This window comes from Peromyscus leucopus, chromosome 11 (assembly GCF_004664715.2).
Source record: "Peromyscus leucopus breed LL Stock chromosome 11, UCI_PerLeu_2.1, whole genome shotgun sequence".
Taxonomy (NCBI): domain Eukaryota; kingdom Metazoa; phylum Chordata; class Mammalia; order Rodentia; family Cricetidae; genus Peromyscus; species Peromyscus leucopus.
Genome location: NC_051072.1, coordinates 14,601,074 through 14,745,252, shown reverse-complemented (window position 1 = coordinate 14,745,252; position 144,179 = coordinate 14,601,074).

Sequence of the window (144,179 nt, the reverse complement as noted above, 5' to 3'; positions counted from 1 at the left end):
TATGACAAAGTATAAACATGCATTTTCACTCTTCTTTTAAGAAATAATATTTGAGAAAGCAGTTTTTGGAAGTTCTCTCTTCCCAAAGGTTGAGTTCCAGGTTTCCTCTTCCTATATTTAATTTGTATTTTATCCTCATGTTAGGACACTTTTAAAATCTGTGTTGTTTATCACTAGCTCTAAGAATATCCACTTTCCTTGGGAATGAATTGCTATTTACTTTTCCTTATGCTACATACAAACTCCATGGGTCATGGAGTCCAATCCTTTGCCTAAGTAATGAATTTTTCTTCTGTTTTTACCTCTTGTCAAATTTCACTACGAGTTTAAGACTGCCAACTAAAATCTCCTCTTGACAACACACATGTAACATTCAAATTGAGCTCATCATCTTCATAGTATGTTCTTAGCATGAATATTATTCCACACCAGCTAGTAGTTCATCGATACACATATTTTTAAGTCATACAGCGGAGTTATCCCTTTGGAACTTCTCTTTCCTTACTCTCACTTATCTTTCTCAAGAGTCTTTTTCCTTCTGTTTTCTAACAAGCTTTCCTGCTGTTTGTTATTTCCTGATTGTAACAAGTCTCATAGTTCACATTTTTAATACCTCTAATTACCCTCAACGTTTTTATTACAGTGATTTTATAACTTGGGGCTTTAGTTTTCTTCCTGCATTGGCCTAGTTTCTTTTTCCAATGACAGAACACCACAGATTTGGTAAATTATGGGGAAAAGAAGTTTAGTTCTGGTCCAAAATGAAACAGCCACATCTTGTTAACTGACTGTGTGCCAGGATGTTGTAGGGGATCTTGTAAAAAGAAATGAGGAGAATGAATGCAAATGCTTTCTTCTTCCCCTCCCTGCCCAACTACATCTCCTTCTGGATTTCCTAGAAAGGACTAGTAAAGTTTCTAGTCTTTTAATTCCTCACAACAGGGATTTTAGGTGTGGGTAATGTAACATATCCAAATACAAACACCTCTCTGTAAAGAGTTCAGCTGAATGACTGAAGTCCCAGGGAAGTACTCAAATATTTGTAATAGGATAGGAGAAGCAATCACAGACACAACAGGCATTCACTTTGTTTAACTACGTCACTGGCATCTGTTCCCTTTACAGTTTTCCTGTCCACTTTTAGTGCATCATTAGTGTTCTGTTAATGTGCATTCACCTGGCTTCTTCTGTGCCCACTCTAGCTAGTCTTTTTTCCCATTTCTAAATTGGCAAATTCTCAGTAACTCCGGATCATAGCAGGTCTTCAAGCATTTCACAAGTCTTTCCTATGAGGATTTGCCTTACTTCAGTATTTAATAAGCAATTCTTAATACACATGGTACTCAAAGCTTTTTTCTTGCTTCATTTCACTCTTTGCCTTACTGGTCGGTTTCTCACAAACTGTAAGTTCAGCAGGTGTCCCTAATGTCCTTGCCTTAAGGAATTTTGTGTTAGAAATACAATAAAAGTATTTTTTCTGGAATTACCTTTTGCATTTATAGTAATAGAACTACATTTTGACCAAATTTATTATGCTTATATAGTTAGCTTACGTTTCAAATAAAACAGGATATAATTTGCAATGATCACATTTTTAAGCTAGAGTTGATTACTAATATACCAATATTTTCTTACAGATTTTTTTTCCATTTTCTATTCTAATTATATGCACAATTAACTCATGTGAAAATGTTAATAGGGCCACTGAAAGCTAAATGCTGAGAGAGATGACATAGTATAGGTAAAGACAGAAATGGAGTGTCTTTTTTAAACAGTCAATCCTTTGCAAGTCATTAAATCTTCTGCTATTTTTGAGATCTAGAGAGCAACACATAGTCGTTTTTATATCAGTGTTTTCTCATCTGAAAAGTGGGTATAATGGACACTATGACCTTCTAAGGGAATTCATGATTATACAATAAAAATGCATTAATGCTTGGACAGTTTTGACATATAGAGTAATTTAGTAAAGATGTTATCCTTACAAGTGATAGGGTTTGGGGTGGACTATAAAAATACTAAATTAATTAAAAATTAGTGAGTCCAAGAGAAGGGAAAGGAAAGCACAGTGGCATGGTTCTCAGTCACATATAAATGTTCTCAGGACTGTTTAGAAACAAAGAGCATAATTCCAGTAGAGGGTGCAATTGGAGAAGGTAGAAAACTAATTTGGAGACATAGAGTATCATGGATTTGTACACACAGGAGCTCTGAATATTTACATCCCACAGCATTGGCTATCGGTTGCCAACAGAGCTTATTTAGTGTGGAACTAAAAGTAATAAAGGTAAAGTATGTTTGCTGTGCTGGTATTATAAAGAACCTTGGTGCATTCCTAAGTGTAAAAAAGGAAGAACAAAAATGAAAATATAAGACTTGAATATTGGTGCTGCCTTTGTCTTTAAGCACGCAGCCACACTCTTCACCCTGAATTATGAGTCCCTTAATTCTGAGTTGTGACTTCATGCTAAAGGGCACATTGGTATGTTTCCTCCTTAACTGTGAAATTCTTCACTTTTATTGTTTCTCACTTGCACTTTAAAACCTTGCAAATGTTGTATTATTACACTATTACATAACACAATAGCTGCTATCTCTCACTTGCCTATGCTGATCTATGCACAGCACCTTCCATCAAATAAGTCAGGACCCTTGTCCAATGAAAAGGATTCATCAAAACTGCTGGGCTTTTTACTGGCTGTCTTTCTCTCAATGTATTACCAAGAGAATTAGCAGCTTTTAATGTTTCAGAATGGGTGCAGCAAAACAGCTTTATGTTTCACTGCTCTCCTTGCAAAGAAATCAGTGGTTTTAAAACTAAACTACTCATGACAAACATGTTGGATTCATTAGCATTTGCCCTGGTTGTCTGTATGGAGGTTATGGTGCAAACCTGATGTGCATTTTTATCTGTAAGGAGCACAAGGTTTAAATTGTCTAAATGTTTCCTTAATTATTACTCCCATTCTATTCCACACCCATTCACCTCAAACCTTCTAGAAGCAGAGAGCAGGACTAATTAGTATCTAATTGATATTTTTTTCAATAGTGCAACAGAATCACTCTCAATACAAAGAGCATAATTTCATTATGCACTGTAGAGAACACTTAATCAGTCATAATAGCAAATACGGGAGTATTTGTTAGGTTTTCAAAATGATGCATTTTAAGTAAGAGGCACCTGGGTGCCGCTACTAGATTTTGTTTTATAAATAAGAAAACTTTATAACCACTCATTTGGGTTTTTTGCATATAACTAGGAGATTATTGTGCATTCACACAAGTAGGCAGTGAAGACATGAAAATGAAAAGGATAAAGCTTCTCTCAAGGAATTCATCAATGACTGAGGAATAAACTTGAAAAACATCACTGCATGAGATGAGAGATTTATACTGAATATCATACAGTCAAAAGAAAGGGCAAACACTGGTCTAAAGATGTGAGAGAGAGAAATTCCTAGGAGAGGTGATATATGACCCAGGAAGAATGCAGACAAGCAGTCATTAGGTTGAAGGAAAGATGGATACATTTAACAAAGCTATTGAGAAATCACTAAAAAAATAGCAGCTTAAGAAATGTATTTTAGAGTCATTTGTTGAATATATTTTATATTCTTTGAATACATGCAAGCATATTTTTTGAATTCATTGAATACAGGGAATACATAATTTTTGACAATATGCTCAGCTTAAAACTTTATAGGTAAATTAGTTATGCACTAACTTAAAATTATAAAAACTTTTCTTTAAAAGATATAAAAGAATCAACAAAACATTTTCATAATTACCATATATGGACTTAATTCTGAAATAAATAAGTTACTGTGTTCTCTAAAATTCAAAGGCTTTCCTGAGACAAGAGAGAGAGAGAGAGAGAGAGAGAGAGAGAGAGAGAGAGAGAGAGAGAGAGAGAGAGAGAGAGAGAGAGAGAGAGAGTGTTTCTTCCCTTAGAGTGTTTTTATTGGGGCAGTTATTGAGACAGGATTTCTCTGTATAGCTCTGGCTACCCTGGAACCTACTCTGTACATTAAACCAAGAGATTCACTCACTTCCTCCTGAGTGCTGGGATTAAAGGTTAGTGCTACCATGCCTGGCTCCTTTAATGTCTTTGGCAAGGTCTGCTTGTAGGCTTGCTTTAATGAATTTTCTCAGTCTACTTTCTTGTAGCATCAAAACAATCAAACGCAGGAGTGGCATGGCCCACATTAAGGTGGCTCTTCCCAAATGAAACATAAATCAAGAAAACAGAACACATGTTTTCCCATAAATCCTGTGGGGGCATATTCTCATCTGGGTTCCCTCTTCCAAAATAAGCATACATTGTGCCAAGACAACATAAAACTTGCTGGGTGGTGGTGGCACACGCCTTTAATCCCAGCATTCAGGAGGCAGAGTCAGGTGGATCTCTGTGAGTTCGAGTCCAGCCTGGTCTACAGAGTGAGTTCCAGGAAAGGCACAAAATTACACAGAGAAACCCTGTCTCAGAAAACCAAAACAAAATAAAACAAAACAAAACAAAACAAAAAAAACAAACAAAAAACTAGACAGCACAGGTGATATTGATAGAAGGAAGAAGACAAACCAGGATATTTGTACATGTAAATCCTGAATAAATATAAAAAATGGACTTAAACTATTTTCACTGAGAATATCAGTACTTGGCAATGGTGTTTGATTTGTTTGAATTTCTGTTTTATTGTCAATTAGTATACATAGAAATGGCTTTCATTATGTGTCTTTCAAACATACTTTGTTTTTAACATTCCTCCTCTCTCATTGTTCTCCTTCATTTCCCTGTATCCCTCTTCCTCATGTATCCTTCCTCAACATGAGGAAACATGTTTCTATTTTAACCCTTTTGGTTTAACCCCATCTACTTTCTTAAGACGTCGTTTGCTCTTGATCCTTTTTCCAGTTATGACCTATATTCACATCACCAGCATACATATCTGCATAAAGGATAAGATCCACAGATGGGACAGATTATAAAATATTTTTTGGTCTGGGCTTCCCTTACTTCACTTAACAGAATACTGTCCAGGTACATTCAGCTTCCTGACAGTTTCATGATTTCAAGTTTTTTTCTTTGTGGCTTATTAAAATTCTATTGTATATATATGCCACACTTTCTTTATCAATTCATCTGTTGATGGATATCTAGACCAGATCTCTTTCTTCCTCTTGAATATAGTATAGCAATACATTGAAGTATTCATAAGTATATGTGATAAAACCTAAAGAAGTTTAGGTGTAGGGGTATATAAGTGGCATACAAATGAGGAAAATAGCTTTGCCTTGGAGTAGTAAACACACACATATACACACACTAAATATGTGTATATACATATATAGCTATATATGTATGTATATGTATACCATATGTATCAGTACAAGTACTGATATATAGATATAGATAGAGATAGAGATGGAGCACAGGAGAAAGAAAGAGAATATCTTTTAAAAATACATTTAAAGTTCACCTCTAGCTAAGAAGCTATGGGAAATTAAGTATGGCTGGGATAAGAAGAATTAGTTTTATTTAAGAATATATTCCTTGGTAGAGTGAACATTTCTCACTGCAAGGCCAAGGAATTTATGGGCCCTATGGACTGGAATTCGTTGTTTTAAGGGGGGAAAGCAGACAGGAATTTTTGTGTACAGAGGGGGCTGGGAGTGAGAAGAGTTAAAGGAAGAGTGGTGAATATGATCAAAATACATTGTATGGAATTCTCACAGCAATTAACATGGGGAAGAAACACAATCCAAGAAAGCCTTAAGTACAATGAAGAAAAACATCAACAAACCATTTCAAAGTGCATAGGGTCAAAATTAGGATATTTTATCATTTAGAAGAATAGAAAAATAGTATGTATAAAGACTAAAAAACTACCTCACTGAATTTCCCAGATTTGTTGCTATTAGACTGTACTCTTTTTCACCTTCAATCGTACAACTACATGATTGTCCGAATAAATGGGCTTCATACTTGGTGCTTAATTCTTTATTTCTGAACCTGTTGTGCCTTGCAATATCCCATTAGGTAAGTTTGTATCCTTTTCTCTTGACTGTGTTTTAGGATTATAAACAATAAATCTTGCAGCAAGTCAGAAAAGTATATTTTCTTCCCTAGATGTATCAGGGCTGTCTTGTAATTAGATATGTGTTTGTGTGTGTGTGTGTTTGTGTGTGTGTGTGTGAGAGAGAGAGAGAGAGAGAGAGAGAGAGAGAGAGAGAGAGAAAGTGAGAGTGTATATATATGTGTATATATATGTATAATATATGCATATATATATATATATATATAATCATGATTGGGCTGCTGACTCTAGAATCCCAGCTTATGATATTTTAGATTTTATTCAGGAACTGAGAATCTATTAGCAACTGAGCTAGTAGCCATTTCTGCAATATTTTACCAAAGAATTTGGCTGCATTCTGGCCCTGCTTTAAGAACTTGCCTGACACTAAATTAAAGATAATGAGTTAATTTTTTTGGAAGAGGAAACTTCAGGACAGCGTAATGTTGAGTCTGTGGAATAGTCATTACTGATTATACTTATGCAGGTCTATAAAGAAAAAGAGCAGCAAATGAGGCAGAAAGAAACGGAAAAGATGTGCTGTGTGGAGAGGAAAAGTTCACTAGGTAGTTTAATGCCTCAGCCAAATCATGAGCTGAAATGGAGAGTGTAATTGTTAAGGATATTCTTAACATAAAACTCCCTATCCTGAATTGGAAAGACAGGAGAGGTGTCCTGCTTTCAGAACAAGAACCCACATTGCTAAAACTCCAACTAACAGAAGGAATTGGCCCCAGAGGTTGCCTACTCTTGGAAAGTCATTGATTCAGAAACCATGATAAGCTTCTAATATGATCGAAGAGGGTGAGGGTCCATAGCTCCCTGAAAATGGAACATGGCAATGTTGTTCATGGGGAAGTGGCTTGGAAGCCATGGAAGACTTAAGTCTGAAGGAATCATGAATTCTTTCTCTGTAGTTTTCCAGGCAAATTGTGGCTGGTTCAGTTGGAGTCAATAAAAGAGACAACAAGAGGCCATCGTATAAAAATGTAAGAGTGAAGCCTGTTTTTAGTGCAGACCCAAAGAAATTAGATGTGCCAGAGCTTTAAGACATCTGCCAAGGAGAGTTACTTACAGGGACTAGGAAAAGCCCAAGAGGGTAATAGGTGTTTTGTGCAACAAATATAGGGAAGGACAGTCATCTATGTCCTTTGTAATAGAAATCCTCTGTACTATACATGGAGCTGTGATTTGGTGCTTGTGCTACAAAATTTTGGGTTTTCTTTAGTCCAGTCTTTCCTCACTATGTCTCATTGTCCCATCTTTCAATGTTAATATATATTCTATGTTATCATATGCTGGAAGCAGGTAATTTGCTTTTTTAAAAAAAATTCAAGAGGGGTCATAGTTAACAGGAATCTAAGGAGAGGCTTTGGACTTTTGAACAGTATTGATATTGTACAAAGTATGAACACTTTTGAAGTTGAGCAAAATTCATCATTTTGCATCATGAGGTTACTATGAGCCTGTGGGATTTATAGGTAGAATGTTGATTTCATAAGTTTGAATGAGAAATGTCTCCCGTAAATTCATGAATTTGAACTATTGATCCGCAGTAAGCTTTACTACTTGTGTAGATTATTGAACTTTTAGACGGTTCAGTCTTGTTGATGAAAGTACCTCACTGGTGTCGGGCTTCAGAGTCTTTTTGTCCCAGGTCATTCTGTTTGGTCTTTCTGTGGCTAAAGAGGGGCTCACCCAGATGCCTGGTCTCACCACTATGCTGTGTACCACCTTCCATGATGGACTCTTTCTCCTTCTGGAATCATAAGCTAAAATAAATTCTTTCTTCTCTGGGTTGCTTTCACTAGTGCTCTGTTATTGCAACAGCAGAAAAGTCATTGATACACCATTTTAGTCCTGGCAGGATAAATGATGGAGTGAGAAGGGGAATATGATTTAGTCACTGTTTGGAATTTAAATGGTGTTCTAATTTTTTTTTTATTTTAGAATTAGTAAGAAATTGATACTATAAGAAAGCTTACTGTTTCTTTGTGTGTTCTGTGAGTGTTCTTGCTATGGTCTAGCAGCATGCCATTGATAGTTATAGCTGTACCAGATTTCTTCACCTTGCAAGGTCTAGTTCCTGTCATTTTAGAAATTTGCAATAGATGAAGCTCCTCATGTGCCTGCTTTTTTTTCTTTTTATTGTTGTTTTTATTTTGTATGATTTTGTCATTTTGTTTGTTTTGTCATTTTGATTTTATGTTTAGAAGACGTAATGGGCATTCAGTGACTTTCTGGACTGACTCAACTGGTAAATTCCAATACAAACAATTTCCAACTGCAAATCAGTTACTAAAGCCAATAATAACCTCTGTCTTAGGGTTTCTATTGCTTTGAGGAGACATCATGACCATGGTAAATTCTTATAAAGGAAAACATTTATTTGGATGTCTTACAGTTCAGAGGTTCAGTACATTATCATTATGGTGGGACATGGCAGCCTGTAGACAGACATGGAGCTAGAGAGGTATCTGAGAGTTCTACATCTTGCACAGGCATCAGGAAATGTTCTAAGATTCTGCATATAAGTGTCTATATATATAAATGACACTGTACTTAAGTCTCTCATATAAGGCTTGAGCATATATGAGACCTCAAAGCCACCTTCACAGTAACACACTTCCTCCAACAAGGCCATACTCACTCCGACAAAGCCATACATTCTAATAGTACCAATCCCTATGAGCTTATGGGGACTAATTACATTTAAACTACCACTATGCCTAAAGTCAGAGAAATGGATTAACATAGATCACTAAAGTGCACTTCAAATAGAATTTAAGACTCTGCTAGAGTCAGGTGTTATTTGCTGTTCATGTATCTTTCTATCCAATCACCATTGTTTATTTTCAGGTAAAACCAGTAGTATTTGTCATAGCCCAAGGTCTCCAAGTTGAGACAAGAAAGAGAAAGATGTTGCTGGAGGGCTTCTCTCCAAGTTTCACCAAGCCCCGTAGTCCCACAATCTACATATAAAATAATTATTCAGATGCTTATATTACTTGCAAACTGTATGGCCGTGACAGGCTTCTTGTTAACTGTTCTTATATCTTAAACTAACCCATTTCTATAAATCGATACCTTGCCACGTCGCTTGTGGCTTACCGGCATCTTTACATGTTGCTTCTCCTGGCGGTGGCTACAGTGTCTCCCTCCCCTTCTTCTTGTTTCCCCAATTCTCCTCTCTCCTTGTCCCACCTATACTTCCTGTCTGGTCACTGGCCATCAGTGTTTTATTTATATAGAGCGATATCCACAGCAGAAAGATTCATATGGTTATTTAGACAACATTAGCTCATGGACCTAGATTGCTTACCTTAGGCTCCAGAAAAGATCTATCCTCATTTATGACTGAATAAATAAAATATGTAAGAAACAAAATCAGAAAACTTTACTTTAGTTTCGTTGCTCTGTACTTCGAATTGTTGCTCCTATAGCATGCACCTACATCAAATATAAAACAGTTCCATAAGGGAACTCCTCTATGTAGCACATTTACTTTATTTTAGAATCTTTTGGTTATATTTAATGCTTGTAGTATTATATAAACAATAGATATCTCCAACAAATACAAACTTTAACAAAATTCTCCAATGACAGTGCCAGTGAAATTTATGTCCTTGACACTGGAAAGGCAATTTGAGTTTTCTGATTTAGAAGCAAAGAACATTAAGAAATATTTACTTTTATTAATCTTAGAAGAATAGGTATCGGGCAGGAAGAATATTTTAATCCATCCAAATATCATGCTAACAAAAAAAAAAGTTTCCTCATAAAGCTTACCTACTGTCTATACAAATATTTGTATTCTTTATCTTTCCTTAGCCAGACTGTTTGGGTAAATGTGAAGAACTTAATTATTTTAGTGGAATTAACCTCTCAACATGGATAAATTAAATAGTGAACTTACACTTGGAGACACAGTGCCTTTTTGACATCTGTTGGGTGTGAGCAATTAAAGCATAGCACTACATCTACATGTCGTCGTCCCCGTCCCCCCTGCCCCAAATATTTATAGAGACAGTGTTGCTAGAGTTCTGTATGCTAGACATACAGAACATCCCACAGCAAGACAGTATTTGGCAAGTCTGATTCACTATGGAGGTACTGAGACCAGAGGAATGCAGTAATAATGAGGCTGTGAACAAACTTTTGAAGATGCTACTTTATAGTGTGAAGTATATTCTGGGTGTGAATAACTGACGAGTATCTTTCTCAATTGTGATGTTCGCTTAAAAATAGATTTGTTGACAGTTATGATTAGTAGTCCATGCATAGAAAAATTGTATATGCATCTTTAAAACTAAGAAATTTGCAATGATGAAAATACATGAATATTAATATAATTAATTATGCATCATTAACCTAGAATTACTTTACTGATCTTTTTACATGTCTAATTTCTTTATTTATGGATTTGATTTTTCAGAAAGAGACGGATTTATCCTCATGATTGTGAAGTATTTAGAATTCAAAGAGTAACAAACAAATTGAACTCTCCCCACTTACATAGGCCTATGTGTACATTTACAGTTAAAAGATGGGTTTACATTAAGATTACATACAGTTATATAGTAGGTATCAAAGCGATTTATTTGTCCATATAAATAATATTTTGTCGGGTTTGTTTCTTTTAGTACCAAAAATTGTCAATCAGATTTCAAAGCTTGAACCTTGGAATATAAATTTAAAAAAATAAAATTTGCAGGTAAATGGATGGACATAGAAAACATCATATTGAATGAGTTAACCAAGACCCGGAATGACAAATACTGTGTTTGTTTACTGTGTCATCTACAGTTCTCAGATACATATCCTTGATACAAATGTAGCTTCAAACTTTTACAAAAAAAAAGTTCAGAAAACAGAGAACATCACAGAAAATCAGAACTGAACATAATGCAGAAATCAATGGATAATAGGGATTCCAAACCTTGTCTACACCAGAGCTCCTGCCTTTGTTGCTCAGGGAACTTGAGAGAAAGTCTGGTGTGAGACTGTTAGAATCAGAGTACCAGGATATCTGTTGTGAAATAGTGTTTTCTAGAAATTGCTACGTAAACAATACTGGAACACTGGCATTATGAATGGGCTTGACAACATGGGAGAGGAAATAGTTTATGGGATCAAAAGAACAGCAGGCAACTACTGATTGTGGGGAGGAGAATGAGCCTCTTCTAGGGATAAGCCCAACCCCTCATTCATTGTCCAATACAGAATTGCCATCCTTGAAATCATATACAGACAAACAATAAAAAGGGACTCAGCTGAATATATGTGTATATATATATATATATGTATATGTATCTATATTTGCTTATGTATAATGTGTGTTTGACCATATTCTATATTTGTAATACACACACAAACATACACAGATATATATTTATATTTTAATAAAGGATATCATCTTGAGAGTGGGGAGAGAAATAGAGTACTCCAAAGAAGGGTGGCTAAGAGGGACTGAAGAAAATAAAGTAGGGGGTAAAATAATTATATATTAATTAAAAAACATTCATAAATATAAGTAATAATTTTCATAAAAGATGCTATGAACTTAAATAATCAAACATGTATATTAGGAATAATTATAAGCAGTAATTTATAACTAGGTATTTCAAATAAAATTACTACTCTAAATTTGCTCCTTCCAAAAAACCTTAAAAATATTTTAAACTGTAGAACATGTCTCAGCAAATGGAAACAAGATTTTACTAATTTATTAGACATTAATGTAGTTGGAAATTTTCCTGTGTCTCAGGCAGCAGTTGGGACAAATCTCTTCCAATTGTGTCACCCAAGTAAACACACAGAGGCTTATATTAATTATAACTGCTTGGCCATTGGCTCAGGCTTATTACTGACTAGCTCTTACAATTAAATTAATTCATAATTCTTATCTGTGTCTAGCTATGTGACTTTGTACCTTTTCTCAGTTCTGTTTTGTCATCTTGCTTCCTCTGTGTCTGGCTGGCAACTCTGGACTCAGCCCTTCCTCTTCCCAGAATTATCCTTGCCTGCTTACCCTGCCTATACTTCTTGCCTGGCTACTGGCCAATTAGCATTTTATTTATGAACCAATCAGAGCAACACATATTCACAGCATACAGAACGATATCCCATAGCACATTAATTTTAGTATTTATATTTTAATTAATCTAAAATTCCTCATGTTTATATGTTAGAAAATGATATATTTGGGATGGAAATTATCACAACACAAAGTATTTCAAACTGGAATTGTGATATGAGTGGCACTAAAGAAGTAGTTAGAATTTTAATATCAGATCTTAGTGTAGAAAAAAAATATTAAAAGTACAATGAATAAAATAATAGTGTTGTGTAGTAGAACACTACTTCTCTCTCAATAAACTTTAAAAGTTCTCTTGGAAATTATATAAGCCATAGTAATATGAACATATTTGTGTTTAATTATCTCAGAGTATTTGCTACTCACTTTGAAAATCATATATGTGCCTCTTATTTCCAACACACAACAAGATGTGAGGAGATTGCATCATTTAAAAATCACTCTAAGAAAACTTCAAAGAGACTAGCATATATATGCAAATGCAAGCTAGGCCATTTAAAATGACTTTTGGATTTTCAAATGCTAAATTTTGCCCACCAATGGTTTAAAGAACTTTGTGTTTGTAAAAAGATAAGATGTAAATTTAGATTTAAGTCAGTAGTTCCAGAGTGAAGTCTTTTAAGGGATTTCTTCCCCATCAGATTGTTGAAGGGGAATGATTAATGATAATCCACTTGATTCATATATATGGATATTTGTGAAGACATTCATTGATCCTAATTATAATTATTATATATTTTTCATTAATATTTCTAGATTTCCTGAAATTTACATATCATCTATTTAGCAATAGTCTTCTTCCAGAGATGGAGAGATGACTCAGTTGTTATAAGTGTGTGCTTTTTGCAGAGCATCTGAGTTTATTTAGTTCCCATCATTCACAATATGTGTTTTATAACTGCCTGTAACTTTAGCTCCAGAGAATGGAGGGAGAGAGTACTGAAAGACTCAGGTAGAAACCTGATTCAGTGAAACTCTCATGAATCTACAAGGATGACCCCCAACTAAGATTTGTCCCAATAGTGAATATGTAGCCTGAACTGGCCATCTCCTGTGATCAGATTGGTGACTACCTCAACTGTCATCAAAAAGCCTTCATCCAGTAACTGATAGAAACAAATTCAGAGACCCACAGCCAAACATTAGGTGGAGCTCTGGTAATCCTGCTGAAGAGAGGGAGAAGTCAGAGGTGTCAAGTACATCACAAGAAAACTCACAGAAACAACTAACCCAGCTCATAGGAATTCATAGTCTAAACAAACAACCAGGGAGCCTACATAGGACCGACCTAAGTCCTCTACATTTATATGACAAATGTGTAGCTTGGTCTACTTGTGAGACTCCCAAAAATGGGAGCAGGGACTGTCCCTGGTGTATTGGCTGTCTCCTTACAACCTATTCCTCATGCTGGCCTTAATACAAGGGGAGGTGCTTAGTCTTACTGTAACTTGATATGCCATGCTTTGTAAATCCCCATAGGAAGCCTGCCCCTTTCAGAAAAGAAACAGAGGAGGAGTTGATTGGGAGTTGGGGGAGGGAATGAGAGGAGAGAAGAGAGGGGAAATTGTGGTTGGAATGTAAGAGAGAGAGAGAGAGAGAGAGAGAGAGATGTCTACACTGCTTGTGCACATACCCACTCATAGAATCTCACACAAATGTATAATTAAAATTAATAAAAATAAATCCTGAGAAAATAAATTTTCACTTTAATATATTAGTCATAAAACATAACAACTAATTTAGAAACTCAATGATAAATTATCAATATGATCTCATGTGATATGATATGAACTAAAGCTGAAAGGTACAATTCCTGCCCTTACTCATTCCCGAATGGTTGAGCAGCGTGGTAATTAACCTGCCACACCATAAAGGAAAAGAATCAGAATGAGAGACATAATGGAGGGGGTATTATTTAGGCTGAAGAAAATGTTCCGTGCCTAATTACAGTTCTCTTAAGTAGTGAGAACAGGCTCTCATTTTTTCATTTTCCATTCCAATGAGTGTGTGTGGTGCTATCTCACAGAAAAAAAAAAAAAAAAAAAAAAGCACATCAACTATGCTATCAGAAATGTACTAACCTAAGAAATAAACATTGCTCCAATTTAGTTGATATTTTACAATATAGACAACTGAGGAACTGAACAAAACTAAAAATTCTATAACATGCACTAATAGATAATAAAAAAAAATGGTGAGGCATTAAAAATACATTTGAAGGATTTAAAAAGTAAATAAATACTTAACAAAATAATGCACTACTTGAAAATAAAAGAAATTCATACTGCATTGTGTATGCATAGTACTTAAATATTGGACACTAAATATCATCTTCACAGTTCTTGCTGTTAATATTGAGTTGCTTCTGATCTGTGTCATCATTTTTCAGGTGTCTTCATTTCCACTGACACCAGCTTCTAGTTTTTCTACCAATAGATATTTGTATTTTGTTGGAAACTGCAGGTGAGGTACTAAGGTGTGATAATTGATAAGGAGGGAAGTTTAGTTATTTATCCTCCACCAACATGTCTAGATCCAATCACTCGAGAAAGGTGCATTATCCTGAAGATTTGGAACTTTTAATACAGATTAACAGAAAGTTGAGTATAAGAAACCCTCCAAAGACCAGCATAAGTTATAAGGCAGACTTGGATGCTGCCATAAAAATCACAGAATTGAAAACTCTGTTCAGAGTCCAGGAAATTGGAGTATCACTTACGACTCTCTTGCTAAATTCTAGTTAATGGAAAAGAGCAACAATCCAATAAATATTACAACATAATTACAAAAGATCCTATAGAACCATAGTTGTAAAACTTTACCTGCTTAGTAAAAATTCTGCACCAGAAAGGTTCCTAACACAGTGTATATGAAGCAGAATTTCATACCAATCTGTCAGTTCAATGGAAGAACAATTGTGTTTTACTTCACTCCCAAATATAGCCCTCTTTGTTGCACACTGTCCTACCTGAGGAGCACTAGTGACTTAGTTGATCTTTTTTTTTCTCTCTTTTGGAGAGAATCTGAGATTCACTATTCAGTTAAGAATGAACTTGAGCTCCTGATTATCCTTTCTCTGTCTCTCAACTACTTTTATTGCAGACATGGACCACAAATTTATATGGCACTGGACTCATACTAGAACATCTCCTATGAGGCAAGCACATTACCAAGTGGGCTATGTCCCCTGGCCTGGAAGTGTTTTCTTGAAATTTTAGTGCACTCATTTGTTCTAATTGGTTTGGTCATTTGCTTCTGTTTAATTAGTTCTTTGTTTTAAATTTCACTTTTATTTAAAATTTGTTTATTAATTTTGAAAGAGAGAGGTAGAAAGAAAAGGAGAGAATGAGAGCATGAACTTGTGTCAGTTTGGAATTCTGGAAGTTCTGAAGGAAGATGGGAACAGAGAAACATGATCAACAAATATTTCATAAAAAGTAACAAATAAAAAATTTTAATAAAAGAATATTTGGGAAGTCTTTAGGATTGCTACATATCAGTTCATGTCATCTGTAAACAGAGATAATTTTATCGTACATAAATAATGAGGGTGGACACCCTTTTCTTAGTTTTGGTTTATTTATTGTTATTTGTTTATTTCCTCACTTACCTTTAAGACAAGGTCTTTATAGGCACCTCTACGTGGCCTGGAACTCTATATGTAGATTTGCGTCTAACTTTCAGCAGTACTTCTGCTTATGCCACCCACGTGTCATTGTTTTCAGTGCATGTGTGATGCTCATTTCTTGTCATGTCATCAGGAAGCATTTCATGATTTATCATTGAGTGTGATGTCATCTGTGGAATTATACGTATATATCTGTTAGGTATAACTTCATTATGTTGAAGTACATTCTTCTATATTTAATTTCATGAGATTTTTTATGTTGAAAAATGGCCAAATTTTGTCAAATTATTGTTTTTATTTGTATTATTTAGTGCTTGTTAAATTTTCTTCTCACACGTTTTTATATACGTACATTAATTATCCTAGTCCTTCATCGCCTGAAACTCTTCCATTCTTCACCCTCTACTAGTGCCTGTTCCCTTTCTATCCTTCTCCTCTATTTATGAGGGGCTTTCTTTTTTTCTTGTTTTTATGTTTGCTTTTGTTTATTTTTTTTTTTGGTTTTTTTTTTTTTTTGGTTTTTGGTTTTGGTTTATGTTTTTTAGTGTCCTGTGTAGTTTCATTGGGCTTTCTGTGTGATCTAAAGTTCGGGACTAAACTTTCAACCATAGTGACTCACAAATATCCATACATCTGTATACTGCACCTTCTCCTTCCCCCAGAATTTTCAGTGGCCAATAGATGAGTAGTAAGTAGTAGAGCCCTGCGATCCCTTCCCCTCCACAGATTACTGCTAGGAAGGAACAACTTCTGTGGATCAAGCACCATTACGCATATCAGTTGTGTGTTCCTGGTACCAAGGCTGTACCAGCTTAGAAGTTATTATTTTGCCTTCCCTCCATCCTATAAGTATCTTAAAATGGGCATACTACCAAATTCTCACCAACATTTTGTATGGAAGACATACAAACGTCAAGGACTAATATTAAAGTGTGCTCAAGATTACTAATCTCCATGAAAATGCAAATCTATATTATGTAAGGTATTAGGGTCATCAGATGTTTCAAAGGTTTTTGTTATCATTTGTGTTCATTTTGAGGGGCAAGTACTGAAAAAAATTGAAATTAGAATGTCTTTTTATTGCATTGATAGGAAGACAAATCAGTATAGTCAATGCGCAAAATAGTGTGGAAATACCTCAAATTTTAAAATATAACTACTGTACGATGTAGATGTAACCAACCGTCTTATTAAATAAGAAACACAGAACCAAATGCAAAGAAGAAAGCCAAGAGATCAGAGCTAAGAACCTTACCCATCTGCTGCAGCTAGCCTCTTCAGCCAAGAGAGACCTACTTCCTATGTGTTTGTCTTTATATAGACTTTCTGTTCTGCCTTCTCATTGGTTGTAAACCCAACCACATGACCACCTCGTCACTGCCTGTTTGTACAGACCTCCAGATCTTCTATGGTTGGTATTGAGATTAAAGGCATGTGTCTCCAATGCTGGCTGTATCCTTGAACACACAGAGATCTACCTGGCTCTTCCTACTAAGTGCTAGGATTAGAGGTGTGCACCACTACCGCCCAGCTTTCACTATGGCTCAAATAGACCTGACCCCCAGACAACTTTATTCATTAACATACAAATAAAATCACATTTCAGTACAAATAAAATATCACCATAGTACAATATAACAACCAACTCTGATTAAATATCCAGCAAAATTAAAATCAAGATTTCTAAGACAGATTGCTATAATATGCCACTTATTGATGAGTAAGGAAAGTATAGTATATACAAATAGAGGACTATATTTATCCATAATAAATAGGACATAGTACCTTTGAAAGAATGTATATAGACCTTAATGACAGGGTGTTTAGTATAACAGACTAGATATAAAAGCATTAGAGTATAATATTATTTATAGGTGGAATCTAGAAGAATGCAACTCAAAAAAAGAGTTGCATGGTGATTTTTGTGTACGTGAAGATATAGAAACTGAGGGTAAAAACACATATACTTTCACTTAAGATACAGCTGGGGAACCTGATTAGGACTGAACTAGGCTCTCTGAATGTAGGTGACAGTTGTGTGGCTTGACCTGTTTGTGAGGCCCCTGGCAGTGGGACCAGGATTTATTCCTAGTTCATGAACTGGCTTTTTGAGCCCATTCCCTGTGAGGGATACCTTGCTCAGCCTTGATGCAGTGAGGAGGGGCTTGGGCCTGCCTAAAGTTGATATGCTGCACTTTGTTGAGTCCTCAAAGGAGGCCTTACCCTTTCTGAGTAGTGGATGGGGAGTGGGGAGCAAAGTGGGGGTGAGTGGGAGAAGGGGAAGGAGGGGGAACTGTGGTTGGTATGTAAAATGAAAAAAAATAAATAAACTGAGGTAAAAAGTTTTTTGTAATCTAGAAATCTACTATAGGATATAATAGTTATAGCTAATGATAGAAATTTGGATATTAAAATTGGCATAAAGGATAAATATTAGGCTAAGTGCTATTAACCAAAATAAACAAACTTAAAGAGCCAAGACATAGCAACAGAAGCCATTTAAAGTACTAGGAATGGCAGGTAATTCTTTGGAAGATGATGACAATACTTATGGCTTTATGCTGGCCATTTTATGGGTTTGTGTTTATCTACAATCATCATCATCATCATTATTATTTACATACATAACAACCCAACTGCAGTTTTCTCCTACCCCCCTTCCTCTCAGTTCCCCCTCACACACTTCCTCAATGCCCTAGATCCACTCTTCCTCCCCAGGGATATTAACCAAACAAGGCACAACAAATTGTAATGAGACTAAGCACAAACCCTCATATCAAGCCTGGATGAGGTGACCTGTTAGGAGGAAAAGGGTTGCAAGCATAGACAAAAGAGTCAGCAATATCCTCAACTCCCAATGTTAGGTGTCCCACAAACACACCGACTACACAACCATAACATATATGCAGAGGTCCTAACTCAGACCCATGCCGAGTTTGTGATGGTTCTATCAGACTGAGTGAGCCCCTATGAGGCCTGCTTAATTGATTCTGTGGGCCATATTGCAGTAGTATCCTCAGTTCCACTGGATCCTATAGTCCTTCTTTCCTATCTTCTTCCAGGTTCCCCTGGCTTCCAGTATTGTTTGGCTGTGGGTCTCTGCATCTGTCTTGTCACTTGAGAGATGATGCCTCTCTGATGACAATTGGGATAGGCATTTGGTCCCTCTTGGTGTTGGCCTCAAGTTGGATGGGTCATTGAGAAATACATACTAATTACACACATCCATCAATAAAGTGACTTGTACACATATTTTTTGAAGATGTCTCCATATTTGCTTGATAATAGAAATTTGTTTCTCAAGTCACAGTTATGAGAAGTTATAAAGGCCATCAGGATATTTTTCTGATGCATAGTCCAGAAGACATGAGCATATTAACTATAAATCCAATGTCTCAGTGATCATCTTCTTTTATACCATAACATTTGTGTAAGATGGACAAAAGACAGGGAAGTTCATACTTGGGAAGTCTTATGAAACAATCTGGAAATGATCATCATCATTTTTTGATTGTTGTGAAATTAGTCACACGGACATACTTAATTTTAATGAACACAGGGAATGAGGTCTGGCTTCGTCTTCCCTGACTGGAAGGGACATATAATTTGACACTGGTGTTAGTCTTTAAAAAAGTAAGGTTATTCAAAGTTGTATTCATAACCCCATAAATCCATATACGTGTACAAGGTCATAGGTTTTGTTGCAAATTTTACATTAGATTTGATACAAACTGCCATTCCTACTCTTGATATCAATGAGATTAAGTCAGTTTTCACACTAATTTTTTTAGGAGTCATTAAAAATATTATTTAGAATATTTAGAACTGGATTAAGGGGATGAATCTGAAATTATGATCACTTGCTGCTCTTTTGGGGGATGGGAGTTCAGTTCCCAACACCTATGTCAAGCAGGTCACAGTCAACTATAATTTCATCACTAGGAGATTTGACATCCATTTTTTTTTTAATCTCCATGGACTTCTGAAAACAGCTAGCATACAAACAAAGATGCACACACATATACATAAATAAAAATTAAAACTAAATAGAAATTAAAAATGTTTAAAAGCCACAGTTCATTGCTATATGTTTATATATAACAATTTAAAAATATTTAGCATAAATGCTTTCTTTCAGAAAAAGAGGAAATATAAACTGTGGTTACTTCTGTATGCTGGCTTTGAAATTCTTTAAATAGTCATGTGTTTCTAAATAGTTTTACAGTGATGATGTATAATTTTATTACCAATAAAGTACAAAAATAGTAATAATAGGTAGCCATGTCACTTGAGCTACTTTAAATTCAAAATGGGCATCACATGATATTTACAATGAAAAATATATTTTTCCATATTCTCACTTGTAGAAAAAAAAGGAACAGATTTTCCTCCCACACATGAGAAAAAAATCACCTTGGGAAAGAGGCAAAACATGCAACACTTCAAAGCAAACCGAGACTTTTTCAGAATCATGTCAGGTTCTGCAAACAGAAGTTTATAATAGAAAGTGTTTAGTAACATTAATCATAGCATTTGGTGTACTCTTGCCTATTATGTCTAAACATTTATTCAAATCTCTTGCAGGGTTATACAAGGACCTGCAAAAATGGTTCTTGTTGAAGTTCAAATTAAAATATCAAAGAACTATGTCTTGTATCCATGCAATAAGTGGTGATAAGAATATAAATATTCAGAAATATGTCATCATTAAATCTCAAGGCAAATTTATACATATTGACTTTGAAAAAGTGATGGAACTTAAGAGTAAGGACAATTAAATATTTTTCTTTCCTATTCTGAAATACAGCCTATACCACTCACAATCTCTATAGGATTAACATTTGCTAAGAAGATGTTTAATAAGAAGAAAATGTAATTTTCTTCTTTAAATATTGCTCTAAAAATACTAAGCCAATGTAAATAATATGAGTTTCTTTAAAATATTTGGAAAATATTCCATGTCAGCAAAACATTGGGTATAAATGTATACAACTCTGTGTTCATGCATATGTATACATACCTTCATATTAGACACGCATGCATTCACATAAAAGTAGTGAAGATTGTTGCCAGTACCTGAACCCATCAAATCTTCTGAATATCACTGTCATTCATGATCTTGCCAAATTATTAAGAATAATTATAGAATATTCCAAGTTGGATTGTGCATGGAAGGTTTCTGTCATCCCTGAGGGCCACTCCTGCAAATACAGTCGAAAAAGACATTTAAATAGTAGGCACCTTAACCTTCATCTTTAAAACAAAAAGAGGCAGTAGCATAGCTTTGTCCCCTTGAAATCATTACCATACATTCCGAAGAGCCAAGAAGCCCCCATAGTACTACAGTTACTACAATTTCACACCTATAAAGTGAAAACTAGTCTATTTCTCCTACATAGCCACAAACCCTTAATTGTTCTCCATTATATAACAATTTCTTAGTCACTTTCACCTGAGTATTTAAGTAGAGTTTATAGGGTTTTTGTTGTTGCAATAAGTAAATAAAAATTCTTTGTTTGTCTTGATTGTGTCTTCTAATTTCTTTCATTATTTAAATGCAGTCACTTATTAAATAAAATTTCACACTTTCTGGTCAGAATTTTATTCTTGTGGTGCTGTCTAATATAGTCATCCCTTTACAGGGTTTTTCTATTAATGAGAGATTTGATTTTGAGGCATGATAAGCTATGAGGAGGTCGAAAAATATTAAGACAAGTCACAACAAGGCATTCACTTTTCTACACTCTGGAGGTAGACTGCAAAGTAAATGGAGACTCAGTGCACAGCTTGAATATTTTCAAATGAAATATGTATTTGTGAAAGGAGACAGTGAACACATTTTCCTCCTGATTCATTTAAGAAAGGAGGCAGTAATTGACTGTACAGAATGCAAGTAAACGGAATGTAAATTAGCATGGCTCTCTGTGTCCTCCCCTTTCCCTCTGGGGACATTCTACATGCAGGTAATGTCTTGTCAGAGTTGGAAAGGCTGCCACTTTATTGTGTTTCCATAATCTTTTTATACTCCAGGTAGCAGCCTCTTCCAAAATGATTTGCACTACTAATCTCGGCATTGCTCTTAACATAAATATTTATAAATATTAATGCTCCCTGGTAACTAAAGCAAAACAGCGGCAGGAAGGCTATGGCCCCCCAGCAAAAACAGCAGGCTTCCTCCCCAGGTGGCGCAGAGTAATCTCCACCTTTGTCGGGTTCCACATAGTCTATTTCGACATGGAATTTCTTCAAAGGAAGGAAGCAGTGATAACATCGGACATATCTAGACTCTGTGTGCCCATGTTTTTACTGTAAGGCTGTTGCATCGTGCTTTAAAGAACTTAAATGAGACTGTGACGGATTAGCAACTAATTTACATAAAACATTAAGATGAAATTCTCTCTGTTAAAGACATGAGATCAATTCTGTTAGTTTCTGAAGAATAAAATGGAAAAATAATAGGCCTGACAGAAATGAAATAATGTTGTCTTTGTATATGAGGCTCTTCAGAAACTCTGGGCCTTGCCTGTGCAACACGTTTATTAGGTGGCAACTGAACATTCCATTCATCTCCTAGAACATTTGGGTGAAACTCAATTTTCATTAAAATCTGATGATAGTTATAAGAATAGAATGTGGTAGTTATTAATATTTTAGTACATAGCTTAAATCTAACTATAAAAAGACAGCAGTCACCAAGTATTCAATATATACTATGTGGATTCATACAAAAGGCACTCATATATGAGATTCTTATTGAATTTGATGACTTTTATGAATTTTTTCTAATTTTGACAGCCTTTGAAAACATAGTGAAACATAACCAGACATAGCTTCACAACTTTATGTATTCATCAGTAAATCATATGATACCTGTCATTCTAAAACTCTAGACATTCCTTGCACATTACGGTATGCTAGAAAATATACATCCCTGCTGAGTCTTCCTTGAAAACCTACTCTGAATGGTGAAAATGTACTTTTATTGCAACTAATAATATATAGCATCATTAAGTCTTTAGTTGTTATATACTCCATAATTACATGTTAAGCATTGATTTATCCTAAAAAATCAGTTATCTGTAATCAGTTAAGCGAGATGAAAAGAGTAAGAAACCACCATCCCAGGTGTGGTACTATATATTTACACTTCAGGAATATGGAATATGTACATTTATTTTTGTTTTATAGAGAACAAGTGTTTTTTCTGTACAATATGTGGGTTTTTATCTGGAGACAGTATTAATATCTGTCTTCATCCTGTCTCTCAGCTATGATAGCAAAACTATGTTATTTGAATCATCACTAATTCTCTCTCATCATGCTATGGACAAAATTGACTCTTCCATCTCATGCTAACTCAAAAAGTATATGTATCAGTTCCTTTTCCGTCTGGGGACTAATTCACTGTGAAATGTTACTAGGAATAAATTGGGGTGACACAACCAAATTCCATTTCATCTTGTTTTTCTTTCATACTTATGGAAATATATTTTCCTATGTCTTCTGCATGTAGGTAGATTCACTTCCTAAATTCTTGCCAGTGGGGTCAGAGTATTCCTCTTGTTTCTGAACTCCCATTTCTCCCTTATAGCTAGAGATTTCTCCAGTCCCACCAGGCCTGCAGCTGCTCAGACCCAAGTAAAAACACATATATTACTTAGAAACTGTATGGCCTTTGCAGGCTTCTTGCTATCTAGTTCTTATATCTTAAATTAACCCATTTTTATTAATCTATAAGTTGCTATATGGCTCGTGGCTTACCAATACTTTACCTCTTACTTCTCATGGTGGCAGAGGCTGGCAGCATCTCCTGACTCAGCCTTCCGCTTCCCAGGTTTCTCCTCTCTGTTCATCCCAACTATACTCTAATTCCTGCCTAGCTACTGGCCACTCAGCGATTTATCTATCAATCAACCAGAGCAACACATTCACAGCATCCCCAGCACTCCCCCCCTTTTTTTTCAAAAGGGAAGGTTTTACCTTTAACATAGTAAAATTACATATAACAGGACAATTATCAAGTAAGAATTACAGTTACAATATCTAGTGTATTATCTATATTATAAATCTCCAACTATACTCCTTGGCTGTGGAGATTTTTAAAAAACATGAGATAATGGTGAGATGACTGTCTTAGATATGTTTTCAGCTACACATTAAAACTTGGCCTAATTTTAAATCCTAAGCTCTTTTGTGTTATAGTAATCTGGCTTTCTGTTTATGACTGCTTACAGAATTATATTCTATAAGGGTCAATGCTCATCTACTATGCCAACATTACCTGATACAACCAATAAGAAAATAATCTTAACAAGGCCAGGATGGAAGGGTCTTAGCAAGACTGAGGCTGAGACGATTTATTGCAAGGAATCATATGTTTTTATACCTTTATCAGAAATACAATATAATGGCAGTTGTTGGGATCAATACAATGTAGTTACCAGGGTACAATGACATTTACAAATCATACAGGATACACAAGATTAATGTCTAAGACTAATTGTCCTGTCAAACTTCTATATACTTGCTTGACTTCTACAGAACACAAAGAATCACAAGAGGTTCTGAATGCTTCATTGCCTGAGGGAATGCCTTGTTTTCTCCTGAACTGAAAGGCACAATGTGCCCCAGAGGCCAATAACCCTAACCTGAAAAATCCATGACTCATACTTCTCAAGGCAGGTTGACCAGGCCAACTTCATAATTCCCTGCAATATGGATCCTTTGTCTCTGCCAAATGGAGTTGAATGAACAATCCTGAATCAACAAGATTAAGCCTAGAATTTTCCTTGGGGATACTGCAAATATAAGAAATCTGCTTCTGTTAAGGTTGTCAAAATAATAGAATGTCAACAGAGTGCTAAAAGGTTGCCTCCTAAGAAGTACCCAGTTTAAATTCAGAAAACACGACAGAATCAGAACTACACTGTCAATAAAATGACTTGTTACTTGAGAGGATATAAGTAATTCTTTGTAGAACGGTTAAGATATTTCAGTCACATAAGACTGTAGTCTTTCCTATTTTTTTAAAATCAATGTATATTTTCTGTCATTTGAGAGTTGAATGACTAAGATTAATAAGGACTATATAGATACTGTGATTTTCCCACAAATATGCTATGCCCATGTTTTAACTTTCAAATATGAGAATTGCCATTTAATTGGCTTACTCTAATAAAAAATAACTTCTCTTTAAAATCTCCCATTTTTGATGCCCTTCCAGGAAAACTGCTAATTGTGATTACGGGTTGATTTTACTTCTTGGTGTGTGTGACTCAATTTAAATCAACCTCTGGCTAGATTTTGAACAAAAATATTTTATTTTAATACACACAAAAACTGCCATATAAATTCATGCAAATGCTTTTCTTACCACTTAAAGGCTTGAGTTTTAAAATGGTCAATCCCACTTCCCTAGACAATCGCAGTGTCTATTCTCAGGGTGAGAGCTTTATTTTAGAATCATATTTTTAGCCATGAAAATATCTTAATCCCATCACATACCTGCTGAGCTCTAGAAAAAAATCTCTGTTCTTTAAAAATCAATTTTACAAACTTAATTTTTCTTGTTTTCCCAGTTTTATTAGGCTAAATCTTATAAGCTCTGGGTTAAAATTAAACTACAAAAACTTCCTGAATCTTATTCTTATTGATTTGTTCAGACACTGCTTTAAAGATGGCTATGCTATAACCACCATGGAATAATTTTGTCTTACATATGAAGACTGAGAGATTGCTTGTATTAGGAATTATATATATGAATTTGAATCAGAGAAATCTCTGTTTATTAAGCAGTATCTATTTAAGACCTTAATTTTCTTTATGCTGGAAGATAAATTGACTTATCTCAGTATAATTTTACATGTATTACACTTTTTAATTCTTGGTCACAAGTATCAGTTTCCATGTAAAATAATAACTCCAATAAACTACATCATGTATTTTAATGGTAACATTTAAATGTAAGCTGACCAGTTATAAATGTAAACTTATCATCAACTAACAGATTTTGTTAAACAATCAGCCTCCCAGACATTTAATAAATGTCTTTATATTAACCCATTATTGATTTATTTAATAATTATACACAGCTGCTGCATTTACTGTACATTATTGATCCTACTCATAAAAAGTTGCCTCCAGACTCAGCTCAATACTACTGAAATGATTTCACTGACATGAGTTGAGAGAGGATTGTTATTTCTTATCCTGCGGTCTGAATACTATCTTCTAAAAATGTAAATAAGCTTATTTGGTATTTCAAGAATCAGGGTTGCAAATATATTAAATTTATAGGACATTGGGTTCATATGGAAAGTTCAGACTCCCAAAGTTCTTTTGCAAGGGTATCTCAGGGTCTTGTTTGGCACAATCATACATAGTCAAATTACTAATTGAAACAATTCAGAGGCTTGTTCAAAGACTGTAAATAAGCTCCCTATTCTTTGTGTACTTCACAGAATATTATAAAGAGGAAAATCTGATGGGAAGCTGTTGTTCACAGGGATTTCATCTTAAAGTATTTCATTATTAAGTAGAATATTTTTCTCCAACTAGTACACCTTCCAAATGAGAGCATGACTTAGTATATTTTTTAAGATGTGTGTTCATGTTTGTGAACATGCACAGTGGCAAAAGCCATTATGTTCACATGTACTTTTTTTAAAAAAAATTGTTTCTGAGAATTTCATATATGAGTACTGCATTTACAAAATTTCCGTCCACTGCTATGTCCAAATCCTCACTCAAACATGTCCATTCCTTCCACCCACTGAAATTCATGACCTCTCATTTGCAAGACTGTTAAAATGCACTCTGAATTCAGTTATCTATAATAAAGGGGGCCTATGAATTTTGTATGGATATGGTTACTAGTATAGTTTCAGATCACCATGGTTGGTATAAGCAAAAACAATTATCACTATTTTTTCATAGGATGGCCACATTGCTTTGAGTTTACAGAAAGCTAAAGCATATTCTATGGCAACTCATGAATGTCAACAGATACACCCTTGATGGAATGAATATAATGGAATAACTGCAGTGACCAATATTAGACTCCCAGTGTTTCTACACACTCCCATTGCTGTTTTCACTCTTTGCTTTTTGGGAGCCCATGACCCAACTCCCAAATAAATGAGTGGAGAGTTATTATTACTTATGAATGCTAAGCCTTAGTTTGGCTTGTTTCTAGCCAACTTTTCTTAAATTATCTCATCTACCTTTTGGCTCTGGGCTTTTACCTTTTTCCATTTTATGTACCTCTCTTTCCTTCTATATCCAATGCTGGTTGTGTGGCTGGGTGGCTAGCCACTGGCATCTTCTCTCCCTTTCCTTTTCTTGTTCCTCTCTCTTCTCATTATTCCTCTATTTATTCTCTCTGCCTGCCAGCCCCACCTCTCCTCTCTCTCCTGTCTAGCTTTTGACCATTCAGCTCTTTATTAGACCAATCAGATATTTTAGAGGCAAAGTAACCTGGCTTTACAGAGTTAAGCAAATGTAAAATAAAAGAATGCAGCACATTTTTGCATCATTAAACAAATATTCCACAGTGTAACATAGCTTAAGCTAATATTCCACAACACAGTTATTTTGAAGCTTGTACATAGTTTTATTTAAATTATATAAGACAGGGTTCACAAAAGTAAATGAACAATAGAAGTAAAAGTTTCCTATTCTTTTTTTAAATTTTATCTTATAATTTAATTTAATTTTACATATCAGCCACAGATTCCCTTGTTCTCCACCACCACCACTACCACCGCCTTCCCCCCAGCCCACCCCCCATTCCCATCTCCTCCATGGCAAAGACTCCCCTGAGGATTGAGTTCAACTTGGTAGATTCTGTCCAGGCAGGTCCAGTCCCCTCTTCCCAGGCTGAGCCAAGTGTTCCTGTATAAGCCCCAGGTTCCAAACAGCCAGCTCATGCACTGAGGACAGGTCCCGGTCCCACTGCCTGGATGCCTCCCAAACAGATCAGTGCTAGAGATGTCCACAGAAATCCACAAAGACACCTCCACAATAGACTACTGGCAATGGTTGAGAGACAGCCCAAACTGACCTACTCTGGTGATGGGATGGCCAAACACCCTAATTGTCGTGCTAGATACCTCATACAATGACTGAGGGAACCGCATGCAGAGAGAGATCCATGGCCAGGCCCGAGGTGGAGCTCCAGGAGTCCAATTGGCAAGAAAGAAGGGGGTTTATATGAGTGAGAATTGTTGAGACCAAGGTTGGAAAAAGCACAGGGACAAATAGTCAAACGAATGGAAACACATGAACTATGAACCAATAGCTGAGGAGCCCCCAATTGGATCAGGCCCTCTGGATAAGTGAGACAGTTGATTAAAAGTTTCCTATTCTTAAGGACAATTAAAAAATTAGGTACTGTTTCAGAAAAAGGAATTTTAGAATTAAGAAGCCAACTGTAATTATTTCATAAACTGTGTAGACAAATAATTTGAAGTTGATGGGATAAAAACGTTGTTTAATGATAGAGTACTTGTCAGGCCCATATCAGGTCCTCAGTTCAATCTCTAGCCTCACAAAATCGTAATTATAATTAATAATATAATGTCTGAAAATAATTCATTCAGCATAATTTTCTACTAAATGTATGACAGTAGCTTTAATTAATTGCTTAAGTATCTTTGAATGATTCAGAATGGATCACAAACTGGAAAATAATAGAATTTTGAAAATATGTCGTAACTGAGTAAAATGACTTGTGATTTTCATTGGTTGGGTTTAGCTCGTGCGGCAGGCCTAGATTTGCGATACATTCTTCAAGACTAGAAAAGGATTAACTAATAATCCACATTGTTTCAATTGAACTGAATATGCAAAAGATGTGCCTTATCCAACAATTATTCTCTGAAAATAAAGATGAATAAAAAATGAATTTAAACTGCATCAAAAGTAATATATTGTAGAAAGGAATATGCTATTGAATATTTCTGGCAAAATAGCCTCTTTCACTCTATTATATTCCTGTGTAAACTATTGGAAAAGTGACAACATGTAATTAAATCTATTTTCAGTTTATTTCTCCAAAAGTGTCTATTTGTAATATATTGAATATAAATATTATTTAGTCATCACTTGAAAAGTAGCCTGTATCTTATCTTTTCAAATCTTTTATTTTTGTTGTGATTAGAAATAACTTGTTGATCTGTACTGCATGAATTTGTAGCAATATTAAGAATTAGATTAACAATATTAAGAATTACAATAGCTTTCATCTCTAAATCTGTAATTAAAACCAGTTAACATCTGCTGCCATGTGTCATTAAAAGGCTTCTTCTATATTAATCCTATTTCTTATGTTGTCTTTATTTTCCTGTTCATATTTGACTAACCTAAGAAACTCTAGACTTTCTCATGAGACCTATGGTCATTTTGTAAAAACCACACCTGTTTATTTTATTTTATTTTTTAAAGAGGTGCTATATGTGTCTGCTACAGAGCTAATATTCAACACATGGTTCAGTGTCTATTAGGCAAGTTGCTTAGTCCTCCACACCCAATTTCCTTTTAAATAAAAATAAGAACATAAGAGAAAACAAAAAGTAAAACCAAAATTATTTTATTTTAGAATCTCTGAAGATGGATGTCTGGTTATATTTAATGAGTTGAAATAAGGGAATGTGCTTGATTTGAGTAACATGAATATAAGGAAAATTGATTATCGTTGTTATTTTAAGCAATTTTTCAATATTGGCAATGGATTTGACAGTCGTAAAAGACTAAGTATGTATTCACAGCCACAAACATACTTGTATATGCACACTTACATCTTCTCACTACATCACATTTGACCAAATAAATGTCCACAAATGCTATAAAATTGTTATATATATATATATATATATATATATATATGTAATATATTATGATTCTTTTATTTACCCAAAGAATAGTCTCCAAAGATCAAATGCTTCATAGGCTTAAAAAGGCACCCAAATAAATAGCTTAAGTATATGAGCATTTACTATATTATTTCCCTGTGCCAGGAACTGGCTATATAATTTGCATTCCATTTAATCTGTATATTAATTCTTTACAGTAATTATAATTAAGTTTTCTTATTTCCTGAAAAAAATGTCATTCGAAAACAACTTTTTCAATTTATTGAGCAAAAGTCCAAATTTGCAGAAGAGGAACTCTGAATTGAAGTTAATAAAAATAAGGTAAGTCGCCACTGCTGTGAAACTCAAATCTCACACAAGCTGTTTGCAAGCCTGTAATTTATAAATGATGGAGCTTAAGGAAAAACAGGATGCATTTGTGTTGTTTAAGAGGCTCGGGTTTAGTCATACAACAGGACAGCACTCACTGATATTTTTATTATTTTCAATAAGGACTCTGCTGAAATCCTATGTCTTCTGTTTTCTTTCTTTCATAGAAGGCCCATGTTTTAGCTTTGGAAGGGAGTATAGGAATTATGTAACAGGGGAAAAGAAAATGTAACCATTGTATACATAAAGGCTTTGCAGATAATCATGTCTGGATAAATAATATATTTTATTACATAAAGGCTTTGAAGATAATCATGTCTGGATAAATAGAATATTTTAACAGTTTCTTTCATTTTCACCTCAAATGAAAAATATTATGTGAATTCACTACTTTAGTTAAAAAAAAGATGAGTTAAAAAAAAACCCAGACACCAAGAAGATAGATTAGATGAACTTATTGCAGTCTACATGTTAATGAGGAAACTTCATTTTCTTTAATACCACACAGAATTAAAAGCACAGAATTACAAATCACACCTTTTAATTAGAAAAATATTAATTACTATAATGATAGAAACAATTTCCTATGGCTTCATTTTCTCTAAAATTACATATTAGTTTCTATACGTATTTGTAGCTGGAAGTACAGTTTCTGTTTATTAACATTTGTTGCCAAGTACTGTGTATCATCCATAATTCTCAGTTATTAAATTCCTGAAGCATGCAATACAGCACATTTAATAGAGTCTATGCAAGTCATTACATGACAGAATAAGGCCCAATGGTACTTGTCATAACAGAATCTTACCATAAAATTTCCTATATTGTTAAAATTAAATAAAACACAAAGTTATCTTTTTGGCTTTTATTTTATTTCGATGTATTTTTCAATAACAAGGTACTTTAGCCATCCATCCACCCTTATGCACCAACCAATGGTTAAATTTTCAGCTTACTATTTATTTGATGTTCAGTAAGTTGTTATCTTTCATTGGCCACTGGAAACCACTAGAAAATTTAGTGTAGAACAACAGTTTTATTTTTAAAAATGCAGAGGACAAAATTCCAGACCTAGCTCAACTATTAAAGCACAAATGGCATTTAAATTCTGAGTTGGTGGTGTTATATTTGGAATTCTGAATATTAAAAAAAATAAGCACAGAGCCATACATACACAGACAAACATAAACCTGTGTATATTTGTATCTATGTTACTGCCCACTTTTTACTAATATTCTGATTTTATTTTCAAGAAACATATTAAAGGGGAAATTGTTTCAGTAGTAATTACGCTAGACAACACATTTTAAGGCAGCACCTATTTTCTTGATTTAATTCTATGATTTCACAAATTTGTGCATGACCTTGATTTATATGGTTACATAGAACTTTGATGAAATGACATTTAGAATACAAATTATATAATGTTTAGAAGAAAAATCTTTAATACTTTCAATTTGAAAGATTAAATAGAGAAAGTGTTCATTTGAGGGTAACCAAGAACTTAGAGCTTCTTGATACAAGTCAGAAGAAGATCTTCTCACCCATCCACTGGCTTCTTAAAGTCATGCTGATGAAGGACAGGGAATCACACTGCCCATCCACTGCCTTCCTGGAACCACATATGTGTCACTCTGAGCATATTCTGTGACTTTGGTCTTTCATGTGTAAGTTAAATCTGAGATATATAAATAAAGGAAAAAGACATACATGGATTTCTAAGACCATAGATATGTGCTAGAAGAGTGTTTTATTTCCACCTTAGTGCATTTCTGCATCTAGAACATTGGCACACCAGTAGTTAACATATCTAAATTATATGAAAAAGTTTCAAATACCAGAAAGAAGATATTTCTTTATCTTCTATCCCCACCCATGATGTTCAAAATCATTAGGCACTGGGAAATTGCAAGTAAATAAATAAAAGGCCAGTATATACCTTCAAATACTGTATAAAATTGAAAGAATAGAGACAATTGTCCCATCTAGTACACCAATGATGAGGAAACAATGGGGAATGTTGTTCATTTTTTAAAGAATGAAGTATTTTATAATCTCTCTAAAAACTTAGTCAGTAGTTTCATATAAATTTAAATATACATTTCCAATGTAATCTATAATCTTCTTTCCTAGGTGTTGTTCAACAGAATAAAAACTTAGGTTTATTGAAACACCTTTGGCAAATGGTTATGATAACTGCATCCATAATCATAGGAGAATATGTAAATCTCACAACCAGGAAATAAATCAACTATTTTTCCATAAGTCAAAGTAATAAAGGGGAATTAACTTAAAATATCTACAACAATAAGAATAAATATTGGATGGATTATGTTAAAGAATATAAACTCAAAAATCTGTGCAAATATTCAGAGTATAATAGGAGCAAATAATGTCCAATAAATGTGAAAGGGATTTATATTCCACAAACAACTGGGTTTTATTCCCAGTGTGGAAATAAGGATCCGTGTTTGAAAATCAAAGTAATGGACCATATCCAGAGGCAGAAGAAAATTATATGGCCATATAAACAGAATCATAATTTAAATGCTATCATTCTTTTGACAAATGATCTCGGCAATTAAGAAATGGGGGAACTTTCTCTAGTTGATAAAGTATAAGTACTTTAAAAATTCAAAAAGTTTGTAGGGAACAATTTGGTGAATGCAAATGAACAAAATTTCTACAACGTTTAATTGAAATAGGAAAGGAAGATTTATCTTTTTTAATTGTTAAAAAATAAAATTATTTGGAATAACCATAAAAATATGAAAAATTGAAAGTAAATATTAAAATAAAGAAAAAAGTGGAATTGATACTCTCAGTTTATTTTGTGAGACTAGTATCAATGTTATGCATATTCTTTTAAAATGTTCACATTTTATTTAGTTTTCAAAGAATAGAGTTTAACCAACACAGAAAAACAAATAAAGTATACTTCTTATTATATGTAGATCCTGACTTCTAATATTTATAATGTGTGTATGTGTGAATGTAAGTGTATATATAGGCCTTTACACTAGAAAGGGGAGCAATAGAAGGGGAAGGGAGTCTTTACAGAGGACATGTATTAAAATACAGGTGACATGAAAGCCAAAAGGGGCTGCCTACCTTTGATAGTGGAGAACAAGAGGATAGTCATGGGAATGGGACATAAAAGTGACAGAAAACAGTCTACAAATTAGGTATAGTAATAATTTTTATTAATAATAAATTACATATTGCTTAATATGCTAATTAAAAACAAACAAGTTTAAAAAACAGAATGGGAAATAAGTCCACCTAAATTTTTGATATTAAATTAGTGGTTATGCAGTTAATTTTTATTATCTTTTATGTGAATATTTAAATTTCTGTAACCACCTGCTTGATTTAATATCAAGTAGTATTTTTAATGAGAAATTCATTGCCGATATAAAAATTCGTGGAATTTTATGTATATTCATTCAATGACAAATTACATAGTTACACATTTGGACTCTTTTTATTTTTTGTACTATATTGGTCTTCTATCTTTTTTTTCCTTTTATTTTATTTTATAATACCATTCAGTTCTACATATCAGCCATGGATTCCCTTGTTCTCTCCCCTCCTCCCCCACTCCACTTCCCCCCAACCGACCCCCCATTTGCACCTTCTCCAGGGCAAATCCTACCCGGAGGACTGAGATCAACCTGGTAGACTCAGTCCAGGCAGGTCCAGTCCCCTCCTCCCAGACTGAGCCAAGGTTCCCTGCATAAGCCCCAGGTTTCAAACAGCCAACTCATGCACTGAGCACAGGATCCGGTACCACTGCCTAGATGCCTCCCAAACAGATCAAGCCAATCAACTGTCTCACCTATTTAGAGGGCCTGATCCAGTTGGGGGCCCCTTAGCCATTGGTTTATAGTTCTTGTGTTTCCATTCGTTTGGCTATTTGTCCCTGTGCTTTATCCAACTTTGGTTTCAACAATTCTCACTCATATAAACCTTCCTCTTTCTTGCTAATTAGACTCCCAGAGCTCCACCTGGGGCCTAGCTGTGGATCTCTGCATCCAGATCCCCCTGCTGTGGGAGCCCTTCTTGGGTTCTTTGTGGCGTTACCCAGCAGGTCCGTATAGAGGATGATTAGGACCATGGGCCTGAGTGCAGGTGTTTGAGATGGTCTGCACTTGGCTGTGCTGGGGGATGGTCTGTATGTCAAGTTGTTCTGATTGGTTAATAAATAAAACCTGATCGGCTGTGGCTAGGCAGGAAGGATAGGCGGGACTAACAGAGAGGAGAAATAAAAGGACAGGAAGGCAGAAGGACTGGCTGCAGCCGCCGCCATGACCAGCAGCCTGTGAAGACGCTGATAAGCCACCAGCCACGTGGCGAGGTATAGATTTGTAGAAATGCGTTACTTTAAGATATAAGAATAGTTAACAAGAAGCCTGCCACGGCCATACAGTTTGTAAGCAATATAAGTCTCTCTGTGTTTGCTTGGTTGGGTCTGAGCGGCTGTGGGACTGGCGGGTGACAAGGATTTGTCCTGACTGTGGGCAAGGCAGAAAAACTCAGGCAACATCCCCCAGTCGTTAGATGGAGTTTCTGGCACAACTATTAGGGTGTTTGGCCATCCCATCACCAGAGTAGGTCAGTTTGGGCTGTCTCTGAACCATTGCCAGCAGTCTATTGTGGGGGTATATCTGTCACCATGCACAAAACTTAAGTCCAAGTGGATCAAGGACCTCAACATAAATCCAGCTACTCTGAACCTGCTAGAAGAGAAAGTAGGAAGGAGTCCTGAACCCATTTGTGGTGGTATTGTGTTCCCCAAAATATTGTGTACCTTAATAAATTTATCTGGGGTCAGAGGACAGACAGCCACTAGATACAAAGGCTAGAAAATGGTGGCACTCACACCTTTAATCCTAGCATTCCAGAGATAGAAATCCCTCTGGATCTCTGTGAGTTCAAGGCCACATTGGAAATAGCCAAGCATGGTGACATGCCTTTAATCCCAGAAAGCCAGCCTTTAATCCCAGGGAGTGGTGGTAGAAAGCAAAAAGATATATAAGGCATGAGGACCAGAAACTAGCAGCATTTGGCTGGTTCAGCATGGGGCTGGTTAAGCATTCAGGCTTTTGAGCAGTAATTCAGCTGAGACCCATTCCGGATGAGGACTCAGAGGCCTCCAGTCTGAGGAGACAAGACCAGCTGAGGATCCAGCGAGGTGAGATAGCTATGGCTTGTTCTGTCTCTCTGATCTACCAGCATGGACCCCAATAACTCGCCTCGGGTTTGATTTTATTAATAAGAACTTTTAAGCTTCCTGCTACATCTGGCGCCCAACGTTCGTGTTATGAATTCATGAAAAAGCTATTTGCCTGTGGCCTTGTGAGCCCCAGCTCAGGCCCAAGCTACACTCAGCTGTTTGTGGTAGGATTTGCTGAAGGAGACAGAGGCAGGAGGATCCCGAGTTTGAGCCGGCCTAGGAGGCTTGGGAGAAGTTTTGGCCCGGACTGAACTACAAACAGTGGTGGGACCATGGAAGCAGTGGCTACTGCTCCATGTTGCCAGCTCCTTCTCATCATGTTGGTGACTGCGGTGATGCTGCTACCTGGGACGAAGGGTTTACTGCTGCTGGTTCAGAGAAGAATTGCCAGGACCATCGTGTTACAAGAAAGCATCGGCAAAGGTCAGTTTGGAAAAGTTTGGCAAGAAAAATGGTGGGGAGAAATTGCTGTGAAGATTTTCTGTTCTAGGGAAGAATGTTCATGGTTCCGAGAGACAGACATTTATCAGACTATGATTGCTCCAAACCACAGAGGAGGCACAAAACAAACAAACAAACAAAAAAAAAAACAAAGGAAACCATGACTACGCCTAACAGTGACTTTGAAATCTTCAAAAAGATGACAGGACCCTACAACGATGATTCCACATGGACTATGATAAAGCCATTAAGCTGAAAGATCTGCTTTGGACTACAAACTGCTTAGGACAATTTCGAGAGGACTAGCTGAGATGATCCAGCCTGACAGACTACTTGAACAAGGACTTGAAACAAGCCCTGAACTTTCCTATTATGCAGAGACTGGACAAATGATACAGGACTTGATGATTAACCCAAAAATTTTCTTTTCAAGATTCCCTAAAGATATCTTCACCCCTAGAAACAAAAAGAAAAAGAGAAAATAGATATGAGATAGATCATCGAATCTACTCTGAGAAAAAAGATAAAGAAATAATAGGATAAATAGGTGGATCATTGAATCTACACTGAAGAAAGAGGGGAAGATATAAAAATGACAAAAGGTAGACCAATGAATCTATTATGAAAAGAAAAAAGAGAAAATATGGATATGATAAGATAAAAAGGGAGATTATGGAATCTATTTTTAAAAAGGAACTACTTGTTTTAAATAAGATAAGTAATGAAAATTTTTTGGTCTGAGTTTATCAGATGTTACTGGACTGGACATTGTTAATATATATAATGGGGTTTTTATCTGAATCTGTCAAATGTTAATGGACTAGACATCATTAATGTAATTTTTGTCTGTATATATTGTATATACTTATTAGATAGTTTTTCTTGTATTAGTTATAAGCTTTCTTTAATTTTAGACAAAAAGAGAGGAGATGTGGTGGTATTGTGTTCCCCAAAATATTGTGTACCTTAATAAATTTATCTGGGGTCAGAGGACAGACAGCCACTAGATACAAAGGCTAGAAAATGGTGGCACTCACACCTTTAATCCTAGCATTCCAGAGATTGAAATCCCTCTGGATCTCTGTGAGTTCAAGGCCACATTGGAAATAGCCAAGCATGGTGACACGCCTTTAATCCCAGAAAACCAGCCTTTAATCCCAGGGAGTGGTGGTAGAAAGCAAAAAGATATATAAGGCGTGAGGACCAGAAACTAGAAGGTTTTGGCTGGTTAAGCATTCAGGCTATGGAGCAATACAGTTCAGCTGAGATTCATTCTGGATGAGGACTCAGAGGCTTCCAACCTGAGGAAACAGGACCAGCTAAGGAATTGGCAAGGTGAGATAGCTGTGGCTTATTCTGTCTCTCTGACCTTCCAGTATTCACCCCCATAACTGGCCTCAGGTTTGATTTTATTAATAAGAACTGTTAAAATTCCTGCTACACCCATTGGCATAGGAGATCACTTCCTAAATATAACACCAGTAGCACAGACACTGAGAGAAACAATCAATCAATGGGACCCCTTGAAACTGAGACGCTTTTGTAGAACAAAGGATATGGTCAACAAGGCAAAGCAACAGCCTACAGAATGGGAAAAGGTCTTCACCAACCCCACATCTGACAGAGGACTGATATCCAGAATATATAAGGAGCTCAAGAAATTAGACATCAAAATGACCAACAGTCCAATTAAGAAATGGGCTTTAGAACTAAACAGAGAATTCTCAACAGAGGAAACTCAAATGGCTGAAAGACATTTAAGGAATTGCTCAACATCCCTAATCATCAGGGAAATGCAAATCAAAACAACTCTGAGATACCACCTTACACCTGTCAGAATGGCTAAGATCAAAAACACTGAAGACACCTTATGCTGGAAAGGATGTGGAACTAGGGGTCTGTGATGGTATTGTGTTCCCCAAAATATTGTGTACCTTAATAAACTTATCTGGGGTCAGAGAACAGAAAAGCCACTAGTTAGGCAGTGATAGCACACGCTTTTAATCCTAGCATTCCAGAGGCAGAAATCCATCTGGGGTCTCTATGAGTTCAAGGCCACATTGGAAACAGCCAGGCATGGTGACTCACGCCTTTAATCCCAGAAAGTGAGCTTTTAATCCTAGGGAGTGATGGTAGAAAGCAAAAAGGTATATAAAGCATGAGGACCAGAAACTAGAAGCATTTGGCTGGTTAAGCACTTGGCTGGTTAAGCATTTGGCTGGTTAAGCATTTTGGCCTGGTTAAGCATTTGACCAGTTAAGCTTTCAGGCTTTGGAGCACAGTTCAGCTGAGATTCATTCTGGATGAGGACTCAGAGGCTTCCAACCTGAGGAAACAGGACCAGCTGAAGAATTGGCAAGGAGAGATAGCTGTAGCTTGTTCTGTCTCTCTGATCTTCCAGTGTTCACCCCAATACCTGGCTCAGGTTTGATTTTATTAGTAAGAACCTTTAAGATTCATGCTACAGGGGTCTTCTATCTTAAAATGTCTACATATCCAAAAAATCCTCTATAAACCCACATTAATAAAGCTGTGGTTAGTTATGATAAAAATAAAAACATACTTTACATAAATAACTAACAAAATTCAATGGAACTGAGGAAATTTCTGGAATTTCAATAGATTGATAGTCTCAATAGTACCAACTTTCTTTCCAATCTTGTGTACCTTATAAGTACCCAAGAAACAACCAACAATAATATTCAGCTAGTATAAGAAAAGCAATAGCTAAAGAGACTTCATCCAGCAACTGATGGAAACAGATGCAGAGATCCACAGTCAAAAGTTAAGAAGGATCCTGAGCAAGAGGGGAGGAAAGATTGTAGGAGCCAAAGGAGTCAAAGGAAACACAAGAAAATCTACAGAATCAACTCACCAGGGTTCATAGGAGTTCACAGAGCTGAACCAACTACAGGGAGTTGGCATTGATTTGACCTACGCCTTATGCATATATATTATGGCTGTATGGCTTGGTCTTCTGGTCTTTTAGTGGGACCCCTAACAGTGGGAGTTGGGGTTGTGTCTGACTATTGCTTGCTTTTGGGACCCTTTTCCTCTTACTGGGTTACCCTGTCCAGTCTTAATAGAAGGAGAGGTGCCTCCCTAGTCTTACTGAAATTTGATATGCCATGTTTAGTTGATATCCCAGCGAGGTCTGCTCTTTTCTGAAGAGAAAGGAAGAGTGGATGAAGGGAGGGGTTAGGAAGGGAGGAGGAAGGGGAAATTGCATTCAGAATTTAATAGATGAGAAAACAAATTAAGAAATAGAATAAATAAATCAGTACTTTAAAAAAGATGCAGCATAAAGGTTGTCATTTACCAATTAAAATTTCTTCCTTCACTCTGATTTTATAAAAAAAAAAAAAAAAAAAAAAAAAAAAAAAAAAAAAAAAAAAAAAACATGGGAAAATAATAGGTAATTGTGTAAGGTTGATGGTTTTGAAAGAACATAAATTTTTTGTCTAAGGTAGGGAAGATATGTCACTTGAAAAGCATGAGGACCTGACTCTGAATCCCAGGACCCCTGGGAGAAAGTGTCCCAGAACCTTCCTAACCAACTTTGGCACGATGGTTAGTCACAGTAGCCATCTCAGCATGTGTTAAAGAGAGACAGGTAAATCCCTGGGCTTGCTGTTGATTCATCTTAGGTAACATGGTAATATAGTGTATCTTTTAAAAAATGGGGATAATGCCTTAGGGATGCTACCAATGGTTGTTTTCCAAATTCTATATGCTTACACAGACAGGTACCAGGTACACATGTGCCTTCACAAATATACATACCCAGAAACATGAAAACCAGACATACACACCACACACACACACACACACACACACACAGAGAGAGAGAGAGAGAGAGAGAGAGAGAGAGAGAGAGAGAGAGAGAGAGAGAAAACATTACCTTCAAATGAAAAGTGTCTTACAAATGACCTAATATTCCTCAATTAGGTATTAGTAATTCTACCTAAGCAAACACATATACTCAAAGCAACGCTTCATATTGGTTTCTTTCATGATTTAAAATCTATCATTGCACTATGTTTTCTAACAATTATATTTCAAGATCTTCTTCCTCTCCAAAATATCACTGAGGACTTGAATGTTCTTTGATTTGATAGCATTACAGACCAAATGCATAGAGCTACAAAGTTTGTGTTCTAATACCTAGTTTCAAGTATGTTGGCATTTATTTGCTCAACTTTTTGAAGGTGATTATGTAATGAAGGCTCAGTCATCAACTGATGTCCATATAGAATGGATCCGCTAGCTCTATTACCTGTTCCATCATGTATAGCAACAGCAACAGTATATCAACCCAGAAGCAGGCATTTACCAAACACAAAACCAAACAGGCTTTTTTTAATTATTAATTTTACATTTGTAGCAATGAGAATTGAACATTTCTATGGGGTTTTTTCACAGTGGCCCAACATACTAACATATGTAGATAGTTATATATACAGATGGGAGCCATGGCAGACATTAAAGTTAAAAAATATTTTTAAAATACTAATTCATTTAAATTTAACAGCACTATTATGCTATGCTCATGATATGCCATTGCAAGGATGTAGAATAGCCACGTACTTTCTGATTGGATTTAAGTCCCTTTCCACATGATGAACCTCATGTCTGGTACCATTTCTGGGACCCAAATCTGGGGCTGAGTAGCACATACGCACTAGCAGAGAACTTACTATTTTCATTTTGACATTCACACATAGTATCAAACTGCCCCCTAAGTACCTACCTGTATACCCATGGATTAGTGTACCTTTAAACTGTGATCAGAGAAGCTTCTGCATACAGTATACAGTGATTAATACACTGACCAATAACTAACCAGTGTGCAGAGAATAAGAGGGAATGGATTTATTAGCTCTACAAGGGACATTTAGACCACAACTTCTTAGCTCCTACATCTCAGGAATATCAAAGAAGATTAGAAGCATTTTAAAAGTCAGAGGCAGAAGGCATCTGCAGTCATACCATGTTCATTGGAAATTACAAGGTCATTGCACACATGAACTCACAAGGATGACAAAATGCACAAGACCTGTATCATATCAATTCAGCCAAATGCACACGCATGGGTGGAGAAGGGCTCATGAACTCCCACCTCTTATTGAGGAACTATTTTCTTCAGAAATGTGACCCCTGAATGACTACTCATTCTACAGGAGACAATCTTACATCCATACATACTTTGGTAGCATTAAGTGAACTCAGTGGATTAAATAAAGAATATCACATGAAGTTGGATGAGAAAATCTATGGGGCAGATAAAGAAGACTCTATGAGGGTAGAATGGAGGTGGATTTGATTAAAGAAATTGTGGTGTGTGTGTGTGTGTGTGTGTGTGTGTGTGTGTGTGTGTAGGCTAACGGCTAATATTTTATACGATGAGGTCCTGTAGCCCAGGCAAGCTGATGACATGAAGTTAACCATTGCAAGCTGGGTCTAATGGCACAGCCCCATGATCATGGCTACTCCTGAGAACAAGGCAAGAAAAATCACAGCATAAACGCCTGCCTAGGTTACAGAATGATTTTAAGGACAGCACGGGCCACTTGGTCAGACCCTGTCTCAAAAACAAAACAAAACAAAACAAAAACAAAAACAAAAACAAAAACAAAAACAAAAACAAAAACAAAAAAAAACTGTTAATGGAGGGCTGAGTGTTCAACTCAACATCAACCTATGATGTACAAGGTCCAAGGTTCACTAGTCATAAAAGTATAAGCAAATAAGTAGTATGATTTGTTTTATGAACATAAACTATGTATACCAAATGGAAAAACATTTGATGTCTATTGTAATTTTTTTGCATTAGTAAGAATTCTCTCTTACTTTTTCTCTCCCCCTCTATCTGTTCTTTCTTCACATTTGACTACTATACAATGACAAAGTGTGATTAGCCTGTCCTAGGATTTGCAACCAAAAAAGGTGATACATCTCAGTGTGAAATAATATTTTTTTTTAAAAAGAGGTATTAACAGTATATCAAATTTGATTGCCCCTAATTTAAAGCAGTTCTAGAAAGCAGTGTTCATTTTAATAAAGAAAAAGAGAGAATGGAAACAAATTAAAGCTCTACCTGCTGTTGAACTGGAGAAAAATAATGAAGATTAAAAATATACTTACATTTTTTTTCTAAGAGGTAGGGATAGGATTATGATTTGTAAGAAATATAAAGATCAAAATTGTTTTCTATTCGAAATACTTGAATATTCTCTACACTTTTAAATGATGAATAGTTCTTGACCTTTGTCTAGAATATTCTATATTTAAGGTTCCCGTCTCTGAGTTATTTTAAACAACTTTCTCCTAAATATGTTGATTTCATATTTTCTCATTTGTATGCAAATACTATGTTTTGCATTGTTTTCACTTCCTGAGAAATAACTACTTTTATTAGTTAATTATTCCTCCAAGGAAGGAAAGACCCAGGGCTAAAACACAGCAGCAATTTGAAGTTAGAGGAAAATTATAAATTTCAAACTGTTATTAAATTTATTTACATGTACACCTTCCTGGTCTTCTATTAATAGCTAATCAGGCCAACATGAAAATCTGACATGGTTTTATTATGAATCAGTCGTACTACTTAAAAGATGTAGCTGTTCTTAGACAAGAGACCGATAATACCTAAAATTTATTTCAATTAACATTGCAAAAACTTACTGAGACTATTGTTGTCAGCGTTATTTGACTGGAAAAAGAAGGCTAACGCTGTCTCAATGTCTATAGAAGTCGATTTGCTTTCAATTTTTATGCATTTAACTTGATTAGTTCAGTGTAGATGTAACCAACCGTCTTATTAAATAAGAAACACAGAACCAATACAAAGAAGAAAGCCAATAGGTCAGAGCTAAGAGCCAAAAACCTTACCCTTCCTCTTGCGGTGGCCCTACCTCTCTGAAAGAGAGCTACTTCCTGTGTGTTTGTCTTTATAAAGACTTTCTGTTCTGCCTTCTCATTGGTTGTAAACCCAACCACATGACCGCCTCGTCGCTGCCTGTCTGTATAGACCTCCAGGTCTTCCATGGTTGGTATTGAGATTAAAGGCATGTGTCTCCATGATGGCTATATCCTTGAACACACAGAGATCTACCTATCTCTGCCTACCAAGTGCTGGGATTAAAGGTGTGCACCACCACTGCCCAGCTTTCCTATGGCTTGCTAATAGCTCTGACCCCTGGGCAACTTTATTTATTAACATACAAATAACATTTTAGTACAAATAAAATATCACCATATTATCCCAAGTGGAAATGGTTCAACAGTCACATGCTCTTCATCATCAAAATAGCAAAAGCTTAAGAAAGCAATTCAATTTTACCAAAGAAGCAGTTAGTCAAATAGTTAAACAATGTGGGGTATGTCCAAAATATTTTCCTGTCCCTCACTTAGGGGTAAACCCTCGAAGTCTTCTTCCCAATCTCCTGATCTGGACACAGGAGAGAGGCCTCCAAACCCAGGCAGGGGCAGGATGTGACTCCAGGATCCAAGACTGTATATGTTGTATACACTTATTGGATAATTTTTCTTGTATTAGTTATAAGCTTTTTTAAAATTTTAGACAAAAAGAGAGGAAATGTGGTGGTACTGTATTCCCCAAAATATTGTGCACCCTAATAAATTTATCTGGGGTCAGAGAACAGACAGCCACTAGATACAGAGGCAAGAAAATGGTGGCACTCACGCCTTTAATCCTAGCATTCCAGAGGCAGAAATCCATCTATTCAAGGATACAGCCAAGCATGGTGACTCATGCCTTTAATCCCAGAAAGTGAGCCTTTAATCCCAGGGAGTGATGGTAGAAAGCAGAAAGGTATATAAGACGTGAGGACCAGAAACTAGAAGCATTTGGCTGGTTAAGCACTTGGCCTGGTTAAGCATTCAGGCCTTTTGAGCAGCAATTCAGCTGAGACCCATTTTGGATTCAGAGGCCTCCAATCTGAGGAAACAAGAGCAGCTGAGGATCCGGTGTGGTGAGGTATCTGTGGCTTGTTCTGTCTTTCTGACCATCAAGCATTTCACCACAATAACTGGCCCTGGGTTTGATTTTATTAATAGGACTCTTTAAGATTCCTGCTACAGTTCAGTATGTTTGTGGATAACCCACACAGAACTACTTTTCCTCAATTGGCTGGGCAATCTTTTTGATCCTAAGTATGGAAGGGTCCTAAGTTGACCTAGAATCACAAGTGTCCTGACTATCTGTTTGGTCTTGAGTTGAAATGTTTGATAATTGAATATTTTTAAGTTTCTTATTTTTCCTCAGCTGGGAACAGCCTCATGAATTCAAACTTGAATGCTTTGGAAGCCCTTTGCACCACTTACAGACAAGAGCAATTAGTGTTTCAGGTTCCATGTGGGCAAATAATAAATGATACAAAAAGCTTTAGTAAAAATACCATACAAAAGCTTATACATGGATCAACTCTCTCAGAAAATCAACTTCAATGGTTTTAATGAACAGACAAACTTTCAGGTTTGATTAGCCAATCTAAACACATGATTATATAAGAGCATTCAAATTGACTTTAAATGAAGTTTGGATGCCTTTTAAATATGACATTTATGGTTTTAATTGAATTTTAAAAATTTAAGAACATTTCTAGCACTACAATTATAGCTAACACAAATTTAAGAGTAAAGTGTATTTTTCTTACTGAAATGCATGAACCAAAATTCTACTTTTTCTATTTTGTTTTCTCATACATATTAACATTGCTGTATCCAACTTATAGCACAAAGAATCAATAACTAGGAGTGGGGAATATTGGTCTAAGCTCAGCTCAAATGACCCAAATTCATCTCAGTATGAACCTTCTTGGTAATATTTCCTGAGAACTACTACTTTGTGGTATCATAATTAGAAAATTGCCCTTCACTTTCAAAGTAAATGGAAATTGATTTTACTACATAATTAAGCATATCAGTGACTAAAATCTCATGTAGTAACATCTATGATACAGTATTCAAACCATTTATGTGGAAATTTTGAGTTATTTGAAGTACGTGTCTTCTATCACACTCAAATAAGCAACAGTTTACATCAAAGTATTTTAAATTTTTAGAAAAATGGAGTCAGTAATATTTTATGTATGTGATTTATTTTTAAATGAATTATACTCTCAAGTAGAGATTTTCCATACTTCAATAAATATACAAATGCTTCTTACTAATTAATAAAAAAACAAACCAAATAAGCTTGTGTATCATTGGTTTTCTCCTATCATTGTAACCAAGTATAACATATTTACAAGTATCAGAAACCATATTCCACCAAAATTTTACCTTTAATAAACTCATCACCAAGCATTTTTTTTTTTTTTACCATTTAAGTTCTGGCAGTGAATAATTTAGCTTTTGTGAATTATCTCTTCTATATGATAAGTCACCATTAATTCATTTCTACATAACATTTTCCATAAACATTACATAAAGATTAGGAGCTGTCGAGATTTCTCAATGAGTATAGTTCTTGCCATGCATGTGTGAGGATCCAAGTCTGGATAATCAGAATTTTTGCAAAGTTGCATATAGTGAAAGCATCTGCGATGCTACCATTCCTACTTCAAGGAAGAGAGAAGAGATAGGAAAATCCCCTGATTGTGATGAGCCAGCTAGCCTAGTGAACAACAAATCAATCAATTTTCAAAAAAACAGTAAAGGTGAAAACCAACAACTTGACTTGCTCTATGACCTCCATATAAGTGCACATGCACATTTCTTCCTTGAGGACTGGTACCAATACAAACATAAATAAATAAATGAATAGATAGACTGTGCTTTTTAACAAAATCTGTTTGAAGTTCATTTATAAGTTTCAAGAATAATGAAGTCTTTGAGATGGGTTTCTTGATTATATTTAAAATGTTTTATAGCTTGTTTATTTGTTTTAATGCAAACAATTATTTCTAGAGTTAGTCTATTTGCTGTTCATAAACATAATCAACATTAACTTGACACATATCAGCGTATCATTGCCCTAATTTTATGCATATTTTGTGCATCCATACCATTACTAGTCCCTATAAAATGCTAGCCTATTCATTCTAATTATTTGACCTTCAATGAAAGCTAGTAGCGTAATTAAAATGCTTCAGATGCTTATTTCAGTATTTAAGCTTAGATGGATGACAAACATTGAAAACTATAACCAATAAGGCATGAATATTTTGATAATGAGTTTGAAAACTAGACAATAAACAAAAATCAAAGCAGTGGTAGTGCAATAATTAGAACCTAGGTTTAATATCTTTAATTGCTCAACTTGGACTTCAGAAATTGTGTCTTTTCTGTTGGGAACTTTGAACAAACTGAGCTATAACCAATAGTAAAGGTAATTATGTTCTCCTGTGTACAATTACTTCAGAGTCTATATTAGCACATTTCCCTCCCAATTTTGTGTATCCTTATCGAGAAGTTGCAATAAATGAATTTCTTGTACCTAAGCCTCTGACTATTTTCATACCGCAAGGAACAGTGCCAGTCAGTTTTTCTTTCCTTAAATAAGAAAAAAACCCTCAGCATTTACATAATTGATCTGATCACTGGTTAGAAGAGTGAAAAATGGCACACGACAATAGAAACGGTCTAAATATTTCAATAAAATAAGAGCTAAATAAATCAGGACATATATCCCGAAATGTGAAACAGACATTAGAACACACAATGGAAGAGCATCATAAAAGATAAAAATCTATATCCTTTAAAAACAGCTTGCATTTTCATGCAATTTTAAAATGTTATATGTAACAAATTACTGTAAGATTTACTTTGGACTCTTCTTTAGTCTACCTTTGGATATATGATAAACAGGAGGATGGGAATTAACCTCAGAAAACTTAGTTTACAGATACTAGGAGGAAGCTGCAAACTCTAAAGCCTAATTTACTTTAATGCTGTTAGGGAAATATGGAAACCAATGGAGATAAAGAGAATGAGAAAACTTTGGACCTTATAACACAACACAAAGAAAAATATTTGGAGCTGAAAATGTGACGCAGATACCTAACTCAATTTTGTTTAATGTCAATGTACATGACTCGGGCTTCATAGGTAATTATCTGCTGCACAGCCCTTTCAAAGTGTATTTAAGGTGAATTAAGTCAGGATTATATCGTCAAAGTACAGCAACACAAGGCAGATAAGCCAATGAGAACAATTTTAATAAATAGATTGGGAGGAAGGGGCTGACATGATGGCTTCTTGGAAAAAGTACTACTCATGCAAATATGAGACCCTGAGTTTCAAAATCCAGAAACAGTGTAAAGCCAACTATGGTATCTGGCATTTGTAACCCCAGGACCATTAAACCTAGATAGAAGGCAGAGACAGGAAAATCCATTGGATCTCATGGGCTAGTCAGAAAGGAATGTAAAACAGTGAACACATAGAGACTCCCTCTCTATGGAAGACAAGGAACATTACTCAAAGTTGTCCTATAGCTTCCACAAATATACCATTACACACAAGTCCAAATTTAAACACAAGGATACACACATACACATCACATACACTGTTGTGTAATACTATTCCTGTGGAGACAAGAACACATATCTAGTCATCCCAGATATGTAGTAGAATATTTTAAGATGTGTTACTTTTGTTTATGTTGCATTTGTTTAACTCACTCAAGCTGTGTTACTGTGTCTGTGTAAAACACCTGATGGTCTAATAAAGATCTGGCCAATAGCAAGGCAGGAGAAAGGATAGGCAGGGCTGTCAGGCAGAGACTATAAATAGAAGGAGAAAACTGGGAGGGGAGATCAAATATTGAGCACCAGAGGAAGAGGAGGACTCCAGGATTCAGCCACCCAGCTACACAGCAAGCCATGGAGTAAGAATAAGATTTACAAAAAGTAACAGAACAGGAGAAGCCCAGAGGCAAAGGGTAGATGGTATAATTTAAGATAAGGAAAGCTGGCAAGACACTAAGCCAAGCTAACTCGGGCATTTCTAAGTATTAATAATCCTCCCTGTATGGTTTATTTGGGAGCTGGGTGGTGGGCCCCCTACAAAAGAGCAAAATCCTCCAATAATACAAATAAGGAACTCTCAACAGATTAAATTATAGATACCACCAAACTCCAACTTGTTGAGCCAATGAGGTTTATTTTGGTTACTGATAGGAATATGGGTAAGGAAAAGTTACTAAAAGACAACCGCACCTCCTTAGCCTGGGTAACAGCTCACAAAAATATAGGTAACTGTAGGCTGCTGGCAGCTCATTAAGTAGGAGAGACCTTCCAAGGTTACTCCATTGGTCCTTGCCTCTTCCAAGCAGCTCCGGGGCACTTTGCTTCTCCCAGGAAGTGCAGTCAATCTGAGACTGACTCAGAAATTTTTACTACTTACATACCCATACCATTAGGGATGGACAAGCATACTGAATCTGGTCATACTCAGAGACTTCCTGAAGCTCTTTGTTGATGTTTATTTTCCTGAGCTGAAGAAGCTTCCCTGAAAGATGCAAATTTTCCTCCTGTCTTAAAAATATCCCATTCCTCAAATAGAGACCCAAGGCCATATTATATTATTACACTCAGAGAGACAGAGACAGAGACAGAGACAGAGAGAGACAGAGTAAGAGACAGAGAGATACAGAGACAGAGAGACAGAGAGAGAGAGAGAGAGAGAGATACAGAGACACAGAGAGAGACTTTTGGACATTCAGCTCTAAATGGGATGCCTCCATCAAATCCCCTCCCTCAGGGCTCAGGGAAGCCAACAGAAGAGGCAGAAAGAGTATAAAGAGTATAAAAAACCAGAGAGACCCATGCCACAAGAGGGAGTCCATGCCTGAAACTGCTTGGAAGGCCAGGAACCATAGGCTGCATAGTCCAGAGACCTAAGATAGAACCAAAACATGACTGGGTAGAATAAAGTCAATAAAAGGATTTCTAAATATATTCTGCTATCCTCATAGACCAGAGCCTTGAGTAATTGTCTTCAGAGAGGTTTCATGCAGAAACTAATAGAAGCAGATCCAGAACCCCACAGCCAAATGATAGGTGCAACTCAAGGAATCACTTGGAGCAGGAGTAGGAGCCAAGAGAGTCTAGGACACCGGGAGGACACAGCAGATGGAATCAACTAGGTAGGGATCCTAGGGACTCACAGACAGTAGTAACAACCAGGGAGCCTGTATGAGTTTGACCTAGATCCTTTGCATATATGTTATGGATGAATAGCTTGGTATTCTTAGGGATTCCTAACAGTGGGAGTGGGGGCTGTCTCTGATTCTTTTGCCTGCCTTTGGGACCCCTTTCCTCCTCTGGGGTTGCCTTATCCACACTTGATATGAGGGCATGTGCCTAGTTGTACTTTAACTTGTGCTATGTTGGGTTCATATTCCTGGGAGGCCTGTTCTTTTCTGAAGGGAAACAGAGCAGGGGTGGGTCTGGGGGGAGAGGAGAGATGGAGGTGGACTGGGAGAAGTGAAGGGAGGGAAAACTGCAGTCACGATATAAATTATGAGAAGGGGAAAGGGGGCCAGAGGGGATGGAGGACATCAAGAGAACAGGGCCCTCAAACTCAACATGATCAAAGTGCACATGAACTCATAGAGACTGAAGCAATATATGCAGGGCCTGCATGAGTCTGCACCAGGTCCTGTGCATATGTTATGGCTTCCAGCTCAGTGTTTTTATGGGAATCCTGAGTGTGTAAAGAAGTGTGTCTTTGACCCCCGTGTCTTCTCCTGGGGTCTTTCATTTCTGTTTGCTTGCTCTGCCCAATTCTGATGTGCTAATTTTTGTTTTATCTTACAAATTTTATTATTATCTCTTAAAAGCCTATTTGTTTTCAAATCGGAGACAGAAAGGGAGTGGATCTGGTTGGGAGGAGAGATAGGAAGGAAGGAACAGAGAGGAGTAGAGGGAGGGGAACTGTGATCAGAATGTATTCTGAGAAAAAATAATAAATCTATTTTCAATAAAAAAATCAATACCCTGTTCCTTCATCTCTCATTTAACACATTGTATTTTAACAAGTTCTCCTCCAAAGTGGAGGGTTTTAATCTCACAGCAGACACAGAGAGGAATGTGCATTTGCAAACTAGATAGTTGCCAGACAATTCTTTCATCATCTGAGTTGAGACTGGTGCCTGATAATGGTTTCACAGAATAATATCTGGTGATATAGAACAGCTACATCCATCAGTCCTCTAAGGCAAAACAAGCCCAAAATAGCTTTGAATGCTGACAAGTTTTAATAATGGCAATTTGTAGCGATTTAGTTGTTCTGGATTTGGCTTTATTTCATGTCTCTTCAATGTTAGGTTCTAGTTATTTTGGAATTTTTTTCGATCCCCAAACATTAGGGAAATGCTGTTGTTTCCTGATCAGAATAGCAGTAGCTCATTTGACCACTCATTCTTGCTGATATTACCTTTTATCACTAATTGATGTATTGTTCCCGAAAGATTTTTAGTGTGAAGTTGTTATATTTGTCAACAATAAACATCTTCAAGAACTAATATGGGACAATGTAAATATTATATTCCATCATGCTTTTAACATCTTTTGATGATCTCAGAAGCATACATTGTATATTCTATAGATGACAAAAATATAACTTTTTGTTTTTATAATGACAAGTAAGTTTTGACTAAGCAATATATCAAATGATATTTTCTGTTTTCCTATTTTTATTTGTGTCACTATGATTTCATGCATTTTTTTGGATTTTAATGTTTTTTTTTAAATTATTATTATTATTTATTTTACAATACTATTCAGTTCTACATAATAGCCACAGATTCCCTTGTTCTCTCCCTTCCTACCCCCCTCCCCTTCCCCCCAGCACACCTCCCATTCCCACTTCCTCCAGATCAAGGTCTCCCCCGAGGACTGGGATCGACCTGATAGATTCAGTGCAGGCAGGTCCAGTCCCCTCCTCCCAGATTGAGCCAAGCATCCCTGCATAAGTCCCAGGTTTCAAACAGCTAACTCATGCAACGAGCCCAGGACCTGGTACCACTGCCTAGATGCCTCCCAAACAGATCAAGCCAATTTTTATAACAATACTATTTGCATTGTCCCCAGTTTGATTTTCAGATACTGCACGATGAGTCTCCTTTTTTTTTATTTCACCTCACTTCCTCCTTTTTTGATTACTTTCTATTTTAAGATTATTACTCTTTTATTTCAAGCGTGTTAGTGTCTTGCTTGTGTGAGTGTATGTACACTGCGTGCATGCCTTTTACCCACAGAAGCCAGAAAGGGTTGTAGAATCTCTTGGAACTAGACTTATGGATGGTTCTGAGCCACCATGGTGAGTGCTAGGAACTGCACTGAGGCACCATACAAGAGCAGCAAATGCTCTTAACTGCTGAGCCATCTCTATAGTCCACTGATCACTTCTTAAATGGCCAAGCAGCAGACATTTTCAATATAATGACTTATAAAGAAAATGTAAAGTCCTTTAGAGATTAGCCGAAAGATAGAAGATGAGTGATGGTGACCTGACTAGACAAGATATCTATGGATGAAGACAAAGTAATGTTTTAAATAATTAATAGAATTTAAATATCCATATTTACAGAAAGTTTGGCCCGGTGTGATTGTTAACACATACAATCATGGCATTTGGGAAGTTGAGGCAGGAGAACTTCCTGAATGAGATTGAGGCTAACCTGGCCTACATTGTATATTTATAATCCTGAGCTACAAAAATAAAATACAATAAATAAAGACATTTAAATGCAAAACAATAATATTGACATAAATGTCATACATGTTCTAATCATACTACATTTATTTACTGAAATGTTCTTTTCCAGAAACTCTAGATACTGTAACACAGTTAAAGCTAATGTACTTCATGTACATGACTTCCTTTCAGTTATTTCAACATTTAAGAAAAAAGACACAAAGGCAATTAGTAAACATTTAGTAATTGTGTAAGAAGGGTATAAGCTGATATTTCACACTACGTGTCAAAGTATTTCAACATAAGACTTAGCAATAATATATTGAAAAATGCAGTGAGATGGTTGATATCTCCTCCTTAGACTGAGAGATGCCTAGGAAATTATTAAAATGCAGTTTCGGGTGGGTTTATGAGAATGTTTTGAGAGATAGTTGATACATGCACAGCAACCAACGAGTGAAGATGTGTCTGGAATATGGGCTATTGATTTGGATGGGACAACTTCAGAAATTATATTGATACGAAAGTGAAAAGAAAATATAAAAACAGATTGGGCTCAATTATAAATTTATTTTCATATTAAATGATTAAACATAATTCTGTTCCTAAATATCTTTGCTCCCTGCATTTATTTATTTCTTAAATTAATTATTTTTCCTAGACAAAATTTAGACACATGGTATTTACTAATGTCATTAACAAAGATATTATTCAAAAAGTTAAATGTTACTTAGCAACCATTCCTTCTTATTGTAATTATGAAAAATAACGGTTTTCTGACAGAACTATTCCATTGTATTAAAATAAGGCAAAATCGTTCAGCCTGGAAATCAGAAATCCACACACAGAAATGATAAACAAAGTGCAACTAATTAATCTCAACTTTGAACTAGAGTTAAACTAATATTACAGTAATTGTTAGATTTCAAAGTGAATAAGATCTTTTTAAATATAGAATATCAAAATATGCAATTAAAAATTCTCACAAAGTTTTGGATTTCTAGACTATATGAGTAAATAGTTTGCATATACGTGACTTATACGTTTACCTAAGCCCTTATAAAGAATATCTATAATAACTTTTATGGTGGCCTTTCATGGGAATATGACAATAATATATATTACATGAGCAATTCATATTTCAGTATAATATATTCATGAAAGCATCTCTCTGAATGATACCACTTTAAAGTTGATTGCATTGTCTCTTATAAAAGAAAGTATTGAGATTACTTCCTTAATCAAAATGTTAATAATCAGCAAAGTAAGTATTCATGGTCGTGCTCAGTCATGCTCCATCTGGTGTGAAATTTCAGATTTATCGTTCATGGAATTCTCTAAATTTTATACATTAAAAATGATGTTTCGGGAACAATAAACATATAATTCATGCAATCGTAATATCAAATGTTTATATGTTTTACAAGCTAACTGGAGTGCAAAGTTAAATTACCCTAAAACAAATTAGAACTCTGGTTAACATACTGCTCAGCCATTAAGTTCAGGGTAGGACCCCAATACTGTAGATATGATCACTATGGTAAATATATGAAATATCTTATCTTATAGATATGACCAAAGAGTTGACCTTTTGGATCCTGTACATCAAGCAAATAATGAAGTGGCAAGCAGCGAAAAGATATCAAACTCGAGCTTCAGCAGAGAGGAGATTTCAACTCACTGACTATATTAAGAGTTAGAAATTGGTTAATGTTTAATAAGGATTCAGTAAGATAACTCACCAAGGTTTCTTCAGTTCTGACTCTCAGACAAAATCCTCAGAGAGACATTTTCCCACATAGGTGACACCTGCTGAGAGCGAGGTGGGAGGGGAGCAAGAATAAAAAACAAAGAGAAATAAAAAACAAAGGAGGTTATTTCTAAAGGTTCCTTGGGGTCCTTCTGTCTGACATCAGATCAAGTAAACCAAGGCAAATAAAGAAACATACAAATCATTCCAGGTCTGCTACTTTTGGAACTTATAATTTTTAAATCTGTTTGCACTGAAAAAGATGAATAGCCTAGAGAAAATAAAGAAATGTAAATCTCTTAAACACGGGAACTCTTCCATCTTGATCATTCTGCTGCTTACAACATCAAGAGTTTTCTCCAAAAAGCTTTTCTGGAAAGATCTTGGAAAATGATGCTTGGCCTTTAAACAACTAGTTTCTCCTAAAAAGAAAATCAGCCTCATTTTCATAGCTTTGATGGCAAGCACATATTTCCCTCTCTATCCATGGAAGTCCTAGATGGTCTCTTTCTCTAATAAGATCTACACTCAAAACTTGCTGCTCATGTGGTCATCTTCATGGGTTATCCTAGGCACATCTCTGGATAGTTTCTGCAACCTCCACATTATCACTAGCTGCTTCAACTTGAATTCTTCTATTATTATGGTTATGGCTTCTTTCCATAGTCTACTGTTCACTTGAAATATTCATTAAAATTCTCCTCACCTCCAAACCCTCATGGAATTGAAGAGTTAGGACCCTGCTCTGAATAGGTTTTGGCTTACAAGAATATTGTCATTGATTCAATCTCCTAATTACACCATGGATATTCTCTATCTCAACAATGAGGCTGTTTCACATTCATATCATCCATGCATACAATATAATGACATTGTTAAACATTTCCCATAACTTTTATTCATATCCACAAACTTGCTAGTGAGAGAAGCCTAGCTTTCATTTCCTAGTTTTTGACATGCTTCCTTCCAAAACTTTGTGACATCTGGCTTTTGATGTGAAATGAGACTTTGTAAGACTTCCCTTCACTGGGAACCTGAGGCCATTGTGAAGTTGTTATTCAGCCTCATTTCATCAGTATTGTGTTTCAGAGAATGCAAAGAAGCAAAGAGATGAATGGAGATGGTCAATGGAGCAGTCATAATCATGTTTAATCACTTAACTGGGCATTCTATATGAGTACTCTCCATGGCACCTCAAAATAACATGGTCTACCAATAGTAAGAATAGGGGTCATTGAGCATAGTTCTCCATAGCAGATGAACTAGTCTGGTTGCAGTGATTAATAAATTATTACACCCAGTAATTCAAAATATTACGGAAAAATGTTTCCTCAAGAGTTACCTAACTTGAGGTTGCCACAGAACTTAAAAATAAATTGCAGTATCTGTGAGGCATAAGAGCCTGAAACATGAGTTATGCTTACACGCACGATCAAATTTAATGCAAGTGCATGTCAAAGCACTCGAAGTCCTTCTTTGCCTTTGCCACAGTAAAACACAGTAAAATTAGTATCTATTTAAAATAACATATTAAGTTTTTTCCTCTTTTGTAAATTATAAATATAAATATAAATATATATATATCATATCTCTCAAATGGTTTATTCAGATTGAGTAATAGTTTCACATCATCTTCAAGGAACTCCTTATTTGTAGGTACTGTAGCTCTGAAGCACTGATTTATTTTAAACACTTAATTATCGTTTAACTGGTACCCAATAATTTTTTTTCTTTTTTTTTTTTTTTCGGTTTTTTGAGACAGAGTTTCTCTGTGTAGCTTTGTGCCTTTCCTGGGACTCACTTGGTAGCCTAGGCTGGCCTCGAACTCACAGAGATCCGCCTGGCTCTGCCTCCCAAGTGCTGGGATTAAAGGCGTGCGCCACCACCTCTTGGCTAAAACAGAGATAGGTGTATCTTTTTTTTTTTTTAAAGATTTATTTATTTATTATGTATACAGAAGAGGACGCCAGATCTCATTACAGATGGTTGTGAGCCACCATGTGGTTGCTGGGAATTGAACTCAGGACCTTTGGAAGAGCAGTCGGTGCTCTTAACCTCTGAGCCATCTCTCCAGCTCCAATAATTTTCTTATTGACAAATATGAGTGAAATAGTTTATGATGCCTGACTTTTGAAACACAGACTGTTTATAGTTAAATCCAAATATAGCCTCACTATTGTTTATAATTTTCTAATTCTGTCAAAAATTTTAAGTTTTTCCATACATCATTTAGTACGCAATTACACATATCGATTATTATGTGTTTTATCTCAATATTTGTTTTTCTATATTAATATATATACAAGACCTCATCTTGAACTTGATTGTGTTATTGAAGCAAAGAGATTTCTTCACTTGTATAAACTGTCGAAATCTTGTATATTGCGCAATCAGTATCAAGTTAATCAATATGTGGAGCCTGTATATAATGTTGTTTTTCTTTCATATTACTCTATATCTCTGTAGTTTGGTTGTTGTTGTTTTTCAAGACAAAGTTTCCCTGTGTAAGTTTGGAACCTATCCTGAAACTCACTCTTTAGACCAGGCTGGCCTCGAACTCACAGAGATCTGCCTGCCTTTGCTTCCTGAGTGCTGGGATTAAAGGCACCATGACTGCCTGGCATCTCTGTAGGTTTTTATACTTGTCAGTATCCATTCTGTTATTTCTGTTTAAAGCTTCAGTTTACAGTAGACCATATCCTCACAAATTAGATTTATATCTTTCAGAATTATTTTGTCTATTATCAATTATTTGAATTTCCTATTAAAATTACATTAATTTAATATATTCATAATATTTATGTATTTTTATTCCTCTTTTAATAGTGAGCTTTATATGTGCTTTTAATTCTGTGTTGTTCTAACTCTTGAGACAGATGATTGGTTGGGGAGAGAGAGAAGGAGAGAATATAAGCATAAGAATAAATAAATAATCATCATAGTTTGTTGGAGTTTCAATACTTTATCAAAAATTTAATAACTTTTGAGAATAAATAATAAAATTTTAGCATTCTGGTTATTTTAGCATCTACAAATTATTATTTTTTCAAGGATATCTTAAAATACAGATCCTGGTTACCATAAACTAGCTGAAAATTTCAATACATTTTGTAAAGGCAAAATAGTCTATAATTTTCTTTCATGCATGTTTATGTATATATGTATGCATGTATGTATGTATGTGTGGTAGAAGCAGGTATCACTTGTAGTTTAACATATGTAATTAAGGGGAAAATATGTGACTTTTTGTTTCTTATCTAAACACTTTAGTTTCAGTGGAAAACTTGAACCTAATACCTGTATGTCTTTGGATTTATCCTGCTGGTATATACTTAAAAGAATATTTATTAAGGGTACCAAAGACTTTTGGAGGCCAGAAACAAGTAGCAGAATATCTCAAATAGCAGCTCATGCTGCAACTGACTAGCGCAAGATGTAACATAACAATCTCCTTCACAAAATTTTGCAGAATCAAGTGAGTTTAATCTCTGTTTGGATATTTGGCAATGTTCCAACATATTCTAAGCCTTATTGAAAATTTTATTCTAGTTATCCTTTGCTTTATATCAAGCACCCACTTATGAATGAGTACATACCACATTTGGTCTTGTCACCTTCCTTCTGTGCAGTACCAGCTAAAGCTACATTGAGATGTCATTTTCTAGCACTTTTCAGCTAGAAATATTTAAATGATCCTTCATTTAGAATATTTTGTCTCAAACATTTATTCATTACTACATTCAGACGCCAGGTGTAATATTCTACTTTTGCTGCATTATTACATTTGTTTGATGTAAATGCAGGCACATGCTGGGAAGTCATTTGAGACAGCCAAGTTTGGAATATGACTTTCCAAATATTTTTCATTTGATTACTTGTCATTTTGACACTGTTCATAATTTGTATGTCATACATAATTTATACATGTTAATATACCCAAATATTTTATTTCTATTTTTTAACTTTTTTGTTTTAGCATAGCAATATCTACTGCACCTGGAATTAATACAAAGATTCTTAACATTTGCTTGAAATTTTAAGATAGTTTTTGAACATCAATACCTTTAAAATTTTAATTTTCTCTTGTAAAGCATTAGTGATTTTCAAGTTTATCATCCTAATACTGTTGAATAATTTATTAACGAACAGTTTTTCACTGATGTAAAATACTACTGTTCATATGAAATACCCATATATATGTTGGGATTTTTTTTCATCTCTTCATTTTACATTATTTTATTTTGTCTACTCTACTTCCATTCCAATGTTATTTTTTCTAAGTATATAACCTTGTAATTCAAATATGGGATAATCATTCCCTCAAATTGGTATAACAGCATCGTGAATTTTATTCACAGGATACTTAACTGCTGACACAGTTATAAAACAAAAAAAAAATTTTAAGGTGTACTAGAACTCTATGTGGATTGTACTATAAATACAAACAATAATTTGCAATTCCTGTGAAACTTTCAACTTCTCTGTCTATTATGTTCTTAAATAACATGGCTTAACATTTAAACATTACATATACATTAGAATTTTCATATGTTCATCTTGCTATAAATATGTGTGCGCTCCATTTCCATTACTGATAATTACATTATCATACTGGAAATATGTATCATGTATATACAGATATTTGCATGTATAAATTTGCATATATTAGTTATTTTAGCCAGGTTTAATCTTTAGACACAAAATAACATCTTCAAAAGTAATTTCTCATCATTATTCCAATTATAGTGTTTACTTGGATTTTTAAAGCATAATGTGTCAGGTCTTAATCTCTACAACACAGTTTAATTGTGATGTAGTTGGCAGTAGTCAAATGATGTTGCTTTGTTCCTCTCCACATTTTTCTGTGTTTTGTCATTCCCAAATTAAATGGGAACTTTTTCTACTATCTAATTACCATAACTACTATTATTACATGTCTGCCTTGGCAATTAACCCATATGGTCAGCTTTGCCAGCTGTAGGCCTTTATTAGGTTTTTTTTCCTTAACAAAGACAAATAGCTCTCACTTAGGCACTGTGAAACTCCAGTGGAAATACTTCCTCTAAAAAGCACGAATCCCCATACAGACCTTTACTCTTGTGCTATGAAGTTCTGTAGGATGATACTATTGTTATGTAGTATCCTGAAAAAATTAGGTGGAGGTGGCACTGAACCAGGGAAGTAGGATACACCACATTGTGATGCTCTGTTAAGTGACAAGATGACAGGCTTTCGTATTTCCTGCTCCATCTGAGGTCTCTACTTGATAATTAGCACAAGTCCTTTTGAGTCTCTAAAGTGTCTGGGAAACAGTACTTGGGGCACTACTCAGAGAGAATAAAAATTACAGCTACAAAGAAGCAAGGTATGTGTGCCACACCACAGCTGAGTTTCTCAGTTGTTCATCTTACCTACTGTGTGGCCCTTGACTTAAGTTTTTTTTGTTGTTGTTTTTTGGGTTTTTTTTTTTTTTTTAGAATGTCTTAATCATAAGGATGCCAGTGAATACTTCAATGTTGTTTTAGTGTTATGAAGAATGTCTTAAAACAACAAGAATCCTATGTAAAATGTGTAAAGGATGCAATAGAAAAGTCACAGATTTCAAGTGAAAGTGAAGCTGGGTTCAAGGACTTTGTCGCATTGCATCATAAAACTGAGCATACTCTTCTCTGTGCTTTGACAATCTCACTGTTTTGCATAGATCTGAAAGAAGAGGGAGCTTGTGCCCTCCAGAAGGCAACTATGCATTTGCTTTTCTATACTAGGAGCAGGCACTTAGCAATTTTATTCACATAGTGAAAATTGAAAATACATCTACTATCCAAAAATAGTAGAATGGATAAATTAAATGTATAATATAAAGGTAATAAAAAGAACCAAGTGTGATAACGTGGATACATTTCACAGACCATTGGCTGGAAAAAAAGAAGTTTGTTACAAAAGAGAACATCCTGTATCACTTATCTGTCTGACAAAGATGTAGCCATTTCTGAAGTGACAAAATTGGGATGATTGTGTGTCTCAGGATGAGGGTAGTAGAGAAGATACAGAGGACAGAACTGTACATAAAGAGATCTCAGTAAACTGTCTTCAGTAGCATTGTTGTTTCTAAATGTGCTCTATGCAGTGTGACTGCATGGTGTCTGTATGGCAAAAACTATTGAGTAGTTTGATAAGTTTAGTGTATGTGATAGGTTTGATGAACTCAGTAAAAAAAAAATGCATAAGCTGTGCACAGTTCAAATAAAATGTGATGGGCATTGGCTCTTGACCCAAAAGTAGTGCTCTTTCTGGCTTAGACACAGGCAAAGGCAAAGATGTTGTGGTCTGGAGGGATTTATTCAGAGACTCTGATCCCCCACACTGCAAAGCCGAAGTAAGTGGTCTGTAAAAAGAAACTTAAGGAGACCAGTAAGTGAGTCCAATTAGCGATCCAATGGAAAGATACTAACAAAGACAGACTTGACATTCCTTATTACTACCATTTATTTTTTTATACTATGGAACGGATGTCACACATGACACTGACAGTTTCTGCACAGTGATTATTAGTAGTTTTAAAGAAATCCCTGTGCCCATTCACAGCATATAGGGAGTTAAAGATATTTATACATTTAAATGAAACATAGTATATGAACCTTCAGAAACTCTCTTAACACCTACAGGAGACAACAGAAATTTGTCTGCCTTCTTGCAGAAAGGAAACAATCCTTTCAAATCTTTCAAGGAGGGTGTGTCCTACAAGGTGGGGGCCTCTTTTCTACGGTTTCCTTTAAAGAATATTATTACTTATTTATTAAAATTATTACTTATTAAGTAGCTGTGCAATTGCCATGGTACACCTGTGGAGGTTAGAGGACACTTTAGAGAATTGCTTCTTGTCCAGGCTTTATGCAAATTCTGGAGATTCCTCATCAGGCTTTTCTTACTCTATTGTTGGTAAATTTTCAATAAACATTTTGGTAAAAACATAATTTTTACCCACTTGGATTTAATCTTCAAGAAGAGTCAGCCACCTTTGTTTTAAATGACTGTTTCATCATTCAGCTTCTGTTTGTATTTTTAAATTCCCCTCATTTTCTTAAACATAGTCTCTCATCATTAATTCACTCTTTCTTTTTCTTGGTGGTAACAGTTTTGAGGTCAGTTGTGATATTTTTTTATTCCCCAATAGTTTCCCTAATATTTTCTCCTTTTCTTATTTTCTCCTACTCTGGCTTCACTGGGTGAATGCTGATGTTAGCAAATAACTTACTTTATTCCTCAAATCACTGGAAAACTTTCTGTTTCTTCACAACCTGGGTTCTATACTCCCTCTTTGCTTTGATTACTGTGTTTACTTCTTTTTGCTTCCCACTCTAAAGTACATGTTTGTGTCTAAACCATTCTAATATTTATATTCTGGTAACCTGGGGCTTGACTCCATTATTAGGATGCTGATGGTACAGTGAAAGGCTGATCCTTTTCCCAGGATAAGAAAATCTCTTCGGCTTGAAACTTACTATAGTTTAAGAAAAATTAAGAGTTTGCAGAACCAATGCTCAGTGTGTCTGAGGACACTGTCTACTCCCATATTTAATTTGTTCTTGTTCTTCCACACATTTCAACAGTACTCACAGGCTTCAGGTACATCATATCTTCAGTGAGCTTGACAGGGCAATTTACTTGTGTTGAAATGACTAGTCATTTTTTTTTTAATTATTATTCTTGAACTCATGCATCTCTTAACCACCAAGACTTTGTGACACCTTCACTCCCATGCCAACTCCAGTGGAACATACAGTGTGTTCCCATCCACTGACCTCCTTCTGGTTTCATGGCTATCTAGGAGAATTTTATGGATGCTGGGGATTTATGGTGAGTTTTTTGAAGCATAGGAAACTTATAAATCTTCACTTAGCTATCTACTCTCTTCCAGGGTTTCCCCAAATATTTATACAATATTTTAAGTATCATGGCTCTAGAACAATACCTTTCCATTCTTCTTTTGATACTAGTGATCCTGTGGCTTGGACTTCAATATACTTCCCTATTTTATTGCTGTTTTATGTTGTATTGAAAAGAATTTTATAGCATCTCTTACTTCAATGGAAAAATCCAATCTTCAATGGTAAATATATGTAATCCTAAATAATATAGAATGCTAGCTGTTTTTCATGTTTAAAGAGATAAAATTAAGAAATGCTTCTTTAATATCATTGGACACTTTTCATGATAAAAATACGGTTTTACATTCCTAAGATTCTAAATAGATTCAAAGCAAATCAGAAAGTTTATTGCACTCACATTTTTTCTCAGCCTACAAAGTATTAAATGATTTCTTTTAAATGCCTAGTTTCACTACTCTCCCGCTCTGTCTGGCCCCAACCTGCCTCCCTTGCCCATCCTGCCCACCCCAATCCCTCATATTCCCTTCCCACACACCATTCCCCTGCCCCCATCCCCAGTTTTCCCAGGAGATCTCTTCTATTTCCCCCTCCAAGGGAAATCCATCCATCCCTCTTTGGGCCCTCCTTGTCATCTAGCCTCTATCGGGCTGTGGTTTATAAGTTGTTTATCCTATTCTTTACTCCTAATACCAATTTATGAGTGAGCACATGTCATGGTTTTCTTTCTAGATCTGGGTTATCTAATTCAGAATGATTTTTTCTAGTTCCATCCATTTGTCAGCAAATTTTATGATTTCATTGTTTTTTTTTTACCACTGAGTAATACTCCATTGCGTATATATATATACACCACATTTTCCTTATTCATTCTTCAGTTGAGGGGTATCTAGGTTGTTCCCAGGTTCTGGCTATTATGAATAATTCTGCTATGAATATAGCTGAGCAAATGTCCTTGTGGTATGATTGAGCATCCTTTGGATGTATACCAATGATTGGTATAGCTGAGTCTTAAGGTAGATTGATTCTCATTTTTCTTAGAAATTGCCATATTGATTTCCAAAGTGTCTGTTCAAGTTTGCAGTCACACCAACAGTGAAGTGTTCCCCTTACTCCACATCCTTTCCAACATAAGCTGTCATCAGCGTTTTTGAACTTACCCATTCTGAGAGGTGTAAGATTGTATTTCAGAGTCATTTTGATTTGCATTTCCCTGATGACTAAAGAAGTTGAGAAATCCTTTAATTGTATTTTAGCCATTTGAGATTTTTCTGTTGAGAATTCTCTGTTTAGATTGGTATCTCATTTTATAATAGGCAGCCATTTCAGGGTTAGGGGAAAACCTGGTTCCAAAGAAAGTCCCAGGAATCCACAAGGATGAACCTAAGATTCCTAGCAATAGTGGAGAGGGCACCTGAACTGGCCATCTATTGTAATCAGATTGGTGACTACCCAATTTGTCATCAGAGAGCATTGATCCAGTAACTAATGAAAACAGATGGAGAGATCCACAGGCAAGCAATGGGCTGAGATTTGGGAGTCCTGTTGAAGAAAGAGAGGAAGAATTGTAAAAGCCACGGGGTCAAGGTCATGATGGGGGAACCCACAGAGACAGCTGACCTGAGCTCATAGAAGCTCATAGACTCTGGCCCAACAGCTAGGGGGCCTGCATGGGACCAACCTAGGACCTTGGCATATCATTTGTGTAGAAGTTGTGTAGCTTGGTCTGTCTGTTAGGCTCCTAGCAGTGAGATCATCTTCTGTCCCTGGTGTGCTTAGTTGGTTGGCCATTGGAAACCTGTTCCCCATGCTGTATTACCTCATCCAGCCTTTATGCAGGAGGGGTGATCTTGCTCCTGCCCCAAGTTGATGTACCATGCTTTGTCCATGCCCATGGGAGGCCTGCCCCCTTTCTGAATGGAGAAGGAGGAAGAGTGGGTGGGGAGGAGGGTAGATGGGAGCCAGTAGGAGAGAACTGGAGGCAAAGAGGGATGGGAAACTGGGTCAATATGTAAAACAAATTTAAAAATTTAATTAAAAAAGAAATAATAAAACAAAATGCATAGTTTCAACATTTTTAAATATAAATGGAGTGTTGTTTGTGTGTGCATGTATGTGCATGTGTATGTGTGTGTGTGTGTGTGTGTGTGTGTGTGTGTGTGTGTGTATGTGTGTGTATACGCACATGTGCTCATGTGCAAGCCCAATGTCAACACTTCCTTGGTCACTGTTCATCTTACTGTTTAGACAAATTCTTTCACTGTACCTGTAACTCAATCCCTATTTGGGCTAAACTGTCTAGTGAACAAGCCTCTATGATTGGTCTATCTCTGTTCCTCCACTTTCCAGTTTTCTTGAGCTCATGGCCACCTTAGCTCTTATGGTTGCTCGTGAACCAAATTCAAATCTCTATGTCTACACAATGAGCACTTACTCTATCTATCTGTCTCTCTAGCCCTACAAGTGCATTTCACATATAAAAAATATAGATTAAAATTTTATGGGTTATCAGTAAATATCATAAAATCATGAGAAATAGAGCAGTGAAATTTATATGCATTATTAATCAAAAGGTATTTTTATTTACCCATGTTAATTAAAATTCTTTCGTAGTTCCCAGTAAAATATATTTTGTAAAACATGCTTACTATATGTGATAAAACAATTGATAATTTAGTAATTATTCTTAAAATATCTGAGACAGTATTTTACAGTATTGACCCAGCAGGGATTATTATATATTTAGGTGCATAGACTATGGTATTTCAATCTTTTGTCCTGGATGCAATAGTCAGTCAAGTACAAGGAATTTATGAAAACTTGCAAATGTTATAGAATGTATCCAAGATACTTGGTGAATGCCCAAGATGCACACTTTTAAGTAGAGTAATTTATGATAATTTTCAAAAGTAAAGTTGGATATAAAATACATTAATTAATAAGTTCTAGATAATCGTATATGTACAGATTCTGACAGATTTTTAGAATAAAAATTAGAAGTCAACTTATAACACCAATACAGAAAACTCTGTTTAACTAACAAGCAGTAGATTCATGAAATTCATAGTGTGTAACAGACAAAAATCTGATATAATTTCTTCAAATTGGGTGATTCTCCTTCGCCTGTAATATGCAATCCAAAAGTCTTACTTTCTAAGGCGTTCAGCCTACTAGTTAAACAACAAGTCAATTTGATATTTTATCCAACACATCATATCTTCAAAACCTCAACAAGATCTTATTCTTCATTATGAATCATGAGACATTTATGAAACAAATCTTACTTCACGCAACTGAGAAAATTTGTCTATATTTCTAAATAATAAATTTTCTCAGGCATATTAAGTATTGAAGCAACTATAAGTCATTTATCATAATTATTTGAATTTGTGGGTATTGTGTTAGTATTAAATTTTTCTTTTCCATTTTAGCTGTTTCTTCAGATGTATTTCATCCTTTTTACACCAAGAAAAGGAATTTTTGTTGATAATTTGAAACAAATATCAAAATGGAGGACTGATGTAAATACTACTTAAAATTAATTTATTTGGAATTTTTTTTTGGGGGGGGGCGTAGTTAGAGACAGGATTTCTCTGTGTAGTTTTGGTACCTGTCCTGGATCTTGTTCTGTAGACCAGAATTGCCTCAAACTCACAGAGATCCGACTGGCTCTGCCTCCTGAGTGCTAGGATTAAAGGCTTGTACCACCACCACCCAGATATTTGGAAATTTTTATTTATGAATAAGCACAAGATAATACTCAATAAAAGTTTTTAAAAAAGCTAAAGATGATATAAATGAAGGTTGTTATTAATCCAGGGTGTGATTCCTTATCAGTTTTTAAATAAGTTTTTATTTTGTGAGTAGATGTATAAATGTATATATATATATATATATATATATATATATATATATATATATGTTTATTTTATCGGTCATTTAGCAAGTATCACATAATTCCCACATGGAAATATGTCTACATAAAAATATCCAGTTCTTGTCTTAAAATTGAAGCACTTGTTTTTGCAGATTTTACTTTGAAAAAAATTATTTCCAATTATATTAAAACAAATAATGTCTCCCCTTTGATATTCATATCTGACAGTGTAAGTGGATGCTTTCAAGGTAGCTAGGCATTCCTCAACTCTGCCTTTCAAATGCTATTAGGGTTTTGTAATCTCTTGCAGTCTTTATTCAGAGAAACAATGAATTCGGCAGTGATACAACAATTCCATTTCTTTTAGTTTTTAAAGTATTTATAGGTTTTTTTCAAACTTCATTTACTTTTTACACTCAGTAGCTTGTTTTAGTCTTCAAATTTGATAACTTTTGATAATTTGGTAAAATTATATTTTATGAGAACAGTCTTCAATTATATACAAATTTAATACATTAGCACCATTTTTCACTAAAGCATGACTACTAAAATGTGTTCAATTTCAGTCTACATCCTCTTCACAGTATCTGAAGGTAAAGGAAATGAATCTCTCTGGAGAGTTACACATAGCTCTGAAATGGAAGAAAAGGTAGAAACCTGCCTGGTCTCATTCACATCATTATTTTTCCTTTATAGCATCTAAAAATGTACACTAACCTTATCCTCTGCCTTCTCCAATTACTTCTGTCTGGCAATGGCCCGGTTTCTCCTTGATTTTTTTTTTATCATTTGAGCAGTGAGATCATATTATGCTTCCCAAAATTTTTTGACTGTTTGTCTGTTACAGCAATATCTCAGTGATATTCTTTGCAATATTCTAGGCTACAAAGATTTTAGGAGTTCTATTGGTGAAATTATTAAGGCCACTCCATGTTGTTAAAAGGGGGGTTTATTTTGCAGGATAACTTACAAGTGAAAGGATAGGTAACAGGGTCTGGGAAAGGTGTGCCTCAGTCTGGCAGTGTTCTCTGGAGAACTCTGCTTGGTCTACCTCCAGCTTCCAGGGTTCAGGAACAAAGAGAGCAGGCCCATCCAGGTCTCGGGTTTTCAGGGTCTTCTCTTGGTCCCGCCTTGTAGGCATTACAGTTACCAAAGCCTCAATGGGGGTTGGAACTTCCAGATCAAAGCTGGAATGGCTACCCACTACAGAGTTTTTTTAGATTAAAAGACAGAGGACATTTCTAGCACCATAAAAAATTCTAACTGTTCTAAACTTTTTAATGTGAAGAAAAATGGAGCATTTTTAAAATAAATGGTTGTACAATTTCTTATCAGGATCCAATTTGACATTGTTTTTCTAGATTAATCTTGAAATACCTTATAAGGATATATTCTTCAAAATAAAAGTCTATGGTTTCACAGTTAACATGATTGCCCCTTATTCATTAAGTCAAATGAATATAACATAAAAGTCATCATATTGACACAATGAAAAGTCCTCCATTAATGTACCAACTGCAACCTAATTCTGAATATGTAACCAGTGGATTTGAGAGTAAAATAAAGGACAAATGGTTATTTTATTACATTTTATTTTTAAGGTGTTATTTATTGGAGACTATTTTAGGAATCATAGGTTGTATATATTTGCTTATATATTCAGATACATTAGGGTAGCAAACCCAGGAATATTCATTATAATATATGACAAAGTTAAAATGTAAATTTTAAAATGATATCAAAAACCTTTAGGTTCAGTGATTTAACATGGTATTCAATCATAAAGTAAATTTCATTTTTTAACAGATTTTTTTTAAATTTTATTTTACAATACAATTCAGTTCTACATATCAGCCACGGATTTGCTTGTTCTGCCCCCTCCAGCCCCCCTCCCCTTCCCCCTCCCACCCCCCATTCTCACCTCCTCCAGGGCAAAACTTCATTTTAATAAAATGAATAATCTGTGCTCCTCAGTCTTTTTTCTTCTCCTCCTTCTCCTGGGACTATGTAGAATTTGGTCTTAAGGTCTGTCTGAGGGTTTTCCCTTTGGAGAAGATAAAGGAGAATAAACAAAGTAACCAAATAAACAACCAAGCAAGAATAACAAATACAGTAGACATTATACAACTTCATTTTCATGGCCTTCATAAGTGTTCTGTTGATCATTAAGTTCCAGAAACTCATATTTCTCTTAAATAGATCTTCTTGACAGTCGCACACACATTTCATTTATTATGAAAAAAATCCCTTGCTGTTCACTCTCCCCCTTCCCTTTCATCACTCTTCAAATTCATTCCCATCTTGGACTTTTTGTCATCTTTATTAAAGGAAGAAATTATAATTCATTAACCTTTAACTCCTACTGACATGAGATCCAAAAAGGTCATTGATAAAATAATTGAAAATAAACTTACGTTTCTTTTATTTTCCTACCACTGTGTTTTAAATTCATTGAGACTCCAGCTCTTTAATTTCTAGGCTTATATAACCCCTAAAATACATATCACAGGCTCTGGAGTTGAAAAAACCTCTTGGAGTTTAACTTAATCTACACAGGAAGGGCACACTAGGTTTTTTATTGTCTTACATTATGAAGGGTGGTAGATGATGAGGAGTCAACTAATAAATTTTTCAATCCAGTAGACAAAGAACCAACAAAAAGGATATTATCATGCTAATTGTATACCAGGAGAACACTTATACTCACGTGTTCTGCATGGCTAAGCAGGCGGTGTTGCAGAAATTTACAGGGAGTTTTCAGTTGCCTTATGCAAGAAAATACCTTGCAAGATAAAGCCAGAGGTCTGATTGCTACCTACAGAGATTGTGTGGTCCATTTCATGCTCTGTCCAGTGTTCCTTCACCTTGGTGTTCTCTGGTAGAGAACCCCGCTTTTCTATTGTACTGGTGTGAAGTGATAAGATTAGAAAGCGAACAAATGTGGAGGCGGATACATGGTTGGGCATATCTCAAGCAGGATTTGCCTAGAGGATCATTTCAGTATATCTTAGAAACTACATATTAACTACATACTGCAGGTTTAGGGAAGCATCAGGCAAACATTATGTAGCTAATTAACATTAACTTTCATCATTATCCATGGTAATATTATTAAACAAAAACCATTTGACTCTGCAATTTTTCATGAACCATAAAAAAAATAGCTAAACTGCCACTGAAGAATTTTATGATTTGGCTTTGTTCAGCTCCCTATCATATAGTCTCCTGATCCTCCTGAACATAGCCAATAGAAGGAAAATGTTACAATCAGAAGAGTTACTAGATCAAAATATTTTGTGCATCAATAATTCACCCCCTTATTAATCCTTTTAGATGTCATCTTTACATTGATCAAATCTACTTCTTCTTAGTAAAATGAGACATGCATCATATTAATTTTTCCTAGCATTATGACTTTTTTATTTTCTCTTTCTGAATTTTCAAAGCAATTCCAATTACAACAGAAACATCTATTTTTCTATTTGCTTGCTTTCTCTCTGACTATATTATAGAAGCCTTGCAAGCTAGGATTACATGCTTCTACTTATTATTATTATTTCTTCATAAGCTAAAACAATGAAAAATACACAATTGTAGTAAATAAATGTCTGAATTATAAATAAAATTAATAAGAGAATTATAGTTGTATTTATGAACCAAATTATTTATATCAATATATAGATAACAAGGGAAAATTGCTTATTTCCAAAAAGTTACAGTAAAAGTCTATTATATGATTTTGGTGCCCACAAAACAGGTAAGTATATAATTTAAAATATAGATCCATTTATAGTTATGAAGCAATAATCTTGTAATGTTTTTCTTTTCCTAAAGTGCCTATATAATTTATGATTTTAAAGATATTATTAGATATTTAGTACTAAATTATTGAATCCTAGAATGTCACACAAAAGCAAGAGTATAGAAAGTCACTTAATTTGAAAATGTGACATCATAATTATTTGAAACTATTACTTGGAATGTGTTTAATGAACAGATTAGCTAATAGATGCACAGTAAAATTTCAAAAAATAAATGTATTTTTACTAAATATTTAGTTACTAATTTAAAATTCAATATTTTCCTGTTAATTATGAAAATCACAAATCTAGTGAGTCAAATTGTATTTTGTGTTATTAGTATTATAAACCAAGAAAATATTTTAATTTATTACTGTGACCGAACAAAAAATGATGACACTTCAACGAAAATAAGGTGCCAAAATTTTCTTCAGCTAAATGTAAAGGCATGTGTCTCATTTCTTGTTGTCCTTAATTAGCTTTGATTAACACTACAGAGTCAGTGTTATTTAAATTTGTTCACTTTTGAAGATTTCCTATGCTTTCAATATCTTACCAGATACAGTGGGGGAAACAACCTATTTCAGAATGTAAAAAAAGTATCTATTGATTCATGAATTGAAAATAATACCTGGTATCACAATCCAGAGGAATTCAAATCCAAGGCAGTAACCCTTTTTCTGTTCCCTTTACTCTCTGTTTTAGCTGCTCTTTCTCATTTGATGGTATGAATCTTTTCAACTTCCTCATTCATAATATTAATTTTATTGAAAAATATTCATTTTCCCCATAAATGATGAGTCCTCTTTCTTCAATTGATCCTTTCTTTCCTTCTTTTCCCTTCTTTTCAACTTTTATGTGAGAAGCACAGTTTTTTTTAATGTATTCAAGAATCATGATGTTCCTACACTGCACAATATGATTGAAAACTTACAAACATTCTGCCAGAGTTCATAACCAGTTGTATCACCAAATATTTCATCAACTAAGTAGTGAAAGATTTTGTCTGAACTCATCTCTTAGGCTTATATGTTTTATTTAGGTAGCCGAAAACAAATCATTGAAATGGATTTTTTTCTTTGCATTGAATGAATAACCTAGCTCATATGACATATTGTAGTTTTGTTTTACTGATAGATTAGTGAAAATGCTTGTTAGTCCTGAGCACAGAATATTGTTTTCAGGAAGACTAGCATCTGTTTAATTTTATTGTTTTCATCATAACTTATACACTGTTATTGCTGGATCTCAGAAGAATTATTTTTTAATATTTGAAAAACAATGACTGTCCATTGGCACTGAATATTTTATATTTTTAGCTAGTGTAATATTCACTCTAAATCACCATTATTCACTGCTTCATAGTATAACTTTTTTTTATAAATGTAAACACATACATTTTTATAATGGTAATATTGGCAGAAACATATTCCCTGTGTTGTAAAAAGCCATTTATATATTTTAGCACTCTCCATCATGGTATATTCTAAATATGTTTGTGTTAGTATTAATACATTCTATTATTTGCTTATAAGTATTTACATATTTATTCCAGAGGTGTCAATTGATTCCTCTGAGTATCATTTTGTTTGGTTGTTTTTGTTTGGGTTTTTTGCTATTGTTGATGTTTTTTTTTTTTTTTTTTTTTTTTTTTTTTTTTTTTTTGCATTGTTTTTTAAAGAAAGCAAAACCTTCACCCTGGGAAGTGGAAGGCTGAGTTGGGGAGACACTGGCAGCCACCGCCAGGACGAGGAAGATGTAAGGTACCAGTAAGACACAAGCCATGTGGCAAAGTATAGATTAATAGAAATGGGCTATATATAAGACTAAGAGCTAGACAATGATAGGCCTGAGCTAATGGCAAAGCAGTTTAAATAATATAAGTGTCTGTATGTTTATTTTATAAGTGGGCTAAGGGACTGCCGGGCTTGGTGGGATCCGGGGAGAATACTCCAGCCACATCTTGCTGTTCAGATGATGTTATTATGTTTTCTTTTACTTCAGAGCCATTTCAAGAGTTTCAGTTTTTTTACTATAAAATATAATTTTGGAGAAGAAACTAAATGTAATCTGTAGTCAATAGCATTTTCATGACTTAACAGTTTTCTACACACTTGTATTTTCTTTGCACTAACTTTAAGTGTTTTAAAATTATGTAAATAAGAACTGCTCCTTCATTCACAGACATTTATTTATAATTTTCCTGTAGATCTGTTCTTAGTGATTATAGCACTTGGTTTTCCTCATCATTAAGACTTGTTTATTTCAATTATATGTATGCAATATTTACATTACTTTCAGGGGATATCTTATGATCTATCTTTACACAGATTATTCCAAAAATGTTTCTCCTTTTATTTTAAAATATCTTTGATGTTGCTAAGATTAACCCAAGGAAAACATGTTATAATATGATTAGTTTGATGGTGATTTGGAAACATGTGTTACATAAGAAAGATAATGTATTCAGCATCTTTCCCCTTAACGTCTGTTTAAGTATCTCCTAAAATTTATTTACAAGTGGTCACTATGTGTGATGGGAGATTTCTATTTCTGGAGAACTCCATCCATATTTCAATGTGAGGTACTTGGCTTATCCTTCTGGAAAGCCTACAAAGAGATGCATTGAAAGAGTGAAGACACAGATCCTAGGTAGCACAGTCTGCTGATGTAAAGTACCATCACTCTGATTTATGGTATTTACATGGAGTTCTATGTTACCAGAAGCACAAGACCAGTGTGCTCCAAATAATCCAGCAGCTGATGCTGGTTCTCAGCCTGCAAGAACCTGCCCAAGGCTTCTAGAGAATGGAGGCTGAAGTAGGAAGTGAGGACTAAGGTGATGATGGACACTATCATCTACAGAGGAATAAAGAGGTTAAAACCAACACAAGTTTTGACTTTGGAAACTTCTGCTGCCCATATCCTTGAAGGAAACAGGTCAAGGAGATGGGGACTGTTGTGGAATATTAGTTTAAGATGTGTTACATTCATTTATGCTATGGAATATTTGTTTAATGATGCAAAGATGTGTTGCATTCTTTCAAGTTCTATTTCTTTAACTCTGTGAAGCTGTGTTACTGTGCATATCTAAAATACCTGATGGTCTAATAAAGAGCTGAATGGTCAATAACAAGGCAGGAGAAAGGATAGGAGGGCCTGGCAGGCAGAGACTATAGAAGGAGAAGAGGAAGAGGACAGAGACAGTTGAGAGAAGAAGAGGAGGACACCAGGGCCAGCCACCCATCCACACAACCAGGAATAGAGTAAGACGTCAAAGAACACATGTGGAATAGAGAAAGGTAAAAGCCCAGAGACAAAAGGTAGACAGACTAATTTCAGTTAATAAAAGTTGACTAGAAATAATCCAAGCTAAGGTCATACATTAATAAGTAAGCGTAAGTATCAGTGTACTTACTTGGGAAACTGGGTGGTGGGCCACCAAAGAGCAAAGAGTAAAAAAGTCCAACTACAGGAGACATTTTCCAGACTTCCTTTAGAAAGAATAAGATCATGTTCTTGGGTAATCTCAATACCTTTGTCTGTCCTGTACAACCAGAAATACATTTTAAATATCACTACATAAATAAATAAGTAAAGCAAGAAAAGTCCTTTTCATAAATTAACATTTCATAAACTGTCATAGAATGGGAAGTATTAACTATCATCAAGGTAAATTCTTACAAAAAGTATTAAATCATTTCTGTATGTTTTACAGAAAGTCTCCGAATTTGTTGTAGAAGAGCAAATTTAAGCTCTTTATAGACCTACTACTTATTCAAGGATTACATCATTTTACTTCATGTTTCTCAGAAATGTAATGGATATGTTGTTTTCTTGTACCTTTTGGCTAAAGAAAATTGAGTGTATCAATTTTGACTCCTTTCTTCTAAATGTAGTAGCAAAAATGAAAAAGTTTATTTTTCCCTTCTAATGTCCTGAATATCTGGAGCATTACCTAAGGAAAATTAATAATTTGTTGTTTGTAACTTCTGAAGCAGTAACCAGACTTAAAATTGTCCATTTGGACAGAGAGTGAGATCAGTGAGTATTAACTATACCTGTTTGGCATGCTTTTTAATTCTGTTAATCAGTGTGATTAGATGAGAGAATTCAAATGCTTGTGGCATGTTGCTGTTTAGTGTCCTTGTAAGCCTATCAAAGTGGAGACTACCATTCACAAAGAGTGAAATGCCTATGAGTATTGAATTGATAGTTTCATTTTCTACATAAAAAATTTAGCTCTCTCTGACATATACTTTGATTTCTCTCATATAAAATATAAATGTGAAAATAGTTAAACTTGGTATGTAAAATGAATAGAAAATTTCTTAATAATAAAAATTAAAAAAGAAAATACTTAAACTTTGCTAAAATTTATCCTAAAATTTCTGCATAAATTTACATATTTTTGTCTTTTATGTCAATTTATTTTGTACTTTAAATATCCTCAAATAAAGCAAAGATGATTAGTTTCACACTACTTTATTGGGCTGACAGAGAGTCATGAATATCTTATGCGCATTATCTCAAAATTACAAGTCTTTATTGTGTGGTGGGTGTGGATCAAAAAATACTATAGATATAACCATGTGAGAAACTATTTAATTTCTAAAATTTCACAAAGGACTGTCTCCACAAACTAGAGTTTCAAAAATGCATTATTTTATATACCACAAAGAATGTAAATACCACTTATGCTAATTAAATTATTATACTATATCTTTTAAATGTTTTCTGAATATAGAAGATATTAAAAAGTGTTATGTGTGCAAGTAAGTATCAATACAATCTCTATACTCTATTTGTAAAGTGCAGTAAAACTAAGTATTGTTATAGCTGTCCCCCTTCATTCTGATTATTTAACAAGTGTACTAGATGGGTGTTTATATATTTTCTTCATAACCTCATATTTTTCTGAAATGTAGAGGGCATTAATTCACTTTGCAAGGAGGAAATGGGAGGAGTGATTAATTGTGACTGAGTAGAACAGAGGATAAAAGGTATTTTAAACTCTAAGTGTTAATCTAAGAGATTGTTTAGAACATTTTTCTCCAAAGCTGAGAAATCTGGGTAAGGTCACAGAGATAGGAACAGATTGATGTGTTTACCAGAATATGTATGGATTCATATTCCTGGAGCATGAGCACAAAGCTGAATGACAAGAAAGGGATATCAGTACATATCAGACTAATCACTGAATTCCCCAAACCAATGCTGGGGAAAAGAAAGCTGAAAGGCTCAAAATAGATAAAAAGTTTATTGCAAAACCTTAAAGAAAACTTTGAAAAGTAACCACTCTTTCATGTGTATTACCATTCTAACATATTCATGTAATATTATACAAATTGGCTATTCCAGAATTATCTGGAATCAATGCATCTTTTGCATTAATTGTTATGTCACACACTAATAACTAGTTAACACTCAAAAGATAACAAGATTCTCAGGGGAAATAGTTTTCTGTTTCATTTTGTTGAGAAATCTCATTTATGTAATTATCTTTATCAGATTTAAAATATACAATGAACTAACAAAAAAGTAAATGTAAGAATTTATATAAAGATATGAATGAAATTTGAAAGTCTATATTAGTACAATATATTTTTAATAAGATGTTACTACTAGTGATGTTTCCAAATATATTTATGGTTTTGAAATTTTATAGGTTCATCTAATGTATTTTGATCAAATATACTCCATACTCCCTCTCCTTCATTGAATATGAATATGAGCTAGGATCATCCAACTCTTCAGAACATTAATTGTGAAGACTAACAGCAGTCCAATACAGTCAACAAATAACACCATTACATGTAATATCCTTGCAAAATCACCACTAAATTTCACAATCCTCAGATCTTGCTGATGCCATCATGCTGTGTATGTACAACCACAGACCAAATTCCAGACAAGTCACTAAGGCTGACTAAAGCTACAGTTTCTCATAGCACAAGAATGCATAGGGAAGGGTCAAAACTACCATTACACAAGCTTAAAAGGCACATTGAGAGTACTTTTGCTTTCCTCTTTTTCTGGAAGAGCAAGCATTGCCTTTTTGCTTCTTTGAAGAACATCTATTGTAGTCACAGGTGTCTTGTTCTTTATTCTCATCAGATCTAAGTTAAAAAAAAGTGCTTAACTTTAAGAAGCTTGATAATTGCACAGAAATGAGAGAGAGTAAAATGATTAGGACACCTGGAACATGCCATCAATCAAAGGAGCTGACACATGCTTAGGAAAATCAAGAATGGCTCCACACCATTTCATGGTAGTTGCAGTTGCTATATAGAAGGTACACAAGTTGATGAATATGTCTCTTGCTGCTACTCAGCCATGGAAAAATGACCACAGAATGAATCTTGAGCCCAACTGAATTCATGCCAAGTAACAGATCTATACAACATCAACCATCAAAACCCTATACTCTCTCCAAGCTTGAGTAATTCAAAAGGCCAAATATAGATATTAATTCACAGTGTGATACTCCCTAAATGTTTGGTTCACATTCTTAAGAACATTCTCATCCTCCATCCCCTACCCTCTATCCCCCCCACCCCTCAACCCCAGTTTACTCATAGAGATCTCATCTATTTCTCCTTTTCAGGGTGATCCATGCATCCCTCTTAGTGTTCTCCTTGTTAGCTAGCTTCTCTGGAGCTCTGGGTTGTAGTCTGGTTATCCTTTGCTTTATATCTATTATCCACTTATGAGTGAGTATATAACACGTTTGCCTTTCTGAGTGTGGGTTACGAACTCAGGATGATATTTTCTAGTTCCATCCATTTACCTGCAAATTTCATGTGGTCATTGTTTTTTTCGTGCTGAATAGTAGTCCATTGTGCATATATACCACATTTTCTTTATCCATTATTCAGTTGAGGGGCATCTAGGTTGTTTCCAGGTTCTGCATATTAGGAATAATGCTGCTGTGAACATAGTTGAGCAAGTGTCCCTGTGGTATGATTGAACATTCCTTCTGTATATGCCCAGGAGTGGTATAGCTGTGTCTTGAGGTAGAGTGATTCCCAATTTTCTGAGGAACCACCATACTGATTTCCAAAGTGACTATAGAAGTTTACTCTCCCACCAGCAGTGGAGGAGTGTTCTCTTTGCTCCACATCCTCTTCAATATAAGCTGTCATCAGTGTTTTTGATCTTAGCCATTCTGACAGGTGTAAGATGGCATCTCAGAGTCCTTTTGATTTTCATTTCTCTGATGACTAAGGATGTAGTGCAATTAATAAAATGTCTTTCAGCCATTTGTGATTCTTCTGTTGATAATTTTCTGTTTAGCTCTTTCACCCATTTTTTAATTGGATGGTTTTGTATTTTAATTTCTAGTTTCTTGAGTTCCTTATATATATTTTGGAGATCAGCCCTTTGTCAGATGTGGGGTTGGTGAAGATCTCTTCCTATTCTATAGGCTGTCATTTTGTCTTATTCATTGTGAGACATAGAGGAACAGGATGGTTGAGCTGGAAAAGGGATGGAGTGGGAGAGCAATGAAAGAGATACCATGATAGAGGGAGATATCATGGGGATAGGGAGAAACTTAGTGGTAGGGAAGTTCCCAGGAATCCACAAGGATGACCCCAGTAGTAGAGAGGGTACCTGAGCTGCCCTACTCCAGTAATCAGATTGGTGAATACCCTGTCATCATAGAGCCTTCATCCAGTAACTGATGGAAGCAGATTCAGAGATCTACAGTCAAGCACCGAGCCAAGCTCTAGGAGTCCAATTGAGGAAAGAGAAGGAGATTTCTATGAGAAAGGGTCATCAAGATTGTGATGGGGAAACTTACAGAGACAACCAAACCAAGCTAGTGGGAACTCATAAGTTTTAGATCAACAGCTCCATGGTACTGGACTAGGCCCTCTGCATATGCTGGACAGTTGTTTAGTTTGGTCTGCTTAAGGGGCCCCCTGTCAATAGGATCAGGATCCATCCCTGGTGCATCAGCTGGCTTTTTGGAGTCCATTATCTATTGGGGGATACCTTGTACAGTCTTGATTCAGGGGCGTGTTTGGACGTGCCTCCACTGAATTTACCAGACTTTGCTGACTCCTCATGGGAGGCTTTGCTTTTTCAGAGGAGGGAATTGGCAGTGGTTGAGGGGAAGGCTAGGTGGTCAGGGGAGGGAAGATAGGGGGATCTGTGGTTGTTATGTAAAATTAATAAAATATTCCATAATGAACTAAAAATTTTAAAATGAACATTGTATTTCCTGAGAATTTATCATCATTAAATGCCTAAATCTCCCCCTGAAAACATATAAGGGATAGGTTACTGATTTTACATATATACATATGTGTGTGTTTCTATGGTGTGTGTATGTGTGTGTGTGATGTAGATTAGTCTTTCATTACCAGATCCACCTTTCCCTACAATTAAAAAATGCTTATTCTGTAAACTTGCATCAATGTGATGACTGTTCTTATCTTCTTTTTCTAAAGCTATAGACTATTATGCTAATAGCTGTCATTTGCTGATCAACAGACTGTCAATCTATATTATTCCCTGGAAACTGTGCCTTTTTAATTATCACTGAAGATCTCTGCACGTTAAAACATTTCAATTATTATTCCTGCCTTGAAATTTTTTTTTTTTGGTTTTTCGAGACAAGGTTTCTCTGTGTAGCTTTGCGCCTTTCCTGGAACTCACTTGGTAGTCCAGGCTGGCCTCGAACTCACAGCGATCCGCCTGCCTCTGCCTCCCAAGTGCTGGGATTAAAGGCGTGCGCCACCACCGCCCGGCTTTTAAAAGAGCTTTTTTTTTTTTTTTTTTTTTTTTTTTTTTTTGGTTTTTCGAGACAGGGTTTCTCTGTGTAGCTTTGGGCCTTTCCTGGAGCTCGCTCACTTGGTAGCCCAGGCTGGCCTCGAACTCACAGAGATCCACCTGGCTCTGCCTCCCGAGTGCTGGGATTAAAGGCGTGCGCCACCACGCTGGGCTCCCTGCCTTGAAATTTATTGGCACATTTTCACTGACCCTGTCAATGAAGATCAAGAACCAGCAACATGCCTCCAGCAATTTTGAATCCAATGCTCTACAGGGATTTCAGGAACCCAAGGTTATGGCTAATAAGTTAGAAAGCTACACATTGCTTTCTAACAATACCTCTGTCCTTGTCAAGGTCTGTCTCAATACCTAAAAAGTGATGTATGCTAGTACTTGTAGAGAGTTTGGCTAATTATTATCATAAGATAACATTTCAGTACTGGCATTATAGTCTACATAAGCCTTACTGGTTCTGCCTGTATGTATCTGTTTGAAAATACTGATATTTTGTAGTGATATATTGTGTCGCCAAAAATATTGTGCACCATAATACAGCTTATCTGAGGATCAGAGGGAAAAGCCAGCCACTATATTAAACATTTAAGTCAGGCAAATGGTAGCACATGCCTTTAATCCTAGCATTCTGGAGGCAGAGATCTATCCGGGTCTCTGTGAGTTCAAGGCCACACTGGGGAACAGAGCCAGGCATGGTGACACACACCTTTAATCCCATCACTAACCATAGAGGTCTAGAAGTCTGTACAAACAGACAGGAAGTGATGTAGCTGGGCAGAGAGAGGAAGTGAGATGCAGAACAGAAAGGCATATAGACATGGGTATACAGAAAGTAGGTGTCTTTGGCTGAGGACTTTCAAGTGGTAAGAGCATGGCTGCCTTCTTTCTGCTTTTCTGACCGCTCAGGTTTTTTTACCCCAATATCTGGCTTTGGGCTTTTTTATTATTATTATTAATAAGACCATTTAGCAATTCATCTTATAATGTTTCAGCACTAACTCTGTTGAATACTGGGTTTGATGAACCAAGGTAGTTGCTGACTATGGCATCACCCCCAGGTACTGGATGAAAAGGTGAGGACCCCTTATAAAATCTTTCTTTTTAGTCCATCCCTCTTTGTCTAGCACTCAGAATATATAACATCCCTCACATACATGTTGGATGCCTGGCAGCTGAATCTCATGAAAATCTGGATCTTTTCTGTAAATAGATTCCTCCTGGAGCCAACTTTGTTTGCATTTGGCACACGTTGGGCAACTCTTATGTTCCTGAATGTAATGAGGAGTATTGATCACTACTTTCTGCAGAGGAAACAAAAAATTATTTATGAAGGGACAGTGTGGTTCCTTCAGAGAAGGTGAGAAGTCTTGCCTGCACTAGCAGGGAGGACTAAGGAGTATGTGAATTAGTAAATCCACATTTCCCAACTCTCTACATGTCCTCCCAGTCTCCCTGTTCCATAGTTTCGGGTTCAGTTATTTTTCACATGTGCTGGGTTGACACTGCAAACATCCATCTTTCACAATAAACTCTAGTGAATTATCCACATCTTTATTGTATCTGCAAAGAGGGGAAAGAAAGAATAAGTTCTGGGGGCACTGACAGGTTCTGACTTTCCATTTGTTTCCCAAGTCTTAAGTTTCTTTTTTTGAATATAATTCTTAAAACTCCTACGCATAACAAACTAAAGTATGATCATTGTTATTAGATGCAGAACTGAGTTCCACAGAAGCTCTATCTTTCTTAAAACCTAGATTTTCCAAAAGCAGTTTTATATTTATTAATGCTATGCCTGCGTGGATGTGGTGTTTGGGGACAGGGAGCATGAGCATGTGACTGCATTCCCTGGGGAAGCTAGAAGTGGGCATGAGATCTCTTGAATTTGTGGACAGAACTCAGGTCCCTGAAAGAGCAGTAAGCATCCTAGTCAGTGAACCATCTCTCTGGCTTCATACCTACATTTTAACTATATTTCTTCTCATACTGGTAACAGAGACTTCTTGAGGATTTCAGTTCCTTCATTTCTCATAACTTACCAAGTCCAATTTCTCTACATATCATTTTATTTATCGATTTTCCAGTATGTTTACAATCCTACCTCATCATCCTATCATTAAAATTTGTTTTAGGAAGTCATTTCTGTTTTCAATTACTCTGTCAGTATAAGAATAAACGAAAGGGAAAAGAGATGACTTTAAAATTGATATATTGTGAAAGATTCATCAAAGACAATGCCTCTACAAGTTTGTGCATGGTTTATATGAATTTAAAAGGAATGAAGTCAGTTAAGAGAGATGGTAACAACATCGTTCGAGGCAGGGGAAGTGTTCAGATACTTTCAATAATTATCTTTCTAAAGTTGTGGGAGAAGTAACCAAAAACCTTAATTTGTGGGTATGTTACCTTATGTGACATAAGACTTTCATTCGCATGATTATATTTAGCTGCCAGCCCTACTCAGAGAAGACAAATATTCATATTCATAAATGGAGGTCCTGTGTGGTGATATTGTGTTCCCCAAAATATTGTGCACCCTAATAAACTTATCTGGGGTCAGAGAACAGAACAGCCACTAGAGAGACCTAGAGGCCAGAAAATATTGGCACTCACACCTTTAATCCTAGCATTCCAGAGGCAGAGATCCATCTGGATCTCTGTAAGTTCAAAGCCACACTGGAAACACCCCAGGTGTGGTAACAAAAGCCTTTAATCCCAGGAAGTGATGGCAGGAAGCAGAAAGTTATATAAGGCGTGAGGACAAGGAACTAGGCCTGTTAAGCTTTTAGGCTTTTGAGCAGCACAGTTCAGCTGAGAGGCATTCAGTCTGAGGAAACAGGATCAGCTGAGGAATTGGCAAGGTGAGGTTAGCTGTGGCTTGTTTTGCTTCTCTGATCTTTCAGTATTCACCCCAATACCTGGCTCCAGGTTTGTTTTCATTAATAAAACCTTTAGAGATTTGTGCTACAGTCCTGAGCTTGTAAGAGTCATTTCAGCCTCTAGCACACCCAAAGTCTTGCATAGAACTAGCCTTCCAGGAAGATTTACCTTGATGGTCCAGTGAAGGTGTGTGTGTGTGTGTGTGTGTGTGTGTGTGTGTGTGTGTGTGTGTGTGTATGAACACCTGTGGTGTTGGTCCTTGCCTCCTACCTTGCTGGAGAAATAGTTTCTTTTTCCTACTAGTTGCTTCTGGAACTATGGTAGCTGGCCCCTGAGCCTCTGAGGTTTCTCTAGTTACAATTTCCCATCTCATAATAGGTGCACAAGAATGATAGTTGCATGCTCTCATGCCTGGATTCAACCATGCCTTCTGAGGATTCAAGTTCTCCCACTTTTGCTGGAATCTCTCCATCCCTTAATTATATTTTGTCCATTTTATGTCACAGTTCTTTTTGGGCACTAAATATTTTCGTCATTACATCTATAGTTGGTCAAAATAATAATTCCCAATATGGCTTGTTCCCCTTAAAGAAGGGAAGTTAGTTAGCTTTAAATGACATTTCAGAAATTTAAACAGAATTCTACATGATTGTGTACAAAAGACAAAGTTTTAAAAACTGGGTACATGTTCTAGAAATGTGATTGTCCATAAGAATAAGAATCTCTGATTTGCTACCTGGTTTCTATGTGGTTGAGTTCATCGACTTTGTTTGTTTTTGCTACAACAAAGACAAGTTCATTTTATGCAAACTTTGAATTGAATCTTTCATTCCTCTACATGGATGATATTATTGTGTCTTTTGAAAGGATACAATCCTTTTACTTCTGTGATCAAAATGTCTGTGTTATTTCTCCATTTATTCTCATGGATACTTTCTTAGTATTGTGAGGTCAGCGGCAGTCCCAAGTATTCTATGAAACTTATTCTGGACATTGCTTTTCCCTGGCAATATCATGTCTGTTTGTTCATTTGTGGCAACTATCACTGTATTTTTATTTTATGCACATTAAAGAAGGTATAGATACAAGAGATGGTCTCAGTAAGTAACTGAAAGATTGATTAGTGATAGACTACATGGAATACTTGACTATCAGAGGAATCAAATTGCCTGAAAGAAGTGTACCTGAGAAACTGGGAAAGGAATTAGAATCCTCAGTGGTCCTGCTCCCTTATGGTTTTATAGAGATTAGCAGCTTGGTTTTCAGATTATTGAACTGATCCTTTAGAACTTCTTGTTCTGTAAGTTTTAAGTTATCAGAAATGAAAAGAAAGCAAAGGACATTGTTTTCTGCAAAAAAAGAAAGAAATTGATTTTTTTAATCAAAGTACCTCGTAACTATGAGAAGGAAATGTCTGTTGAGCTCTTAAGAGGACCAAAAATAACTCCTAGCTAAACAAAACCATTTTTAAAAAAATATCAGAAGAATAGCTAATAAATTAAGTAGCGATAATGGAACTTTCTGTAAAAATGAAAATAAATGTTAAGTCATATTACTTAATATTGGCATATCTGAAAATGTTAATGTGGGACATAAAAATCAGTAAGACATTCACAAATATTTGAAAATTTCTTGAACTAATTTCATCAGAGAAGCAAATTGTTGTGTGTTAATACTGTATCACACAGTATCATGGGTAGCAAAAAGAGAACAAGGCTCCAGACAAGAAAAAAATGATACTAATCTGCCTACATCTAAGTGACAAGTACTTGTGGTTATCTAATGTGAGGCAGAAAGAATAAATAGAGTGGGAAATATGGTAGGAAGAGACAAGCAGCAAAGGAGAAGGAGCAAGAACAGGAGAAGCAAGGAGCAACACCAGGGGCCATCCACACAGCTACACACTTGCAACAGAGTAAGAAGGAAAGGAAGGTACACAGAAACAGAAAAAAGGTAAAAGTCCAGAGGCAAAAGATAGATGGGATAAATTAAGTTAAGGAAAGCTGGCTAGAAATAAGCCAAGCTCAGGCTGGACATTTACAATTAAGAATACCCCCCATGTGATTTATTTGGGAGCTGGGTGGCAGGACCCCCAAAAGAGCCAAAGAGAAAAGCATCAAAGAGAGAAAAAAATATCAACAACAACACCTTTCCCTTCAGAAAAGAGCAGGCCTCTCAGGGATAACAACCAATAATGTTGTGTAAGAGGAGGGTTTTCTGTCCCTCCTGGTTCTGAGCCCACGTGTAAATAATCACTCAGAGGCCTAATATTTCTTATGGATGCTTGGTCTATTGTTCAGGCTTATTACTAACTTGCTTTTACAATTAAATTAACCCATTCATTTATTAATCTGTGTATTGCCATGTGGCCATGGTGCTACAGGTCTCTCGGCATCTTGCTCCTTGGGCGGCTGAATGGTGTTTGCCCCTGACTCCACCCTTCTCCCCCTTTTTTTCTGCTTTGATTTCCTATCTGGCTCTTCCCTTGCCTTGCCATAGGCCAAAGCAGCTTTATTTATTAACTAATGGGAGCAACCCATATTGACAGTGTACAAAAAGAGATCCCACATCAATGTCATATTAAATTGCAATAAGTATATTCATTTCCCTCATAGTAAGTCTGGGTTAACAACCCAGTAGGAGGGAATGAGTCCCAAAAGCAGGCAAAATAGTCAGAGACATCCCCTTCTCTCACTGTTAGGACTCCCACAAGAAGACCAAGCTGTACAACTCTAACATATATGCAGATGATGTAGGTTGGACCCACACAGGCTCCCTGATTGTTGGTTCATCCCTATACCATGACCCACATTTAGAAATGTTCACCCTTTCATGGGAAGAATATTGAAGGACATACGTTATATTTCCATTTGTCTTAAGATTTCTATAGAAGACCTATATGTATTTCCTCAAAACTGTATTTAATAGTTAAGGACCAGTTATTGGTACAGTAGAACACCTGAGAAAACACAGATACTAAACAAAAATTATATGTTTACAATGGCTATAGAAACTTTTAGAAAATACATCATTGACCATACAACATTGTAGATGTAACCAGCCGTCTTATTAAATAAGAAACACAGAAACAATGTAAAAGAGAAAGCCAAGAGGTCAGAACTCAGAGCTAAAATCTCACCCTTCCTCCTGCTGTGTCCCAGCTTCTCCAAAGAGAGCTATTTCCTGTGTGTAAATCGTTTTTTTCCAGTCATTCTGCCTTCTCATTGGTTGTAAACCCAAACACGTGACTGCCTCATCACTGTCTGAATGTACAGCCCCCTAGGTCTTAAAGGCATATGTCTCCAATGCTGGCTGTATCCCTGAACATACAGAGATCTATGGGATTAAAGGCGTGTGCCACCACCGCCACACTCTGTCTATGGCTCTAATATTTCTGACCCCCGGGCAACTTTATTTATTAACATACAATCAAAATCACATTTCAGTACAATTAGAATACCACCACATTTCCCCTTTTCTATTTTAATAAAAAGAAAAAAAAGCAAAAGGTTATAACTAACAAAAGAAAAACTATATACAAAAGTACAATAACTATATACAATATATACAAGTAATAAATACCTAAACAGGTATTTGACAAATCAGAGAAAATAACTCCATTATCTATCCTATTTTGGTAAATCCAAGATGTATCTAATGCACTTTCTATCCTAATAAATTTTCAACTATAACTAACTAATCTTCAACCATAACTAACTAATCTTCAACTCCCTCAGAGACCCAAGAAGGGAATAATATTAGCTAACAAAAATAAAAACAGGAAGTGCATGCAAGCAACTTCCAAAAAATTTGTGAGTTGACAGAAACAGCCAGCTGCCTGGGCAGTCACCTGAGGTTTCTCCGCAGTGTAGGGGCATCATCTTCAGCCTATAGGCTTAGTGTATCTGACAGACTCATTTGTGAAGTAGGATGTACACAAGGTCAACAGTTCAACCTCACATTGGGTGAGAGCAGTCCACCTACCAGAAACACCTGACTTCCACTAGTGTCCTGTCATGATTCAGGATTTTAAATTCTGGAAATTGTTGACATTTTTGAATTCAGCTGTCCATTCTTCTTGGCTGTGTATATATGGCTTCATCTCAGCATCCCCTTCTTCTCCACATCCCTCTATTAAATGCCAGTCTACTATCAAGAGGTGTGAGCTTTCAGCTGCTGTTCCATTGCACAACAGAAGCCATTGGCCCTCTGCCTGTTAAGTTGCCTTCGAAGAAAAGGGCACTGTACCTTTTCCAGATTGCGAAGGCCACTTCAGGGATGGAGCCATATTGTCCTGGCCTCAGAAGATGCCTTTTGATAAAGCCATAACCACACTTGTTTTGGCAAGATTCAGTAGTCCCTTGTTTCGTGTTCTGTCTGTCCATTTTGTCCTGTTGATTTGAGGATACTTTGTTGTCCAGTGGCTAACTTTTGCCACAATGAAAGTTGACTCCATATGCAGTTTATTCAATGCCCATATTTTCTCTGAAGTAGATTGGTACTGCCAGGAGCCGACATGTCTCAAAAAAGAAAAAATTTCTAAGTTATTAAAACATTTTAAATGCCATATTCTGTAGATCTCTGAAGGGTTTGAAGATGACCTGTCTAAAACATCTCTGCTCAATTTTTAAAACATATTTAATATGACTACAAGTTCTATTGTAATGTCTAACTACTAACTTTCATTTCTTTATATCCTAGTAGTTGGTAATAATAACATTCAAGGATCAGAAATTTGCATTACATTGTTAAATGAATGGTATGAATACAATTAGAAATATACATATAGCATTTTCTAACAATATCAATTTCAAATTTGTATACAATATAAAACAATCCAATCCAATGTAAAGTATTTAAAACTAGTAATTGTCTTTTTCTTTTCTTTCTTTTTTTTTTAAACAAGAACCTTAAATCTAATCTCCTTTGCTTAGCCTTTTTTCTAACCTTGACAATAACTTGTAACCAACCCCCTTAAATACTGAAAATTATCCCAGACCCAAAACCCATTAAAAAGACCAAAAAACCACCTGCCCCACACCACCTCTTTGGGAATGTGGGCGTCATTCTTAAAATTGCTTCCTGCTGGGTATGGGCAAAGTTTTCTTTATCCTGAAAGAAAAATTTTAGGTTAATTGTCAAATTCTAGGAAAGGTAACTATATCCTTCATTATCCAGCCTGTGTATAATGCCAAAGTACAGGGTTTATCTCAAGTCCTTATTCAAGTAGTCTTTGAGACTGGATCATCTCAGCTAGTCATCTCAAAATTGCTCTGAGCACCTTGTAGTTCAAAGCTGATCTGTGAATGATGTTTGTCAGCTTAATTATATTATTATTGTCCACATGGAATTGTTGTTGTTGTGGGGCCCCATCTTCTTTCTGGAGACTTCAGTTGATGTTAGGCCTGGCCGTGATTTCCTGCAGAAAACTGATAAGAGACTCGAACACAAAAACATATATATGCAGCTAGCCTTTTTTCTAGAATTAGTTAGTACTCTATATGACCGTTCATATCTTAACAAAGTTTAAAATGTATATATATATATATATATATATTAATCTTGTAATTTTTGATATAAAATTTATACTTTAAGAAAAGTTTAAAGAATCAGAATAGAATCAAAAGAGTTGAGATTAGTAATAGAATAGTCCCTTAATTAATTTTGCTTTTGTCCTGTACCATAGCAGAAGATGGCTCTTTTTTTTTTTATGTCTTTTTTTTTTTAATTTATTTTACAACACCATTCAGTTCAACATAATAGCCACAGATTCCCCTGTTCTCCCCCTCTCGCCCCCCTCCCCCTCTCCCCAGCCCACCCCCCATTCCCACCTCCTCCACATCAAGGTCTCCCCCGAGGACCAGGGTCGACCTGGTAGACTCAGTCCAGACAGGTCCAGTCCCCCCCTCCCAGACCAAGCTAAGCGTCCCTGCATAAGTCCCAGGATTCAAACAGCCAACTCATGCAACAAGCCCAGGACCCAGCACCAACGCACCAACGCACAGCTGCCTCCCAAACAGATCAAGCCAAATGACTGTCTCACCCATTCAGGGGGCCTGATCCAGTTGGGGGCCCCTCAGCCTTTGGTTCATAGATCCTGTGCTTCCATTCATTTGGTTATTTGTCCCTGTGCTTTATCCAACCTTGGCTTCAACAATTCTCGCTTATATAAACCCTCTTCTTTCTTACTAATTAGACGACCAGGGGCCCAGCCGTGGATGTCTGCATCCAGATTCCTCAGTTCTTGGATGGGGTTTATAGCACAACTATCAGGGTGTCTGGCCATCCCTTCACCAGAGTAGGTCAGTTCTTGCCGTCTCTCGACCGTTGCCAGCAGTCTTTTGCGGGGGTATCTTTGTGGATCTCTGTGGGCCTCCCTAGCTCTCTGCTTCCTCCCCTTCTCATGTGGTCTTCATTTACCATGGTCTCCTATTCCTTGTTCTCCCTCTCTTTTCTTGAAGAATGGATAAATAAATTGTGGCACATATACACAATGGAATACTACTCAGCAGAGAAAAACAATGACATCATACGGTTTGCAGGCAAATGGATGGATCTAGAAAAAATCATCCTGAGTGAGGTAACCCAGAATCAGAAAGACAAATATGGTATGTACTCACTCATAGGAAGATGCTAGATGTGGAGCAAGGATGACTGGACTGCTACTCACATCACCAGTGAGGCTACCTGGAAAACGGGACCCCAAAAAAGACACGGAGAAATGGATCAGATCTACATGAACAGCCTGGTCATGAGTGGGAACAATGAAGAGCGACGGTCAAGGGAAAGAGAGTGGGAGATCCTAGAAGATGGCTCTTTTATTCTGGCATGATACAGGGAGTTTGTATTTTCATTTTAACAACATGCTTGAGTTTAAAGAAGGAGTGAGCCATTCTCCAACTCCAAAGTCAGCTTTAAATTTTAATTGAACTGGGACTCTTAGAAGACCAATAGTGTTAAATCTTTAGAGAAAAGCAGAAACAAACATTTAGGAAGACATAAAATTTTTTAGATAGTATATACCCATATGTCCTTTCACTCTGATTTGTCCCTTTTCTTCAGTTGTCTCATTTGTCCAGTGTTCTTCAGATTCCTTAACCTTCATTCTCCTAAAAGACAAAAACAAAAACCTTTCTGCAAGACTAATTTTGGGGATGTTTCCTTTTGGCAAGTTATTATCTGATTAAATGAAAAGGCATGTGTTATTGATACAAGTTAGTTTAAATTGGATGTTCATGCTGGTTGATGAACTATCACCTCCTCTAATTAAGAGGTCTCTCTTGTTCAAATCGAACCTTTATCAATTTTGATGGTACCCACAGCTTATCGTCTCCTGTAGAAACAAAAGCAAAACCTCGTCCCCAATGTAATACATACCCTGGTTTCCATTCTGAGGTCAGCACATCCTTAAAGTATATAGGCTGATTTAATTCTGTAGTTTTTTCTATTATCCAGTGTCTCTCTGCAGCTGTTGTTCCTTTCTCATTGGCACTGAGAAAATTCAAAGTTAGAAGAGCATTATGCAGTCTATTTCTGGGAGTTTTTGTTACCCATTTCTGTTTATTTAGTATATCCTTTAGAGTTCTGTTTGATCTTTCTATAACTGCTTGACCTGTAGGATTATGTGGTATGCCTGTAATATGCTTTATATTGTAATAAGCAAAAAACTGTTTCATTTTAACAGAGACAAATGACGGAGCATTGTCAGTTTTGATTTGTGCAGGTATACCCATGATGGCCATAACTTCTAGCAAATGAGTGATTACAGAATCAGCTTTTTCAGAACTCAAAGCAGTTGCCCATTGAAATCCCGAATAAGTATTGATGGTGTGGTGTACATATTTCAGTTTTCCAAATTCTGCAAAATGAAACATGTCCATCTGCCAGATTTCATTTCTCTGAGTACCCTTTGGGTTACATCCTGCTGGTAATGGCGTTTGATTGTAGAAGGAACAAGTAGGACATTTCTTTATTATTTCTTTGGCTTGTTGCCAGGTTATGGAAAAATCCTTTTTTAAGCCTTTACTATTGACATGATGTTTTTTATGAAATTCTGAGGCCTCCAGCACATTTCCTATCAATAATTTATCCATCTCATCATTGCCTTGTGCTAGAGGGCCTGGCAGACCAGTATGGGATCAAATGTGAGTTACATATAAAGGATGATTCCTTTTCCTGATCCTATCTTGTAATTGAATAAATAGTGAAGTTAATTCTGAAGCATCAGGCATAAATTCTGCAGTCTCAATATGTAGCACCACTCTTTCAGCATACTGAGAGTCAGTTACTATGTTGAAAGGTTCTGAAAAATCCATTAATACCAACAGAATAACATACAGATCTGATTTTTGAACTGAATTATACAGACTTTGAACCACTTTACTTAAATTTTCTGATTTGTAACCTGCCTTTCCTTCTTTGTTGGCATCTGTATAAAATGTACAAACTCCAGATATGGGTTTTTGCCGTACAATCGAGGCAAGATCCAATCAGCTCTCTCTATAAGATCAATTCTATTGCTTTTGGAATATTTGCTGTTAATTTCTCCCAAAAAATTACTGCAAGCTCTTTGCCAAGGTTCACTTTCTGTCCATAATTTTTCAATGTCCTCCTTAGTTAATGGTACGACAATTTCTGCTGGGTCTATGCTGCTAATTGACAAAGTCTCAATTTTCCTTTGTAAATCAAGTCAGAGATTTTTTCCACATAAGTTTCTAATTTTTTATTTGGTTTATTTGGTAAAAACATCTATTCCAATATAATATCTTCCCTCTGCATTAATATTCCAGTAGGAGAATGCCTAGAAGGTAAAATAACCAAAATGCAATCCAGCTTTGGATCAATACGGTCCACGTGCCCTTCATGCACTTTCTTTTCTACCAAGACCAATTCTTTCTCAGCTTCAGGTGATAATTCTCTTGGACTATTTAAGTCCTTGTCACCTTCTAAAGTTTTGAAGAAATTATTCAGTTCATCATTTTTTACGCCAACAATAGTTCGTAGATGAGAAATGTCTCCAAATAATCTTTGAAAGTCATTAAGAGTCTGTAGTCTATCTCTCCGAATTTGCACCTTTTGGGGTCTAATTTTTTGTAGCTCTATTTTATATCCTAAATAATTAATAGAATCTCCTCTTTGTATCTTTTCAGGAGCAATTTGTAATCCCCAGCAAGGCAAAATTTTCTTTACTTCTTCAAACATTATTTCTAAAGTATCTGCATTTGAGTCAGCTAGTAAAATATCATCCATATAGTGATAAATTATAGATTTAGGAATTTTTTTACGTATCACTTCCAATGGCTGTTGTACAAAGTATTGGCACAGAGTTGGGCTATTCAACATTCCCTGAGGGAGGACCCTCCATTGAAATCTTTTAACTGGTTGAGAATTATTATAAGTAGGTACTGTAAAAGCAAATCTTTCTCTGTCTTTTTCTTGTAAGGGTATTGAAAAGAAACAGTCTTTTAAATCAATAACTATGAGAGGCCATCCTTTTGGTAACAGAGCAGGCAAAGTCATCCCAGATTATAGAGAGCCCATTGGCTGAATTACTTTGTTAATTGCTCTAAGGTCTGTTATCATTCTCCATTTACCAGATTTCTTTTTAACAACAAATACAGGAGAATTCCAAGGGCTGGTTGATTCTTCAATATGCTGAGCATTTAACTGTTCTTCTACCAGCTCTTCTAAAGCCTGGAGTTTCTCTGTTGTTAAAGGCCATTGCTGGACCCATACAGGCTTGTCTGTTAACCATTTTTAAGGTAGAGCTGTTGGTGTCTTTGGAAGATCATCAGTTATTGTGCCCTGTTCTTGTATAATATGGATGGCTGTTGACTACTCATTAGAACAATATCTTCTAATATTTCTCTCAGTAACATGTGCTAGTTTATGATTTGTTTCTGAGATTGGAGGGATATTAATCTGAGTATTCCATTGTTACAACAAGTCTCGACCCCACAGGTTCATAGTTATGTTAGCCACATATGGTTTTAATTTTCCTCTCTGTCCTTCTGGACCTATACATTCGAGCCATCTTGCACTCTGTTTCACCTGAGATAATGTCCCAATTCCTAACAGTTGAACGTTTACCTCCTGAAGAGGCCAAGTTGGATGCCAAAATTCTGGTGCATTTATGGTAACGTCCGCACCTGTGTCTACCAGACCAGACAACAAAACACCATTTGTTCATTAATAGAAGTTTGCCAAAAAATTTTCTTTATGTTTTCTCCTGAATTTTCTATTCTCTCTGTTTCATCATCCTGACCAGCATGATTTATTCCAATAGGCATTTGGTTATTTAATCGCTCTCCAGAGCAGGCATTTCCTCTATGGCTGCAGGAAAGGTTTGAACTGGATTTGCACTGGGGGCCTGCGTGAGGCCCCTCTGGGAGTTTCCCGAAGACTGAGGCAAAGGATTACCCTGTCTGTCCTTTGTTGATCTACATTCATTGGTCCAGTGTTTTCCCTTACCACACCTTCTGCATACTCCAGAAGGAAGGGGCCTTCTGTTGCCATTGTTCCTTGAAGAAACATTGTTTCTGGGAATGACCTGTCTACAGTCCCTTTTCAAATGTCCAACGTGTTGGCAAGAGTTTCCACCTAAAACCTGAGAAAAGATTCTAGAACGGAACTAAAAAACAGCTTCCTAATTGTCTCTCTCAAATGAGCGGCAGCCTACCGGTTTGAGTTACTGGCAGGTTCCTGGCATGTGTGCTTGACCTGCAGTATGGCGGGAATGAGGCCTCTGCAAGTGACACATTAAGCTGGATGGTGGATTTAGCCTTTGCTAGTACAAAACAAAAAGAGGTTTCTGGGCTACACGCTGCTTTGATAAAAGCATAGACCCAGGAGGGCTCCCTGAGCTGGCGGTAAACGTACCACTGCCATGTTGGGAAGCTGAAGTGGGCGGAGCCAGCAGCCACAGCTCTGGTTCAGGCCTAAAAGGCTGCAGGTTAAAGCAATAGGCTCAAGGTAATATAAAAAAATAAGCCACATAAAGATGGCTACCACACAGAGAATCTGGATTATGTTCTCTTTGATATTTGTAACTGAAGAAAAACATTTGATTGCAAAAGCTGTTGAGTTATGCCAAAATGTATATTTTAAAGGTACCTTGACTTCAAAATTTTGATATAAGGATATGTTGCTTTGGAAAAGAGGCTCTGCTTTTATTTCCACAGAAAGCCAGAGGCTATGGATTTGTTCCAGTTTAAGATACATCAGGTTTGACCAGCCAAGACCCCCTGAAAGGTCTCCGATGACACCACGGCCCACATGATCCAACATCCAGAATGATTTCAAGGCAACTGGTTCACACAATACAGCCTCACGGACTACCCCATAAGCCTAAAATTTTCTTTGCGTCCCCATAAGATACAGCGCCCCCCTCCAGCAGGAAGTAGTAAGAGATGCTACGCCCAAATTCTCAAATATACCAAGCTGGCTTTGGAGATGTGTAAAAGTTAAAACCTTCCTTTTTAAAAAAAAGAAAAGGGGAAGTGCTGTGGGATGTCTGTATGTCCAATTGCTCTGATTGGTCAATAAATAAAACACTGGTTGGCCAGTGGCCAGGCAGGAAGTAGGTGGGACAAGGAGAGAGGAGAATTCTGGGAAGTGAAAGGCTGAGGCAGAGAGACACTGCCAGTCGCCGCCATGACCAGCAGCATGTGAAGACGCCGGTAAGCCACCAGCCACGTGGCAAGGTATAGATGTATGAAAATGGATTAATTTAAGCTATAAGAACAGTTAGCAAGAAGCCTGCCACGGCTTACAGTTTGTAAGCAATTTAAGTCTTTGTGTTTACTTGGTTGGGTCTGAGCGGCTGTGGGACTGGCGGGTGACAAAGATTTGTCCTGACTGTGGGCAGGGCAGGAAAACTCTAGCTACACAACATAGCAATGGTTTTCATTGGAATCTCTTCAGATTAACTGAAAATTTAGGTCTCTATTTGAAAACTATATAGAGATGTTTATAACTTTGCTTATAATTTTCAAAAACTAGAAGCCAATAAGATATCCTTCAGTAGGTGAATTGATACACATCAGACAATGGAATAACACTGAGCAGTAAAAATCTTAAACCACAAAACACAGGGAAGAATAGTAAATGATTATGATTAAGAGAAATCAAAACAATCTGAAAAGGCAGTGAAGCCTTTTTGAATGCCCTTATGAGCAATGGCAATTCATGACTGCTTCTTGCTATAGACTCAGTGAAGATTAATTAGGACTCTTTTAACTATAGCTAATGAGAACACTGGCTTTTGAGCCAATAACCCCCTTGGATTTATGAATTCATTTGTGTTAGCTCAGGACCAGGGTTCATAGTTCCTTCTTCAACTTCAACTGAGTATTTCTGTGATGAGAGTGGAGAAGGACAAGCCAAACTGGGTAACTATCTGTACTATAACCACCCTACAGTGACATGACTTGAATCTCAATGGCAAATGAATAGCAAAAACCTCACAGTCACACAAAATGGGATCTCAACTGACATTTCCCTTCTCAAATGTCTGGGCTTTTGTTTTTATGAGATAAGAAATTCTAGCTTCTGGCATTATAAGAAGTCAATGAAGTGATACTTCAAGAATCAATATATTGTGAATCTCAATCATAGATTCAATTGTTGTAGCAATGGCAGACTTATACTATTGTTTAATATTTACTCATTAAATATTAGATTAAATTTATTAATTCTACTCTTTTATTGGATAATTTCTAAGCAAATAAATAAACATTTTTGGGTAATTATTGCAAGTGTCATATTTACCTATTTAAATTTTTAAGCTTTTATATAATAATATTTGTACATATTTGTACAGTACATTGTGATAATTTGAAGCATGTATACTCTTAATTAACACAGCAGGCTAATCAGCTCCTCCATCTCCTTGAACAGTTATCATGTCCTTGTCTTGGTAAATTTTGAACTGTTCCCTTTTGGTCTTTATCAAATATACACTTCTAATCAATCGGCTTTGGAACAAAACACAGGGAACTTGACTTTGGGGTACCTAAAAACAGTTGATACATCTACAACACAACTCCTAAACATAAGGCTCAAGAAACATAGTAGACAACTGGTCTGAAAGATTCTAAGAGCCAGAGGAAGACCATCTGCTGTGAGATAATGTCTTCTATATAGTACAAGAAGACTGTATCCGCTAGGAGGTGGTGGTGCACACCTTCAATCCCAGCACTTGGAAGGCAGAGGCAGGCAGATTTCTGTGAGTTCTAGGCGAGCTTGGTCTACAAAGCAGATTCCAGGACATCCAGGACCACTACACCAAGAAACCCTGTCTTGACAACAAACAATAGAAAACAAAAAAAGGAAGGTTACACCCATAAAATTCAACAGTTTGGTTGTCTAAACAGGATTGAAACAATGACAATATTAGGGGACATGCCAGCATGCATGAGAGAAGACTTTCAAGAACATAGATGAGAAGCTAGGGGGCAATTAATGACTGCTGTAAGAGGGAGAATAATTCTTTCTCAGGGATGTGTCCCGAGATGGGTTACACAGCACCAATGGTCATTCCTAATGCATATACATAAGAAAAACACTAACTAGATTCAGCAGATTGTATTTATATATCTATATGCATGTTTATGTGCAATGATAAAAACTAAATAATAAGATATCATAAATTTGAGAAATAGGTGGGAATAGAAGATAATGGAAGGAAAGAAGAGAAATGATAAAAATGCGCTCACATATAAAACTCTTTTTTTTTTTTTTTGTTTCAAGACAGGGTTTCTCTGTGTAACAGTCCTAACTGCCTTTGGAACTCACTTTGTAGACCAGGCTGGCCTCAAACTCAGAGAGATCTGCCAAGCTCTGCTTCCAAATGCTGGGATTAAAGGCATGTGCCACCACTACCTGGCTCTATGAAATTTTTAAAATAAACAGCTAAAATAAATTAAGAAAATGCTGAAATGATTTTTTTCTCACTACATATATTACTTAGAACACCCAGTTATGTTTTTTCATGTTGCCGTGTTCATAATGGCTTTGCAAATGGCTTGTGTTCTAGTTAGGAGAAGCCCGGCCGTCATCATATGATTTCCAAAAGGAGCAGGGCGCTTCCTTCCCTTGAACTTGGTTTATTCAGGGTGACTCTTACATACATCACTCTCCATTCCCACAACCCTCTCATTCCATTTTTTTTATCTTAAACTTACCAGCTTAGTTTCTGCTATCATTTTATATTTACCACATTACTTACCAGTGCCATTGAGCCTCCTCAGCCTAACCCTAACCTTAACATTTTCTTTAATTCTTAGGTTTATTTGTTTTAAAAGTTTCAGGTGACCTTAAGCTCTTGGTTCTGTTGCGTGAATCTTCCTTACTCAGTGCGACTTTGGGTTTCTATTACTGCAATGAGGCACCACAACCATGGCGACTCTTACAAAAGAAAAACATTTAACTGGGCCTTGCTTACAGTTCAGAGTTTTAGTCCACTAACATCGTGGTAGAACATGGTGGCATGCAGGCAGACATGGTACTGGAGAAGGAGTTGAGAGTTCTACATCTTGACTTGCAGGGAACAGGAAGTAGTATTAGACACTGGGTATGGCTTGAGCATATATAAAACCTCAAAGGCCATCCCCACAGTGACACACATCCTCCAATAAGGACATACCTGCTCAAAAATAAAGCCATGCCTCCTAATAGTGTCACTCCTTATGAGCTTATGGGGACATTTACTTTCAAAATACCACACTGTAATTATATGTATTTTCCATCACACCTATAAAACAATCTGGATTTCAAAGTCTTTATTCCAATGATATGTTGTCAATATGACAAAATATATTTGAATTTGTTTCCTCAGTCATTCTTTTAAAAGAATATAATTTTTTAAAATGCCTATAGGAACTACTCCCATCCTGATTCAAAATATTTAAGCAAATTACACATCATTACTGAAGATCACATTACCAAGTACCTCTAAATAAAAATATCTTACAATCAGAATGCATTTCCAGCAAGTCAACTGACTCATTTATAAAAAGTGCATAGAGTTAATTTATTCATTTTGTTTTCTGTTCTGGTATTGTTTCATTTTCAAATAACAGGAAATCCATAAACTCTTACATAATTGAAATCAGTACCTCCCTTTTTCATTTATGAACTTATTCATGAAAAAATAATTTTAATGTTTTGTGGCTAAGCCAAATAAAATACCCAGAGTTTTAAGTCTCAATGAATAAAGACCTTTCCCGAACAGAAAAGACTTTGGTTCTTTTTACCAAATCCTACAATGGATCATGTCCCAGATTCATGAACATTAAGTGTCTTACCTATTCCTCTCAGGATGGGTTTAATTTCTTGTTCTGAGTTTTTTTTAACACATTACTGAGGAAGCCACTTTTTCATAATTATTTTCTTTATCTGTTCCATCTGCTAATTCTTCAAATTTCTGTGCAATTCCAACTGATGTGATATATAAGTCCTAGTAATAAGAATGTGACCAAGACACAGCTATTTCAAATATATTTGTAGTTGTTTTGTTTGAGGTTTTTGTAGTCCGTAGTCTCTAAGTGAGTCATCAACGCAGTGATTTCAGAAAGAAGGTAGTGGTGGTAGGGGAATGTATCTTGCATGTCTCAATATAGCATTTCTTACATCTACCATTAATCTGCAATTCCATTTCTGGTCCAGTCCATTAATAGAGGTTGATGTACTAGTATAGTAAAACTGCCTATGGTTTCTTGGAATAAGAAAGTACCCCCTCATTCTTCAGGCATGTATAACAAAGGGACCTTGAGTAGAAAGCAGACACTAAAATGCACCAGGTTGATTCTTACATCATACACTGACAATAATTTGCTGATACCAAGCAGAACAAATGAACGTATTTTTCTAAAGATTAGGAAAATTTTTGAACAAGGGATTAAAATAGCCAACTCTTGGTGGGATAATTTTCAGAACAATGAAAGTTGAATATCAATGAGTAGTAGTGGAGAAAAGGTAATAAGGGATATTGAAGGAAAAGTGACAATAATGTCTGTAGTATTTATTCAGAATAAATAAAATTGAAGACTAAACAAGCTAAGATGGATTTGTTGGTTCATTCTTTATCCCTACAACAAATTGCCTATGACTGTTAAATTCAATGATAAGAAAGTTTATTTGGCTTAAGGTTTTACAGGACGACAGTCCATACAGCACAGCATAGTGTCTGATGACAGTTCCAGGGATGGGGGAAGGAGGCCTGTGAAGAAGACAGAGCATATCTTGATTAAGAATTCGGAGAGAAACTCAGTGACTGGATTCTGGATTTCATGACAATACTTCACACACCTTATCGTGTATACACACACACACACACACACACACACACACACACACACACACACACGCCTTAATCCATTTTAAAGGGAGTTGTCAATCGACCTTGAAATATACTGAACTCTCAGAGATTTCAATATTTCTCTAATCTGCTGATGTGGATATGAGAATTCTATCAAAGACTATTGGGGTCCAGCCCCTTGATAGCCTTATCTCAGGTTTCATGGAAGAATCTAAAAACCAGCTGAGAGATCTCATCTTAACAATATCGAATGAATCCATGTACACATAACTCTTTAGTTTAGTCGATTCACTTTGTTCTTCTGAGCCTATTCTCTCTTGATATGGCTTCTATTCTGCTCCCTTACTTAGCTCATTTCTTGTCTGATTTATCTCTACATTTTTATGTTGTTGACTCTATGTGTTATCTTAATTCCTTCATCTAGTTCTGCCCTAACTAGGTTCTCATCCATCTAGTTCTTTCCCATCTTAGCTATCTTAGTTCCTTTCTTTATTCTTCTATGTTCTCTTTCTCATTCTTCCCCACCTAGTCCTTTCTCATCTCCTTAGTTCTTCCTATCCCCTTCCTTCTCATCTAATTCTTCTTCATCTTGTTCTTCTTTATCTTCCATCTCATTCTTCTGGTCCTCTCCTCTAATCTTCTCCTTCCTCTCTCCCCAGTCCAGTTTAAATACACATATAATCAGAAGTTCTCTGGCTCCACTGCTTTCTGATCGGGTGGGGCATGTCTGCTCAGTAGCTAGGCAACCCACACCGCAGCTAGATGTGCCTGGTAAGTAAAAGCCCTCTAGTTGTAGGTTAATTGTTAAAGGGAGATCTAGAATTAGAGATAACACTAGGAAGAGAAGAGGTTTAAGCTTAATTAGCACAACTACCAGACCTTCACTAACAGATGATCAGGATGCTTACCTATCTATAGTCAGTTCTTAGAAAGTCTGGGAAGTATCTCAGATAAAATACTTTTATCCAGGGAAGGTCCTGGCCATAGGCTGGTAATGATGATAATTGCAGAAGGGCCTGAAATTAGGGGTCTGGCTGTGTAACTGCTTTTAACACAGTTGGGAGATGTATATCCAAATTCTTTAATTGTATAGGGAAATTGTGCCCAATGAATGCTCAGACACACTGTTCTAAAAATGGAAAAGCTACAGTAGTGCATGAGAAATTCATAGCAGAAAATGGCTAATATTCAAAAGCCAGTATCACCAAGGCTCCTTCAGCCTTGGCTTTATCCTCAGGAAAGGACCTTGGCTTCTTCTAGGTATAGCTTTGTTATAGTCAGTTGAATTCCTACTTCATATTTCTGTGTCCTGCTGCAGAATTCCAAGACACAAACTTTAAATGTGACACATAGATCTAAACACACAAGTTGATATATTGGCAGGTAAAAAATAGGAAGGCACTAAAATGTGAAGGAGGATAGATGCTCTCGAAATCTTGAGGAGCCTGAAGAACCCTTTTTATATTACTACATGAACAAGTGGACTCTATGTTGAGGAGTAATTGAAATTTGACCTGTATGAAATAGTGATTTCACAGACGTTAAAATAGATTCTGAGGCTGGAGAGCTGGCTCAGCTGTAAAGATCACTTTGTGCTCTTCAAGGGACCTGAATTCACTTAGTTCCCTGCACCCATATCAGGTGGCAAACAACCACCTATAATTCAAACTTCTGGCTCCCATGGGCATTTGCACACATGTGCATGCTTGCACACATGTGCATGCTTGCACACATGTGCATGCTTGCACACATACACATACAAAAAGAAAAATAATTGTTCTAGATTCTTGACCAAATATGTTGACAGTAAACATGTATGACAATTATTTAGATGAAGAAAATTAGGACCATAATACAGACATTATGTGCCCTGGCCAGGGGAATGCAAAGTCATTGAAACAGAAACATGTCTTAGGGACTCAGGATTTTCAGCCATGTTGATAAATTTCCAGTACTTTCAGTTTTCAGGGATGTAAAGCAAAAGAGGATGCACTGATCCTTGTTTGCTTTTAAGAAAGGGTTGGGCCGGGCGGTGGTGGCGCACGCCTTTAATCCCAGCACTCGGGAGGCAGAGGCAGGCGGATCTCCGTGAGTTCGAGGCCAGCCTGGGCTACCAAGTGAGTTCTAGGAAAGGCGCAAAGCTACACAGAGAAACCCTGTCTCGAAAAAAAAAAAAAAAGAAAAAAAAAAAAAAAAGAAAGGGTTGGGTTGAGCCGGGCTGTGGTGGAGCAAGCCTTTAATCCTAGCACTAGGAGGCAGAGCCAGGCATATCTCTATGAGGTCAAGGCCAACCTGGGCTACAGAGCAAGATCCAGGACAGGCACCAAAACTACACAGAGAAACCGTGACTCAGAAAAAAAAAAAAAAAAAAAAAAAAAAGGTTGGGGGATGAAAAGGCATAATTATTTGCATAGGACATTTTGATACCATGAATTTATTTGCCCATTTTGATGCATGAAGAGTTTCAGAGAAATTTAAAAATAAACCCAACTTCAGATTGGTTCAGAAATGATGAGTTGTAAAATAAACATTTTGGAATATGCCTTGAATGTGGGTTCCCTCTACTTTCTATTCACTCTGAGTTCATTCTGGAAACTTTAAAATCAATTTCAATCTGTTTTAGAATGGTGAAGTGGATGTGTTATTTGGTTCTAGTGATTGTTTCCACAGGATAAATCCTTTTTGATCAAAGGCTCTACAAAGAAACTAGACTTTCTGGGTGAGATAGAAACAGAGAAAGAAAAAGAGTAAAAGGAAGGGGCAATTCTCCAAGGCAGCATTCTTCATGGTGTTTGTCTTTCTTATCTTTCAGATAAAGATCTTTAATCTGTACAATAAATTTGGCATTATAAATGATTCAGATAAAAGCAGTCACTTTTAGATAACTATAAATATAATGTATTTCTTTATTCTTGTATGGGAAAGGAACATGGTATACAACATTACCACCCCATGTCTTCTTATGTACACATATTTTAATTGGACACATCTGAGATCCATTCATTCAATATTTTGATATGTTCTGTGAGACAGTCTACTGAAATGTGAAATATAAAGGTAATTTACATTCTGTTGTGCTGATGGAAGGACAAAGAGCACATTTATTTGTCTTGGATGCTAATGTATAGACAATTTTCTATAACTAAGCTTTAAACATGGTATCTAAAGCTGACTTCTGGAAGTGTCAGAACTCAACTGAACTGTTGGATAATCATTTGTAAGAGTGCTTAAAAGTTTCTTGCATCATTTAATAATTAGGCATGCAAGGAAACAGAACTAGTAAATAAAGATGTATGAAAAAAAGTTGGAACTATAGGAATGATATGAAATATATGTATACATATATATATATATTTTTTCTGTGTATGTGTATGGATCTATAAAGGCTTACCACAATGGAGATCAGAGGACAACTCTTTAGAGTAACTGTGTACTTCCGCCATGTGGAGTCCAGAATTATACTCAGGTATTTAGACATGGAGGCAAGTATCTTTACCTGCTGAGTCATCTCATCAATCCCGTAATACTAATTTTCTTGATTATTAAAAATATAAAATTTTCCAGGCAGTGGTGATGAATGCTTTTAATCCCAACAATCAGACACAGACACAAAAGGATCTCTGTGGTTTCAAGACCAGCCTGGTCAACAAAGCAAGTTGCCAGGGCTACACAGAGAAACACTGTCTAGATCAAAACAAACATCATAAAGAAAAAAAAAATGGGTAAAGGCCCTATCATATGAATATTCATAAGTGGAAATATATTCCACATCTAGGAAACATTATAAGCATGAAGACTCAGTGGAAAAAAATTAACTACATGTTTCTAAAAATGTTCAGAATCCTCTTACCCTGCTCTTGAAAGCGATTTTATTGTAAGACAAATCCATCTTTAAACACAGTCAAAACTGCTTGATGTCAGTCTTTTAAGTTTGCCTCTACACAAGGACCTTGGGGACATGGTATAGCAAGATGCAAGCATATTTATATCTTCTTCTATGAAGGCCAATGAGGCAAAGGTTAACAATCCGAAACTACAAAAGTCCTGTGAAAGGGCAGACTGCTATTAGCAATCTGTCCACATTACCTAGAGTAGTATACAGCTGGGGCACTCTTGAAGAGTCAGGGACTACTGAACACATGGTGAGAAGTATGTGGAAAGAAATAAAAAATAAACATGCAGGTACTTCCTTGTATTTCATTTATATTGAATTTAAAATACCATATGCTACTTTGCTGGCAGAGAGACTTTTTTGGACATATGTTTATACTTACTATTTTTTAAATTTTGTCTTACATGCCATGACATATAAAGCTTCTGAATTGAATTCAACTTCCCAGGTTAAATAGCAGAAATCAGATCTTGTTGGCTTCTTCTGTATCTGTCCTTTGTAAAACGTTATTTTAAATTCTCTTTTCCATATTATAATCTCACTTAGAATGTAATACCATGGCTCTTCTTTCCTCCGAATCAATCAGATTTATTTCCATGTCAGTATTCTCACAAAGAAAGTCTCACAGGCATCTTAAGCATGTTTGGAAAGAGTAGCAATTTCTAAAGAGCTCAAAGTCATAAATCAACACAAAGCTACAGTCTGCCACAGTCCTTGAAATGCTAATGGGGAGACATGTTCATGGAAACAGACCTTGGTGCCAAAGTGCGTATATCATAAGAAAAGCAAAAGTAAATTTGAAAGCCAGTCTTTAGTTTACTTTTATTTGGGTTTATCTACATCTTGCTCTGTGTTAGCAGATTCCAAAGAGGTTTTAAAAGAAGAAACTTCAGCCAAGCAATCCATTTATAGCTCTTGACAAGGCAGTCATTCCATTTCTTTGTCTATCCTCTTTTGAAGAGAAAATGAATTAGACAGTTTGGAAGAAAATCAGCACATCTTTTCTTTTCTTTTTTCTTATGCCAAAAGTCAAGCAAATACCCAAGTCTGCTTCCCTAGTTTCAATAATTTTTCCCAACTTCAATGTATATAACTCATCTCAATAAAGATCTTTTTTAAAGTTCAGGAATAAAGATTGACCATCACCCTCCCAAAAGATGCCCAAAGAACTGAATCCATAGTGATGACAACAAGACTGGTTTTGTAATCTACTCATTTTCCTAAAAGAAAAGAAAAGAAAAACTAATGCAGTGATCATTGTTCACAAATCCACGCAGAAACTAAAGAAAACTGACTCTAGTCTTGTTGCTGCCCACCATGTCTTAACATTGTCTTCCTGCTTATATAGATTTTATAATGAAGATAAGTGAGTGTTTCTTGTGAGTAGGTGTGTGTGTGTGTTTAACATTTTGTATACTGACCATAGGACAGCAGTTCAACACCTGTGGAAAGCAACCACTTTGGCAAACATCTGTCTCCAAAAATATTTACATTACAATTCATGAAAATTGTCATGAAGTTACAACAAGAATAATTTTATGGTTGGGGGTCACTACAACGTGAGGAACTATACTAAAGTGATGCAGCATTAGGAAGATTGGTCTAGGAGATCTTGAGAAAGTTGTATAAAAATGATTCCATAGTTCACATATTTACAAAGTACAGGCTTCACAGTTAAGTTTATTGGTGCATCACACCTGAGAACAGGTACTTAGTTTATAGATAGCTTACAGAGACCAGCCACTACATGAATCCCTGTTGATAATTTGTAGTTTGCAACTTTGGACAAATAATTTAATATATCTGTGCTTCAATTTTTAGCTATAAAACTAGTACAATAATAGTATCCAGCTAGTGGTTTGTTTAAAGAATAAAACCAAATGCAACAATTACTTACGGTAAGTAACCAGTGTCTCTTTATTGTTTCTATTTATATTAGACTATTTGTTTGCATAGGTTATATGGCAAAATGTTACAGTAATTTTTATAATAAGGCAATTTTCATTTTTCCCTAGATTTCTGTGTATTAATCATCCCTAACTTAGAATATTGTCTTAACCAAAAGGTTTTCGTAGAAAAATAGCATATCATTTAGTAATCACTGCCAAAGGAATGCTTATTTGTGACAGCATATTGCCTTTGGAATTCTGTTAATTATGAGGTCTTTGTCACAATGTTTTACATACACACACAGTGAACAGTCCATGATTTCTGTGAAGAATCATTTCTTAAGTCTGAAGTTAAATGCTTAGTCCAAATTTATCTTAAGCCTCACAACAAATGTGTTACATATGAGGAAACCAAATCTTAAAATTACATGTTAATTGACTTCCCTATAGCATTGCAATTAATCCATGTCCAAGTTAGAATTTGGAATGGGATTTTTATTAACAATCTAGTCCTGTCTTTGGCTGTTAAGAAGTTTTCAGAGAGAAATATTTTGAGCGTCTAAATATATTTATTTGATTGAGAATGTACAGAAGTAAAGAATAAAAGTTCTTGAATTCTTTAAAAGTTTGAATGGTGTCTTCTTTTTCAGGGGAAGCGAATGACAGCAGCCTTTGGCAGCCCTGCCTGCAGCACCTGTCTCTCCTTAAAATAAACAGTGTCATCTACCTTGAGAGTAGAGGCCAGAAAAGATAAGACCCACAGTCTTGGAAACTGACAACTGAAAACCTAACAGAAGAGTATATGAACGTTTGAAGATGGCACTAGTATACTGAATAGTAAAAAGATGTAAACTTGGTGGAAGGGGGAGTTTACAATAATAAAAAGGGAGATGGATAAAAGAAGATAAATCCAGAAGAATTAACCACTGTCTCAGCTTTTTGTAGGGGAGGAAATAAAATTATCCATAGTTGAGGGAGAATCAGGACCATTGTAAGTGAATAATATGATGAGCCATTTGGAACTGGAAATTATATGTAACTTGCTAAGGGGGGGGTGTTTAGAGAAGAATAAAAGCTTGTGTTTTATGATCACCTACACAGTATTTATATTTTCTTGCACACATGAGACATACCTGTTTAATAAATTGGTCACTAGTTTCAAATCTTGAATTTGTATCAGCATTATCTGGATTATTTCTGAAAACACATTGTTGTTGCCTCCCTCCAGATTTTGTGATATGTACGAAGTGTTGAGTAGAGCTTGAGAATATGCATTTTAACAAGTCTGGAGATGATGTTCATCATGCTGGCCTCAAAGTGATATTTCCATACCACCAAAAATGCTTTATCATTTTTTGCTTTGAAATATTCTTCTTGAATCTGTAGGCCTTACTACTGTGGGAACAGTATTAGAAGTAAGATCTAATTTCTGGGTAGATAACAATGTCATTATCCTTGACTTTTTATTATAAAAAAATAGACTTTGTAGGTAGAAATTTTAACTTAGAAGCATCTGTGGACATGCTATGTGAGGAGCACAGATGCACACAGTTTTATCTTTCCACAATGTCATAATATAATGAATAACAGTGAATTCACATAGACAGCAGTTTCAAAGGCAGCATATTATCCTATCTATATTGGTAATCCTGATAAAAACAAAAGCAGTTTCTTTTATTCTATTATTAATTATTAGTAATAACTCTCATGTCACATCACAAGTTACACAGTAAATATGCATGCATTTATGTGGTTACAGAAAGAATACAAGATAATGAGGCTACGGCTAAGTTTGGGATGTTTCAGAAGATTGCTAGAAATGTTTATAAGTTCTATATTGCTAAAGGAAGGAAACTAAATCAGCCCCAGGAAAGGAGTCATTGTTATAGGTATCATGGTAGAGATTGAAGATGCAGTCAGCTGAAGGGACAAGATATGAGAAACAGATCCATGAGCGAAAAGGAATCTACTAGACATTGTCAATAGCATAAGACCCATCTAAGCCGAAGCTTCAGGAACAGTCACATTTCTCTGTCTGTCTATCCTTCAAGCATATACTAGTTATCAGATGATAGATCTGAAGGGACCATCATCCTTTTAGTTGCTGTATGTCCACTCTTTTGTGAGGTATGAGTGCTAGGCTGTACCTGCTGCTTTGTCTGGAATATCCTACAAATTTTTGGTCTGATTTCCCTGATATGATTTAAGACATTAACCATTCTTTATAGTCTCAATTTGTCCTACTAGATTTATGGGGTATTATCCTTCTGACTCTAAGAGCAAGTCATTTATAAGTCCATACTTCTTGCACCGGGCCTCAATAAATGTAATGTATGGAGCCCCATGTAGGACAAAGACTGAAAAACGACTGCTTTACCCAAGAAGGAGTACAGTGAGAGTAGGACACTGTCCTATCTGAACAATGCCTCATAACAACTTTGCTAAGGGCCAAGCTCACATCGGCAGGACAACTTTAACAGACATCCAACTTTTCTAATAAGTTACATACAGAAAATTGGGCCATTTATTTTAGATGAATCGGAGAAAATTATAGTCACCTATCCAAACATTTGCTCAGATTTGGCTATGTCTCTATCAGTTCCCAGTGCAATGGAGTTATGAAGTGGGCCTGACATGGTTATTTAGTTCTCAAAGGTTGTAACTCATAAATGGATTAATTTTGATTATGAAAAGACTTATAGGTTCCAAACAGATCTTTTTGTCTGTTACTTTTTCTCACCCTCTCATATTTCACCATAGGAAGAACAACAAGGCCTTTGATGGACTCCACCATGTTGATATTAGATTTCTTAGTATTTAAGAACTGTAAGAAATTGAATTTCTTTTCTTTATACCACACAGCTTGTGGTATCTTGCTACAACAACAGAAAATGGGCTATATTAATATCTGTATTCTTTTATAAAAGGAGTTATATAAAGAGCACACACAAACAAAATGAACACACACACAGTTTTGGTGAGGACACATTGGTCTCCTATCACATAATACCATCATCTATTCATTCCTTTTAGAATTGGCCAAAGAATCCACAGGGTATGAGCATTACATTACTGAGATGTGGAAAGAATAGGATTAGTGCAAGAAGTGAAATATTTCTCTCCAAGGAACAAACTATTGTTAAAGAATATCATGTTGACTATAGAAAACGAAGCAGAAGAGGAATGTTTCAACGATATTAAGAAAAAAATATAAAGTTTAAAACTTTTAATTTCTTAGAAAGCATATGGGGAAATATTGTTTGACTTGAAGATATTTCAAATGGTAGAGAAGCTTTCACTTTTAATTGGACACAAACTCAATCCAGGCATAAAAATGATAATTTGAAAAATGAAAAAATATATTTATTGTAGCAATGTCTATTTTAATAATTTAATTTTACCAATTGATGGGTGTCAATTTATGAATTTAATTAGAGTTTTTTTTCTCATTGGTTTTGGAGAAAAGTAAGAGAAGTATCACAAATCTGAATAGGTCCAGTCATTTATTCTCTGTAATAATTTAGCAATATGTGCTTTAAAAATAGAGGAAGGCCAAATGATTGTGTGGCTTTGAAACACTCTAATTCAAAGTTTGTCAAATGTTTAATTTGTTTAAAAATTCATTTGCATTACTTTAAATCTGTATTTTGAATATATTTTGTACCAAAGAACATCATACTGTTCCCCAGAGTTTAATGTGGTATGATATCGACTAATGTAGGAGGCAGGAATCTTGTATTATGTTCACTTGGAGACATTTCTAAGTTCACATTCCTGTTTATTTTCTGATATTTAATTAAAGTTGACATAAGGGATATCTCTGACCTGTTACCTCCATTTGAGACCCTTTCCTCCTACTGGGTTACCATATCAACAAGATAGGAGGTGCCTCCTCTTACTGCAACTTGATATGACATGACTAGCTGATATACATAGGAGGCATATCCTTTTCTGAAGAGAAAGGAGTAGGAGCAGATGGGAGGGACGAGAGGCGAGGTGGGGTGGGTGGACTGGGAGGAGAGGAGGGAGGGGAAATGATTGGGCTGGGAAACAATTAATTAACTAATTAATAAAAATAAAATTGGAAAAAATATAAATTCACAGTGAGAGATGAAAGCCCCAGGGGAGCAAAAATGTCTCAGCCTTACATTTAATGGGACTGATTAAAAAAAAATAACTTACAAATATACAGAGTCATAATATTGTTTTTTTAATTTTATAATTTAATTTAATTTTACATATCAGCCACGGATTCCCGTCCTCCCTCTACCCCCCCCCCTGCCCTTCCCTAACCCACCCCCATTCCCATCTCCTCCAGGGCAAGGACTCCCATGGGAATTCAGTTCAGCCTGGTAGATTCAGTCTGGGCAGATCCAGTCCCCTCCTCGCTTCACCCAGGCTGAGCAAAGTGTCCCTGCATAGGCCCCAGGCTCCAAACAGCCAGCTCATGCACCAAGGACAGGTCCCAGTCCCACTGCTTGAGAGTCAGAATGTTGTTGACTAAAATGGGGTTGCATCTTATGATACATACAGGTGAGAAGTGAAAAAGAGGTAGAAATTTGAGAATATTAATATTAATGTTCCATTAAACAAGATAGAGGTATTTTCTGATAGACCAGTAAAACACTGAAAATACCTTAAACCTAAAATGCACTTACTACACTTAGATCACTAAATATTATAACTTTGCAGCAGAATAGCTTATGGGATTCTGGCTGTTTACCTGTGTGATCATTAAACTGAATGAAACCCATTACCTAGCTTTCAAGTAATAGCATCAATTTGAGCATCTTCAGTGAAGGAAAAGAGCCAATTTCGAAGTTTTCTTTTCTTGCTTTGTTCCTTTGTTTCTTTTCTTCTTTCTTTCCTTCCCTCTATTCTTGCTTGCTTCCTTCCTTTCTATATATTTTTGTTTTTCAGAAATCAGTTTTTTTTCTGTGTAGCCCTGGCTGTCCTCAAACTCCCTCTGTAGACCAGGGTGCCCTGGAATTCAGAGATCAGCCTGTCTCTGCCCTCAAGTGATAGGATTAAAGGTGTGTGCCACTACTGACTAGCTTTAGAGCTCTAATTCTACTGAATGCATACTGATTTCATGTCCTAATAAAGTAGAAAATTCTTGGGGCCTTGTACTTATCCTGTTAAAAAGAAAAATAAACAGTAATTAAACTTAATCACATAAAATCGTTCAAAGAATCATAAAATTTAAGAAGACATTAAGAACTGGGGCTACAGATTAGTAGGTAGAATTTTTCCCTAACTTGCACAACACGTGGGATTGGGAGTCTGGAGGATCAGTAGTTGAAAGTCATCCTCAATATCTTGACATCTTAATGTCTGTATCTAGGTTACAACAGTTAGAATAATTGTTTCTAGCTTCACTCATTTATCTTTGAATTTCATTTTTGCATTTGAATAATAGCCGTGTATTACATTTTCATTAACCATTCATCAGTTGTTGGACATCTTGGCTGTTCCTTTTCTATCTATAATGAATAGAACAGCAACGAACAAGAACTAGCAAGTAGATGTACTATAAGACTATAAGGTGTTATGTGTTTATGTTCAAGTGGTTTAGCTGGATCATTGTGATTGATTTCTTTCTAGATTTTTTTTACTCTTGTATGTTTTAATTTGGTTACTAAATAACAGGTTTTTGTGTGGATTTTTCATATCCTCAGCATTTTTTTTAAATTTTATTTTACAATACTATTCAGTTCTACATAACAGCCACAGATTCCCTTGTTCTCCTCCTTCCTGGCCCCCTCCCGTTCCCCCAGCCCATCCCCCATTCCCAACTCCTCCAGAGCAAGACCTCCCCTGAGGACCAAGATCGACCTGATAGACTCAGTCCAGACAGGTCCAGTCCCCTCCTCCCAGATTGAGCCAAGCGTCCCTGCATAAGTCCCAGGTTTCAAACAGCTAACTCATGCAATGAGCCCAGGACCTGGTACCACTGCCTAGATGCCTCCCAAACAGATCAAGCCAATCAACTGTTTCACCTATTCAGAGGATCTGATCCAGTTGGGGGCCCCTCAGCCTTTGGTTCATAGTTCATGTGTTTCCATTCCTTTGGCTATTTGTCCCTGTGCTTTATCCAACCTTGGTTTCAACAATTCTCGCTCATATAAACCCTCCTCTTTCTCACTAATTAGACTCCCGGTGCTCCACCCAGGGCCTAGCCGTGGATGTGTGCATCCAGATTCCTCAGTCCTTGGATGGGGTTTCTGGCACAACTATTAGGGTGTTTGGCCGTCCCATCACCAGAGTAGGTCAGTCCCGGCTGTCTCTCAGCCACTGACATCAGTCTTTTGTGGGGGTATCTTTGTGGATTTCTGTGGGCCTCTTTAACACTCATTCATAGGAGGATACTAGATGTGGAACAAGGATGACTGGACTGCTACTCACATCACCAGTGAGGCTACCTGGAAAACAGGACCCCAAGAAAGACATGAGGACAGTCCAATGATGGAGAAATGGCTGAGGTCTACATGAACAACCTGGACATGAGTGGTAGCAATGAAGGGCGAGGGTAGAGGGAAAGAGAGCAGGAGATCCCAGCTAGATCAAGAACAGAGAGGGAGAACAAGGAATAGGAGACCATTGTAAATGAAGACCACATGAGAAAAGGAAGAAACAAAGTGCTAAAGAGGCCCACAGAAATCTTTCTAGATTTTTAAAGATCTATTTATTTTATTATTTTAGGTAGATAAGTATTTTGTCACAGACCTATACAAGAGCAACTAGTTCTCAAAACCACTGAGCCACATCTCCAGCTCTGGTTTTCCAGAAATATCCACATGTATTTTCCTACTGGCCAAACCATTCTGTGCTCAGGTAGGTACATACCCCTCTTTCTGAATATCCCTGTCAGTATTTCTCATATATATTTTTTAATCATTGTTACTATGATAGGGGACAAGACAAAGTCTTTACTATTTTTAAATTACATTTCCCTGATACCTGGGAATAGTGACCATTTAAAAAATATTTCTCAGCCATTGGCATTTTATTTTTTGAAAACTCTTCATTTGGTTCCATGTTTCTTTTTTAATTGTGTTGTTTTCTTTGTTTATTTTTCTGAGTTATTTGTGTTTTCTAAATACTAATGCTTTGTTAGACGTATAAGTAGTAAATTTTTTCCACTTCTGTAGGCTGCCTTTACTTGAATGATGATGACCTTTGCTGTACAGAAGCTTTTTAGTTTCATGAGGTACCATTTAATAGTTGTTGGTCTTAATGTTGAATCCATCAGGATCCTCTTCAGGAAGTTCTTTTTACATGCCAATGAGTTGAAATATGTTCTGCCATTCTCTACTATCAGATTCATAGTGTCAGGCCCTAAGTTGAGGTCCTTGATGCATTGAGAGTTGAGGTCTGTGCAGTGTGAAAAAGTAGTATCCACTTTGATTTTTCTACATGTAAGTATCTAGTTCAAGACTTATAACATCAAATGATAAAGGAATATCAATTGGAAAGTAAGAAATCAAAGTATCCATACTTCAAATGTTAGTTCTTTACATAGAAGATCTAAAGACTATTCCTAGTTTGAAAAGCATGTTCCACAAACAGACATTATGCAAAATTAATACACAACAATTAGCAGCATCCAATATACAAATGAAAAACATGCTGAGAATAAAACATAATAATGATGCCATTCAATAGCCTCAAAAAATAACTTGGAATACATTTAACCAAGGAAGTAAAAGGCTTGTATGATGAAAACTTTAAGACATTTGAAGAAAGAAACTGAAGAAGACACCAGAAGATACAAAGTCCTTCCATGGTCATGGATTAGTAGTACCAATATTGTGAAAATGGCCATCCTACCAAGAGCAATCCATTGATTCAATGTAATTTCCATAAAAACTCTAAAGGAGTTGTTCACAAGAATTGAAAAACTAGTTCTAAATTTCATATAGGGATACAAAATATCCAAGATAGCCAAAACAATTCTAAATATTAAAAACTTCTGTGATACTACCATCCCGGTTTTCAAGAGCTAGAATAGCTTAGTGACGCCATTTAAATAATCCACATTGATAAATGAAATACAACTGAGAACTGAAATACCCCCCATACAAGCCTACACTCCTTCAGTCACCCCATTTAAAAAAAAAAGAAGATAGTAATACCCATTGTAGAGGCAACAATATCCTCAACAAATCTTGCTAGTTAAAATAAAACTTCTGCTACAATTTTAAGGTACCTGTTTATCAAATTCTTAATATACTAAAAATAAAAAAGGGCAAAATTATTTGAAATGATTTGACTAGAATTATAGAGTGGTGAAATAAATGCACATAGAAAAATTAAAGCCAGAAAATAAGTTATTTAAAACAAAACAAAACAGTACCTTATAATATATACAAGAAAACCTTGTATATATTCTAAATATACTCTGAAAGAACATATAATATTTTGGTGCATATTATGTTTTCTTAAATACACAAATGCATATGTATATCACATCACAAAATTTGGACATGAGAAAAAAATTTTTCAACATGTCATGAAAGAGTGAGCTAAAAGGGACTGGACACCAGGGAGAGATAGTAGTTTATGGACGAGGAAAGAGCTATGGAGGAAAAGGCTCTCTTCTGGTAATGAACATGAAGTTGTTCCACTCATGCATTTTCCATTCATATGTTTTCCATCTGATGGAATGAGAAGTCCTCTGAATAAATGAAGTATACATATCAACTATAAATGAGATTGATGGTTGATAACTTTGCTTAAAGAAATTAAGAAGGGGTGGGGCTTCAGCACAGTGGTAGAGTGCTTGTTTTGCTTCACACATAGGTCATTGCCTTAAAATTCAGAGCTATAAAAATCCATAAAGAAATAGGGAAGATCTTAATTGGTTCATGTTTGGAAGATTCAAACTAAAAATAAATATATGGTAGAAGACAATTACTATGGTTTCATAATTTTAAATTCATGGCAATTAAAAAATCATTGAAATATGCAAACTACCTTTCCTCTGCTCACCCAAGCTTGTGTCTTCTATTTTGCTCTCTTCCATTCATCTCATAGGTTACACAGCCCTTGTAACAAAATATATCTATCAATTTCCCTTTTGTGAGTTGCTTTTTACAGCTAATTGCATGGGTAAGAAATTCTGGATTGTTTTGGCTTCTTGCATTTTATGGTAGATTTGGCTTAACTGGATCTATTTTTTTTTAATCTGCTCTGATTTGGTTTGTTTCTGTTTGCTATTGATTTGGCATTGTTTAGTTTGGGGGGTAACTTTGTTTTTCAAGTCCTACCTAACTGTAGCATTGATCTGTATTTTGGCCTCAAGGTTATGAATTTTGGATTCAGAATTTTAAGTATAACATTGCAAAGTTCAATAAATAAAGTAAAATATTATAATAACTACATTGAATATTATGTAAAAATTCTTTTTTGAGTTTTTTTCCTCAAAATGAATGATTTTTTTTTCTTTGTGTATCTCGAACTTTACCTCAAGGGTATTAAGAACACTTTGCCATATATTAGAATGAAGAATGTGGTCTCTATCTGCTTAACCTAAATTTTACTAGATAACATTTTACTTAAGATTTATTCATAAATTTTGAAAAGTATTTTGTAACAAATTCATAAGATTTTGTCATATACATTTCTCCATGGTGGTAAATTATCTCTAATGCTTCAATGTAAAATTGAAGATATTAACTGAACCAGAAATCTAAAGGAGAAGAAGGCAGAAGAATACAATGAAGTAAAGAAGTGGTTATAAATCAACCTGGATGAAGCTTTCTTGTGGAAAGAAAATTGCACATTGCACATGGGGTGAATGGTATTCTATTAAGAACTGGTCAATTGCATCAAAATTAAAACTGGACTCATGTACGAGGGTTTACAGACACATTTTTTGCCCATGTTTCCTTTATGGACATGTAGCACAAAGCTGCTAGCAGAGAAATCAGGTAAATTGGATGTATTAATAATATAAGAATCTTCTTTCTCCCTGATGTTCATATTTCCTATATAGAATATAAACTTGATGACTAGAGCTCAAGCAATCTGAATAGTAATAGGCTAAAGATATACCTAAGAATATTTCAGAAACCTCATTCCTGACTCCTGAGCCATTGATATAATCTTACCCTTGTAATTGTTTGAAGAAAAGGAAGAGCATGATTATTTTAGCCAGAGACAAACAAGGTTTCTGATTCTCACAGCTGAATGCAATCATCCACTTCACCAACTGCTACAGTTCTCCATGAAGTTTCCACCTAGCCGCTGGAAAAGCATTTCTAGTGCAATGATCCTCTCAGCCGGGGAGGTAAATAGTCCAGGTGCCAAGAACAATTTACTTATCCTACGATCTGCCATCTCTCACAAGTATTTGGAAGTTCAGTCATTTCCATTTTTACATGGATAATCCTAGGGCATTATGTGAAAAATTCTTCCTGAATTTGTCACTCCAGCTTCACCTACTCTAGAAACTTGGAAACACTTTCAGCACATCAAACTGTAAAATAGTATGTGTGTACTGCAGGCGCTATAAACTTTGTGAGGCTACAGATATGACTCAGTAGTAGATCCCTTACAGAGAAACACACACACACACACACACACACACACACACACACACACACACACACACATACACACACTGGGGTAAGGGAGACTTTGTAATAACAGCATTACATGGTAAAATTTTTCAAACACTAACTCTCCTCCCTCTCTTAAAAAAATTAAACAGATTTTTCTGTGTCCAGATAGAGACTCAAGTTCAAGACATTTTAAAATGATCTAGGATGAATTGAAAACTTCAGCTTTCAGCAAATCCAATTCTATAGATATTTTTGTAACTGTAAGTTTTTAAAAGGACTGTCATAACGTGTGTGTGTGTGTGTGTGTGTGTGTGTGTGTGTTTATATCATTTGGTAGTCTGGACACTAATATGCCAGAGATAAATATTGAGGATAAAAATTATATGGCCCTGAAAAAAGAAAATATTTGCTATTGCTTTATGTAATTTCTGACAATATTTATATTTTTAAATATTTATGATGAGACTATTATAAACATGTACACAAGTATCCTTCAAATATGCAAAATTTTGAGGCTTTAGGACAATTTTATTAGAAATTAAAAGAAAATTATCCAGAGCTGCCCATAGACACTTGAACAGCTGCTAGAGGGGGTAGATGAAAGAGAGAAAGCAAAAAGCCATTTGATTTAGGCTGACACAGAGGTCAGAGACCAGTGGGACAAGAAAGCTCTTTCTGGGGAGAGAGGCTTTAGAGAAAGAGTAAGGAAGTCCCAGATGTTGAAACTCAATGTGTTATGGAAAGTATCTTTAGAAATAAAGGTAGAAAGACGAAAAAGAAACATTTATAAAATCAGGCAGACTTATGAACTTACATGGTTATGGTTTGATAAGTTGTTTCCCTAAAATGTATGGCTTCTGAGAAAAAAAAGTACAGTAGCTTATTAAGGGTGATCTCTTGCCTGGGTTTTAAAGCAATGAAACTAGAATGTTAAGTTTGCAGCAAATTGGAAAGGAAATTATATGTATAAGAATCTCAGCTACACCTAAATATATAAAATTAAAGTATCAAATAATAGGCTTCAACTTTTAAAGTTCAAATTTGAAATATGTTGTGTATATAACAGAATGCTGAATGATGCATGCACATTATTAGTCAGCTAATAACAAAACCCCTCAAATAATCAATCTATTGAGAGGAAATGTTTGGTTTTCTTTAGTGGTAAAGTTTTCAGTCAAAGGTTGGTTGGTGTTGATTTTTTATGAGCAGAGTGGCAAGAAATCACATCACATGCATACATGTTGTTCACCTTAAACAGCCATGAAGCACAGAAAGCAGAAAAATAAACAATAGTGATACAATATCATTTGAGTACATTCAACTGCTAACTTTATCTAGTCCACTTTACAGTTTCCACTCTCTTCCAATAGTGCCATTTTGTACTTTTGGCAATTAACAAACATATTGAGTTTTATGAACTAATTCAGATCAACTTTCTGAGTTAGTCGGGTTTCTGTTACTGATGCAAATATTTGTGGTAATCAGCGTATGTGAGACAAAACTTATTTGTTTCACAGCTTTAGGAGATTCGGTTCATGATTGGTTGTCCAATTATTTCTTGGGTCTGTAATGAGGAAATACATCATTGTGGAGTGTGCCTAGCACAGCAATGCATTTAATCCATGGGCAGGATATAAAAGAAATAAAAAGAGAAATGAGCTTTGATCCCAGTATTCCTTATGAGAACACACCCTAGAGTCACTGTGCCTGTCTATTAAAATTTCTACCACCTTTCATGGTGCTGAGGGACAGACTTAGAACTTAACACATCTTGTGAAAGAGTCATTCCAAATCCAAGCTATAGTATTTAAACTCTGCCTTCCCAAAGGCTAATTTCCTTCTCTAAGAACAAATGCAATGTTTGCTGGCTGGTGGTGGCACACACTGTTGATCCTAGAACTTGGGAGGCAGAGCCAGGCAGATCTCTGTGAGTTAGAGGCCAGCCTGGTCTACAAAGGCAGATTCAGGACAGGCACCAAAACTACACAGAGAAACCCTGTCTTGAAAAAACCTATATCATATCTCTCTCTCTCTCTCTCTCTCTCTCTCTCTCTCTCTCTCTCTCTCTCTCTCTCTCTCTTTCTCGATCTGGATCTGGAGATCTCTCTCTCTCTCTCTCTCTCTCGATCTGGATCTGGAGATAGAGATAGAGATAGAGATAGATAGATATAGATATAATGTGTGTGTGTGTGTGAGTGTGTGTGTGTGTGTGTGTGTGTGTGTGTGTGTGTGTGTGTATCAGACATAGAAACTCCTCTCAGCAGGGCAGACATATGGATGGAACTTGTTTAGTGATTAAGAATAGCTGCCTCTTCTCTGTCAGGACAGCCAGCTACAATAGATAGCCTTCCTTGGGGGGTGGGTGAGGAAGCTACATTCATCCTAACTAGAAGAAAACATTGATGCCACAGTATTTTTTATTTCATTCAATTATTTTATTTTTATTTTTAATTTGTATTTTTACATTTTAATTTTTGAGCTATTTTGGTTTGGTTTTTATTTAGCCTGAATGGACATTTAATGAATCTCCTGCTTTATCACCTGTTCTCTATGGTTTCCCAAACATATATGTTTGGGCCAAGTCTTAATATCTCAGTATTGCTCAAAAAAAAAAAAAAAAACAAGTCCAAAGTATACTCTGATATTCAGGTCAAACTCCCAGATGCGAGCCAGTCACAGAGTTCAAAACTACACATTACATACTTGCACTATAACATGGTAGGAAAACCAAACGTCACATATGGCAGTTCAAAAGGAGGAAACACGAAAACAAGGAGAATTCAACTTTGGAAATATAGAAATCCACAAAATAAATATTGGTACCAAATATATTTAGCGTCCAGAGTACACAGTGACAGAGTGTGTTTCAAATATCCTAGGTAGCAGTCCCTGAGAATTTCCTGATTGAAATCCACATGAACTTCTTGTTTTTATGTGATTTTAACTGAAATAGAATTCGATCCCTTCCAGAATCCATTTTCTCCCTCTAGAAACTCCCAGTTACCCTCTTTTGAACATTTCCCATACCCCCTACTATCAAGTTAATAGCCTCTTTTATATTATTGCTACATAAAAATATAGAGAGATGCATGGGTACATAGTTATACAGATTGATACAGAAATAAGTGTATGTGTATGGAGATACAGCCTACTGCATTCATTTTTGTTGGTGTGTATATACTTTCAAGGATGACCACTCCACCATTTGCCAAACAAAGAAAAGGTTGTTCATCCCTGGAAAAAGACTCACCTTCCTCTCAAGAGTCAACCGTTAAACTGCTCATAGTTCTTTGTCAGTGGGACCCCAGGACATTTTCCTCCTTCTAAATTAACAAACCTATTGATATTGTCATATTCCAGTTTTGTTTATGCAGCCATTTATCAGACAGACTGTATCACAGATGACTCTTGTATGCAGGCTCTTAGAATAGCTCTGTCTCCTCCTTTTCTATGTTCTGTGAGCCATAGAGGCAGAAGCAGTGACATAGATGCATTCATGAACACTGGGATTCCCCAAGATCTGCTCATCTCTGAATTGGGTCCATTTGTGATTTTCTGTAATTGTCTCCACTTGCTGTAGAGAGAGAGAAGCTTCTCTGATGAAAGGTAGGATTTACCAGTGTTTATAAGGTTGAAATTTATAATTTAGTTAGAAATTATGTTTATCTAGCAAAGTTGTATATTCCTTTCTAATGTCCATGACCTTGCTAGCCCTGGGAAACTGGCTTGATTTTCATTAGCAGTAATGATTTCTTTTCTTCTAGGTGGACATTACGTCCAGTTAGACAGCTGTTGGTAGCTGTTGACGTGTGTGTGTGTGTGTGTGTGTGTGTGTGTGTGTGTGTGTGTGTCACTTACTGTGTCCTTATCGATATCCTGTCATGCTGGTAACTGTGGTTTGTAGATGTGACAGATGGGTAGGACTGTTTAGTTGCTTCCATCACTTGGTAGCTTGTATACCTTTTTCCAGAACCATGGAAACTAGATCACCGGAGGGAAGCATTCAGGTCAGCTCCAGTTTGAATACTCCCAGTTCTATGTCCTAAGTGTACATCTCTTTCAGTGGCCAGCATCCCATGCTTCCTATATGTTCTATTAGCAGCTCATCCTTATCCATGGAATCTTTCTATTTTTACTTTGGTTTTACTCCCATAGCTCCTTGCCTTGCTCTTAGAAGGCACTGTTTCTCCATACGAACTTATCTCCCAAGATTTCTTTGGAAATTGGTCAGAATATAAACAACCCCATAATACAGTGCCAAATTTCAAAGCCAGAAACCTCTGGACAGTGCCAAAGTTTTCCAGTGGCACGAGTCATAGTTAGACCTGTTGAATCATGACATCTGTGGCCTCAGAGTGCCTCCTTGTATTAGACTTACCTGGGTGAAAAAGATGACCCAGAATACACTTCATAAAAGACTTTGCCATGGAAAAGCTTTTAAATATGCTGGCATGTATGCATCTCTAGGCCAATGATGGTTGGAATCTTGTTGATTTCTTTTTTTTTTTTTTTTTTTTTTTTTTTTGAGACAGGGTTTCTCTGTGTAGCTTTGCGCCTTTCCTGGAGCTCACTTGGTAGCCCAGGCTGGCCTCGAACTCACAGAGATCCGCCTGGCTCTGCCTCCCGAGTGCTGGGATTAAAGGCGTGCGCCACCAACGCCCGGCCTTGTTGATTTCTTTATGCACAAAGTGTATCTATCAATCTTGTGGTCTTAGTACAAAGAAGAATGTATTTTTCTTAATGGTATTACCACATCTGACTAGTTATGCCTTCAACACCTTGAATGAACAGTTGCCTGACATTTTGGCCAGGGGACGATTTCTCACCACTGTCTTTCATTAGAGTCTGAGACAGAACGTCTATTGTGGCTGTTCACTTTTCTGCAGTACATACAAATCATACACAACCATGTGAAACTACAATTTAGTTTATTCCTGATTGTAGGGAACTCTCCATAAGTCCACAGACTCAGGTTTAGAGAACTAATGAGTAGAAGGGACTATGAGATACTTTGTCTACATTTCATCTGACTTGTGCTTTGTTGACTTGGTGAAGGCAACTTCCCTGGGGTGATAGAATGCTACCATGATCATCCAAGTTAATGTTTTTAGGAATCAGCAGACACTAATTTATGATGACTTGTTCAAATGCCATAGGAAGTTAATAGTCTGCAGTTAATCATTCAGTTTCAAGTAAAGACCAGACGCATCCCTGCAGCATACTAAGACATCTTTCTCCAAAGGAGAATACCTGTCTATAGATAATACAAGGTCTTGCTTCAAAATTCTGAAGGAGTACACAATTATTTATCTGTGGACATTTGCCACAGGTAACAAGGAGCAGCCCTATCTGCCATTGGTACTTTAACTGTCATTGGTTCAGATAAACACATACAAATGAGGATGTGAGATGAATGAAAAAAAAAAGAAATAAAAGGAGGACATGACTGCTCCTAGGTATGGTGGCATAGGTTTATTGTAGCTATGAGGGAGTGCATAGCCAAAAGCATCTGGAAGGGTTCAAAGTAAACATGACCAGTGACTGAGCCAGGACATGTGAGGAGAGCAGTGAGGAGAAAGAGAGAGAGAGCAAGGTGTATTGGCCAAGAGGGTAATAGCCCAAAAGGCCAAAAGGGACCAGGGTAGCAAAGTGGCTGGATTATAGAAGGAAGAGCACCTAGGGGAAGGACAGCCCAGGCCCTCCCTGGGCTGGAGAGTCAGGGTAGGGTGCAAGGCATGCCAGCCAGGGGACCCTGTCACCTGTAGGAACTGAGGGATACTGGAAAAACTTAGCAGCCAGTGTCCACTTTGTTGTGTTAATAGTGTTAATAAGCATCTCAGCCATTTGTCCCAGGTTTCAGACCTAATGTTTTCTACATTGTCTGCCAAATCTAGTCACGGTAGACAGCATGCCATTTTGCTAAAATGAGAGAAGTCAGTTGCCACAATTTATCTTTCCTCTCAGAAGGGACATATGGCATGTCTCATACCTCAAAACAAACCCAATTTTTACTGAGGTAAAAGGTTTCTGATTTTTTTTATTATTAATTTTTATTTATTTATTTTATATACCAACCACAGTTTCCTCCCTCCTTTTCCTCCTCTTCCTCCACTCGCCTTATTTCTACTTCCCCATGCACTCCTCAGAAAAATTAAGGCCTCCCATGGGAGTCAACAGCCTAGTCATATCAGACTGAGACAGGACTAAGCTCCTTCCCCTGCACCAAGCCTGAGAAAGACACCCCACCATAGGGAGTTGGTTCCACAAAGCCAGTTCATGTTTCACTGCTAGGGGCCCCACAAACAGACCAAGCTACAGAACTGTCACCCACAGGCAGAGGGCCTGGGTTGGTCTTATGCAGGCTCTCTAGCTGTTGGTCTGTGAGCTCCTACAACCTTGGGTTAGCTCTCTGTGGGTTTCCTGTCATGATCTTGACTCCCTGGCTCCTACTATCCTTCCTCTTCCTTTTTAACAGGACTCTCAGAGTTAGGCCCGATGTTTGGCTATTGATCTCTGCCTCTGCTCCCATCACTTACTGGATGAAGGTTCTGTGATGACTATTAGGTTAATAACCCATCTGATTATAGAAGAAAGCCAGTTCAGGCATCCTCTCCACTATTGCTAGAAGTCTTAGCTGGGGTCATCCTCATGGATTCCTGGGATTTTCCCTGGAATCTACCTCTCCGTCTCTCCTCCACCTTGACCATCCCAATTAAGTTGTCAATATTATTTCCCATCCTGTGATATGAAAATATCATATAAATTAAATAACAGCAACTGTTGTTATTTACTATATGATCCAATGCATAGAACATTATCTATGTAATACATTTACATGAAAACTTAGCCAAAGGAAAGTTGATCGAGTCCATCTAAATTGGGACATAGGACCAGACATGTAAAAAGCCTACAAAGTAGCACATACAAAATGAATTGCTGGCTTTGCCAACCAATAGAAACTGCTTATAGTGATTTATTGCTTATATAAAAAACCTATATATTCAGCTATTTTACTTTTGGAGTATGGTGTACAAATGGCACCCTGGTAGAGGTCAGAAGAAAACTTGTGGGATCCAGAGGGAGGCCATGGCAGAGCTCCTGCCCACATGAATTAAACTGGATGAGACTACTTACAAAAAGCTACTAAAGATCAAGCCAGCCAAAGTCCTAACGCATGGCTTACAATCTTATCATGAGCTAAAGGGCTATTAACAGTGGGAATTTCCTATCTATTTAATTTTCAGGAAAATTATGATCCAGTAACTAAGGTTATAGCACTAGCAATGTCAGATTATACCAACTGTTGTATTCTCCATTATGGTAGTACATACTCCAAGTCCCCAGGATGCAATTACTATCTTTGCATTTAGTTTTCCCAATTCAGTGGCTACAACTCTATTGTGTGATATAGCTTCAAGAGAGGCGAACCAATACAACACTTCATGAAGCTAGGGATTTCCTCATAAATTTATGCTTTATGCAATAATAATCTCCCTGTAGATTGTTCTTTCTAACATTTCAGTTTTTCTAAGGCTGTGAATCTGTTTGTGTGCATTAAGGCAAAGTATGTCTGACATATCCAAATCCCTCACTGTGGGTCTTGATTTGATCCACGTTTCAGTCAATACACCAAATGGCTAGCTAGATCCTGTCCTAACTTCATGGTGAAAAGGTAACAGAGTTGCCCTTTCCTTTTGAACTTAAATCAGTAGATTTGACAAGATCTTACTAAATATTTTCTCCATCCCTCAAACACTGTCCTAATTTTATGTCTACTTAACACAAGTTACAGACACCAGAAAGGAGGGAGCAACAGTTGAGAAAATGCATCTATAAAATCAGGGCTATAGGCAAGCCTGTTAGGTATTTTCTTAATTAGTGATTGATGGGTGAGGATTCAGCCTATTGTGGGTGGGGTGACCCTTGGGTTGCTGGTTCTGGCTTCTATAAGAAAACGGGCTGAGTTAGTCATGGGAACCAAGCCTGGAAGTGGAACACCTCCATGGTCTCTGCATCATCGCCTGTCTTAGAGTTTCTATTGCGTGAAGAGATACCATGACCGTGGCAACTCTTATAAAGGAAAACATTTGATTGTGGTGCTCCCTTATAGTTTCAGAGGTTCCGTCCATTATCATCATGGTGGGGAGTGTGGCAGCATGTAGGCAAACACGGTGCTGGAATAGTAGCTGAGAGTCCTGCTTTTTTTTTTTTTTTTTTTTTTTTTTTTTTCCGAGACAAGGTTTCTCTGTGTCGCTTTGTGCCTTTCTGGATGTAGACCAGGCTGGCCTCAAACTCACAAAGATCCATCTGCCTCTGCCTCCCGAGTGCTGGGATTAAAGGTATGTGTCACCACCACCTAGCGAGACTCCTGCTTTTTGCAGTCAACAGGAAGTCAACTGAGAGACTGGGAAGTATCCTAAGCATAGGAAACTAAAAACCCACCCCAACACTTTCTCTACCAAGGCCATACCCACTCCAAAAAAGCTACACCTCTTAATAGTTCCATTCCTTATGAGATTATGGGGCCCATTTACATTCAAACTACTATGGCTCCTATCTCCAGTTTACTGCCCTGCTTGATTCCCTGTTCTGACTTTCTCTGAAAGTAAATTAAATAAACTTCCCCATATTTCTTTGGTTATGGTGTTTCATCACAGCAATAGTAACCCTAAGACAAACATAGTTACTAGATATCTTTTTATTTTAGTTTTATAAGTTAATTATTTATTTTTTTATAAACCTACAGCAGTTTCTCCCCCCATTCTCTCTCCTGATTTACCTCCCAGTCCCCCCATCTATTCTTTCTGTTTCAGTTAAGAAAGGGACAGGCTTCCCATGGGTATCAGTAAAGTATCATATATTAAGTTGCAGTAAAACTAAGCACTTCCCCTTGTATTAAGCCAGGGCAAGGCAATCCAGTATGAAGAATAGGTTACCAAAAGCCAGTCAAAGCATTTATGAGCAGCTTTTGCTCCCTTTGTTAGGAGTTCCACAAATAGATCAAGCTACACAACTGTTTCATATACATAGAGGGGACCCAGGTCAGTCCCATGCAGGCTCCCTGATTGCTGGTTCAGACTCTGTGAGCTCCTATGAGCCAGATTTGTTGTTTCTTTGGGTTTCCTTGTGATATCCTTGACCTCTCTGGCTCCTGTAACTCTTCCTCTCTCTCTCTTCAGCAGGATTCCTCAAGTTCAGCATAATGTTTGACTGTGGGTCTCTGCATCTGTTTCTATCATTTACAGGATGAAGCCTCTCTGATGACAACAGAGGTAATCAACCATCTGATCACAAGAGATGGCTAATTCAGGCTACCTATCCACTTTTGCTGAAAGTCTTAGCTGGAATTATCCTTGTAGATTTGTGGGAATTTCCCTTGCATCAGGTTTAGACATTTTTAATACCTTCTGTCTGTACAGATATTTCATTGCTAATTTTTTCCCAATATCTTATGTCATGGAACATATTTTATATCTCACTTTTAGAGAACTGATTGGACTTAGTTTATTTATAACATTAAAAGAAAATCAAGAAGACAAGTTTGCTCAGAAAAGGTATTTGATGCCAATTCTTACCATATGAATTCAGTACTCAGAACTCACAAATTAAAAAAGAGAGGGGGAACTCCACACATGTATCATGGAGTATTTCTTTTAGGAGGCCACTACTATATATGAGATAGTATAAGATTAATATCTTCACTTGCAGGTGACAGGGCCTATCCTCTTGTGGATTACAGGTTGGTATTTCATGGTGTAGAAGTCTACTTTCAATTTGGTGGGAAGGTCATTTCCAATGACAATATGGAGACCTTCTCAATTGGCTGAGTCATTAGAACTCAGAAATTCATTATTTCTAAGTTCATAAGTTCCTAAGTTCCTAAGTCTTCACACACTTACATTTTACCTTAGGCTAGCTCATTTCTTTCCCACTAAATGTCTCTATTTTACTAATAGATTATCTGTAAGTCTGGGAACTCAAAATTGCATTGTAATTCAGCCATTTTCAGAAAAAAAAAACTTTGTGCTTGATTTTGATCAATTGCTTGTGCTACAGGAAATATGGGGCTTCTTCGGGTCATACTTAAATGCCTTCAGGTCATTTATATAGCACTTAAGATAGTAATTTGAATCAATACACTCATGCATTTTTTTCATCACTTTGTCCAGCAACATTAAGAAAAGTCAATCAACATCATTATGTTTGTTTGTTTTCCAAAAATACTTGAAAGTATATACAGTGTCACAGGCTCTTTGCTTCCTGTAAGTGGTTGACTTGAAGCATCCAAGGGAAAATTTTATATGACTCTGTTGCCAAACTGCTCCATGGACTTCAGTGCTCTTTACCATTGGGGAATGGAACTATTAGAATCTTTAAACTTAATCAGGATAAAGAGCTAATTCTGGAAAGCCCAAAACCTAATTAAATAACTCTTTCAAATGCCTGTGTCTCTCAAATTACTGTTTGTACCAGAATTTCAATTAATTTTGTTTTCAGAAGAAAACAGAAATGAAAGATTTAATAGACACACACACACACAAATGTGTGTGTGTGTGTGCATATATCTTTGTTATATATTCTGCTATAAACCTAAACTGACTCCAGATCTGAATATGTGAAAATGAAATACTAACTCAAACATCACCATATACAGCAATGTATTCTTCCAAAATCTATCTTTTTACTCAGGTTACTCTTCTCAACTGCTTGGCCGAGTACCTCCCAAGTTAGGAAAAACATTGTGCTCTAGTCATATTTCCAATAAAAAATATTATAATCATATAGACACTCCAAAGAATAACTTTCACACACACACACACACACACACACACACACACACACACACACACACACACACACGTATTTCAGCATCAAAGGACTCAGGCAAGTTATTGCATATTTATATATTCTATACACACACACATACACAATGGCAAATGTGTTTTTGTCCATAAACATGCACACATATGTAAGGATTTAAATACCTGTTATTTTTTGTATATATGTGACTTAAATTCACACACAAGGAACAAAGAGAAAGAAAACTGAAGAGATTGTTCATGGATTTATATTCATTATGATGGATTGTAATTTCATTAGTGTCATAGGACTTTCTTGAATTAAATCACCATGAAGCCATGAAGATCCTGCTGGTACTCTCTTTTTAAGTATTCTCTATTAAAAGAGAACTCATGCATTAACATTTAATTTCCTATAGCTACTACACATCCCTGGTTTCAGTATTAACACTAAGGCACTAGCTGTCATTACTAGCGGCCAGTGAATATTTTTCTTCAAGGTATATAAAGGCACTATCCCCATCCTCTGAATTTAAGAATGGTAATGGTAATACATAAGGTTCCATGCAGATAAACATTTCAAACATGGCTCATGTTACTCTGACCTTTTCTCCTTTTACAGCAAATAAGGCAGACTCATGGTTGACCATTATGGGTGCCTGATTTATCAAATAAGTATAAGACTCCAGGATATCTAATCTTGTTACATAGCTTTAAAAATAAAAAAAATAAAAATGTTTGCAATGTGCATCTTTTTCAGGACTTTTGGGAAATATAATGTAGACTTTTCTAGTTTTTAAATATTCAGGAGTTTAACCCTGCCATAATTGTAGAAAAAGAAAATATGCTTTATGTGATTTTCCTCCAAACATAAAATATTAAAAACACTGGGTAAAAAATTAATTACTGAGTAGAGAGTATACAAAGAAAAAAACGTGTGAAGACAAATGTCAGGAAAGGTTACTTTGACATAACAACAGATGACATGATGGCTCATTCTGTGGCTGGATATCGAGTGGGCACAGATTCAGTGATGTTTAAATCACTGCATTGTTTCACTTTTTAGAAGAGATAATGTGTCTCCATGGTTAGAGTCCAGAATCACTAGAAATGCCTGGGCTCTGCTTCAAACCACCTTTTAAATTTCATTGAAAATACATCATCTATTTCCCTACTCAGTAGTGAGAACCAAACTCTAGATGATGCAACATTTTCTCTCTACTGATTTTTGAAGTTTACTTTAAGCAGCAACTGTTTAAGTAGACTTGCAACTTTGTATCCCTGAGTTTATTTCGAAGATACGTTTTATTTTTGCAAAATCAATTTTAGTTGTTTAGAAAAAAAACTTTTATACTTTCTCATACATTATGTTATAACCAGTTTCCCCCTCCCTCTCCACTTCACTGCTCCCCACAACTCCTGTCTCCCAGATCCATCCCTCTTGGTTCAAAAAAAAAAAATAGTGTCACAGAAATATTTACTGAACATGACTTAGTAAGACGTAATAAGACTAGGCACTGAACAAGTCCTCATAGCAAGACTGGACCAGACAACAAAGTAGGGGGGAAAAGGTCTCAAGTGCAGGCAAGAGTAAGAGACATGCCCTGCCCCCCACCCCACCCCGATCTACACACCTTCCCATTGCTGGTATTCGCACAAGAACACCAGGCGGCACAATCATAAAGTATATGCAAGGGACCTAGCTAAGACCCATACAGCGTTCATGATTGTCACTTCAGTCTCTGTGAGCCCTGCTCAGTTGATTCTGTGAGTCTTGTTCCAGTGGTGTCCTCGATCTCCCTGTTTCCTCCCCTCTTTGGCAGTGTTCTTCTTACTCCTCCTAGTATTTTTGACTGAGGGTCTTTGCATCTACTCCTATCAGTTGCTGGATGACGTATCTCTAATGACAATTGGGCTAGGCACCTATCTATGAGTATAGCAGAATATAATTAGGAATCTTTCCATTGCTTAATTTTTCCCTTTCCTTTCTTTCTTTCTTTCTTTCTTTCTTTCTTTCTTTCTTTCTTTCTTTCTTTCTTTCTTTCTTTCTTTCTTTCTTTCTTTCTTTCTTCCTTCCTTCCTTCCTTCCTTTCTTTCTTTCTTCCTTCCTTCTTTCTTTTTTTGGTTTTTTGAGACAGGGTTTCTCAGTGTAGCTTTGCACCCTTCCTGGAACTCACTCTGTAGTCCAGGCTGACCTCGAACTCACAGAGATCCGCCTGCCTCTGCCTCCAGAGTGCTGGGATTAAAGGCATGCGCCACCACCGCCCGGCTCCATTGACTTTTTTTTTTTTTTTTTTTTTTTTTTTGCCAGATGTTTTCCATTCTACCTCTGGCCTGTGCTGCCTGTGCCTCTGGTTTCTGGTCATCCATGAAGTGTCAGGTGTTAAGTTCTTCCCGCGTTGTGGGTCGCAACTTTGACCAGCCGTCCATGGGTTGTCCATTCTCACAAGTTCTGTGCCACCATTGCCCCAGCATGTCTTGCAGGTAAGACATCTTGTAGGTCAAAGGTTTTGTGGCTAGAATGATATCTGAGTCCCACTGTTGGGAGTCTTGCCTGGTTATAGAAGAGGGTCAGTTAGGGCTCCATTATTAGAGCTGATAGAACTGATAGAGTCATTCTCACAGATTTCAGAGAGTTTCCATTTCACTAGATTTCTACATCACCTCCCAAGTCCCTCCCCTTAGAAGGGATCTCCCGCCCCCCAGTTCCAATAGTTGTTCCAAGTACTCTCACTTTCTCTGTCTCTCCCACCCCCATCTGATCACTCCTGTTGCCAGACCACCTGTTCCCAGACCACCCTCAAAATCAATTCTATTTCCTCTTCCCAGGGAGATCTATGCACCCCCACTTGAACCCTTCTTGTTAGTCAGACTCTCTGGGTCTGTGGATTATAGCATGATTATCCTATACTTAACAGCTAATGTTCACTTATAAGTGAGGACACACCATGTTAGTCTTTCTGTTTCTGGGTTACTTTATTCGGGATGAAATTTTCTAGCTCTATCCATTTGCTGGCAAATTTCATGATGTCATTGTTTTTAACAGATGAGTGATACTGTACTGCATAAATATACCACATTTTCTTTATCCATTCTCCAGATGAGGGACATCTAGATTGTTTGCAGCTTCTGGCTATTATAAATAACATTGCTACGAAGATAGTTGAACAAGTGTCCTTGAGGAAAGATTGAGCTTCCTTTGGTTATATGCCCAGGAGTGGTATAGCTTGGTCATGAAGTATATCGATTCACAATTTTTCCGAGAAACCACCACATTGATTTCCAAAATAGCTGTACAAGTTTGCACTCCCACCAGCAATGGACGAGTGTTCCAGTTGTTTCACATTCTTGCCATCGTGAGCTGTTGCCTGTGATTTCGATCTTAGCCATTCTGACAGGTATAAGATGGATCTCAAAGTCATTTTAATTTGCATTTCCCTGGTGTCTAAGGATGCTGAACATTGCTTTAAGGGTTTCTCTGCCATTTGAGAATCTTCTGTTGAGAATTCTCAGTTTCTAAATTGGATTATTTGGTTAGTTGATGTCTAGTTCCTTTAATTCTTTATATGTTTTGGAAATCAGCCCTCTCTCAGATGTGAAGTTGGTGAAGTACTTTTCCCATTCTGTAGGCTGTCATTTTATCCTTTTGACAGCGTCCTTTGCCTTACAGAAGCTTTTCAGTTTCATAAGGTCCCATTTATTAATTGTTGATCTTAGTGCCTGTGCTATTGGTGTTCTGTTCAGGAACATGTCTCCTGTTCCAGTGTTTTCAAGGCTATTTCCTATTTTCTCTATCAGGTTCAATGTATCTGGGTTTATGATGAGGTCTTTGATCCACTTGGACTTGAGTTTTGTGCAGGGTGATCAATCCAGAGATATCACCACCCTTAATTTCAAGCTATACTACAGAGCTAGACTAATAAAAACCATGTGGTATTGACAAAATAAAATATACAGTTGGGTCAATGAATTCAAATTGAAGACTCAGACGTAAATTCACACACCCATGGAAACCTGACTTTTTTTTTAAGGAACCCAGAAACATGCAATGGAATAAAGAAAGCTGAAATAAAGAAAGCATCTTCAACTAATGGTGCAGGTCTAATTGGATGTCAGCATGTTAAAGAATAAAAGTAAAATTTATAAAGTTACAGTTAAAGTATTTTCATCTCATTTCACCTAATACAGGTAGAAGAAATATATACATTATACATAGCAAGAATTTTTAGTATATTTAACCATGAGTTTGCAACAGAATATCTTATTTCTTGATTATGTATGTCCTTTTGACTTAATTTCTTTTCTGTCTCTTTATTGTATTTGTATCCTATACTATCACAATCAATTTATTAAATTAATTTAAAAGGTAAGGTAATCAAACAGGCATATTTTAATTGTTGTCACATGATTTCATTTGTTACAGTGTTTTTAGTTCTAATAGCATATTCTATGTAACCTAAAGTTACTTTCTCTTCCAATAGTGTGTATGGTGTGTTATTTTTGTAATGATTTTATTTTTCTTCTCTGGATATGATCTAGATGGAAGAATGTATTAAAATATTTATATTCTTCAAGACTTTTCCTTCTGAATCTCCTTTATAATACAAACTTTAAAAATACTATTCCTCATAATACATATATTAAACCTATTAAAGAGTTTGGTAAGAATGTATCAGCTCATAAAAAAATTTCAAAGAGCAAACAAAGCTTTCATAAGATCAAGGGTAGAAATATGTATGTGTGTGTTCATATACATCTATGCAAACTAGTTTTATCTTAAATCTCTACATTTTTTTTTCTGAAAAAAAAATGACCGAAAATGTTTTTATAAATATACAACTCTGAGACTTCAAAATAATTCATGAGTAAGTTGCACAGTCTGTTGGTATTTGAAACATGAGGTGAAATTATGATACCTGAAAAGTGATCATTTAACTACAGAATAATGAATGGGATGAAGCCTTAACTTACATAGGAACTAGGAGACATACCTCAGGAAACAGTGCTGATGGAAAATCAGATCTTCCAGGGATCCTCGTGACAGGAATGGCAGCCCTTGTGACACATGGAAATGTAAGAGCACAATGAAGAACTGGATGAACAAGGAGGCTGTGCAAAGCTAGTCATTTCCAACTACGTAACCTTAAGAGATACAGCAAAGTACCTTAATTATTATTGTGGGTATCTCTTTTTCATAGGATGAATAATAATCAGATATATTCATGACAAACATGCACAGTGAAAAATTATGGAAAAGTTTATTCTCAAAACTGAGACTTCCCATGGATACACAGAAATGCAATGTCTCTGTTGAATTGAGTAGGGCATGAAGTTCACTTATTGTGTGGATTATCAAATAGAATAAAGAATTCTGACTCTAAAGGCAAAGCTTAAAAGTAGGATAAGGTTTACTCTTACCTAAGTTAAGAAAAATGGAGCTAGACATGGTGGCACATGCCTATAACCCCAGCACTTGGGCAGGAGAGACAAGAAGTTCAGTTCAAAGTCAGCCTGAGCTACAGGGAGTTGGAGGGGTGTCTGATTTAGAGGGTACCCTATTTTAAACTAAGGAATATAAAAAGAATTTTCATTTACTTTTTAATAACATTACAATGCTTGCAGCTTTATGTAGTTCCATGTTGGTCCAGATATATCTCATTTTATCCATATGAAGCCATAAATAGTTTAGAAGGTTATATTAGCATTCTTGCAATTAAAAATTCATCAATGTTCACAAGTACTTTATTTTTACTTGTCCACTAGAATTTAAAGACAAAGATATTTTGAATTTTCTAAGGTAAGATGTTTGGAAGTAGTTTCTATGTAGTGTCAATCAATCAACAAAATTCTCAAGAATTAAGCAATAGAAAACAATTAAATTTTACCTTCCTTTAGATCTCACTGAGAGTGTTTGAAATGATTTGTTCCTGGTTTGTAATAAGTAAAGCATTGTGGAATGGGGAAAGTATTTTCTCTTTCAAGGTTTCTGGAAATGCAGCTTTTAAGTCTTCGCAATAAAGTAGAGTAATAAGAACCATTCTGGCCAAACAGAAAGCAATGTGGAAAGATGTTATAAAATCAAACAGAGAAACAGAAAATAAACCAAGGCAGCTGAACAAAACAGCAAAACAGAAATTTAAAGTTCTCTGGTCTTTAATCCTAAATGACAACCAGCAGAGCAGAGGTCTTTTGTGTCTATTCTTTCTGGAACAAGTTTTAATATATTCATGTCCCATGAGTAAAAAAATATTTCTTCACATTTCAGAGCAATCAATTCAAGTTTCTGAAGGCAAAATTATAAAATTCAGTTTTGATTTGGAAACCAAAGCCTCATGGTGACTGAGGGGCAGAGGCATAGTGCTAGCTGCATACAATGAATAACCTCCTTCAAATACTCTGGCAGAGAGACATTTTGAGAATTTAATATTTATATCCTATCACTATAATAGCATTGATATTTTGAAATGTGGAAAAATTTTAAGGTGCAGATCTCACTTGGAGGGCTTCATGTATTTAATTGTGTTGGATATTTCCTCAGGAATGATGGCCAAAACAAAAGTGGTATCTGTTCTGTTTTCCTGGACTAATAATTAGAACTTTATAATTAACTGCATCCAGTTAGTGTATAAATCACAGAAAACAACTCTACTCCAAGGCCTTCTTTGAGAGGAACTCTGCCTCCATTGGTTAGGATCATTAAGAATGTAATGGCCTTTTAAGCCTGAAATCTAGAAGAGTGAATCAGAGTGTCCTAATGCACTAGTTAATGATGCCTTCACACTACCAATTACTAGCAAACCCATAGCATTAAAATGAACAGTCTTAGATTAAATGTTACTGTGAATATAACAGTTTGTTCATAGCTATGCACATGGAGAGAAAAAGAATCTTAATCTTCAGAAAGCAGAACTTGATAAAAGTAAATGAATAATTAAATAATTGGCTTGAACATACCATGAGCCTCTCAGTGAATGTCAAAATGTTTATATTACTTGAAAATTTGGAATGCTTATTGTGTAATTTCTAAATATTGTATATTTTTGTGACTTCAAATGTATAACCATCCAATATTACAATATTGCATCCCAGAAATTCATGACTTAATTTATATATGAGGAATGCATGAAAATTACCATTGACTCCTTCTATAAACCATTTGATCAGCACCTCTTAAAACTACTTCAGTAATATAGAAAAGAAAAGTATAAAGAATTATCATAGTCAAGAAGGTCTAAAGATACTTTTCAGGTAAATGTAATGTAGGAAGCTACCAAATGGATAATAGAGGAGATAAAAGCCATTCTGGGAAAATAAAGCAATCAAATAACCTTTAGAATTTGTCCAAATAATGTACTGATGCTTTCTTTCATACTGAACAATATACTATACTTATTGTCATATTATAGCTTTTTTTCCCTCAGCACACAAGATGAACCATCTCACCATCATCATGGAGCAGAGGTAACCTTGGAATACAGTGGAACACATAAGGTAAAAGAGTACAGTACTAGCTAAAGTTACAATAATGACAATAAGGTTGTTACTGCTCTCTAACAGAAGAGGAGAGGAAGGAGGGTCAGTATACCCTCACAGGATTCTACCCACCCTTCCATTCCACATCTAAGCTGCATGTAGTATTAGGTTTGGGGAGAGCTACAATATGAAGGAAATGGAAACATAACTGAAGTTGGGACTCAATGTTACAACTTCCATGAGATCATCATCAGGTGGGGATGAGACATTGTAGCAATGAATCTATTTTTGTGCTATCTGTGTTCCTACAAGCAACCGAATAAACTTATTAGTTTAAAAGTACAGACATAAGTGATTCTTTTCTTTGACAACTCTCATAGTTAATCCTGATTTCAATTCAATCTGGAGTCAACTAAGTGGCATTCCTCTGTTCCAGTCTGTGAGGGCAGTCTTAAAAATAGAAGACCCTCCCATACAGAAGATGGCACCTTCCAAATATGGCCCAGATATAAAGAATTCTCAGAAGAAAAGTGGTGCAGCTTGTTTGCCTGCATGTCTTCACTTCTTATCACTGACTATATCCATGGAATTGCTGCTACTGCCTCCACCACCTTCCTTGGTGGACTATACGAATTTAACTTTCTAAATGTGAACTGAAGACTAGAAATCTTTCAGGTCTTGAATACCAAGTTCATTCTACCAAGGCATCTGTGCCAGTACTGAACTATTACTAGGTTCTTGACCTCTTCTAAATGTCTATGATCATAGTTGACTACCTGGTCCTTGATGTCCAACCCAATATAATGAATGTTTTTTAATAATAGTGTAATAATAATATTACTTCTGTTCCTCTGTAGAGCCATAAAAATATGTTACCCATCTATCTATCTATCTATCTATCTATCTATCTATCTATCTATCTGTCTATCTACCTATCTATCATCTATCATTAATCTACTTTTTTCAGCAGCAGCAGCAACAACATCACTTAATACCTCTATATTAATTGTTACCAATAGAAAAAGATAAATGAACTATTACAGGTATTCTTTGTACTACTTTACAACTGTTATCTAAAACAAAACCATGTTATAATAAAGACTTTCTTAAAACTAAACGGTTACTGCTGGGTGGTAGTGGTGCACTCCTTTAATCCTGGCACTCAGGAGGCAGAGCCAGGCAGATCTCTTTGAGTTCGAGGCCAGCCTGGGCTACCAAGTGAGTTTCAGGAAAAGGCGCAAAGCTACACAGAGAAACCCTGTCTCAAAAAAAAAAAAAAAAAAAAAAAAACTAAACATTTATACTGAAACCTCTGTGAATTACTGAAACCTCTGTGAATTATAATTTTTCCCAAATTAAAGAACAGAAAATTAAATATATGAAAAACAGAGCCAACACTTTTACAAACTGATGTTATATTATAGGTCAAATACACTAAATTTAATAAACAAATATGGGCAGTATGTAAGATATTTTTAAATTGATTATGATTTATTATTTTAAGGATGAATGTTCAATTAATGCTACATACATAAAATACTAGTTATTGAGATTCAGATGCAAGGTCATTTTAAATAAAGATATGTTACATATTTCAGGAAAATAATTTATATAATTTAATTATGTACAGAAATTAAAACTAAGAAATTGTTTCAAAACACAGGTCCTCAATGAGGCTTCAGTAGTGATAATTTTCTAAATACAACCCAATAAAATTTATAACAGTCAAATCAGTAACAGTTACATTTTTTACTGAAGTACTTAAGGTACTTTGTGAAAAATATTCTGCATCCCCAATTTTTAGTATTACTGTTATCATTTTATATCAAGTTAAATAGATAAAAATGTGTTCAACTATATATTAAATTAATTGTATTATTCATAAAATAATATCTACTTATATTAGCTTTTAGCCAATGAACATTTAAAATATTTGGTTCATAATAGAGATGTCATATTTCTTACAAAAATGTTTATATTTACATGTTCGATGATAATATTTGCTACATTAGTTATATATCTTGATATAATGATAAGAAATAACAAAACTGTAAAAGCATTACATTACATTACATTAGAATTCAAAATCAAATATTGATATTTTCATTATTAATAGCATTTTCTCCATATCTATAGCTAACATCTGAAATTAAATTACAAATGTAGTATTAGCCTTTTACTGCCACATAGTTTGAGAATATGTTAGATGAGTTGGTGATATTTCATTTGGGCTGAAATGTGATTTTATTTGTATGTTGATAAATAAAGTTGCCTGGGGATCAGAGCTAAAAGCAAGCCATTTAGCAGAAGTCCAGTGGTGGTGGCACATGCCCTTAATCCGATCACATGGCAGGACACAGCCAAGTGGTGACCTGACCCTTTAATCCCAGTATCAACAATAGAGACCTGGAGGTCCATATAGACAGGCAGTGACAAGGAAATCATGTGGTTGGGTTTAGAGCCAATGTAAAGGTAGAACAGAAAGGCAATAAAAAAAAATAGGTCACAGAGGAGAAGGCCTTTCTCTCAGGGGAAGGACGGCAGTGAGTGGTAAGCTAAAGGCTATTCACTAGTACTCTGACCTCTTGGGCTTTTAACTATATTTGGCTCTGTGTTTCTTATTTAATAATACCGTTTAGAATTTCATCTACATTGAGTATCTCCGTGAACCACTGTAACTTGACATGGCACTACAAACTACCTGAATGGAATAAAGAGTTGGGTTACCCTAGTTACCCTAATATTCTTATTGCCCGCACAATTAAGTTTCAGCATCTTTTCAAGTTGCTATAAGATCAAAAAAAAAAAAAAAAAAAAAAAAAAAAAAAAAAAAGAACAAATCCTTTAGCAACAGTAGATGATGCATCTGAGGTCATGGGGAAAATCACCAATGCTGGAAGCTACATGGAAATATGAACCCTTTTTAGTCTTAAACTGTTTGTCATTCACGTTTTGACTCATGCTTTTTACAAGAGTTTTGCTAAATGCATCTGTAAATATATTCCAGAATTGTCCTCAAGTGTAAGATCCAATGGAATCAGACATATTCCTATGTTTAATGAAAAACGGTAATTTTCTGGGTCATGCCCTGGTAGTGGAACTAGTTAAAATTTACTGAGTCATACATATTAAAATGCATTTATTAACATATTAGTTCACCTTTTTTCCTATTATATTAGTTATGTATCATTGTTAGTAACTTATCTCTTACCTTATAACTTAGTAGCTTAAAGCAACAAATATTTAATATCTCATATCCATTTTGTCTGCTGTACTGCTTTAGGGGAACTTAAAAAAATTGAAGTTAATTTGCTATCTGGGTGCAATCATCTCAACCACAGCTAGAGAACCCACTTCCAAGCAGGCTCCCATGACTGTTGAAGGAGGTGTTTGTTTCCTGGCTAAGTGCTGAGTGCATCCTCCCAAGAGCTGCTTATGGTTTGGGTTCCCCAGGGTGAGCAAGAGTGTGTATGTTTGTGTGACAGACAGACAGACAGATTGAGATAGAGACAGACAGAGACAGAGGGAAAACAAGAAACAATTCAGAGTCTTTAAGCACTATCTTATAAATGACTTATTGCCATTTTGCCATAATCTAGAGGGTCACAAAGACCAGAAACATATGATGCTTTCTCAGAAACTTCAAGTACATGAAAATGGTCTCCATGGATGGCAGTCAGAGCCTTGATTCTGCTGAGGACTGTGTTTTTAAAGCTCTGACTCCCCATGGGAGACCTTACCTTGAAGAAGGTGGGAATCGGGGGTGGATTGGGGGGGGGGAAGGCAGTGGGGCAGAAGGAGAGAAGATGGGGAAATCTGTGGTTGATGTATGGAATGAATAGAAAAATTCCTTAATAGAAAAAGATTCCCAATTCTTTGTAAACATATTTCATCTATGCATAAATAGATGAGAGTTTTTCTAACCTCTTGGCTTATATATAAAGTAGCAGGAGATATCAATAGGAAACATATTATTCCTAAAACTAAAAGTTATGGCAGTATTATAAAAGAATACAATGTTCTTCTTTCTTCTTCTCAATAAAGTCTTTGATAATACATTTAATCAAATGTCATAAAATCTTGTATATAACAGGTTAAACTCTATGTTTAAGAGTAGTCTAATACTACAGAATGAATAAACAAACATACAAGGCAATCATTTCCAGAGTAATTACTTTAAACATGTTCCATTGAATTAGATAAGCTAAAACTGTTTTAAATTACCAAATGCAACTGAACAAATCTAATTTCTGAAAATTGTTAACCATATAATTATTTTACTATTAAAATATTCATCAGTTAATTATTTCTTATAATGTATTAGTAATTCTAATTTCAAAAAAATCACATTGCTCTGGGCTGAAAAAGATCAGGTTATTTTAAAAGCAATTCTTTAAAAGCATTGTTCCATGAAGTGACTGACAGCAGTAAGTTCTGAAAATTCCCTTTGACAAAATTAATAGCATTAAAACCTTCCAAAGCGTTATTCAGATGTATTCTTTAAGGTATAATCCTCATGAACCAGTAAGGTCAATTCAAAACAAACCCAAGAAAATTACTTTCAAGGATGTGTGGCATCACAATAGCAATTTTGAAAAAGGGAAAAAAAGACAATAACTTTTTCATTCTAATGTTTCCAAACCATGTGTTTCTGATATTGCTGTGTTGCACTGGTACACCAACATCCACTATGGGGAATTTTTAAAGAATAGGTAGGAGCTGTTTCAAGAATTCAATATCCTGGCAGCCTCCAGATCATGATGGTTAGAGTCATGCTAATCATTTTGGAAATAATCCGGATATCACTTTATGATACCTAAGAGAAAAGAAGTGGCAAATTATTTAGCTCTATATTGTTTTAATTCCATAATTAAGTAATTGAACTTGGAACAAACATCTTATTACTTCCGTTTTAATTAACATTTCACTATGAAGCTATAGTTGTAACTGAAAACAGGCTTCTGCACAGACTCAATTATATTATGCATTACTAAAGTAATAAAATGTTTTACTAATCAAACATTTATGTTGATCAGACATCTTCATGCAGTGGCAATTAGAAGAAAAGGAATCAGGTTACCAGTGATGAATGATCTTAATTAGGCTTAAATATCTAGATTAGTAATATTTTGTATTACTATTTATAATATTCTTTCCTTAGAGAAATTTATATTACTTTAAAGAGTCATTAAAATATTTCAAAGATTCTGCCTCAGAAACAAGTTCATTTGTTGTACTATTATGATTATATAATTCTATTTGTGGTATACCCTTCTTTCTGACCAGATTAATGTAGGTAGCAAAACAGTTTTTTCCCAGGATAAAGCATTATCAGTTATAAGGCTTTATAAATTTTCATTTGCATCGTTAATTTAGAATATTATTTGGATCTGGCTATTATTACAACAAAATAATACTAAAGGTGGCATAAATATAGAAAATAAAAGGTAGTATTTATTCGTATTTGGCACAATCTACCCATGTGACTATCCTAAAACCATCCTCCATAGTATAGTGATGAGTAGCCTCCAGTTACAAGTGAAAACTCTTTGTCCATACAGAAATATTTATATTTTATAGATATGGATATTTAAAGTAAATATTTTTACTTCAATAGAATTTTATATTTTCATAACATTTTGGCAATGTATAATTTCTCTTAGATGTAAAACCAACATATGAGAAACAAAAGTTTTAAAACCAACAAATATATGTACATACTTATATACATAAATGTAGACAAATGATAGATAAATAGATAGATTATAGATAGATTATAGATAGAATATAGATGGATGGATGGATAGATAGGCAGGTATATAGACAGACATAGGAAGGAAAGATATGAAATTAGAAAGGTAATTATTAAATTATTCAGTAAACGAATGAGTATTAGCATCAGGAAGTATGGGGGGGCAGGAAGTGTGGGAGCCCATTTTCAGGTTCTTCGTGGCTTTACCCAGCAGGTCCTCATAGAGAGGATGATTGGGATTGGACCACGGGCCTGAGTGCAGGTGTCTGAAATGGTCTGCACTTGGCTGTGATGGGGGAAGGTCTTTTGCTCCACACCTTGGCATTTCTATAAATACTCTGTCGCAGAGACAGCCAGTGCTCGTTGGAATAGGTTTCAGGCCCTCTCGAGGCTATTCTGTATTTTCCATCTGCTTATCGTCATAATCTAAATCCTTCTATCTAATATTTCCTGCTGCTTGTACACAAGAAAACTCTGGGGAACTGTGGGGTTGGTGGGTAAACGCACCGCAGGAAAGAAATATGGGAATATGTCCACTGAAGCATTTAAAAAAAACAAAACTCTATGTAAATTCATCATCTAGTACAAATTAATTTTTAAGAAGAGTGGATAGCTTTCAAACAATAAGGAAGAATCAGTTACAGCTACATGAAAATAGAAATGAAATTGACAGATTTAATGCTGAAAAATAAAAGAAAACTGAGAAGACCTGTCACCATTGCAAATTACAGATTGGAAGAAGAAGTAAACTTTTCTGAGGGATTGGAAATACTTTTTTGTTTCTGCTGTTTTTTTCTTTTTAAGTTCATATGCATGTAAACATTCACTGAAGTGTTTATATTAGAGAAGTAGGCCTTACCATGTTTACACTATGCCTTCTTACAACACTAAGTAAAATCTAAAAACAAACAAAAAAAGAGATCCAAAAGGTTTAGGCAACTTGTCTGCATCTGACACTGTAAGAGTAACTCTGTCTAGACTTTCCCTTCACAAAAGCTGCTAAATATTTTTTTTTTTTTTTGATTTTTCAAGACAGGGTTTCTCTGTGTAGCTTTGCGCCTTTCCTGGGACTCACTTGGTAGCCCAGGCTGGCCTCGAACTCACAGAGATCCGCCTGTCTCTGCCTCCCGAGTGCTGGGATTAAAGGCGTGCGCCACCACCGCCCGGCTTTGCTAAATATTTTTTAAGAACTTAAAGCAGCAAATATTTAATCTCTCATATGTAGAATTGGAAATAGGGATACAGAGATCACACAAGGAGCTGGAGCAGGAAGTGTGTTGGGGAAAAATATTTTAAGGTGAGTTACTTTTGTGTTATGTTTGCTTTGTTTAGCTCTGTGAAGCTGTGTTACTCTGCCTGTCTAAAACACCTGATGTCTAGTAAAGAAGTGAATGACCAAAGGTGGGGCAGGAGAAAGGATAGGCAGGCCTGGCAGGCAGAGAAAAGAACTAGAAGAAGAAATCTGGGAGAGAAGAGAAAGGAAGGAGAGAAGAAGGAGGACTTCAGGGGCCAATCACCCAGCCACCCAGCTACACAGAAAGCTACTGAGTAAGAAACAAAGAAAGGTATACAGGAATAGAAAAGGGAAAGCAGATGAAGCTTCACAATTGTCTCCCTTATGCAGAGGGCCTAGTCCAGTCCCATGGAGGCTCAACAGTGGTTGGTCTAAAGTTCATGAGTTCCCACTAGCCTGGTTTGGTTGTCTCTGTAGGTTTCCCCATCATGATCTTGATGCCCCTTAGCAGATCATAGAATCCCTCTTCTGTCTCTTCAACTGGGCATCTGGAGCTTGGACTGGTGCTTGGCTGTGGATCTCTGCCTCTGCTTCCATCAGTTCCTGGATGAAGGCTCTATGATGACAGTTGGACCAAGGAATGGAGGGTGGGTTGCGGGGGAGGCTAGGGGACAGGAAAAGGGAAGAGAGGGGGATCTGTAATTGGTAAGTAAAATGGATAAAATTTTTCTTAATTAAGAAAAAGAAGACAAATTAAAAAAAAGAAAAGGAAAGGAAAAGTCCAGAGACAAAAGATAGATAAAATATTTTAAAGTTAAGAAAAGCTGCCAGAAACAAGCCAAGCTAAGGCCAGGCATTTATAAGTAATAAGCATATTAGGGTAACCCAGCTCTTTATTTATTTCATTCAGGTAGTTGCTAGTGTGCCCTTTCAAGTTACAATTATTCACATAGATACTCATTTAACATATTCTCCAACTACATGGCAGTAAAAAGACTAATACTACATTTATAATTTAATTTCAGATGTTAGCTAAAGATATGGAGAAAATGCACATGTGAATATGGAAAAGAGCAATATTTGATTCTGAATTTTAATGTAATTTAATGCTTTTTACAATGGTGTTATTTCTTATCATTATATCAAGATATGTAACTAACACAGCAAATATTATCATCAAACATCTCTCCTTCTGTTTACTTGGGAGCTAAGTGGTGGGCCCTCCAAAAGCCAAAGAGTAAGAGAAAAAAAATCAACAACAACAAGGGGGAAAGACAGAAACAATGCAAATGCAGTATAATCGTATAGACAATTTTGAAATTTTTTTCAAACAAAGGTGTATAGGTACATAGTAATTAAAATCAAGGTAATTAGAAGCAAGTCAATAGTTAAGTTTGAATGGGTATGGATAAAATAGAATTCAAAGAAACAAAAAATAAGGAAATAGACTGCTACTCACATCACCTGGGAGGCTACCTAGAAAACAGGATCCTAAGAAAGACACAGGGACTGCCCAATGACAGAGAAATGGATGAGATCTACATGAACAACCTGGACACAAGTGGGGGTAATGAAGGGTAAGGTTCAAGGGAATGAGAGCTTAGGGGAGCCGGGGATCCCAGCTGGATCAAGAACAGAGATGGAGAACAAGAAATAAGAGACCATGATAAATGAAGTCCACTTGAGAATAGGAAGAAGCAAAGTGCTAGAGAGGTCCACAGAAATCCACAGATACCTCCACAATAGACTGCTGGCAATGGTCGAGAAACAGCCCGAACTGACCTACTCGGGTGATAGGATGGCCAAACACCCTAATTGTTGAGCTAGAAATCTCAACCAATGACTGAGGGAACCAGATGCAGAGTTCCAAGGCCAGGCCCCAGGTGGAGCTCCAGGAGTCCAATTGGCAAGAAAGAGGAGGGTTTGTATGAGCAAGAATTGTTGAGATCAAGATTGGAAAAAGCACAGGGACAAATAGTCAAATGAATGGAAACACATGAACTATGAACCAATAGCTGACTAGCCCCCAACTGGATCAGGCCCTCTGGATAAGTGAGACAGTTGATTTGCTTGATCTGTTTGGGAGGCACCCAGGCAGTGGGACTGGGCCCTGTCCTCAGTACATGAGCTGGCTGTTTGGAACCTGAGGCCTATGCAGGGACACTTGGCTCAGCCTGGGAGGAGGGGACTGGACCTGCCTGAACTGAACCTACCAGGTTGAACTCAATCCCCAGAGGAATTTTTGCCCTGGAGGTGATGGGAATGGGGGGGGGGATGTGTCGGGGTAGAGGGAGCGGGAGGACAGGGGAATCCGTGGCTGATATGTAAAATTAAATTAAATTATAAAATAAATAAATAAATACGAAAACTTTTATCTAACAGAACATATTCATAAGACATTTTTATAAAAAAAAATAATGAGGATGGAAATTTTACATTCGTAAATGAATACAGGGATATGCTAGGTGCTATAGGCCCCACAAACCTGCAAAGGAATATCATGTTATATTAACTGAAACAAATACAATTTCACCAAGAACAAAAATGTTTAATATGTCCCCACCTGACAAAATTAAGATGAGATAAACAGAAAAACAGAACATATCTATATTTAATGATGATTTAAATCTACAATGATAAAGTAATCTGCAATGTCAGCCCTAGATAGTTGTACTGGAGAATGTTATAATATGTTTAAAGAATAATAAGTACTAGCTGTGGTAGTTTGAATGAGAATGTTCCACACTGTTTGGGAAGGAATTTAGGGAGTGTTTCATTCTAGGTGGGCACTGGGGTTTTAAAAGCCCACACTATTCCCAGTTAGTTCTCTCTCTCTCTCTCTCTCTCTCTCTCTCTCTCTCTCTCTCTCTCTCTCTCTCTCTCTCTCTCTCTCTCTCTCTCTCTCATCTCTTCCCCACCATCCCACCATGCTTGTGTGTCAAATGTAACCTTCAGTTTCTACTCCAGAGTCATGCCAGTCTACTTCCTGCAATACTCTCTACCAGGAAGACCAGGGACTGGAACCCTCTGCAACTCTGATCCCTCTGATTAAATGCTTTTTTTTTTTTTTTTTAAGTTTACCGCATTACCATGTTTTACCTTAGCAACAGAAAAGTAACTAAGAGGGAAGTTGGTACAGAGAGTGGGTTATTTTTGTGATAGGAATGCACATGCTATTTTTGGAGAAATATGAAATAGTTTAGGACTCTGGAGTAGCAAATAAGCCTGATGTTGTGAGCTGGTCTCTATAAGCCCATCTGAGTAGAAGCTTAATAGGTAATAGTGCTGAGAGCTATTTTCAATTTGGAGGCCAAGCGGAGGTTTCAGAATACTAGCAAGTGGGCTAAAGACAATTCTTGGGATATTATATCAAAGAATATGGCTACCTTCTGCTCTTGTCCTAAGAATCTTCTTGAGGTTAAATTGAAGAGCTTGGGACTAGTAAATCTCTTGGCAAAGGAGATTTCAAAGCAACCTAATACTGATTATGTCACAGGGTCATTAGTGACCACTCTTATACAAATATACCATGAAAAAAAGAGTCACTAGACAAAAAGATAGAAAATGTACAGTTTGAAGAGAAAAGGGGCACCAGGAAATTTAATGTTGGATCCTTGGCTTGTAGAGAAATGAAATAAAGGGAGTGGTACCCTCTGGGCAAGACTCCACCCAGCAAATCCTGTCACTTGTGGAAAGAAAAAAAAAATACAAGTAAGTGTTTGTTCCTAAAGAGCAACAGCCAATTTCTGTTATAAAACCACATTTATTTTATACAAATCAAAGCTTTTGCAAATGTAATTCAAGGATGCAGAGGTGGCCAGGTTCCATCCCCAGCAAACAGCAGAACTTGACAGCTTCAGCCACATGATTCTGACTTTAGAGTAATGAAGAAAACAAAATAAAGGGTTTGTGGAATCCTTTTTTGCTGTTAAGCCCCTGAGACTGGAATGTTCCAGAGGACTCCCTGCATGGAGGCTCAGAGAGGCCTTTGGTGAATCTGCAAAACTGAGCCATAGGATTCCTGCCAAGGACAGCTGCTAACGGAATGTGGAACCAGCCAAGAAGAGAAGTGTGTTACAGTCAGCAAAGCCGTAAGGGTAGAACCAACTAAGTCCTTTCGCATCAGACATGGAGGTACAGGACTTGGAGTCTCTCCTTCTGAGTTTGGGTTTTGTTTTGGTCCAAAATTTCCTCACTATGCCCTAATCATGCCCTTTTTTAATTGTTGGTACATATTCTATGCCATTGTATGTTGGAAAAATGTAATGGGCATTTTGATTTTACAGGGGTTTACAATTAAGAAATTGCCTTGAATTTCAGAAGAGATTTTTATTTTTAAACAGTCTTAATACTGAAAGACCATGGAGAGGTTTGAAGTCGGACTAAAAGCATTAATGTCTCTTCACAACAAGTGAAAAGTAACTAAGACACTAGCCTTTTAACAACTATAGAAGAAAAGATCATTGACTAGGCCACATTGACTAGGCCACATTGTATATAATTTTTGTATCTTCTAAATTTCTCTGAGTAAAGAAAATCAAGAGGACGAAGCACAATCCTAATTAGTCTTAATAATAAAAACCCAGAATCAGATATCAGGGTGAGAGCTGAAAGATAAGAGAAGCAAAGGAGCAGCCACAGTCACTTCTCACAGACAGAAAAAGTTCTGGCTTCTGTCTCTGTCCCAGCTTATCACTTCCTGTCTCCTGTCTGTACAGACCTCCAGACCTCTATGGTTAACTAGTGGATAGTTCCACCCTCTGATCTTCAGGCAAGCTTTATTTGTCAGAACACAAACAAAATATCACAGCAGAAGGAAAAAGATGAGAAAGTTTGGAACAAAGAAACTAAAGAGAAAATTATATCTATGTTATGAAAATAAACAATCCACTTGACAATACATTCTTAATCAAATAAAATATCAATGAATCCCTGATAACATGTAATAGTCAATTATATTATAGCCTTTAAAATGTCATTTTACACAAAGAGAAACAGTCATGTAAATTTTGCTTTGACATAATTTGGGATTATCACAAGACATATAGATAGTGCATTTGACATACTTAATAAACCTAAAGGAAACTAGGCAAAGTAGTGAAAATTGAGCCAGAAAAGCATTATTTACATAAAATCTACAACTATTGCTACTTATGGATTAACTATTTAAGTTATGAAATAAGGATATATCATTGTACCCTATAGTTATCAATTTTGCACAGACAAGAAATAACCAATTCGAAAAAAAATATTGAATTATCCTCCTGACAAATTATAATTTTATTTATGTAGAATACTTTTTGGAATACTCCAAAACTGCTAGAATAAATAATTAAATTTAGCAAAGTTGCCTGCCAATAGAGATAGTTACATTTCAGGAGAGGTAGCTCAGTTGTTAAAAGTGCATAGTACTTTTCCAGAAAAGTGGAGATCAATTCCCAGCTCACAGTCACCTGTAATTCCAGCTCTAGGGAACCCTTAATCTCTTACTATGATGATATTCACCTGTGTGTGTATGGGGGTTGTGCATTCACTAATTCACATACACACAGTATACACTCATGGAGACACACATATATACAATTAAAAATGACAATTTTTAAAGCCACATTTAAAATAGTAGTAACAAGACTTAAAAATTATTTCCAGATAGATATGTTGAAATTGAAAATCTAAGAGTCAAGAACACTTATTTATATGCTTTGACTGCATACTATATTTATGAAGTTGTAAATAAAATATTTAGCAATGTATTAAGCAAAAACAAACAGGAACATTACAGGGACACTTTAAATTATTAAACGAAAATATTTCAAAAGAATGAGAAAAAATGTAAAAGTTAGTAAGTTAAAATATTCAATGGTGTATAGGACAGTAATAAATATT